The 144,179-nt window shown below is 29.8% G+C and overlaps 1 protein-coding gene across 3 annotated transcripts; it reads left to right on the top strand.

Moving 5' to 3' along the window:
• The first annotated feature begins 31,737 nt into the window (after positions 1 to 31,737).
• LOC129958683 (uncharacterized) lies at positions 31,738 to 95,037 on the top strand. Of its 3 annotated transcripts, none has more exons than XM_056071325.1 (5): positions 31,738 to 31,906; positions 77,775 to 77,846; positions 89,850 to 89,919; positions 90,756 to 90,799; positions 93,822 to 95,037. In XM_056071325.1, exons 3-5 carry the CDS (start codon positions 89,895 to 89,897, stop codon positions 94,341 to 94,343), a joined length of 591 nt encoding a protein of 196 aa, XP_055927300.1. In that variant the 5' UTR covers positions 31,738 to 31,906; positions 77,775 to 77,846; positions 89,850 to 89,894; the 3' UTR covers positions 94,344 to 95,037. The 3 variants fall into 3 exon arrangements, with proteins under 3 accessions (XP_055927300.1, XP_055927303.1, XP_055927302.1); XM_056071327.1 differs by lacking the exon at positions 31,738 to 31,906 and adding an exon at positions 63,329 to 63,369; XM_056071328.1 differs by lacking the exon at positions 77,775 to 77,846.
• Positions 95,038 to 144,179: the final 49,142 nt, after the last annotated feature.

Below are 144,179 nucleotides of genomic sequence, written 5' to 3'. Positions count from 1 at the left end.
GAAAAAGGCTTGACGGTAAAGGCCCATGTCCTGAAACGAACATTATCTCTTCTCGGCTTCAACCAATAGACTTGTTTGAAACTTTTGACATTATTTCATGTGTGTTTCTGCCGGTTTCTTCGTTATTCCACTTCTCTTATCAGATATTTAAACTATTCTTCTTAGAATTTTTAGATTTACAACGGCTTAAATGGTTTCTTTTACTTGTTGGTCTGCGCGTTCATTGGTCAAGTGAACGAAATGAGCTTTCAGCCATTTCTGGAAAAAAAAAAAAAAAAAACTTTTTTTGAGAAGGAAAAGTTTGAATCTGTCAGACCAAGCTATTATAACATTTAGGGCTTGAGATAGCCTTCAGACCAGACAGACCATCAGTTTTTGTTGAACTTTGAAGTGCAAAAACTGTTTCAATAGCTATTTTAACGGCAAGGATTTCTGCTTGAAAAAACCGAATTATTGAGATTTAATTTGCTTTTCCATAAAGTTGTTATTTCATAATTTTCGAGTTGACAGTATGCATTTCCAGTACTTCATCTGCTTTTGAATCATCAGTATAGATAACTTTGACTCCAAAGTCTCTATAGGGGTAGACAACTAGACGAGTAATATTTGACAACATTTTGGATTTCAAACTATGTAAAATTTGTTAACTGATGAAATGGATTTGACCGTGACCTTAGAGATACGAGGTCACGCTTTGAGAAATATCATTGTAAAACGAAATGAGGGCTTTCCGGACTCATAAGGAAACTACAGAGACCACATGTTTTCTCTAAACGCATATGCACCATATGACATTAGAGCACAAAGAACATCATCTCCTATCACCAAAAAATATGAGATGTGATTTATGTATAATGAGTTCCTGATACTTATCATCAGATAATTTTAAAATACGAAATATGTCGAAAGATGGTCAAAATGAACACAAAGTGTGATTTCATTCAGTGAACTTATTCAGGAGAGGCTGGAAGCAACCGGTGAGCGAATGTTAGGCGATTAATTAGTGATCGATTCTGTTCTGTGAATTTCTGTATCTATATTCAACATCAACACTAAAATAAGAATTTACCTAAAGATTTTATAACATTTTTTTTATCAGGATCAATTGTGCATCAAAATTTAAAGACGTCATTTTGAACGGTTCCGATAAATATCTCTATTGTGACAAAACGTTTATGCCATGCATCTGTCATTTCATTCTGTTTTTTTTCAGCACATTAAATTAAAAAAAATAAATAAATGTGACCAACAAATTTTATCTTTCTTTATCAGTATAAGGGGATTACAATTCTTGGTTCTGTGGCAATGGTTCTTCGTCTTGTTAGAAAGTACCAGTTCCTTTTTTGTCGCAAATGTTCAAAGTCCGTCATAAGGGTATAAGTAGAAATCTCGACATTTCATATGCCCTTTTTATTTTATATTGGAAGAAAGCAAGACGATTTATGAAGAATAAGTGATGGATTGCTCTATTGACATAATTTTAATGCTTATGATCAAGCCTTGGAAGAAATGTTGCATTTAAATTTGGCAGATGAATGTCAGGAAGATCAAGCTTACATCATGTTAACTTTAGCTTTCGCATGCATCTAAAATAATCAACATGGATATTGTCTCCTACCTACATTTTTGGAATTCCGCAAGTCAATATGGTTGTGCCATGGCTTGTAAAGCCATTTAGAAGCACATTATTAATTTAGATTGCTATTTCTGAATTGAAAGTAGCAACTTCATGGAGAGCTAGTTTTAAGTAACATGTCTTTAATTTAAGCTGGAAATATATCCCTGGTGCTTAAATAGCAAAATTATTTATCATATTGAGCCATTGTGTAAAAAAATAAGTTAACTTTTATCAAAAATGCGTGGCTTTTTGTTTAAACCATACTATGGTTAAACATTCTGTAACGTTACATTCTTGTTTTATGCACAAGAATGGGAACGTCATGGAATATTTTTGTAATAGAAAAAAATTTCAAAACTCAATATGTAACTTCATTTTTGAAATTAAAAATTGGCTATGTAGTGTTAGTTTTAGACTACGCACCGAAGAGAATTTATATATCACTTGACAAGACTTATGTTGTAAGCTATCGAATATGATTGGTGGCGCTGTTGGATCTCAGATTTGTTAAACATCAAAAGATTTAAACAATGTAACTCCCGGGATAACGACGTTATTGTTTGATGCCTCATATTTCATATGTGTTTAAATGTCTTCTTATGTGTAAGTTCATGGAGAACTATTCACATAAGAATTATTTAACATGGAGATTTATTTAATTAGAAAAAGTTAACGCACAATCATAGCAACCACCCTCTGACGTAAATAGCAAAATTATTTATCATATTGAGTATATCATATCATATTGAGTATATCATATTTATCATATATCAAAATTATTTATCAACTTCTGAACTTGAATATATTATTCATAATACATAGTTACAATTAAGGAAGCTTTTATCAATAACTTCTGTCAAAAAATTCCGTCGTATTAGAGATAACTGCCTTCAAGAAAAAATTTTTGAATATTCAACTTTTTTTTAAAATTGCTTTAAAAATCTTGTATTTAAGTTAAAAAAATCTTTTCAAATGAAACGTGAAAAGAATTCTTGTATTCAGTTTAAGCGGATTTGAAAGATCATAAAAGATAATAAAGAGTAAATAGAATATTTTTTAAAAAAAATAAGATTTGCAGACAGCGATACAATGAAGAATTTTCTTACAAGATTAATCATCTTTGAATAACGAAGTCAGAATTTTAAATCAAAACTTTTGAGGAATAAAATAATTTATTCAAGAATATTTTGGATTATAAAAGCGTCGAAACCTAGCCTTTTCTAATGTGGAAATTAGACTTAGTTTTACTGGGGTAATTAGCCCCCATGCTAGTTAAATTTTCTAAATTAATCAAACACTTTAAGTTCAGTTTCTTGGAGTATCCCTTTAAATCGGAATGTTAATGTTACTGAATTGAAGGAAACTAAGCCTGTTTCTTGGAAATATGTTTTGATAATAAAAGCTACAATTAGAAATGTTCCTTTCAGAGAAGAAGGAAAACTCCAACGTTTTTGCATAGTCGTTTAATAAAATTATTTTGCGATACATAGCTAGTAAATAACTGATATTACTTTAATATAATAAAGAAATAATTTGACAAGATTTGAACTTTAGACTCTGCTATCATATCCAGACAATGCATCTGACTGTTATATAACTGATGCATCTGACAAAAGATTTCCCAAGTCATTTTTTCATTAACATTGATGGAAAGCACTCCAACAGCTAAGTTCCTTAGCACTTTGAGGACATTTGAAGGTCAAGACTCGTCATATAAAAATTTCGCCTAAGTTACAGATGGTGAATTTAATTCGTCAGCAAAATTTTAATTTAAATTTACACGTTTTCATATTAAAAAAATTATTAAAAGTTTATTCGCCAAAAAACCTTTATTACACTATTTCGTGCATCACCAAATTAAATTTATTCCAGAGGCAAAAATCCTTTCAAAAATGTCCATATGCAAAGGGGTGAACATACGCAATTCGCTAATCTTTCCAAGATACACACACACACACGCGCACACAAAGGTTAATTAAAAAAAAGGTTAAAAATTAAAAATTAAATTAATTAAAATTAAAGGTTAAAAATTAATTTTTAAGGTATTTTTCTTTGCAATTTTTGCTTATATAGAGTGATTATGGAACAGTTTTCAATACCAAAACATTGTTCAACACGGAAGGAATACAATAACTTATGTATTCCTGATCTAAGCAAAGTAAAGTTTTTTTTTTTTTTGTTTTACAGTAAAAATAAATACGAGTGTATCTATTTTTACTGTAACTCGTATATGATACTTTCTCGCATATGATACTTTACATTGAAAAATAAATAATTAATAAACTTCCGCCAAAATTCTTCAAATTTGTTATAAATATCCTTTATGGATTTGAATTTATGAATATTCCTAAGATGACAATCATTTTAAAAGACTAGGATTCTTATTAATAATAGAGAAGGAAAAAATACTAATAATCTGTAGGCTATTTGAATACTAATTGCATAAGCACCAACAGTTCTTTTTCGAATGTTGCTGATTAAGTAAATTAATTCAAAATATTTCATGTCAGATATTTTTATTTTATAAATGCCGTGTTCTGAAATTTAACAATCTCTTTATTTCAGATGTTTACAAAAATAAATAATAATTTTCCAGCATGATAATATTTGGAATTACACTTAAAGGCCCTTTACAACACAAATAAATAATAACTATAATAAAGCAAATAAGAATCAAAGTGAAATGCTGATGTTTGCAAATGGCGACGAATTGATTGAAATCTGATTCTATTTGCTTTGTTTTTAAATTCATAAGAAGCTTGTATGAATTAATATCACTCTCAAGAAACTATTTGGTTAATTTTGAGAAATCATTTTGTGAATTTGAAATTTTTTTGTTATTCGTCTTTTTGCTGACAGAACGTATTTATTCCAACGTATGTATAATACTCACTTTTTGGCGAAAACACTCGATTAATTTTTATTGGTATGATTCTTCTAGAAATACTTTTGTCAAAGAACTCAATTTAAAGCGGCTTTTCCATCATATTTTAAGTCGTGTTTCATGCATACAATAGCAGTGTTTTTATTGAATATTTTAAATTGTTACCGTGTGCGAGGTTTTTACTATGTAAATTTTTGTTCAAATAAATGTAACATTTGAATGCTATATTGTCCCCTTCTACTCAAGAGTTATATCTTTGTTTTAGTTGAATAATTATTTATGAAATATTTAAGAAGATTTACAATGTTTTGCCGAATATTTTGGAAAAAATTGAATTTGTTCTACTTAACCATCCTCCAGCTTTAGTTGAATTGTTTTTTCCATAAATTACAGAAAAGTTTTACAAATTAATATTTTTGTATTGCAGTCGCAGCATTCGGTTACTCCATAACTCTGGGAACAAAACTCTTATCCTAACACGTCTATTTAAACAAAAGTTTGAGATGTGAATTATCCCTTTGTATTATCTCTACCATTCTTCTATCCATTATCAACAGGCTTCACTACTGTATTTGTCTTCTAGCATTAGGTTAAACACGTGCAGATTATGGCTGATAGTATAACTGTGCCAAATTTTCATTTTCATGTAACAGAATCTATTATTCTTCTTGTAATATTCCTGTTCGCGAATTTTCAGAATGCGAAAGATTACTAAATTTATGTAGTGGTAAAAACAGATAGAATGTTGTAAAATTTTTATAATTTTCAAAAGTTTTGAAAAGAAGCGGCATTTGGATGTTCAACTCACGCCTCTTCTATTACCTCAAAATATACAGAAATGAAACAAAAATGTATTGAATATCCTTCAGGAAATTTATCGAAGGGGCATGTTCTTCAAAACACCAATCCACTATAGAGAAAAGTGATTTATGTAATGCAGTTTTTTTATGAGTCTCTTGATCGTTACTCACACAGAGAATTCCAGAAAGACGATAGAACAATTTTGATCGTGGTTTAATAAGGCTTCTTTAAATAACAGGATTAGGTTCTAAGTTGTTACGAAATTTCTCCATTCTGATTGGGAATTGGCGGATCCTTATTCATTGAGGATTAAGAAGTAACTGCTGATACTATAATTGAGGAATGATTCGGTAGCAGAGTTATCTGACAATTCTTTCAGGATATGAAGTTTTGTTCAACATATGGTCTTTATATTACATACAGTGGAATCAATAAAAACATGTGATCAATCGTACAGCTATAGTGCGTTTTAACCATGTTATGGGATAACTCTCGACATCACATCAATTCGCGTGGCTTCCTAAATCCTCCCTAATTTCTTTTATCCTACAACTCCTGTCATCCTTACTTCTGGGAAATGTTTTAAAAAATGTGTTCGTCTGTGGAGATCTTTTAAGAGCTCTACCTGCTTTATGGGACAAAATTTGATCCTTTTTAGAAGCTAACGCCGTGTTTTGCACAGAAGCATATTTCAGAATACGCGATATTCCTCGGAAATATATCAAATTTCTGGGAAATGCTTAAAAAGGTGTTTATATGTGGTGATCAAAAATTATGATCACCACATGTATCCATATGATCCATCAAGAATTTTGCCTGCATTGCTTGAGAATATAAGCTTTTTTTTGTTGAAGCTAACGCCATTTTTTATGGCAGGAACATATTACAAAATCTGCATAAGCGATACGAGCACTAAACAATGTTAGTTATATCAGGATAAATAAATCCGCAAATTTCATAAAGATAATATTTGGAATTTCATTTCAGCAACGTGTATTTTAGCATATAAAGTATTTTCAAATTCACTACATGATCTTTGAACTTTTAATTCAAACTATAAGCATTCTTTGATGGCTATGAACAAGCTAACATGAACTATGGATCAGAACCACTGATCATCGGGTAATTAATTATAACATTTCGACAAGCGTCGCTTCATAAGTATTAATGATTTATCATTGATGAAATATTCTGTTACGTAAATTGTTGGACAAGATTTGCTTCTGATAAAATAATTTTGCAAAATCTTGTTGAAGTGATCAAATTTTTTCATTATTTGGCATTCATTAATGCGTTCTCTGGAATCTCACAGATCTGTTGTATTATCAAGATAAATATAGTTCAAAATACGCTGCATACATCTTATCTTTTTTAAAACTAGTGATAAATGCTTTAAACTTCAAAATATACATTAGAAACTCCAAAAGCAAATTATGAATATCAGTTTTTGAAATTCACGATTAAAATAAGGCCTTGTAAGATATAATGGATCTTAGGAAGATATTCATTACGCTTATTTTGGCAAATGCCTGCTTCCTAAATTTAAATGCTTGACTTCCTGTTTATCCAGAAATACTCTGCATGATTAAATTGATAAGAAATCTGCTTTTCGTAGCGTCTACACAACTAAAGCAAATGAATTATTCATGATCACACATCAGCCTTTAATTATTCTTTAAACATCATTAATAATTCAATAAGTTTATATGAATCTGCCTAATGTTTGAGGAGTCTCCCTATGGATGTTGGCGACAAAAGTAATATTGTGTCTCGATATACTTAGTATCAGTTGAATATAATCCGATTTAGAATTTCATCATTCATTAGATTATGTTAAGTCATCCTTATATTTAGATTCAGAAAAACCGAAGAAAAACCGAAGTGGTAATTAATATGTTTTCAGAAAAACCGAAGTGGTAATTAATATGGTATGGAGAACATCTAATTTCTTTTTAATGGATAGAAATAAAGATCGCGTTTTGAGTTTGCACTCATTTTCTATAGATGACAATGCGCTTTTAGAAAAATTCAAGGATAAATGTTTGGTCTCTTTAAGACATTCATTCTCGGACTTTTTTTACTTGATAAGCTGTATGTTTAGTGCTATTAGATTTATTTTATGTGAAATAATATATTTTTCTAAACCACTATACTGATAGCAGTCTTAAAATAATATTCGAATATTTTGAAAGATGCAAATGTGCACCGTAGAATTACTTAGATTTTATTTGCAATTATGCATCATATTTTAATCATAAGGTCATTTAAATCTGAGATTTTAATTTTTTGTAAATTTTTTTATCAAGTTTAAATATTTATCACATTTTTTTAGCACTCTTTCATATTTTATAATTTAATCTGCAAATAACTATCAGTAAAATAAGTAAAAAACACGGGCTTTAATTTGATTGTTTGACAATCTTCAGATCAAAATGAATCGCTTTTTTGTGCATTTTGATAAAAGTTGAGACAATATTCCCTGATAAACATGACTTGACGTTAACGGTTTTGAAACTAGTCTTACTCTGAAATACAAGATGGCGCAATAAAATGAAGAAAAAGAATCCTGTAAGAAAATTCACTAGAAAGAGTTGCTTTAAAATAATTTTGTTATAACCTGAACATGACCTATTTAAAATCATAGCGTAAACGATAAATTTGCATTACTTTTAAATGAATTTCAAATTAATAATGGTTGCTTCTCAGAATGGAAATCATTGTTCAAAATCCCGCAATATGATCAATCTGTACTATTCATTTTTTAATTTTTCGTCATTCTGATTCTCTATCACAGTGTTTAATGTTTCAGGTGGAATAACTAACTGTTAAGATTTATTATTCCGTAATTCTATTGCTATATCACTTATGATTTGCAACAACTTATATCTGAAATGTAGTATTAAAAAATGCCACTGAATGTTAATGTAATTTTTCAGAGAAAACGTTTGATTATTTACTGGATGTATATTGAAGATCAGTAAATGAAAGCGTTCTATATATGAGTGAATATAATGATAACTTTATATTTAGAGACATAGAATTAATTCAATATTTTCCTTTCTATTAAATACAAGCTGTGGAGTTTCCAACTTTTCATTCAAAAATGAAATTGACATACAGATGAAATAATGTCTCGAATAAACTGCAAATTAAATACCATCAATTAAATTCAACACTATTTTGCGTTGATAATTTATTTTATTTTTCTTTGTCTCTTTTCATCTAAGTACCTTTTTGAAAACACAGTTTTTTAATAATGTTGAACCCTCCTGAAATATGCATTTAGGCATGGATTTTACTAAGTTCTTAAATTGCAGGCCAGATTAATTTCATTTATAAACATGACTGTTCTTTTTCAAATTAAGAAAAAAAAAACAGTTGTTTTTATGGAAATTTTTTTAATCGATGTGCTGAAAACCAATGAAGAGGTGTGCCTCCTATGGTAGGGACTGTACCGTGGCCTGTGATAGCCCATAGGCCTCAAGCTAAGTCCCTCTTCTCACCCCCCCCCCCAGTATCACGGCTCCGGTAATTCAGATTTTTTCATGGGCCTCAAGGTAGGTTTGAGTAGTCGAATAGTGATCATCCAGTAAACAAGAATAGCAGCACAGCTACTGTGTTTTATTATAAAATCAACAAGACAAGAATTTTTTTCAATGGAAATTTACTTACATTATCAAAATTCAATAATAACAATTTGCTTTGAATCAATTACGCTAAAAAACTCAATTCTATATTGTGCAATCCATGAAAATCGGTAACTTTGATTTTATATGAACCATAAAATGCCTTATATTTACAATTTTGATCTATTGTAGTTATTGACTTCTTTCTCTGATTATTTCAGAGATTTAAGTTATTTTTATATAGATGTAGGTTAGATTTGCACCCTATTTTGATGCTACATTACGGACTATCGGGAGAAAGATTTTGGTAAAGAGAGAAAGATCTTGGGAGAAAGATCTTGGAAAGATCTTGGATGCACAAACAACTTTTTCAATATGTACTTTTCCAAAATGTGCGCTCTCATTTCCAATCTACATCATCGCCATTTATTTAAATACTTTAGCTGTCACTATTCATGCCAATGAATCTGGCCATCTATCTAATTAGATGGCTTGTTCTTTCGCTTCTTCTAAAGCTATCTGTAAAGTTCTGACCGCGTGAATCACATGCGATTCACGCAGTAGTTAAGGTATTAAATTTATAAATATCATTTCAACTTACATAAAAGTCAGAACTTTATATCATAATGGCTTATACTTTTCTAGATTAACATTTCAGAAATTCTTCCGTCAGCAAAAATATTTCGCCACATCAAATGGATATAAAAATGAAAAAAAGAGACACTAGTCAATGCTACACTACACGATTCTTTTAAACATGATAATGCTTGTAGGCAGGCAGACTATCTGGAAATTGCGTGATGCGTAGTAAAAAAAAATCATAAAGCGTGTTTTCGCCAATATTGACAAAGACAAGATAAATGAATTGAACCTAAAACATCGTGTTATGAATTTTCAGACAAGTGATTTTTATTAGAATTATCATCTTCACCGACTACATTTATAAATGTATTTTTCAGTAAAAGTTTTTAAAATCTATAAAAAGAATTAATGAATGATAAAAAAAATAAGTTAAAAAGTTTATTCTGCAGTAACTTTTTAAATGAATAAAAAAACAATAGCTGATTAGTATTAATTTCTTTACAAAAATTTACTCTTCTTATCAAATATGAAAGATTTGTTAGTCAGTTATTTATATAGATAAAAATGGTAGTGACGACACTGCATTTCACAGGGTGTTCATAAAAGAACGTGAGGTATTAGAAGCTCTATTGCAAGAAATCTGTTCGATCAAATGCAAAATTTTAAATTTGCTGTTACAAATTCCGCTAAATTTGTCACGAAAATTCTCGCCATGAAATGGAAATAAGCTCAATTTACAGAATTCATAACAATACTATTTTGATGATAAATTTTTAATACGTGCAAAAAAAATATTTAAAAAAAAACCAATTTCACTACAAAATATAATATTGTTCTATGCACACTATTGATCATGATCAATAAATCGAAAAAAATTATAGAAATCATAACTTCTACATTAAATTTTAGCACCGCGTGGTTCATAGAATTCAAACGGTGTATTGAAACCCAAGAAAAATGTTCGGCTTCCATATGCAAAATCTGTGAGCATTTACAATCTCATGATGAATCCCATTTAAGTTGAAATCATCTACATAGAGATTTCATTAGTATTCCTAATCAAACACTTTCCACAAGCAAATTAGACTTGGCACGTCAAACTCAATGACTGTTTTTCACAAATCCTATTCTGTATTGTGATGAAAAATTTACCATGTTTTTATTTGTATTTTAATAAATATATCCTCGAATATTTATTCAAGGGACAAAGAACTTTAAAGGCTTCGTGTTAAGGGGCATACTGCAAATTAAAGAAAAGGTCTAAAAAATAGAAATGTGTTTCATCACTCTATAGAAAATTGTACAACAGAAGATCTTTATCCTTCATGCGGCCTAAAAGCTGTTGAGCACTTTAAAAAGTTACTCTGTAATTTCAACTTGTGCATTTAAACCTAGTGAATGCAATCTGTGCATTTAAATCTATAGAATGCAATCTGTGCATTCAACAATTTGAAATTGCCCATTTAAATTTAATTATTCTAAGTGTAACAAGATAAACTCATTGGCCCACATGTATCAAGTAAGCCAAAATAAAATTTGTAGTAGAAATTAAAATTTCTTGCATTCTTTTGGTTAATTTATTTGGTCAACTACATGTGCAGGCAGCATACAGCAATCTAGCGAAGAGGCGTAAAGGATATGGCCTTGGGCGTCATATTGACCGAATTTTTACGTTTATATGTCACTCTCCAAAACCAAATTTATTGTTGGAAAGCGAAAAAGTAATACCATACCTCTGTCATCATTTATACTTGCTATGTTGAAAAGTAATACCATACTTCTGACATCATTTATCCTTGCTATGCGGAAAAGTAGTACCATACTCCTGTCACCATTTATACTTGCTACGCGAAAAAATAATATCATACTCCTGTCACCATTTATACTTACTATGCGAAAAAGTAATACCATACTCCTGTCACTATTTATACTCGCTATGGGAAAAATTAATATCATGCTCCTGTCACAATTTATACTTGCTGTTTATAATGATTGGGTCAAAAAATTTATACTTTGGTCTTGGAACCAATTGCGTCGCTACGACTCTTTTCTGGGTTTGTGGCTAAAATTAGTTTTTTAGCATTAATTAAGATGTCCTGGTTGAAATGATATGCATACCAAATCTGATTACATTTGGTAGAAAAAATTTTTTTTTTACAGTTCGAGCTTGAGACACCTCACATTACTTTGTGTCCACCCTGCAGTTTTCATGATAAATTATAAGGAAATTAGCTAAATATTTTTATTTGTAAAGTTGTAATGAAAGTTTCGAATTAGATTATTTTGTAAGTTTACTATTTTGCTTAATAATAATCTAAAATGAGGCAGTTGTAAACAATGCCTTATCTTTGATAACACAAAATTCATGTTAAGACCCCAAGGGAGGAATGGAAACTATAGTTCAATGAACCTGTTTCCGTTAGTAAGAATGCATTTTGTGAATAATGCCCCAATAAGTAACGCTTTCAAGTTAATATTTCCAAACAAGAAATGAATTTCAATAAAACGCTAGCTCTCACTCAACGAAAAGAAACATGAAATCGGGTTGCGTTAGGCTTCTGATTCGCTTTAATGGATGATGAATTGCTGTTAAGCAAGCAGCAGATGGCGTTCAATAGTGCATTTATTCTTCGCAATTTGATTTTAAAAAGTTGAGATGTCAGGCAATAAATTCAGGTGTGCAAATCCCTTACGCAAATCCTTTTCCAAGAATTAGCGAAAATTCCCAAGACGTGATCTTGAAAACCTGTTTTGGCAACGTTCACTGAAGAGCTGCGCCCTTAATTTTATATTATCAAAAACTGTTATGTAACTATTAAATAGTACCGTTATGTCATGAAGCAGGCGTCAGACATAGAATGTGTGCTCTTCATAGCACTTTGTTTTTTGTTATTGAATGACAAAACTGAAGGACACATTTCTTGCGTTACTTGTTTTCAGGCGAATAAAGTGGTTCTGTTCGAAACGAAGTGCTATTCGAGGTTTCGAAACACCCCTCTCCTCCCATTTTCTGTAAAAAAAACCAATAACAGAAATTGTGCCACAATGGCTGTAAGCTGGCTATTCAGCTTCTATGAGTAATTGGAAAGGAATTAATATTAAATAGTTTTGAATTCTTGAGGTAATTTTATTCTAAGGATGAATAATGAATAAATATTTAAATAGTCAATAAAGAAATTAGTAAAGCAGCTGAAGGACAGAATACTTTTAATTCTCCCAATATTCTAATGCACTTAAACATTTTTAAATTCTTGGGATTTCCTAATAAATTAGTTAAATCCTCTTAATAAAGTAACGATATCTTAATAATTTGATAAATTCTTGAACTTATTAAATTCTAATTTTCAAAATTTATAAAGTCTTGATAAGGACATCTTTATGGGCAATTATTATTCTTTAGGAAGTACTTTAGTTGTTAAGCAAGAAAGAAATTTATAAAAAAAGGACAAAAGAAAGTCATGTTTTGCTTTAACTTTTTAATTCGATTTTTAACAAAATTCTTCTCTCTGAAATGTATACTTTATAACTTTTAACTTTAACATAATGTAAAACGAACAACAAAAAAACACTTAGAAATTTAAAAGTGCAATATAAAACACTATCTATAACTGGGACAAAAAACAACATACAAATTAATTATTTTTTTTCTAACATATCTTAATCCCTTAAGCATCGTGATCTTACAGGCGCCTAATTACTGCTTTTCTCACTTATAAGCAGAAATTATATCATAAAAGACATTGTAAGACAATGTGATTACGGGTAATGTTATTATTTGTTTTATAATGTCAAAAGATTCCGATCCAAGCCTACGTATTGAAATGTGCATGAAGATATTTGTTTCGTGTGATCACTATATTGTTTAATGTTATCAGTTTAGAAGTATATAATTCGCAAATCCTTCATTTTCAACCAAAGTTAAAGATGAAGTTCGCTGAATTTTTTTCTGCACTTGTAAGGAAACATCCGGGAATCATTTTCCTATGGGATGGGGTACCCATTTTTTAAAAATCTGGATTACAGTGATCTGGATTGATTTAAATATATATCTACGCTGCCAGTCTGATTTGAAATATGCTCGACATACATAAACCATTATTGCTACTGAATTGTAAAAGCAAAACGGATTAAATAAATTGATATTTGAGGGTTAAAGACAAAATTGAAATCATAAACCAGTATGAAAATTTGTCGAAAATTAGTCAATGTAACGCTGTGGTGCAATTGAAAATTTCACATTACCTTTGAAAAATTTTATGAATCGTCAGAGTTTAGTGATCGATACTAAGCATTGATATTTCCGACGAGAATGAATGTGTTAAAGAAACCCTTCGACGAAAGCCGAAATGAGACAAGCATTTAATATTTTGATAGTTCAACACTCTCTGAATATTGGAAAAGGACGCTTTATTGTACAAAAATTACGAATTGTAGGTAGCAAAAACATAGCTAAAGCGTACATAAAAAATAACACTTGATACTCACGACAAAGAAATCCTAAATCGCTAATTCGGAAAGAATAATAACGCTCAGGGTGCACTGCTAAAGTTCGTTCCGCAAACACTTCACTATGAAGAGAATTCCTTCTCATGTGAGCACTTCTCCTTTTATATGTTACCAATAGGATATGGAATATTCTAGAAGAACTCTCAGATCTCGATTCCTAAAAGAGATACAGCTAAAATTCTTGGATTTCCAGAACTTTCATTTTTTTTCCGTTGCCAAGGTCGGGGGTCCTGCTATCTATTCAGGATTCATTTACAATCCCTGTAAATATCTCTTTCTAGCGATGTCACTAACCTGGCAAGGAAATGGTATTACAGATTTTTAACAGTTCTAATGCACTTATTAACTTTCATCTGATAAATATTTTGAGAACATGTATATCAAAAACTTAAATAAGTAATTAATAATTCTGACATGTGTGTTTATATCATCTATATTGTGTTTATATTACAAATATGTTAATGACAAATGTGTTTATATTATATTTAGATTGCACCATTAGGAGAAAAACAAAATGCAGGTTTACTTTTCTACTAAAAAAAACAGAAAAATCATGGAAAAAAATAATTAGCTATTAGAAAAACATTTAGAAAGATGGATTTCATTAAAATATGTTACAATTTTAAAAATAATTCTTTTATTTTTTATGCAAAAGATAAATTTTAATTTTAAATATTTTCTTCTTTTTAATGCTGAAATTTTTACTATTAATTAAAAAAAATTAATTGGATTCATTAGAAATTATTTTAGTAATTAAAATTGATTTGATTACTAGATATTGTTTAATCAAAGATTATTAATTAAGTTCTGAAGTTAAGTTAAAATTTCTGTATTGCCATCAAAAATACACGACTTAACAGAATTTCTAATTTCAAGAAAATCAGGGAAGAAATGAAAATTTGAATTACGAAATTCAATTATTTACAAACATTAAGCAAATGAAGTTAAATTGAGGTGTTAAAAAACAAAAATTCCAAATGAATCAGGATGGAAAATATCTTTAAATAATTATTTAAAGGTATTTGCAAAAAAATGTCTTCAAATAATTATTTCTTTGTATTAAAAATTAACGTTATTTCCATTTATAGTCATGCTTAATGAACAAATTGAATAATAATTTGAAACTCAGCCATTATTATTACGAATAAAGTTATTTTGAACTGTTAATTAAAAAAAAATGTTTAAATAAAAAATGAGTAATTACTATATTTTATATCTATAATGAGTGTAAAATGAAATGAATGAGCAAATATGGATTTATTTGAGTAAGCTAAATTTCGACATTGCATTTCTGAAATTTCATAAGCATTTTATTTTCTTTAGAGTTCTATTCAAAACATATTTGAGAGTCTTTCCTTTATGTTCACGGCTTTATTTTTCTTTAAAGCAAACAATTGCTCTCATCTAACAGTAACGGTCAGTCACGAAAAGTTTCATGGCCTCTTTGTAAAAACATATTTATCAAAAAAAGTCGCATGCTTCAGTAGAAATTTTTTCAAAAAATTTCTACTGAAGGAGATAAAACTAAACTTTTTTAAAGGAGATAAGACTAAAAAAAAAAAAAAAAAAGACAGCTCGCTTGTTTAAAAATATTCATATTTCAAAATAGAATTTTGTCTATTTGCTCACACACATTTCAAAACAGAAATTAAAAACTCGTTTGCATATTCAACCAATATTTCAAAAAATCAGCTTTAAATCGTTAATTAATGAGATATTTTATTATGGAGGTTTGTTGATCGAATGCGATTAAGTGGCAAAAATATTAAGAGGAAGCAATTAAGATTTGAAATTTTGTGCAAGTGTTCACTCTAATCATAGAACAATAGCTAATTTCTAAACGTTAGTTAGATATGGATGCTACAAAATACATTTTTTAAATTGTTTTTAATTGTTTGATTTGTTATATTGTTTGAGCCAATAAATATAGTTCTGAAATCTTTATGCAGTCCTCCTATCCAATTAATTTAGTTTTAGTTATATTAAAGTTCTATTTTGGAACAACAATCAGCTATATTGGGACGAATGGCATTTTTTTAAAACTATTGTCAGATGACAAGGCCGATACTTCAGCTGGCATCCACTCATCAAACTTCCGCACCCCAACGACAGGGGGCATTTGCATCAATAATTATTGCAAGATGTTCCTTCGATGTAATCTGGTTTCCACCGTCTCTGAAACCGATACCTTACTACCAGGCTATTACAAACTTCTTGATCCTATTAAGTACATTTTGTACAATATGTATGACATTTCAAAATTTGAAACAATAAAAAGCGTCACTCTTTTACTACCAAAACTGTCCGAATGACAAATCTTAGAATATTACCATTTTAGAGAGTTTTAAGGACCGCTTCGTGAAAGGCACATCCATCAATTCTGTTCTTATTGGTGTTTCTTCAATCTTGTTGTTGATTGACCTAAAATAATGAAATTCAAACTTTCATAACTCGATCTTGATCAGTTTTAATCGCAGAACACTGGAACTATTTTGCTTAAAATATTTAGTATATAAAGAATATTTTATTAAATATAACTAATAGGACTGAAGAAATGTATAAAAATTTAGAATTTATAAATTTTTCAGCAATACATTTATTGACTGAAACTACATAAAATATTACTTTTTTCGCCATTTAGAGTATTTTTCAAATGGAAGTATATGCCCATTTTTTAGAATTTAGCTATTGAGTCACAAATAGAAGGGTCATTTTGTATATTTAAATGCTTACTAGATCTTTCAAAAGTTGAACTAAGGCTGCAGTATGTAAGCAAATTTTGCATTGTAAAAAACAAAAAAATTAAACCAAGAAATGTGTTAACTGGTTTTTTTCCTTTGAAGTTTTCTTCCATTATCTTCCTCTGATTTCAAAGTAGGATCAAATGTTATTTTACGGCAGTTTCTGATAGAAAAGTAGTCGGTTAAGTGACTAGACGTTCCGGATCAGAAGAGACAGTCCCGATTTTCGATTACCAGAATTTGTTCCCAGACCAAGAAAAGAATCCCGAAATTTAAATTAAATGTAACAGGATGTTCTAAATTTTATTATTTAGCAAAGCAAATATCTCGTTACAAAAAATATCAATTAGATTTAATTTTAAAAAGTTAAAGTAATTATTTTTAAATAAAACTAAGGTAAAAATTGGTCTTCTTTTCAACGTTTGTCTTGTGGCGGATTGGTAGAAGCGAGGATAGAACCTGCGACCTTGTAGTTCGCAGCCCAGTAACAAGACCACAAGACAAAAGCAATTGCCGGCGCTTCGTAGCTGTTAACTGGCTTATAAGCTTTTCACCACAGTCTTGTATATGAAATGTCAGGACGCCGCAGATGAGAAGGATAGTTCCGATTTCCTAAGCTTAATCTCGCCTTGAAAAAGAGTTTCGGATTGAAATGATGTTCCGTATTGGAAAAAAACGTCCCGTATTATCCAATGCTACATTTGTTAATAAATAATGATGTTCCGTATTGGAATAAAACGGCCTGTATTATCCAATGCTACATTTTTTAATAAATATTGATGTTCCGTATTGGAATAAAATGGCCTGTATTATCAAATGCTACATTGGTTAATAAATAATGATGTTCCGTATTGGAATAAAACGGCCTGTATTATCCAATGCTACATTTTTTAATAAATATTGATGTTCCGTATTGGAATAAAATGGCCTGTATTATCAAATGCTACATTGGTTAATAAATAATGATGTTTCCTATTGCAAAAAAACTTCCCGTATTATCCAATGCTACATTTGTTAATAAATAATGATGTTCCGTATTGGAATAAAACGGCCTGTATTATCCAATGCTACATTTGTTAATAAATAATTCTTATTGAAAAATATCAAATAAATTTGATTTTTTAAATTAAGGGAAATCTTAAGGAAATCTCCTTTCCAACTTATATTATTCATTGGCTAACAACTCTTAAAAACTAATGTGGATAAATTCCCTTTTCCAACTTTTGCCTTGCAAATAAAGACTTCGTAGATTAGAAGAAAAAATCCTGAATTTCGACACTTAATTTAATCTAGAAAAATAGGTGAGACTGAAACTAAAAACTAAATAATTGAGACTAATAAATTTTCTTGTATTTGAATTACATGACCTGGAATGCTCTTTGCTAAGTTTGTAAATGAATAATTCATACTAAAAATATTAGTTAGATTGAATTTTTGAAATTTTTATCCTCTTCAGAATTCTCCTTTCCGAATTCTACTATGCATAGGCTACGAGTTTCTTTTCTATGACTAATATAGGCTAAGAACGTTTATAGTAGAATTATAATAGCAAAATAGTTTATTAATTGCAAAATATTTACTTTTTTTCTACAATTTCATTCTGCTTTATTTCATTAAAAAGTTGTATTAAATATTTCACTGTGTCACATTTGAAAAATTTATTTTCTAATTTTCTTCAGAACCTAATCAGTGTCTAAGGTACGTTTGCTTCGAGTTTAAAGTATAACCGAATTTAAATTCAGAAAATCTAGTTGGAAATTATGAATTTTTTTTTCGCATCGCTCTTTTTATTCCTTTCACACGCTACACAAGATCTATACTTGCACTTTATTTTCCTTCTCAATTTGCATTCTATAAAAGCAGGTACTATATAAACATAACGCGTACAAAACGCCGTAAGAAATAACATCTATTGATAACAGTCCTGCAATCTGTTCAATGATTGGTAATAATTGCGGCTATATTTCAACAAAATGCATTCAATAATGCGCTCTTTAACAGCCTTATTGTTCTAAATTTTTCGTACCTTGGTTTTTTAGAAAATGGAACACTGATGACTTTGTTCCCATCTGCAACTTATTTCATACTTTTCCTCCACGATATCATAATTAGCTTTGCCCGCCTGAATAGAGGACATCTCGAGTAGCCTGACAATTCAAACTACTTGTGAATCGGTCTTCCTCTTTCGCTCTACTTTGATAAGAGTCTACGAAGAACAATGATCTCAGAGGCACGTTACAGCGATTGAGTAATATCTCTTGCATGCAGTGCTTCTTGAATATTTCACGGTAAAGCCATTTGCCTCTTAAATATAATGCATGACTTTCTTATGGATAACACTTTCGCTTAAATTCTACTGATAATAATTAGTATTCTTTTCCAATGTTGTCAGCTTATTTCGAAACTTCGTTCTAGAATGGAAATCTACCCCCCGCCTTTTCTATAATAAAATTAACACATGTGAAATGTATTTGGACGGAAAGTTAACATAATTAGTTCCGACTGCGATGATATTTTGTAGCAACTCGTGTGGGTTTTTTGTAAAGAAGAAAATAAAGACTCATTATTTAAATAACCCAAAGCTTGTAATTTGCATCTTAACCACATAGCAGTGTAAAATTATATCTTTTGTGTTAAGCAATTACCTTATACGTTCTAGAATCGCTCAGCCTCCAAAACTGCATTACAATTGAACATTTAAAGAACAAGGTTATAGCGCACTTAGTTTTGGATACCAAATCTGGTTTATTGAGATAAATTGATTAATACTGTTATGTGGCTAAAAATGAAGAAAAGTAAAATATTAGATAATTCTCAATTTAAAAAAAATTGTTGATTATAGAAGAGAATCGCTTATATTGCACTTTTATCGTAATCTCTATTCTTTTAAATATTTAAGTCATAAAAATAGGCAGATTATATGTTGCAATGATGCAAATGCGGTCAATTTTTAAAGACATTATTACGTGACTACAATTAAAGAACAAGGGTTTGCAGTCAGATATCATCGATTAAATATTTTGACCAAAATACTCATTGTCCTTAAGCTGCTTCACCTAAGAGAATCAAAATATGCTTTCATATTGCTAGAAAAAAACCTTTTTATGGTAAAATTTACTATAATAATTTTATTCAAATAATATAAAGATAAGCTAAGACGAAACTTTTTATTGTTTAACAAGTAAATTGCTAAAATTAATTTTTAAAATCCCTCTAATCGTCCTTTTTAAAGTCAACGATGGCGCATGTATATCGGATGCAATGCAAATGGTTGCACTAAAATTTTACAAAATAATAATAATAATAATAATATTTTATTTTTATTCGATAGAAAATTACACGCTGAGTTACCGCGCTAAAATGAAGATTTGAAATGAGGTGTATACATGTTGAAAGCATTTAACTGCTTAAAAGTTGCTCAAATTGGATTGCAAACAGTTGCCTGAATAGGACTGATCAAATCATGGAGTTTATTATTTTGACCAACAGAAGTAGCCCGGAAAATAATTATAATAACTAGTAGTCTTCAAAAATTGGAAATGGGACAAATTAAAGGGGGAAAACATAAAAGAATTTTAAAGATATCAAGTGTTCTCTAAAAAAAAAACAAAAAAAAAAAGTGCTACAATATTTAGTATCATGAGTAAGGAAGCAAAGGAAAAAGAAATGATACAGTGCTTAAAATGGCATACTAGATTCATATATTGTGGGCGAATGTGAGTTTGAGAACCAAAAAAGTCTTTTGTTTTAATTGAGGGAAAAAAAGCTAATTTAATTTGAAAAAACAGTTTTTTAATTAAACGGATAAAACTTATTTTATATAAGATTTTTTTTTAACTTTAAAAGTTAATATAATTTTTTGAACACAAATAAATTTTAAAAATTCTGTTACCTTTTTTTCATTAAAATAGTTTCTAAAATAGTAGATTAAAAAGGTTTTCGTGGCCTAAACTAGCCTACCTTCCTACAATGCAAGATTTAAAAATCGTAAAGTTGTAATTTGTTTACTTTGATAAGTGTATTTAAGAGCTTTGAAAATCGGCATGTTGGCTCAGATGTCGTTCTCGCCATCTGCTGATGCTTCGAATGTTTGACGATCAGCTAGAAACAGACTTCGTACAGCTTCTAAATGAGACTTTAATTTGATCTAAGCAAAATTCCATTCTGAGACATTTTGTTTCTCATGATAAAATGGATAGGTAGCATAATTTCAGGTAGCATCAGGTAATGGATAGGTAGCATCAGAGGGATTTTTAAGCCATATGTTTCGCGATTGGGGTTTTCTTAATAACTGACATTATATAGTCTGTCAATAAAGTATCTGGACACTGCTCTTTATTCTGAAACTTATTAACGTATAATAAAATTGTAAATGCATCTCACTACAAAATTATGTTCACTGTAGATGTATGAAATATTTTCTGATGCAAGAGAGTCTTCATATTTAGATTTTCACGAATACTTTAAAAACAGCAACACCGGATTTCGATATATATATATATATATATAAATTTTTCATATTAAAATAGCTGGAACACGTATGGCATTTTGTAATTTTGAATAAATGGTTCATGAGTAGCTGACGGTGAAAGAAATGGAAATTTTCAATTCCTAATGCTAAATGAGAATTCCAGTTTTTAAATATATTTCAAGATGTAATAGATCTTTAACAATAATTCTTATTTTGCATGAGAATATTCAATGAAAAATGCTGTTTTAAAAATATAAGATTGTGCATTTTTTAAATTTATTAATAAATTTTTTAATGGAAACAAAAACTTTGATATCAACCGAAAGAATAAAACTTAAAACATTTGTGTTCCGAATTTCACCCGTTTCTCTTCAATAGTTTTTAAGATATGTATAAATAACTAAAAACTTTCAGAACAGCATTATTTTCGCTTTCTTTGGGGGTATCTTACATCTACAGAAGGATTTTCTCGCAGGAATAAAAAATCGCTAAAGAGGAACAGAATCAAAGCATGTCCTTCAACGTTGCCTCAGATTAAGACATTCTTTTCTTTCTAAAACAAATGACGATAAGAGAAAAAAATTGATACATGTAACATATCCTACTCCGCTTATATTTCACTTGATGTTTTATTTAGTACAAATGGAAATGAATTACATTGTTAAAAATGATCCTTGTATCTTAAAATAATGAAAAAAATGCAAATCCAAAATTTTGCATAAATTATGAATTTATATAATCTTAAATGAATGAATGAACAAAATACATTTAAATAAAATACGAAGAAACCTTTTTGTGATTTAATGTTGCAAAGTCACTAGACTTTGACGAAGGCCGATTCTTCAGAAAAATGAAGCAGAAGTTCTAAAAATGTTGAGATAAATTAATTGCTCTTATTTAATACTCTTTCTGGTAAAAAGAGATTAACTATAAAAAGAATTCTTAAAAAGAATCTAAAAGTATCATTTCGTGGAAACTTGAATATACAAAACAGAAGTATTATGATATTTATGTTTCAGCTTTGAAAGAATGTATCAGAAAATAAACAAATGTCTTTATTTTTGAGACAAAAAAGTTCATGCTCCAAAAACTTTTTAAATTCAGCTTGTTTTGTTAGTATTATTCTTAATCAGAATTTTCGATTATTTTGAACGATATGCTTCAAAAATACTAATTAACTATTATTTGTTTTTTTTGTAATTAAATATGCAAATAACAAGCATTTCGAATTCTTATTTCAGTCATGCTTCATCTTTTCTAACGGTTAAAAAAACTCATTAATCTTTCTTAGAGCAAAGTTACAGGTTAATCACTGAAATGAAAATTTAAATGAAGGAAAGTATTAATAGAGAGACATATTGCAAAGTCACTAGACTCCTTTCTCTCGCATTGTAAAAGTCCCTAAATCTTTTTTTTTTTTTTGTATATCCCCATGTTATTTTGAACCAATGATTTGTCAAAAATTTTATATCTGGGGAATTCTCAGTATTCAGAATCATTTAAATCATTAAAAAAATTTCAGTTTGCAATTGCAAAATCTGAAAATTATGCAAATCTAAATACGTAGATGGACAGTTGCGTGAATATAGTTTGTATATTTTTAAAGAGGACATATTTTCAAGTTGAATAGCATATTATCCTTGAATTTAACTTTTATAGATTGCGAGTAATAAGAAGTATCTGGATACTTTTTTGACGGACTATATTTTCTTTTCCTTTCTTTTCTTTCGTTCTTCTTCTTTTTTTGTGTGTGTTTCACTCAAAGTAACGTCTGCAGAATCTATAAATGTCTCTTGCAGAATATCATATTTCTTAATTTCTCATTACACTTTACTCTCTGCACTGCCGATCATTTTAAATGAATCAGATCTAATAAGATTCTTTCTGCATAGTCTATAAATACCTCTTGCAGGGTATCATCTTTCTTAGTTTCACATTACACTGAACTCAACACTGCCAATCATTTTGAATAAATCAGATCTAATAAGATTCATTCATAGCTATCTCAGCATGTGTGTATATTATCTGTCATTCATTCAGTTAAAATCTTTATAACTGTATTACCATAAATTCTTTTTCGCACCTGGGCCGTTTCCAAACAGTATATACTAGGCGACTACGTATTGTTAAATTGCGTACTCGTTCTTTACGCATGTCTGGGAAAGAGTCAGATTCCTTTATTGATTCAGAATCAATTTCTATGAAACATGTGTAAGACGTGTTGTTTCAAACAGAACATGCGAGGCTTAGAATTGCCTAAAACATCCGCATAACTAATACCTATAAAATGCGGAAACAGCAAGACATATGAATCAGACCTAACACCTGACAGATAGGTCGAACATTAGCCTGTGTTAAGAGTCATGACTGCAATTATGACTACAATGTCATGTGTTATCCAGACTGAAATTCTTTCATACTTTTGATTGGGGCAAGAATCATTGCAATTTTTAAATGAATTTATTGTAATGATTTTTGTTTACACAGAGAGCCTTGAGACATCATTTTCTTTATATTTCTGGTCTAAATAGAAGATTACGCCAATTTTATTTGTTTGTATAACATTTATTACCATGCATTTGGAACATTTAATAAAAGCACTAAAGCTGAAAACGTTGAATACTGAAAACGTGACGATTCCGAATGAAATTCTTTTTGAATCGGAGAGATAAAAGTGGATGAATTATTGGAAGGACCGGCCGGTCATCAAATATCCATATTGTGCAACACTTCTACAACTTGAACACACATGATAAAATTTTACAAAACATTTCAAAATACATTAGGAAAATTAACCTCTAGGCACAAGAAATTGAATGAACAGTCGGTCACAAAATTTCATCTTTATGAACATGAAATAAATAAAGTTAAATAAATATAAATATAAAAACTTTCAAAAATGCTTTTATTAGTGTATGAAAAATGGCAATATTTTTTTATCATTTTCTTGAGGTTAAAATAAAAATTGCCAAAGTGTGAGATGCAGATAAAAAACTTAATGTGAAGATAAATTATATTTATTTTGTATTTTAATTTTTTATGATGAACGTTTGGGAGTTTTGGTCTTTTATGATATTTATTGTAGATTTATAACTATTGTATAGATTTATATTTAGTGTAGTCTTCGACAATGATATTTTGTGGTTTCGCTTTAATGAGTTTTGTTTGTACCTCCATATTTCCGATAGTGTATTTTTCTTTTTTACTCCATTGTTAAGAAAGTTTCATTAAGATTTTTGTATTTATTATTTTCTAATTTTTGTCTTTAATTCTTATGACATTCACTGCAGTTTACGTAAAACACCTAAGCTTTATCCTTGAAAAGAACGCATACGTCTGCAACGCCATACGTCAACAACTATCTTAAGACAGTCGTCATTTTACGTTTATATCTGTATTTTAAACAGTTATATAATATTCCATTGTTCAGAAAATTAACAAATGTATTAAAAATGGCTAAAATGACTTTTATGACTTTTATTTTTCATAAGAATTTAGCTTCTAATGAATATCCAAGAATTCTTTTTTTATAATAATCTTGTGTCTTGATTTCTTTATATATTGATTGATTTTCAATAAAAAGATATTTTCTGTTTTTCGCTAAATAAATAAAGCGGTGCTTAAAATATTTTTATTATTTCTATTTTTTTTCTTCTTTAATATATTTCATAATCCATGATGATAAATATTAAAAAATAACTTAAAATTTATAATTTTTAAATGGCATCACTTTGTGAAAACTACATTTATTCAAATTTTTATATTAATTGATCATTTAGACCCAAAAGCTGCTAAAACATTATATTGCCATCAGGAACCAACAACTGTACAAAATTTCAGAATTCTAATACATGAGGAAGTGAGTGAAAAATCGATTACAAAATTCCATCCTTACAAACATGAAATATACGAAGTGAAGTAAAAGTATTTAAAAAATATATAAAAACATATAAGTTTTTGGATGGAGGATATTTTATTTAGTCTTAAAAGTTTACAACATTCAGTGCCTATCGTTACATGAAAAGTTATAGGCATCTTTATTCCATATATCTTTCACTATTTATATTTCCTGTTCAATGTCTAGCCAGATCGATCTAGTTAGACCTATACTGGTCGTCTGTCGAAAGTGATGCTCATTAGTATTTTCTTCCATAGTATAAATTTTTGCAATTTTCGTGTGATTTACGGGATTTCCCCCCAAAGGATAATTGCAAAAAGATTAAAAAATATTTTCTTATTTAATATAAATAACCAAACTGAAAGTAAATAAACGATGTTCAGTTTAACATATTGGGTTGAGGAATTCATGAGTATTTTGAAATTTATTGACCAAGATGTTGGTCCAATCGCTCTTTCATTTTCTTTTTACTTTCTCGCATGCAAAGTATACAAAGCGAACGTATTGTCCGATAGCACATGTCCGTCTGTCTGTGAAAGTGATAACTCACTATCCCTTTGAGCTAGCCGGAAAACAATTGGTATGTGGTTTTAATGCCAGATTTGCGGATTTTTGCCAAATTTTTGGACAAAATTTATTCAGAAAAGTATGTCTGACTGCCTGCCTCAGAACAATGAATACAATGACTACAAATTATAAAGAGTTCTGGTAGATTATATTACATACACAGTCTTGACATTTTTAGTGTAGATATTTCAAATCATAACTTTCAGAAGACTGGCGTTTCCGCTCTGTATATTTTCGTGCATGTAAGCATGATAACTCAAAAACATAGGGCCTTAGATTAATGAAATTTACTATGATCTTGCTATTAAAATTACTTAACATTTTTTTCTAAAGTATTAAAATTAGTACTGGATCGAATTTCTGTTTCGATAGGTCGATAAAAAGGCGTTCAAAATGAATACTCAGCTTTCTTCACTATACTATGAAGCACAAAACCCTCAATTACGGAGTTGCGATTTTTCCGCTCTGTATATTTTCGTGCATGTAAGCATGATAACTCAAAAACATAGGGCCTTAGATTAATGAAATTTACTACATGATCTTGCTATTAAAATTACTTAACATTTTTTTCTAAAGTATTAAAATTAGTACTGGATCGAATTTCTGCTTCGATGGGTCGATAAAAAGGCGTTCAAAATGAATACTCAGCTTTCTTCACTATACTATGAAGCACAAAACCCTCAATTACGGAGTTGTGATTTTTCCGCTCTGTATATTTTCGTGCATGTAAGCATGATAACTCAAAAACATAGGGACTTAGAGTAATGAAATTTACTATATGATCTTGCTATTAAAATTACTTAATTTTTTTCTAAAGTATTAAAATTAGTACTGGGTCGAATTTCTGTTTCGATGGGTGGATAAAAAGGCGTTCAAAATGAATACTCAGCTTTCTTCACTATACTATGAAGCACAAAACTCGCAATTACGGAGTATGAAAATAAAAATTGGAGTGTTCATGGCGTTTTTGCCTTATTCAGTATTCACAATTTTTATGCTGAGCATTGTGGAGAATATGCGAGAAAGTTTGGCGGAAATCACTCGTTCTTTTTGTAGTACGAAAATTAAGAGTGAGTAATACTTTACGGAAACGTTCCTTCTCTTTACACGTGAATCTCATGAGTAGTATACAGTACCAAACTCATTAGTAGATTTGGTGGTCTACGATTAGAAGCAAAAAGTGAATGGTGTCGAATCTGCTCAGTTTTTCCCACTTTATATTCTACTTCAATGATATAAATATTCACGAAAATGGATGAACTTAAAATATTAAACTGCAAGATTATTACAGAAATTTGTTGCAGGTGTACGATAAAAGGATCTAGAAGTGCTGAATAATGGAAAATGTCTCTCTATTCCACGGATATTCCAAATAAAACGAAGCGCAACTGACAGAAACGTAACTAAGATGTATCCAAAGAAAGCACTTGTAAGCATTAACAATTCAAGCAGACAGCAAATAGAAGTCAGTGATTACGCTCAGCATAAATAACTAGAGAAATAGCCCTGTATCAGCAGTTTAAAGAGAGAATTGATTTCGCTTCAGTTTCTCAAGGTTATAGAGGATTTCTGATGCCACTTGAGACTCTCAGGTAGGATCTTTAGATCTCAGTTCCTGAGAAAGATTAGATCATAATTCTTGCACTTTCCGGAATCTTTTTTTTCGTTTTTGTTACCAATATCCCCAAATGGTCGCCAGGCTCGCAGCTGAGGTCAGGTGTTATAGACCTGAAATCCATTAAAAATCCCTGTAAATCTCTCCTCCCAACTACGAGGATTTGGCACGGAAGTAGTGTTATAGATCTGTAGCACTTTCTAGTTTAGCATTAATTTTTCTTTCAAATAATACCATTTTAAGTGAGAATGAGAACATTACATGAATTATTACAAAAACCTATAGTTACATTTTAAATCGTTTTATCAATTTTATGGTTATTTTAATTTGAAATTCCCTAAAATAAATAAGATCTTTAAAAAGGATATTTTATCTGGATTTATTATCACTTTTTGCTATTTATTTTCATAGACAAAAACATTTTTCAAACATAATGTGTTGATCTGTTTTTTTTTTTTTTTTTTTTTTTTTTTTAATTCAAAAAGAAAAGAAACACGTATACACGTATTCTAACAAACCCTTACATCGACATTTGTATTAACACGGTAGGAAAAAAATATATTCAGGTGTTCTGAGCTCATCTATGTTTTATACGATGTATAATTTATTTGACATTATTTATAACAATTTCTCACAAATGTTGAAAAAAAATTATTATTTTATAAAGAAACATTTTTTTCTGAACTTTGTTTTGTCTGCGTCATAAGAAGTTCTAAATGAAATAATCTCCACCGTTCTTTTTTTCCGTTTACAGTAAAAGTTACAATTTTACATATTAATCATTTTGTAACTACATCATTAAGATTGTTCTCACAAGTGCATTTCATATAATAAATTATAAAATATAAAAATGAATTTGGAAATTGAACACGTAATCTCCCACAAGGAACCAGGCGTTAAGGGAAACACATCATGAATTAATCTTATTTATATATTTTGTGAAAGATTTTGTAAGAGAAACTGTATTTTAGGTTAAGTTTTTTATTAATCTCATAAATTGTAATTTACTGTTTTGGACAATTTAAAATAAAAAATAGCAATAAATTCGTTCTTGAAACTTCTTTAGAAAGCTGTGGAACTTCAGAATCCAAAAAATTTCGAATCTTTTTTTTCAATTTTAACCCCTTGCCTGCCGCGGGCGTATATATGTACGTCTCCCTAAGTCAATGTGTTAACTGCTCCTGGCGTATATATACGTCTCGCAACTATATATATATATATATATATATATATATATATATATATATATATATATATATATATATATATATATATATATATATATATATATATATATATATATATATATATATATATATATATATATATATATATATATATATAAGTGGCATTGGGGACCGAATCTCGCAAGTTATGCTCGACAGGTAAGGGGTTAAAATGGACAATGCTCATTGCCCTTTCTTTTCTTGCCTTTTCTTCGCCAAAGACCAAAATTTAAATTTTGAGTACATGTAAATTCGATGTGCCCTTATCATGTTTTCTATTAATATGACCAAAAGGCCACACTATAGGACATATTATCGTTCCCATGAGAGTTTTTATTTAGTGCATAAGACAATGAAACACACAATCGTCCTGTTTTGAAAGTAACAAGTCATGTTTGAAAGACAAGGGAGTAATTTAATCAGTAAAACATAGCATTATCATTTATTCTGGTAACGGGATATTGTGGATGACAGATAAATAATATTCATTCATTGCAAAAGCTTTTAAGTTTAAAAATACAGCAACATGTTGAGCAGCGTGCACTTCGAGTTCCTTTTACTCTCGCTTTTAAGGCCCCATTTCCTTCTGCCGTCTGTTCTCAGATGTGGAAATTATCCTCGCTTTTACGCATGCGCCAGAAGTCGTTGATTTCATAAAATAAAAGTGAGACGAAGGAGGAGGAGAAGATGTTTATATTTTATTTAATAATACAATGAACTAATTTTATGAGCGAACTACACCTCGTAATAAACGCGCAAAAAATTGAATTAGCCATATGAATGATAAATGCGCAAGTTTCGAATTAAAATAAAACAATACAGTTCAAAATGATAAACGGAAAAGCAGAACTGAAAGGAAATGCATCTAATGAGACAAAGGAAAAAGCTTACCAAAGAATTTCATAAATGCAATCTCTTTTACTCAATGCGTATCATCCTTTTTCGGGGTAAAATCATCCAAAAGATAAATGAATGGTACTTATGGAACCATGTTATGGAACAATAATCTTTAAATGACTCGTTATTGTGAGAGCAATAGATTTGGAGAAGAAAAATAATACCCGTACAGTAAAAAATACTAGGATTCGTCATAAACATTTTCAAGCAAATGGCGTTACACGAGATACATGAAATCATATTCTATGTTATACTTTCCTTTTATATTTCTTTCATATTGTTATGAATGAAAATGTATCTATGATAGTGTTTTAAATATCAGTGTATATCTTTTCAAAATATTTAAAAATAAATATTGACAGTTTTGTCACCTTTCAAAAGAAGAATGTTTTTAGGCTAGTGTACTGTCTGTAAATTACGCGATGCTAATATCTTTATGATTTTAGGCTAGCGTACTGTCTGTAAATTACGTGATGCTAATATCGTGCAAAGAAATGCATGATACAGAAAACGCAACTCAGTTACAGGGAAGAAGACCGTTGTTTTGCAGCTGTCAAATCTGACAAGCCATTAATTCTTGGATATTGCTCAAGATACGCCATTAGTCAGTAACTGGGCACTAATGGCTATTAAGATCGAACTCCCGCAGAACACCCACCAAATCTGAATTTTCTAACACTTGTTAATTAAATAATATAAAATTATTTTGGAGTAATTATAATATTTCTTATAAATAATCTAGGTCGCCATTACTGATATTTTAAAATTTTTCCAATTTGAACTATTTATCATCTAAGTGTTCGTTATTGTGCTATATCGTATAAATTTAAATACAGATTATATAATTTAAATTTGTAATTTTATTTAAAAAAATTTATTAAAAGATCGCCCCTTGAAGTTATTCCATGATTCTAAAACCTTAGGAATGAGTCAATTCCTTTAGGAGGTATAATATAGTACGGAGAATCGAAATTAAAGGACCATTTTTCATTTATGAATCCTTAGAAAATTTTCTTACTGCCTTTGAATTGCATTTTAAGTTGCTGAAGGAGCTTCATTTTAAAATGATATCTTTGTGTATTTTATTAAAAGCGTTTCATTCTCTTAAACTGAAACGGCTAATGACTGTTTGAAAATAATTTATTCAATATTTCTCAGAAATACATGAAGATATACGATAAGTATACCACCATATCCATTGATTTGGTAACCGCAAAAAACTTAGCATTAATCGCAAAAAATTCTATTTTCTTCAGAAATTCTTTTTGACATTATATAACATCATGAAAAAGAAATTCTTAAGGAATATTTTTATATTCTTAATTTATATATATTCTTAAGGTCTTTTTTTTCCATACATTAAATCGATTGCAAAAATTTTCGCAACCCCATCAAAAGCGAAAAGAGAAATTAAGATAAAGAAATATAATCAAAAAATAAAACATGAGTTTTATTTAGTTATTCGGTAAATATAATGGGAAGTTTTTAAATTAAGATAGTTTTCATTTATATATTTTGCTATTAAATAGAATAATTCGACAGATGTCCCTAGTAGCACACATACATTGTATAATATTTTATGATATAAAAGAATATTCGAAATATTGTATAATATTGTTTAACATTGAATAATATTATATAATATCGGTCAATATTGTGCTACCTGGGGTATCCAGGGGTGTCAAAAACTTTGAAATCCCCAAATTTTACTGCGCAGTCCAAGGTGTTGTCGCAATTTCTAATCTTAGATTCTTGTTAATAATAAATCTTTATTAATAGTTTCTTTTTAATAAAAAAGTAAATAATTTTTAAGAAATTATTTCCTTTAAGTTTTAAATTTATTGGACAACTTTAATTTTACTAATTATATTTTAATTTATTATAAAAAATTAAAGTATTTTATTTACTAAGTCCCTCTTTTTTGCACTACTCCCTCTCTCTTTCGAAAAATATTGATCAAGATTCTTTCTAAAACCTGAAGCAAACGGCCGAAGATCTTTTGGTTCCGGGATGAGCGGAAGTAAGGGGAAAAATAAAAGTTTCTGGAAGAGTTTTATATGAAAGGCGGGAAATGAAAAGTAATGTCCACAATAATTCGGTCATTCCGCCCCTTGTATATGTCTCCATCAGTTAGTTGAACACCGTTAATAGAAAACCAAGAAGGAAATGTTAAGTTTTTTCCTCGCGGAGTGACCCAACTTGCGAAAGTGGCCCGTTACGTCAATCTGCTCGGATGTGTGGAAGTGAACCGGTTGCGCAGGTTGGCGACTACCGAGCTGACTAAGCAGTCGCCAACTCTCGCCTACTCTCACTCATCTCCGTCGAATTCGCAGCGAAACGTTAATCGCGTGTCCACTTTAAAGGATTGAAAGTGTGAGAGGGAAAAGCTGACTTCCGAAACATTTGTTGTCTCTGACAGTCCGCAGATAACAGGAAGCAACATGATGTGATGATCTTTGGCTTTTCTAAAAGAGGTATGAAAAAAGCTTATTTTTATTCGAAACTGAGTGTTCGGACTCAAAAAATGTGCATATCTGTTACTGACTATTTATCTTAGAATAATTATGCCGGGTGTTGTTATCTCCTTGAAAAAACGTGTCTTGGAAAATAACTAATTCCGTGCACGTTGTTCCATTTATTCGATTTTAGTACAAGGCCTCCACGAAAAATTGCGGATGAAGAATCAACGCATTCATTATTAAATTCCACGCTGTCTGCTGAACTGAGGGTTAAGTAAGTGCTCGTTTAAAATTTGGCCGCGAATGTTTTCACTTTAAAATTATCAAACCAAATCCGTCTCCCGATTAGTGAAATTTAGTATTTTTCTTTATTTTGTATATATTTTTGATGCATTAAAAAACCATTCCCGGTTGCATCATTAAAAAAATGATCGCAAATCCATGACCATTTAATTTATTTCATCTCCAATTTATCTTAATTTTAATTTCCAAATTCTTATTTTTAAAATTATTCTTATCAAATTTATTTAAGTTTAAATAATTCTAAAACTTAATATTATTAGAATTCAAATAATTCCAATGGTTTCGACAAATATTTAAAATGTTACTAATATTAAAAGTAATATGATACTCTTATAGCCACCTTTTTTCCAATTGAAATTTTTGACATTTGGATAAAAGTATGGGTGTTTTTAATATCAATTGAAAACGAATCTATTACTGATTATCTTTAAAATATTCAGCCCCAAGTTCGAATAAAAATGCATATGGAGTTTAATATCCAATGAAAGAAGTGTATCTGTTCCTAATATTCACCAAAACTTTCACTATTAAGTTTGCATAAAGATGCGGATAACTTTTAATATCCATTGATATAAATGTATTTGTTAGAGTTATTCACTAAACTTTTCACTGTTAAATAAAAGATCATTGTTTTTTTTTCATTATGAATTCGATATGCATCATGAATTGATTGTATTCAAATCGATTCAGAATTAACTTTTCAAATTGTAAACTCAAAGTTCTTGTTGCGAATTCCGACCTTGAGTATCCAATAAAAGTATTTCACCTGTTGAACTACTTTCTTTTTCTGCTTAACTGATTTCTCTCTTTCTTATTCAAAAACTTAACTTGCCTAACTGTTTTAGATGATTTGCACAGATCTGGTTTTATTGATCTCAGTTTTTTTAAAGGAATAAATAGCATCATCGTTTTAACACTCAAAACAGATTCCGAAGAATAGACTATTTTTTTTATTGCCTTCATATTTGTAGAGGTATAAGCAATTCAAATGAAGTTTCGTCCGTTATTTGTTGCATGTACCTTCACCTGCCTCTAGTATCGTGATCCCCATATGTTCTTATGGTTGCCTAGAAATTTACTAACGCGCTAGTTGTATTTTGATTCTGTGCAAATTCATTTTTCTTTAGATGACTTAATGTAGCTACTGAACCGTGAAGAAATGAAAGAAAAAACATGTATTACGGTCATGTTAAGAAGTGGATTGCTTTCTTTTTTTCTTGGACGTTTTCGGAGATTTATTTTCATATGCTACATACTACTGTGGGGTCATTTTTTTTAGCAAACTGATTCAACAGAAAATAACAAGCAGACACGCGAAATGGTTGCTTGTTATTGTTTCTTTTTTATCTGTTTGTTTATCAAGATGTTTCGTTCCATTTCGCTGCTAAAGTATCACACGTTTTGAAGCCGAATAAAAAGAAATTCAGAGTTTCTCCTTGCAATCAGAATTTATTTCCTCGATACGTGGGTAATTGTTTCGCTTGCAAAATAGTTTCTTTTTGTTGTTGTTCATTAATTCTATCCAAATCAGCATTAAATTATTGCCTCCAGGCATTTTGTTTTTTTAATTAACACGTGATAGGAAAGTGTTTCATTTGCGATTATTTTCCGTTGGTATTTTAACAACCTTGAATTTCCAAATGCAAAAAAATGAGTGAAGTTTGACCAAACTTCGAAAAGTTCTTTTTTTTCTTTCTTTATTTGATGTGGAGCAAAGAATCTTGTAATTCATTATCTTACTGAACAGGTTTTTGACACTGCAGGCTATGTGTTTGAAAAAGCGGGTTTTCAATAAAGAATTTTATGGATTTGATCCGATCAGATAGATTATTATTTAACTGTTTGATGATGCAACTTACAGTTTTTGTTGAATTATTATTTTTCTTTCTGTGGACAAATAAAAAAGAACCTTTAAAATTTGCCTGAATGTGCCCTAAAAAATTATTATTTTTCAAAATATTTTTATTATTATTGGAGAGATGTTAGTAATATTTAAAAATCTCAACATAAATTAATCCCTTAATGAATGATATTTTGGTAAATAAGTTACATAAATTTAAAATCCATAGTCATTTTATTTTCAATTAAAACATTTAAGAAAATTACCTATATATTTATTTTAGATGCCTTGTTTTTTGTTAGTGCAAACTCCTTCATAAATGACATTTACTTATTTTTTTGTAGTTGTTTCAAAATGGAACATTTTATAAAAATTAAAGATATTTAATTTTTCTCGATTAGATACTCTAATAGTACAGAAATTTACTTGCATTTTAGGTATAAGAAAAAAAACGACTTTAAAAGAAATAACAACATAAAATTTATGAATTTTATATATTTTTAAGCATTTGAATTTTTATTATTTTGCCAATACTGGAAACGTATTCTTAACTGAAAAAATTTAAGAAAACATCAACCGTCAATCATATTGACAGATAATTGCCGGTACCTATTATTTAAAATGTGGCAAAATGTTTTTAATTAACAATGCTCAATCAGCTCAATTTTGATTTATTTAATGTTTAGAAATCATTTTACGGAAAGTTGATACTTGTTAATTTACTCACAATTATATCATGAAACCAAAACCTAAATCATTGTTATACAATTATTACATGGCTTTAGATTTCAAAATGAATCAATATAATTAATAAAGGATCCAACCATCCATGTACATTTTCTTTTTTAGATTTAAAATTTATTCGATTTTGATATTTTGTATTACAAATTATGGGCTGAAGTATAATTAATAACATTTTTTCTGTATTTTAATTATTTAAAACTAATGAATAAAGATATAATTCTGTAATCAACTGTTATTGAGTCATGCAAATTTCGTAAATAATATGCAGAGGTTCGGAAATCTTGTTATGCATACTGTTCCACTTCAATTTCTCTGCTTGAATCAAATTCTTTACGAATCCTGGATTCATTTCATGAAATAAAAATAATTGCTTTTCCAAAATGTGGAAACCGATACCGTTGTGAAAGAAAATCCACAATTAATTTAATTCAGAATGAGCTAAATTATATTAACTTGAAATGAGTTGTCAAAGATGTGAGTAAATAAACACTTATTGCGATAGAGTAAGATAAATTTATTAATCATTGGAATAAATACGGAGAGATTTCTCTATTCTAAGAAAAACATAGTAATAATCAATATATAATTGCAACAATAATTATCTATATCAATCATTGCAATCAGAAATAATGGTATACCTATATTTCAAAATCAATGATTTGCAAATTCAAAATTTCTAGCACTGTCTTTTAAAATTTATCAGCAATATCTGATCTATCTGTAAGCATGTCATAAGCTCATAATAGATCAAAATTAATATCACAGAATAATTAAATATATAATTAGCTTCTATTAAAATTTATGCATTTGATTATAGATAACATAATATAATTTCGCTATTAAAATATCGTATGTCAAAAATTACATACAGCAGATTATTGGAAATTTTGATGCAGTAGCTGTAACTTTTACAGACATATGGTATTTTGTGAAAATTACGGCTTATATTACGTAATATAATTTGAGAGCTGACATAGATACCATTTATAAATGTTTTGGCAAATTTCATTTATGTCATTTTGATTTAACGGTGTCGGTAAGCTACTTTCATTTCTGCGAGAGTGAATGTTATTTTTCCATGTAACAAACAACAGTACAAATTACTCTTTTGGAACTTAATTATTTTCTTTGCTTGAATGAGCAGTTTTGATTATCTTCTGACTGGGTTTGATACTGGCAATCATTTGAATTTCAAATCGTGGCTCTTTCCATTGATGGACTCTTTCCCTTTCTCCCACTTACTGCCTCAGAAGCATAATGCCCAATAGCATAGTTAAAATTTTAATTTATTTAGAGATCTCATAGAAAGCATGTGTCAATTAAAGAAATAAAATGTAATTTTTTATAGAATAAGTATACGAGTTCGGACTTACAAAGATATTTATCAAAATGATTATTTGATATGAAGAGTACTTTCAAACATCTGTGGCGAAGAGAAGAATAAAAAGAATTTCAAATAACTATGATTTAATAATTTGAAGATGCTTAACTCATGATATTAATTCATGCTTTATAAATAAACACTAAATATGAAATCAATCATGCGACGTAACACATGTATGATTAACTCAGCCGCTCATGTTATCTGAAATTTAACGTTCATTGATAAACTGAATGTTATTCTTACGTTATGCTTAGAATTCAAGTGCTTTACTCTCTTCCCAGTTTTGCAAGTTATTCAGTATAAAGTATCAAAGTTGCGTGGTGCATTTAGCGTATATGATCTGAACATGAATTGACTTCATTTCCATCAATGACTTATTCCATCAATTGACGATGAAAATTGCATCAATTGTCATTTTTCTTTAAAGATTTTTAAATATGATTTATAAATCGTATCATCTTTTTATAAAATAAATTTTTTTGAAAATTCACGGCCATTTCAAAATACATTTAATTATGAAATTGTGTATTATTCATGTTTTACTATCTACATGAATGAGGTATCGATTCTTGATTTGTGTATTATCTATTTTAAGTAGCAAGACGATTTTAATGGAAAAGCGTTTCAAGTATACTGTATTATGAATCAAATGATGAAAAATCTGTTTAGAAGAGCTTATGAGTATGAAGTCTTTATTCAGTCTTTAGTACATGTTACTCAGGAGCTTGATTGCAAATTTTGGAAATAATGTTCTTTTATTAGTTTATTAAAAAGTAGATTTTTTAAATTTTTATTATTTTCTACTTTTTAGTCTTGTTTTATGATTTATTAGAGTTAGTTTCAAATCTTAAAAATATATTGTTTTTTTTTCACAAATTAATGACGATGTAGTGCCAATGTGTAGGATCAAAATGTAATTGAGTGATTCAATTAATCTGAAATTCGAAGTGATTCAAAGATCTGAAAATTCGAAAATAATGTCTGCTCATCGAATGCACAGAAATCTGTAGAATTTCTAGTGCATTTGGAAATGAGTGAAAAATTTCCATTTTTACATACATAAAATAAGTCAAGTTAAATGAATGATCATAAATAGTCGTTAGCAAGGCTCTTATTATTTCACATGAATGTGAAAATAATTGTATTACTATAAACAGAAATGATGAATGAGTATGAAAAAATATTTTCAAAATATTTTATCTGAATAAGCTAGACTAATTTTTAAATTTTAATTTCATTTACTAATTCATTATATTATTCATTACATTACAAAATTCTTTTTTTTTTTTACTACATTCAGAAAACAATATAAAATATAGTATTGTTTATGCATTTTACTAGAATTATTCTTTCTCACTTCCCTTCACTGACTTGTTCTGATGCTTTCTCATAATTATCAGTAAAATAAGCAATTTATCCATTAAAAACTTCTCCTTAAAAACTATTTTTTAATTATAAACATCCTTATTAAAATGTTGAAAAGCTTTCATGTTTTTTATCTAGTTATTTTTCCTGATTCGTATTTAAAAACTTAAAGTTATAAACCAGAAACGCACTTTTTATGTTTAGAAGTTGAATGTTGCCTGCCTTTATTTGTAGAATGTAAACGATGTTTTTATTTGTAGAATGTAAACGATGTCTTTATTTGTAGAATGTAAACGATGTCTTTATTTATATGTAGAAGCTGAATGATGCCTTCAAAATAAAAATTTCTGTTGAGTGCTTCAAATGAACCGTAGAGATGGATGAACATGTAAGGCAACGCCACTTTTGTTTGGCTTAGAATTTTTGATCCATGAACGTAACATTAAAATAGCTGTTAAAATGGCCACTTGAACTTTTTTGAGCAACAAAGCGTACAATTAAAAAAACAGAAGAAGAAAATCTTTTCCTTTTATCTCTCTAAATGTGGACATATTATGAAGATGAAAGCGAGCAAAAAATACACGCATTCAAAAACAGCATGAGAAGTCATATCGAAATTAATTTTCTCACACCGAATGCGAGAGAAAACAGATAGATTCCTTTGTCTTTGTACTGGGCTGAGAGATTTAAGCAGACACAGCTATTAAGCTAAGAGTAAAAAGTCGTTTTTCCCATACGCGTAGTTCTTTGATCTCCACATGATGTCCAAGTGCGTTTTTTTTTTAAATCTGAGACAAGATATCCATGTTTAATGTCAGTATAATAATGGAAAATTCGCAAGAAAGTCAACTGAATCCTTCTATTGTAAAATAAGGCAAATGCACAAAATCATTGAGGAAAAATTTGAGAAAGAAAAGGCCAGCTTGATGTTCATTCTTCTACTGCTACTGACAAATTAAATTCATTAGGAACTTGTTTTCTAATTAAAAAATAAAATTTTTTAAAAGTTTCCTTGAAAACTGAGAATTTAATTTCAAGTTAATACAAATTTATCTTTTTATTTAAAAAACATTCTATTAAAGCAGTTTTTTTTTCTTTTGATAAATCTTAAAATTCCTTGAATCAGAAATAATGAATGAGATTTTTTTTAGAATGTTTTATCTTCCAAATGAAAACCCTTCGGAACTTCTAATCTTTGAACGGTCTATTTTGCTTGGAACGGAAGACAGCAGCTGCTGAGAGGTTGCAGTGTAATAAACATTTTTACTCATTATATATGGAAAAGAAGTTTATTACGTGTCTCCATCCTGAGACAGAAAATGTTATGGTAGTATTGTGGATTCTTAGTACATACTCTTCGTTTACTTGAGCCTAATTCTTCTGATAGCTATTTGTTGTCTAATGGAAGATCTGAATAAATTCTTTTCACTCCTGATCTACTCCTGTTTAAATTCTTTCCACTCCTGATCTACTCCTGTATAAATTCTTTTCACTCCTAATCTACTCCTGTAAAAATTCTTTTCATTCCTGATCTATTCCTGTATAAATTCTTTTCATTCCTGATCTATTCCTGTATAAATTCTTTTTACTCCTGATCTATTCATGTATAAATTCTTTTCACTCCTGATCTACTCCTAAATAAATAAAACTAGTAGACAGATGTCGCGTTTAACTGAAATATATTCGTTGAAGTCCATCTAAAAATGTATTTAAAATAATCTGCAAAGCACAGTAGTAGCTACACTGATACATAACATTTTTTAAAATTTCTTCTATGTTCCTATTTTTATTTGATTGAAATCATGTCACTACTTTATATATTAATTGTAAGCAACTAAGGTCAACGTCTAACGACTAAACCTGAAACAATAGAAAACTTTTGACTAGTATTCACCTACAGATAATAATTATAATTCATGTCATTTTAAATTAATAGCTTTTACTTTCTTCCGTATAAATAATGAGTTATTGTTTCCGTTTTTTTTCTTCTTTTTTTTCCCTTCTTTTTTAGTCTGTTTTAGAATTATACGGAAAAAGTGGATCATTTTTCATGCTGTCATTGGCATTGCAAAATCAAATGGCTTTTTATTCTTATCTAACCTTGAAAAAAAAATATGATAAGTGATCTGCAGATAATTTTCCTTCAAGTTTCATTTACTTAAATTTTTTTTTTTTTAGATTTTATTCTATTTTTTTTTTTTTTTGCTTATTAAAGTGAAATATTATAAATGAATTTATTATTTCAATAAAACGTCAGTTATAATATTTTGATAAAATGAAATATTTGAATTATAAATGAACGGATTTATTAAAATCAAATATTTTCCAGAAATTTAATAATCTTTTTGAAAATCAAAATTGATATATTAAACGGAATACAAAGGCAAAAATTATTTTATCGTGGTAAATACGATAATATAGTACAAAAAATCCCGATATTGTTAATTTAGATTTTAAATATGATTATCGCTCTTATTGAATATTAATTTATCAATAACATGTGAAATTTTAATTATTATTATTATTATTATTATTTTGTGATTTCCATTATAATTAGAATTTAAAGGCAGCAGAAGTTTCAAAAGTGGAAAAGACGACAATATATTTTCTGTTTCAAACAAAGGATATTATTATTTTAAACTTTATACACGACTTTCCTTTTCATTGGAATTTAATTTATCCGCGACTCATTAGAAACATGTCAAGATTTAAAAAAAAATTCTATGCTTTCTATTACAATCATAATTTAAAGACAATAGAAATTTTAATAGTGGAAAAGACGAACATATGTTCATAATTTCAAACAAAAAATATTATTATTTTAGACAATTACCCTTTTTAAAAATTCATTTACCTACAATTTATCACTAACATGTCAGCAATTTTATATATATTTTAATTTTTCAGTGCTTTGAAAGATAATATTAAAGTATTATCAGTTTTCAGAAGATGGACTGAATAGATCCTTTATTTAGTATACCTAAATTCATTACGAATTTATTTAATTAAAATAATTTAAGATGCATTTTTGTTTTAATTTTGCGGAACGCGCGCCTTGTGAGATCTTAATTCTTATTTTTCCCCTTAGTTTATTGGTCTATCGTTAGCCTAAGATATGGAAGGAGGAAACATTTGCTTCCCTTGTTTGTTTAAAAATGGCGCCATTTGCGTGCAGTGTGGGTATGCGTATCGCTGGCTATCTCAAATAGTTGATTAATTATTGTGCTTCTGAAAGTGAATTCTATCTGGAATGATATTTTTATATTCTGTATCCATTAATATATTGTAATTGAAATTTACTGTACCTTGAAATGTACCTCTAATTATTTCTAGTTTGTCCTTTGATGTGTTCTTGTTTAAATTCTTTTTTCTTACGCTCATCGTATTTTTGTTCCATCTTAAATTCATTTTTTTTCTGAAACACTCTATTATAATGACGACTTTATCATTCATGAGAAATTGCACCGATATTCTTGCTTTTCTTAGAACTTCATTTTGTAAATAAATTATACATGCACATATATATATATACTATTGATATACACACATCGGCCTTTTTGTTAATTGTTTTGAAATGTCCTATTATAATGATGGATTTCATGGGGATTTAGAGATTCCAATCACTGCAATTATTTTTGGCTAGATTTTCTTAGAAATTTATTTATAAATAGATTGTGCATTTGTGTATATATACAAATAAGCGTTTTTTTTTAAAAATTGCTTCTGAGATTTCCTAAATATATGGATGATATAATCAGAATTGAGAGATTGCAAAGATATTCATTAGAAATTGCAATTTGAGCAGGTACAAACGTGTACTTACATGTATATAGTGGGTGCTTTTGTTATTTGTGATTAACTCTTTTGTTACCAGCATCATAGTTTTGATGTTCCGATTTTCTAATCTGAGGCCAGCGTCTCTAATACATCATGGATATTCATTATCAATGTATGATAATTGTTTATGCCATATCGTTCTACACACAGATTGCTGCATATAATAATACAGAGCTACCAATTGGGCTATGTACAGTCAATTGTTTCAAAATGTATCATGCAAATAAATAATATGTATTTCATTTTGAAAAAATCTTACACTCTATTTTTTCTTTCTCAGTTTAATTTATTCTCTTGATAAATGGCATTACGTTTAAATAAGAAAACATTTGGTCTATGGTGATAGATTTTCTGCAGGAGACTTGATGATGAATAAGTTAAAATATGCATTTTTAAAAATGTTTCCTTAAAAACCTTTTGGGAAAACTCCATCGTACAAATTTTGAATAATCTGTTAGCTGAATTAGTTAAAAATTCTTGTGTTAATGTTTTTTCTGCGATTAAGCATTATCGTTAGTTTAGATATATTTTTTACGAAATCATATTTTCCATTTTTCTCATATTTTTCTTTTGTGTTTTCTAAAGCCAGTTTTGATTTTGCTTGTATAGAAAAGTGATTTTGATATCTAAAAACAAATTATTAAACGATTCCTGTGGCAGATTCTTTTCAGCGAGTTTCCCGTTTTGAACAGCTGTTTGTCAGCGTCTAGAACAAATAGGCAAAACGGGAATTCACTAATTAAAAAAAAGATCCCGTTTCATTTTTATTTATTGCTTCAAATTTCCTTTCATAACTCAAACGATGGATAAAAAGCGGAAGCGGAAGTCACTTTCAAATCACGATGTTGCCGTAATAGTAGGGGTCAACTACAAATCAAATCATGTATTTAGTAATGACACACTTCGCTTTTTCCTTAAACTCATTATACTGTTTCCCTTTTCTTTCTTCATTTTTTTAATCATCTCTCTTTTAAACTCATTTAATGCGCTTCCGACGATGAAAACAAATGAGTTAAGTACTTATTGTTTATTTCCACTCTAGAAAAAAAAATTTTTTTAATATCTTATACTTGTGATGGTAAATTTTTAGAAATATTATTCATATTTTAGGATGCATAAAAATGCTTCCGTAAAAATAATATTCTTGTAACAGTTTTTTGATTAATGAATTTTTGATTAATGCCGTATTATACTTAATATTTAAAAATTAGTTAAGGCAAAGATTTTTTATATATTAAAGAACTAGGTTGAAAGACAAATTCATAACTCTGCCATCAATGCATCTAAATTTTTATACACGGAAATCAAATTATTATATATTAAAAACTTACAATATTTACATATTTTTAATCATAAAGTTATTTTATTATATTGAAAAAAAATGTATTTCTCAATAATACATTCAAAAGTTCCCTTGAAATAAATTCAAAGAATGTTTAATTCTAAAAATATGGATAAAAATTACAACTCATTATGATTATTGAAAAATATAATTGATAATCATGTTATTATTTTGTCAATTTATCTTTGAAATGTTAGATTTAGTGATGAAGTCAGATTATTAATAATCAAATTATTAATAATTAGCAGTTTGAGGCTCTTCCTTAAAAAATTCCTATAAAAGTAATAAACAGAAATCCAAATCATAGAAATTTTTAATAATATATTTTTTGTCAATGGATTCCATGGAAGTTACTCCTTAATCATCTTTAATTCGTCTTGCATTTGTTATTTGAAGTATAACTTCCCAGCATATCATAAGAGAACATAGATTAACATGCGAAGTTTAGCATGTCTCGACGATGTCACTTGTATTGTGTCTTTCGCGGCATTCTCCATGTAGTCCATCTTTATGTCTTGGGCGAATTTGGAGAATGTTATTGTTCACTGTGAAACCACTGATTAAACTATTTCTTTCGTCAAATATCCTATAACTCACCTTAGCTTTCCAGTTTTGATCCATTCATAGAAACTCTGGCTAACTTGTTTTTTTAGTTATTGGATCTTGAAAATCTCGAGTTCGAATTTCTTGACGATTACAGTAAGTTCTTCTTACCATAAAAAGTGAAGTTAGTTTTTAGCCCCAGTACTTCCAAAATGTACTGTTGTACTACAATGGCAAAAATGTTGCATCTTCATGTTATGATCAAAAGCTTATGGTGTTTGAGTATGTTTATTTTGGAGTGCAAATTAATTAGTAATGCCAGAAAATATCAGCTGACTCTACAACATGCAAACAAATCTCAAAAGGTAATAGACGCATCTGTATTTTTATCAGGAGGGGGGGGGGAATTGAATTTCCAGGGAAATGTCGGCTTATTACAAAAGGTAATCTATGAAAAAGAGCGAGCGCTTTTGTAAAGTAAAATTAATGGAGTTTTTTGTTTTTGTTTTGTTGTTGTTGTTGTCCTCTACTGCTGTCTGTCCCATTTCTAAAGAAGTTTTGTTCTCAATAGTTGTTGGAAGAATTAATTAATTAATTCTGTATCTTGCAGAAACTTTATATTTCAAAGTTTTAAACTGTTCATTCGAAAATACTTTTTAGTAATTATTTCACAAACTAATTGTCAACTGTTTTTAAATCTGTGCGAAATTTTGTAAATTTCAGTTCGTTCGGTTGCTTTGAGTTTTTCTTACACATTAGTATCGGAATGGTTTGGATTAACTTTTTTGAATATGTTAGGTCATGATTTGTATATGATCAAGATAACTGATAAAAATTATCTTCCAAATGATGAGTAATTATAATAATAATTTCTCTTTTATTGCTAAAGATTAGAAAAAAAGCAAAGTTGTAGACTAAGTAATAATGCGATTAGCATCACAGGTGAAGGTTATGGTTTTGTTTTTTCGTTTATATTTAGTTAGAATAATTTAAAATAAAGCTTTAAAATTGACTATTTTACTCTAAAATGCCAGTATATATTTTTGTATTGCTTATGCTGCAAAAGTATTTGTTGTATATATGGCTGAATAAATGGAATTTTAGACTTATTTATGGAATATATGGTAAAATGTTAACTCCAGAGAGGAAAGAAAGAGATAATGATTCCGCTGATGATATAAAGCAACTTATTTCTGATATCATGAGTACTTTATGGTTATGCCTATGACACACTAATTATTATAATTAGGTGATTAGTTTATCACCTTACTATATCATATCATCTTTATTAATTAGTACCGTAATATTCTTCCAATAAAGCGATATCATTACGATAAAGAGATAATAAAACAAAAGCGTTAAAAACCCATGTGTTAGTTTATTAAAAGAGCATATAAATAATTGTATGAATGTGCTGTTTTTTTCATTATTTTTCCTCATGAACTTCAAATTCTTACTAGAATTTGCCAATTTGTTAGCTGATGCACTCTTATGTATATAATTTCTCTATGTCTTGTATTAATTATTTAAGTCATAAATCTGTTTGTATATAAAATGCATCTACTCTTGACGTTGCCAGTGATCTCATGTTGACATGATATTGCTGACAGGTAATTGTTTGACTTTTATCATGTTAAAACTCCAATATTTTGATAGAATCGTGTTGCTTAAGCTCTTTGACCACATATTAAGGTTGTGACTCGAAACTTTAAATGTATATTTATGGCGTTGAATGCATATCTACAGCATTGTCTCATTTTTCCTCTAGACATATATATCTGATATGCTAACGAGTCAGATTTGTGTTACTGCGTGTGCCAATATATTAAGTGTAATGTATGTGTTCTTGAAAAGAGGGACAGCTGATTTTTTCTGTTTTAGTGAAGAGTACGTTTTATCCTTGAAAGTGTGGGTGTGGTTAGATACCTTTTTTTTTTACCATTAGAAGAAGACATGATCAATTGACTGTTTTGTCAGCTGTGTCAGAAGTTGTCTGTATAAGACGGAACTGCTGTGGTAAATCCCCATATGTCGTTATTACGGTTTGACATCTCAATTATCTCTTTGAGAGATGTTGGCCATTTGTGATGGAGGCCACAGGACTGGAAATGCTCGAGTTTAAAAAGAAAGTCCTTTAGAAAATATGGTTAGCCGTGGAATCTAGGACCATATCAAGAATTAATTTATTTGCAAAGCTTATTACACAAACAGCGGAAGTGGTACCCCCAAAGCTTTCTCTTATACTTTCTAATAAATTTGTCTTGCCAAAGAACGCCTTACATGGCAATGGCATGTAATAATTACAAAATATTTTTTGACGTGAATTTAGCATTTTTACTGATTCTATCGAGTCATCCTTAGCGGGTTTATATGGAGCAATTTAATTAACTTTGTAATAAAAATCACAGAAAAAAAAGGGGAAATGCAAATATAAAATTTGAATTTTATATTTGGTTAACATTCAAATCGCATTTAACATGCAAATAAATAGAATGTAATGCAATGAATTTCAATATGCAATTGTTACATTGAGTGAAGTTTTACAGATTTTTTATATTTCTAAGGAAAAATTACATAAAATACAGCGAGAAATAGGCTTTAAATGTATTTGTGGAAATCTTAATCCATTTAATTTCAGCTTTAGATATTTAGCTGGTTTAGATATATTTTTTTTTCTTAAAGTAGGCAACTGAGCTTGTTATTGCCTTAAAGAAATAAATTAACCTTTATTCCCCCCCCCCTCCTTTCTTGCTTTACTTACATGACATTAACATCATGTAATTTTGTTACCAAAAGTCATGCAAGCTGCAAAATATAAAGCTAAATTCTCTAAGTAAAAAATTGCATCATGCAAGTCAATTTTGTATCAAATCAAATTTTTATCTGGAACTCGTTGATAGCATTCTTTGAATAATGATGCATTTTTCAGCACATGAGTTAGATAAATGCATTAAAAGCATTTGAAGAAGAAAATAAGGAAATTCGTTCCTTTTCTTATCAGGAATTTTCAGTATGACGTATAGGGGAAAACCCGTGAATAATTTTATGTTAAATTTTCTTCTATAAAGTAACTATGAAAAAGATAAGTATCAGAGACACACCTAAACGTTCTCTGCCACGCTTTAAGAGGGTGGGTTGCTGCCCTTTAGAAGCATATCCTTTCCTTACTTGATTTATTAAAATGTTTCTGTCAATAAATTGGTTCATAGAACAGTATTTGTGTTTAAAGACGTGATTTAATTTCATCAGATTGCCTGCATTCGTGTGTACTTACAGTATGGCAACATAACCAATATATAATACGTAATTATAGATAAACCCCACACATTTATCAAGTATGATAAATGATTAGGACTTGTTGCTGTTTTCTTTTTAAAATTTCGTTAGCGTCTTTGCTTTCTTGCTTTTTCTTGGCATTTTTCCTATTACTTGTTGAACAATAATGTTAATGTTCTGATGGAAAGCAAAACAAATATACTTTTTTTATAATAACTGCTTACTGATTCGTTGACAAACTTTATGTCATTTATATTATTATGTGACGCGACAAAAGAAGGAAGAACTCGGATTTTATGCCCAGAAAGCGTGAAAACTGTTTTTTTAAAATATTTAAGTTTAAATCTACTGACTTGAGGATTTCATTAGACGATAATTTGTTTTTCAAATGACATTAATTGCAAAAACTCTCACGCATAATTTAAAAAATAGATATATTCGTAGAACGATATATCTATTATAATATTTGTTTAGTGAAATATATCATTAACGGTATTAGAGATTTCCGGTAATCTTAAGATTACAGAAATATTTTAATTAAAACTTGAAATATTTCTTTGATTTTCTTAATTCTTCGTATCATATAAAGTGATTTTTTTATTAAATTATATATTGTCAAGTTAAGTATTTCAGAGGAGTTGCACCTATTTTGCACTTCTATACAATATAGATAATCTATAATCTATGATACGCCGGTTATCATTGGCTAAATTATAGATTACGTATGAAGCCCTTGAAAAAGTAAAAACTTTACTGTTTCTTAATCGAATAATTGTATAAAGAAATCAAGCTTAATAATACTAGGCAAATTTAACATACATTGATTGCAGAAACTGCATTTGAAATGTTTAACATTTTGTGTTATCTATGTTAAAACCGGTACTGAATTCGAAAATATTTTGTATTAAAATTAAAAAGTGTATTATCTATTTCTTGAGCAATTTGTTTATCACAAACAATTTTTTGTAACACTTTTGTTTATCACAATAATATTTTTTTTGTCACTTTGTCAGAATAAGAGCTGCGTGAAGGCCATTCCCTGAAGTGTCTCTGAATTTTGAATTTTGATCCAATTATGAGAGTTATATATGAACCTGTCTCCCATTTTCCAAATTTTCTCGCCACAGCAATGTTATATCATTTGAGATTTGACTGTCGCAAACAAATCTCAAATCACAATTTGCAATTTATTTGTCACAAAATTTTTTTTTAACAATTTTGTTTGTCACAACAGTAATTATTTTTTTATTATTAATAAAGCTTTAATAATAAAAGGCTTTCACAATAAGGCTTTAATAATAAAAGGCCTTCACACAGCTAATTTTAACTGTGTGAAGGCCATTGAGTAAAGGGTATCAAATTTTTGAATTTCGATAAAATTATGAGGCCATTAGGCCAAACATACACAGTGAAAACTCTCACACTCCAAAGCGAAATTCTAGTTTACTGCGTATTTTAAATGACTAATTTTTTTTTAAAAAAAATTCTTTATTATTATTAGTCCAAATTTTTGTAATAATTATTCTCATTACTGTTTTTTTATCTATTTAGTTAAAGATATGATGTGCAAAATGTTGTTTACTTTTATTTATATATTCAGAAAAAATTTATTACGTCTTTTTTATTATCAAGTATGATGATATTTATTTATTTATATATACGGTGCATTTCTGTAATCCATTTATCCATTCGTTTCTTTATAAAAAGGCATTAGCGACAAATTTCAACAAAAATGAAATTAAAAACTCAAAGTGACGACCATTTTCAATATTATTTTGACAATCATAATAATTTACTGGATCAATTTCGAGAAAAAAAATATATGCAGCATACAATATTGGTCATCATACTCATTATCTGAAATCTCAAAATAACTTGATCTACTTTTGATTTGAAGAACTGCCTCGATGATCCAGATATGGCTATTCAAATTGATTTCATGGCTATTCAAATTGATTCTAAGGTCACGGATTGAATGTATAAATTATATATTTTGGAAGGTTTATTTATGGTAACAACATTCTTCTATAAAAGCGCAACTCAATTACCAGTCTTAAACACTACATAGAAAAGCTTCACATATCCTACAAACACTGCAAAAATAATTCGAAAAATTATACAAAACGTATCATTTTATATGCTAAAAGCATTTAAAAAAATTCAGTGGAAATTAAACAAGATAGGAATTTGAATTCCTAATCTACACAGATAAGTAAATATCTAAAAAAAAGTCAGATAATATCTTCATATTTTTTTCAAATTATTAAAGTAAAAAAAGTCGAAATTGTATGCATGAATTATTATATCTTATCATCACATCTTCAAAGTAAATGAGTGGAAATTGAAAAAATAGACATTCCTTACTTTAGTTAGCTTTTCTTTGATAACGCGTCATGTAAAGGTTACTAAAGTCGTTGCCTTCACAATTATGACTGCTTTTTTTATCTTATTATTCGAAAGTCCTACGAAGTGTCACAAAATGGCAGACATACGTCACCCACGTAACAAAACGCTAGACAAACGCAACGTGACTAACGGCGGCTTTATGATATCTAAAAAAATATATCACAGATACTAATTCTAGACTTCTTCTTGCGGGATATCACCTGTTTTGATGCCCATGGCATCCAAGAATTCTAAACAAAATAGGAGATGTAAATGAACTTGCTTTCAGTTTAAAACGTCTCAGTAAGGTCGTAATTTATTTCCTTCGAATGAAGAACAAACGTGCATCCGTTCTGTGGTCATGATGATGCTTCTGGGACAAGACCTTGTCTAGAGACTATTGTTGACAACAATGAAGAAATCAATTCGGAAGCGGCGATCAGTTAAGAGTTGAGGTCAGGAAGTGGGATTATTGAATGGAGCTGTAAAACAAGTCCTTGAACCTGTCAAAGGTTTAAAGAAAGGCGGTCTTTTGTTCAACCGCTAAAATGACTAATTTGAGGAATTTCTTTTGGAATCGAATCCTCACATTAGTAGAGAAAAATTTACTAGCCTTTTTTTTATTAGCAGCAACTAATTTGCAATATTACATACAATTAGGGAATGATGATATTATTCTTTTATTTTTAATGACAATTGAACAAATCTTCACATTATTGGAGAAAGAATTTATCACTTGGCATTTCCATCAGCAGCAACTAATTTGCAACATTGTATACAATTAGGGAATGATGATGTTATCTTCTTCTTTTTGATGATAATGGAACAAATCTTCAGATTAATGGAGAAAAAATTAACCGCTTGGCATTTCTATCAGCAGCAATTAATTTGCTATATTACATACAGTTAGGGAATGATGATATTACTATTTTCTTTTTGATGACAATTGAATAAATCCTCACATTAGTGGAGAAAATATTTATCATTTGGCATTTCTTTCAGCAGAAACTAATTTCCAACATTGTATGCAAATATGGGAATGATGATATCCTCTTCTTTTTGATGACCAGATTTGGTAAATAATCCATTGGTTGAAATATTACCATATAATTTTCTACTTCCTTTATTCTAAAAAGCAATTTTCTTGAGACTTTTGTTATGGAATCGCACCCTTATATTCCCATAGAAAAAAAAATCCTCATTTGGTGTTTCTTTCAATAATGACTAGTTAACAATATAAAATGAAATTTGAAAGATAATTTTCTCTTTTTATTTTCCTGATAAATATATGAGGGAAGTAAAGTATTTATGGAACTCTTAAATTTTAAAAAGAAGTATTCGACTTTTTTTATTCTAAAAATTAGAAATGAATTTATTAACTCAGTTTTTTTGTTAAACTGGAGTTATCATACTCAGTCAACAAGCATGATGACTTCAGATTACGTTGGATTTATCATGCTTGTGTATTCAATATGAAAAAGTGTCAAGATTTAAAAAAAAATGTATAAATGTCATCTGCTTGTATACTCAATATTAAAAGTTTAACATTAAAATAAACTGTATAAATGTCATCTGTAATGTTAATATAACAATAATATATAATTTAAACAACTGTCAATTGTCAGCTTAAACTTTAAAAATGTCATTTCCAATTTCTTTATTATTTTATATACAATCCATTCTGACTTAATGTTTAGATGAGCATCATGTATGGTGCTTTTTTGAGAGGAAGACACCTGAGCTGTCATCTTTCACACCAAATTTCTACATCACATAAGTGGAAGGCTGTTTGACTTCAATAAATTTAAATAAAATATCCTCTTCAGCAATAAAATATCACTTCTATTTATCATACAATAATAAAATATCTTCTTTAGAAAACAGCTGAGTAACGTCGATTTCTCATATTTGCAACACCTCAATTTCAGTACGGTCACCTCGTTTCTGCAATTCATCTTTTCTCTCTAATATTTTTCATTTAATTTTGTATTTACAAGTCAAAGAAAAGTAATAGTTCTTACGGTGAAAACGAATTATTAAAGAAATTTGACTACATTTTCAGATAAAGGTGAATTTGAGACTTTTGAACTTACGACAGTGCGCTCTATTTTTATCAGTAGTTCTTGCTGGTTTTCCCTGTGAAAGTGCTTTTTCATAACAAAAGTATGTTTCTAACATGCGATTATGGTGAATCTGAAATTTCAAATCATTTTTTAAAAAGAAGTCCACAAAAATTCAGTTGTTACAATTGGAAAAAAAATGGCTCACATATTTTAGAATTCTCAGTCACACAATTAGGTTGTCCAACGAATCTTAATGATTAAGCAAAGTAAGGAATTTAACTGAGTATCTTCTGAACAGAAGTTGGCTAAAATGTTTTAGAACTTTTTTATCATCCATTTAGGCTGTCAATTATTCGTAAAATTCATCGAATTTTATGTGAAACTTCGGTCCCTATTACTCCAATAGTTATAAAAAATAAAATGTTGAAACCTCCAACATAATCAGTGTGTGTTGGACCATGATTTGATTTTGAATTCAGATTGACTTTCCCTTCTTAAAATACTTTTTTCTTGAAATATTTAGCACTTTTTCTACTGAAACCTGAATTTTATAAATCTCTTATTGCGTTTACAATACTTTTCTTTCAAAACTGAATGCAGAAGAATTTGTCTTGATTCTCTTAGAAAAATATGACTAATAAAAAAACTAAGTTCAAGAATTATTCATTCAAGTGAACTATATAGCTTTCAAAGCCCAATCCGAAGTAAGATTTTATGTACGTCTAACTTTTTAAAATTATATGTTCTCTTTTGATGTAGTTTAATTTAGCGAGCTTAAGTGAAAATAATTCACTTTTATCATGGTGGGAAAAAAGAAACCCGTTAGTTTTCACTTTACAATAAAAACACTGGTGGATTATAAGGTTTTTAACATGTTAAGCTGGATTGTTTCATTGGTTGAGATAGGGACTGATGGAAAAGATAATACTTTAACCATTCCGTTTGCATGGATTCTTGTTATATGAGCGAGAAAAAACTATACACTGATGGAAATAACGCTAGCTTTTCACTCTAGTGGGAATAAGTGAAGACTACATGCTATTTTGATGTTAAATTGCGATAGTTCATTGGTTTAGATAAATGAAGGTGGAATGATAGCTTGCTTATCATCCAATTTGCATGCATTCCCAGTTTCAATTATTCCGCTTTTGTAGGCTCTGCCAATGTTTCGTATAAATTTAACAGGACTTGCGATACCGAAGATGTTTTACTCTTTAAATTCTCTAGTGAATTTTAAGCAGTTAGACATTATATTCGTTATGTTTAAAATTCCAGTGTTTTAATGTAAAAATACTATGTCTAGCAAACAAATGAGTTGTGAATGTACTCAAGAAACAGGATATATGCATCTGAATTCGGTAAATAACTTTCAAAAACTTATGTTGTATATGTGTGCTCCACGCACTGCATATTTTGTTGAACTCATTTAATTGCTGTGTAATTTATAATCAGGATTTTGCGATCGAGGGTTTCTTATTCGTTTTTTTGTATGAAAATTTGTTTCAGAAAACTGCATATATCTTCATTCACTTTAGAAAAATGGCTAATATTTCTTTAAAATATGTTTATAAAGCTGTATGAAAAGCATTATATATGTATAAAATATGACTCATTGCTTTTGATATTTAATTAAAATATATTTGGTACGTCAAAACCACTCATCCTTTTCATACATTTATTTTGAAAATATAAACACATTTTATTCAATATTTGTTTCATAATTCCAATCTCTTACTTCTCTATTAAAAAAAGGTTTGAATTCTGAATTTTCTTTATTATTCAAAACTTATTTTTATACTTTTTCCCGTTTCTTCATTTTTATGATAACATGTTAACTCAACTATACAGTGAGACAGATAAATGAAATATGGGATGTGGTTTGCAAATCTCAATATAATTGCAGATCTGAAGTCCATCGAATGGCTCACTGTCTATCTGTCTGTTTTTACATGTTCGTGTGAATGTGACCACTTAATGACGTTTTAAGCTATAGTGATAAATTTTTCTTATGTAACATTTACATCAAATTTGTAGATTTGCTTCAAATTTTCGACCAAAACGGTAAAAGGAATATCTACTATTTCAAAATACGTGCTCAGTTTTCTTTGTGATACTCCCTTTAGTTAAGCATAAAGCGTGCTAGTTTGAAAGTATATGAAAAAGAGGAGAGGAGAATGCTTCTACTGATTATATTTTTATTAGTAAAATAAGTAATATTTCAAAATGAATACTCATCTCCCTTTATAATAATTCCTTTTACTAATCATAAAACGCGCTATACTGTGGAAGTGTACGAGAAGGAAGAGAATAAGAAGAATGTACTCATTGATTCGATAGTTAATAACGGTCAAATGGAATAGTACTATTTTAAAATGCATACTCAACTCCCTTTACAATGCTTCCTTTAGCTGAGCATAAAGAGCGCTATATTCTGGAAATATATAAGAAAGAAGAGAGCAGAATGCACCCATTGATTCGATCGCGTTAATAACGGTCAAACGGAATAAGTACTATTTCAAAATGCATACTCATCTCCCTTTACAATAATTCCTTTATCTAATCATAAAGCGCGCTATACTGTGAAAGTGTACGAGAAAGAAGAGAGAAGAATGTACTCATTGATTCTATAGTTAATAACGGTCAAAAAGAATAGTACTATTTGAAAATGCATACTCAACTCCCTTTACAATGCTTCCTTTAGCTGAAAATAAAGCGTGCTATATTCTGGAAATATACAAGAAAGAAGAGAGCAGAATGCCCCCATTAATTCGATCGTTAATAACAGTCAAATAGAATAAGTACTATTTCAAAATGTATACACATCTCCCTTCACAATAATAATTCCTTTAACTAATCATAAAGCGCTCTATAATGTGGAAGTATATGACAAAGACGAGAAAAGAAAACCCCCACTGCTTCGATCTCCATTCTTTTTTATTTTATTCTATAGCTTCAAACTCGCTTTCTATAAATTTGTTGTTTTAACTAAGTTTTTCCACTCTTTATTGTTTCTTTAATCAATTTCCTGTTTAACGGCTTTTATTGTCGCAATGTAAAGACTTTGGTTAGAATTTTAACACCTTGAAAATGTAACATGTGAAAATAGATTATCATAATAAAAAATTTCGTCATTTCAAGGCACTGAAAGACTGGTTATTTACGCAAAATCAAAAACAGTACAGGAATGTGTGAAATATGAAACTGGAGTTTGAAAAGCATGCTGCGCCCATTACTGGACAAACAACTTATTTTAAAATTGTCTGTTGTGTTTTATCTTAACTTGATCACGGATATAAGATTTTTTTGTAAAAAGAAATCAGTGAATCAATGAAGATTTTAATCCATAGATAGTTTACTTAAATTTAAACTATGGTACTAGTGCCAGTAAGAGAATGCGGATGAGAAGTCACGGTTTTCAGTGCGTTGGATTTCAAATAATCCTCGCATTTCAGAAATATAATTAATGGATTTTTCCAATGACACGTTCTTCTATCCAATAGCAGTGTCATACAGAAACCGTTTTACTGAGAGAGAGAAAATGGAATCCAATACTGTAACTGTCTGTCTGATGCTTGAATTAATTAAGTGGGTTTGCAGAAAATAAAGATTTGTTCAAAAGAATGTTCATAAAACAATTAAGTTATTACGAAATGCAAAATTAAAATCTGTCGTCTGCTATAATTTATTAAACTTTAAAATAATAGATTTCATTAATTATGATGTTGCTATATTAATGCTGAAAATATTATGAAGGTGCTCATGCGGAACAGAGAATCACCTGCCTCGAAGTGTATGCATGCTACCAGCAATTTGAGAATATGCTGTAAATGGCACTTGCTAACTTACAACTTCAGATAAAATATATGAATAATTTAAGTTTAATTTCAAGCTTAACTGTATTCTGAAAACGTTAGATTTAGAAATAAATGCGATTTCTCTTTTTATAATGTGCAGACAAAGATATAGTATCAGATAAAACGTTCCTAAAGTTTTAAATATTTCGAAAATGTATGAACAGATGATTATTTTATGTCGGTAAATAAATCGATCATTTTTATCTACAAATAAATATGACATAAAATGAGAGATATTTAGTAACCTAGTTTGTCACCACTTTCATTAGTTTATTTACTGTATCGTATCGTGCCATCATCCTAAAGACCTTTCCCGGCTTTGGTCACAAAAAACACTGTAGAATTTCGAAATTTTCAGATGAAGGATTGTTTCGTAAAGCTTAATCAATGTGAACAGAGAATTGTTAAATTTATAGCCCTCGTAACTTTTAATTTCAGCTTCACAAAGGGAAATTTTGATCGTTACGAAAAAGGTTGGTTAGATCCATAATTTCCTGTTTTATACCGTTTTCTGAAGAATAATTTCGAATAATATATGTCAATTATATTAATATAAATTCAAAAAACTTTGAATTCATAATTTTTAGATATTTTTAACGGGCCATTTACTGGCAAAAACAACATTTTACAAAAACAGCTTCAAAATAATATATTTTAAATTGCTTGATTACTTGAGATTTAACAAATCTAGATCTGGCAAATATATAATAGAAACTATAAAAGGAAATTGAAAAGTTAAAAAAACTGGTTTTAGTTTCATGCGATTCAAAAGGTAAGCCATCGAGTGAAAATAAATTCAAGAAAGATTCAGAAAAATGTAATAAGGAGAGGAACATGTGATAGTTTAAAAGGTAAAAACAACGTTTAACTAAAAGTTTTCAAAATTATAAACTTTGTGTTGTTTGATTTCTTGTGGTTTAATACAGCCAGATCCGGCTGATATATAATAAATGACAATAAAATTGAGCCTAAAAATGTAATAACTGGTTTTAGTTTCGTGCGATTCAAAAGATATAGTGTCGAGTGAAAATAATTTATCAAAACTGATTCAGAAAAGTGCGATAAGAAGAGGAGCACGCGCAAGTTTTAAAAACAGAAACAAAAACTAAAAAAATTCATGCTTGTAAAGTGTTATGAAAAATACATAGCGGTGATAATGACAATCTGAAGACACTCAATAACAGTATATCGACACTGTCGTATCAAAATGTAATGAGTTAAACCCCACATAGAGAAAAACATTTGAAATTTTGATGCAACAGCTAGAATCATGAGCAGCATATGTTATTTCATAACCTACAACAATTTGAAAGTAGATTAGTTACACCTATACAGGTTTTTTGCAATAATGAAAAGTTATCAGCGCTTTTGATTTTAGGCTTTTTGATACAACAGAGACAATAATAAAAAAAATCATTTAGTATTGTTTTATAAATAGAGACGAAAAAAAGAGTTGGTATAGTATAAAAAGAAGATTTCGAGAGAAATCCAGTTAATAAGACATGTTTGTTTCAACGAGAGTTATCTAGAAAAAATGTTATAAACTTTTACTTAACATTATATTTGCGATTTGTTAATTACTAAAAATTACTCAAATATTGTTAACAGCCTGTAATAAAATTTGAGATTTTAAGCCACTGTTTTACACTGTTTAGTTCTGTATTAATTATGCAATAGTTTGTAATCCCCCCTCCCGAATCTTATTCAGCGATTTCAGTTTTGTAGGTAATAAACGAATGGTACTTAAAATAAGGAAAATCTTAATAGGTCAAAGGAAAATGTTGGAACGTGTCTGATAAAACGATAGCTAAGTGAAATATTGCTCTAAGCAAGAAAATAGTCGTACTGATATCCGGTAATTTTTTATTCTCCGGCATGTTCTTTCTGTTGAAGAAAGTTGACCTAAATTAGCAGTTGTCAAACTTAACATTTAAGAAGCAATTTAGAAGACTAATATCAAGAATCAGAGAGGCCTTCTATAAATATTCGATACCATTATAACAAATCTTATCCAAGAACACCTGTTCTTTTGTCATGTGAAAATTTGTTTGCCGTTTTTCATTTATATGAACAAGTTTTACTAAAAATTCCATTTTCTATCTTTTTTATAGGATTTTTATGTGTAAAAATTTCTACTTGCATTTATGATTGAAATCTTTTCTATAAATAGCGTAACAAATTTTATGATCAAAATAAGGTACATTTCCTAAGTCCAAAATGACCAAACTACGTTATATATGGTTTTAATTTCCTATGGTCCAAATTAGGATATGTACTAAAATATCAAGTTATTTGTTGATAGTAAAGTACTGATCCTAAGTAGGATCGTGAAAACAATAAGAGCTCGATTCAGATTCAAACTCTTAGCAAGATGGCACAGTTTTCTGACACTTATGTACTGATTAGTTAATCTCTAACTTTTAATAAGATATTAGAAACAATGACGAGAATCTTTCACCCTTCAACATTAGCCAAATAAAGTCAAGAGCCAATTTAAATCGAAACATTTTATTACATTTTTATCATTTTGCCATTTGTCTAATTTCCATTTGTTTATCATTTTACAATCCTGCAACGGTTATTTCATTTTAATTTTTATGCATGCATTTGGAATAAGGAATCAAGTCACAGAATTTCTTTTATCACATTGGAGTCCCTGTAGAGGAATTAAAATCGTTAATTTGTTATATATAATCTATAACTTTAATAAGTTTTATTATAATGCTAATAAAAAGTACCATTATATTTTTCTTCCAGAATTTTCTGATTCTCCATAATAACATTTTGTGCATTATTTATTACCTGTTTTTCAAAATTTCTTTTTTTTTTTTTTTTTTTGCATTTTTCTTATATTTTGTGTATTATTTACCATCCCATTCCCAATAATTTATTATTATACTTCTTTTTGTTTTATACGATTAATACATTTGTATATTATTTAAAGTCTGATTTCTAACATTTCTTTTTTCTACATTTTTTATAACCCATAATAACTTGTTCATGCATTATTTACAGACGTGTTCTCATAACTTTATTTGTATTCTTCATTTTCTGACATTCTGCACCCATATTTATGCATTATTTATTATCTGGCTTCCATAATTTTATTTGTATTCTTCATTTTCGGATATTCTGGAGTCATATTTGTCCATTATTTATTATCTGGTTTCCATAATTTTATTTGTATTCTTCATTTTCGGATATTCTGGAACCATATTTGTCCATTACTTATTATCTGGTTTTTATAATTTTATTTTTATTCTATATTTTTTGATATTCCATAACCATGTTCGTGCCTTAGTTTGCATCTGGTTTCAGTATTTCTATATAATAATTATGATGGAATGTTTTATCGTAATTCTTTTGCAAGATAAGCTAATTATACTTATCATCTCGCTGCAATTGCTTCAGAATTATGTAATTCTCCCGATCCGACTATATAAAAGGCTGCATACGCCCCAACCGCAACTGATGAATAAACACTTCATTAAGATTAACTTGACTTTCTTGTGCTTTTTCAAGGCGGACAAGATTAAATACACAAATGAACCTTTTATTTAGGTCTTTTAATCAAAAACATTTAATTTGATGGTTTCAAAAGATAGAAAGCACGGAACGAGAAAACGTCCGTGGCATAATTAAAGTTTTCCTTTTCCTTAGGAAACGATTTGATAAGGCTTGAATAACAGTAGGGAAAGTTATCTTCTTTTTGAATCTAAAGCATATGCAAACAAAATTCAAATGCTATGCAAGTGAATATCTTATAATATGAAGAAATGTTCAGGAAAAATTAGAATTTTTTTCTCATACTTTCCATTTTTAAGTTGATTTAATCGTGTGTGTTTTTAGAAGTTACTTGGAAATGTTACTTTTAAGCTCCTGCTTGCCTTATTAGCAGCAAAGACACGCGTAGATTGCTTAATATTTATGCAATTCGCATAATTCCAATTTGTGGAAAGCCTTGTGTGTCTGTGTGCATGACAGAAGAAGAATGTACCAAACTGTGGAAAGTAACACTATATCCAAGAAATTACTTTTTCTCTTTTAAATTATAATATTATGAAAAAACTGTTAAAGGCGATTTTCGCTGTATGTGCTTGCAGTTTATTTCCTTCCATTATAGCGATTCCTATTTTTAAACGGCGATATAAAATCTAAATATACAACCGACGAGGAATTTTTCACTATTATATTTACGAAATAAGAATTAGAATGCAAATAAAAAAGAACTTTTTATGTTGATACAAAAATTAATTGAGTGAGTAATTTTTAATTGAAATTATAAGAGGATTTTGGCTGTAGGTGTGCATTTTTTCACTTATGAGTGTCATTAGTTTAGGGATGCAACGTAAAATCAGGTTTACAATAACACAATTAGGCTTATTACGGATATAATATTAAGAGCCCAGCGAACAAATTGTATTCTATACTCAGAAGAACGCACATGCAACTGAAAAATGTACAAAAGCCTTCACTATAATATCCAAAAATATTACCGAAAATCCAAGAATTGTAAATTAAATAACTCCATAAAAAAAGCCAATTAATTAATTTCTACAAATCCCTTTCCAGAAGAATTCGAACACAATGTCCTGCCTGAATATATAGATCGTTACCTTTTCTCCATCGTGAACTGTTGTAGAAGCATAAAGACGCTATTTTTTTTTAATCATTTCATAAAATTTATGTTACTCAAAGTAAAAAGCGCCATTTATAAGAAGTAACTATTATATGCCTTCCAATTCCTGTAGAAATAAAAAAGGTTAGCAAATGACAAGCTTAAATTAGGAGAGCGGCATTTTGCTTGCAGAGTAACAATGAGAGTATCTAGCAACATTGCCGATCCTAGGTCTGCCTAAGTGCTGCATTTTTGCTAATATTTCATTCACTGGTAAACTACCTTCCTGCATTTTTTTAACAGAACTTCGTAAATTTTATAATTAGGTTTGATAAAAATTATGTAATTTTTTTAAAGTAAAGTTTGAATGAGATGTATCAATGAAACTGTTTAGCACAGTAAATTAAATGCATCACAGCGGTAATTAAATTATGACTTACAATATTTTCTAAAAACTCTTTGAATAACCGGCAATTTTCAATCAACCACATCTTGAGTTCTTTCTTATTTTCATAGCAAATAATATCAATCTAACCCTTAAACTTTTATAATTGATATTTTTTCGCCTTCACTCCCGTCTGCGCGCTCGTCAAGGCCTATCTCTCCACTATGGCTCTATTTGTAAGAATTTTATATATATATATATATATATATATATATATATATATATATATATATACCAGTAATTGAAAATTAATTCTGGCGCAAATGTCTTCTTTTATTATTTTCCTTTAATACGATATAGACTATTCCCATTTGTTTGATAGTTGAAATTCCACCCCTTGTCAATCAATTTTTCTGGATCTACGGAAATTTCTCTGCTTTTAAGCAATAAATTTTTACTCGTGACATTAGAATTATCTTTAGGTGAATGAAAATTAAATTTATTAGTTACTAAGCTTCATTTTTAGGACAATGTGTCTATATCATATGAAAAACTCTGACACATTCATATTTTAAGTCGAAAGGTATTGGTACAAATTATTTAATATAATAACCATAGCCTGCATAAAACTTCAAATGTAGGCTAAGTTATCTGCATTTTTTAAAAACTCTTATGAACTGAATAGCGCATCATTTTATGGGGTTGAACAAGCCATGATACGAAAATAAGGCATTGTTTTTATACTGGCAAGAATTTAAGGTAACAAAACTTTATTTTTAAAGTGAATATTAGGTCAGTGAAATAAAATTATAGTGAAGGCTGAACTCTTTAAATCGGGTCCTTTTAAAATGCTGCATTTTTATATTTAACTATTGTTGGAGATTTGAAACTTGTAGAAAATTTTTTGGTTAGAAAATAATCCTGACTAAGTTATTGAAGCTCTGCTACTTTCCACAAATCTAATTGCGATGCTTGTAACAATGGATAATTATAGTTAGGGCGTTTACTCATGTTTGTTTCAAAACTAATTTCATAACAATACAACAACATTTTTTAATTCTGACAGTTGCATATACTTTTAAAAATGATTTGAAATTATTGCATTGAAGTTCAAATAGTTGATATAAGTCAAACTTGAAAATGTGGTAGTAAATTGTATTATAATAGACAATAAATCATTTCATTCGGTTGAAAATAAATATTGCAAATAAAATTTGATATATGTTAACATTTCATTGAATTTATGTTTGCAAAATGATTTTCTTTCAGATCATTGATTCAGTTCAAGTAAATTAAAATTTTAAATATTTATTTTTAATTAAATTAATTAAATTAAATTTTAATTAATTTAAAATTAAATTAAATTAAATTAAATTTTAATTAATTTAAAATTAAATTAAATTAAATTAAATTTTAATTAATTTAAAATTAAATTAAATTAAATTAAATTTTAATTAATTTAAAATTAAATTAAATTAATTAAATTAAAATTTTAAATATTTTTTTTGTTCTGCTTTCAGCAAAACCAGAATTATTTTCATATTCAATTGCTTGGGAAGCAGATATTTTCTAAAATTTTTAAATTTGTATTTTAAATATATTGAATGTATACAGCGCTCATTTTGGTTTGTTAGGTTGACGTTCCGTTCTAGAGTTGTTTAAGAGTTATTGTAGATAGATTTAAATATTTGAATTCTAACTGGATGATGAAAATTACACCCGAGAAAGGCTTTCACTTGTCAAACTTCCATATCTTGCCAACGTGAAGCTGTTTAACTATGTAATGGGCATCATATATCTTACACACAATATTTATCCATAAATAAAATTGAGTCTTGAACCAGAAGCAGTAGCATTCGTACCTCTTCAATTTTACTCTACTATCAAGCCATGTCGGTAACTCGACAAATTTCTAACCATGTGTAGCACGCAATCATGTAAGTAGTTGCCATCAATTCTCAAAGTCTTTAAAATTGCAAGAGGTTTATTTAGCATAAACATATTAATTAAAAAATAAGTTTTCTTTTACAGTTATATATATATTAATTCATTAATTAGACATGATAAAAAATTATCTACTTTTATTGTCCTAATTCATAATAAAATAACAATTCCCTTAAGGTTAGATTTGGTATTAACAGAGAAACATTGGTTTTCAGAATCTCGGTACTAAAATATATTAGAAAATATGCGTTTATCATTTCTTGTCTTTTGATCTCTTCATTTTCATTTCTTTGATAATATAATTTTCTTTGGAAAAACTCTTTTTCTCGAATACCTACAATCATCGAAAAAAAGGATGTTATGTTGTTTTTTTCCCGATGACGATGGTTTTTTAATCCTTGATATCTGACGGCTTTTTATGAGATATAAGATAAGCGCATCTGCAAATCTTTCGGAAAATGATTAATTTAAGTATTACTTTTCCATTCATCTAATCATAAAGATTTATACTTTAAATTAATATTTTTTCACATTCCCCAAGGAACTGGAATTGCCGCAATTAAAGGTTTCATGTTGCTTATTATTTTTCTATTTCTTTCATTTTTAACGTTGTAGGACTTCAGAATAAATCATAGGTCGAGATTTTTTAATCAAAATTCTTGAGGTTAAAGCAAAAATCGTAAAAACATTAAATGCAGTTATAAATGCTGTAAACAAAATGGAATTTTAACCCCATTAGTAAATTATTTTAATTCGTAATGATTGATTATTTAGAAATTTTCTTTTTACTACAATCATCGTTTTCTTAATTTCCGTTGAGTATTCTTTTCAGGCTCTCGCGATATTATGATTTTTGCCTCGACCTCCCAATTTAAAATAAAATGTTTTCTATTTTTTAGCACTCCAACAAAAATGCCCTTTTAAAGACTTTTATTTTTATTATTTTCTGCTTTTTGGTCTTTTATATATATCTTAAATTTCCTTGGTCTTTAATATACACCCAGTATGTTAAATTTTAAGTAATCGTGTGTTTATTTTTTTAAAATTCGTGTAATTGTATAATCAATTTTTAAAAATTTCATATAATAATAATAATAATTATTATTATTATTATTTTGAAATTCTTATAATCGTTCAATCAATTGTTTTTTTTTAAATTACCACTTAGCTTCTCTCTTATGCGATCAAAATATAATTAAATTATTCAATTAATTGAGAATTAAGCTATGAAAATGCTAAAATAGTGTTCTCTAATCGATATTACACAATTTTACAAAATTTCAAAACTCTAGTACATCATGGACTGAAAACTCTACAAAATTCCATCGTTTCGAACATAAAGAGCCAAGCTAAAAGCGTGTAAAAGGAATTTTTTCAATCAAATTCATTATTTCCTTTTGTTCTTTCTCCTTCGTCCTGTGATGTAACAAAATCAAAATTAATGTCTTTATTGTGTAACGTTGTAATTCTGGGAATTACTTTCCTGAATGTACGAACAAGGAAGGAAACTGACAAATTCCGAAACAAACTTGCTTTCGCTACTAAAGATCGCATTTCCCATCAATCTACTTTCTTGTGGAGATAGATGATCTGAGGTAAACTTTGGCCTTTTCGTTTTTATTTCGGTCACTGGTGAAGGTTTTTTTCTTTCTTTTTTAATTTATTATATATTTCTCGACTGTAGAGCCATTTCTTTTTTAATCTGACTTTTACTTAGAGTATAGTGAATTGGCGCTCATGTGATCAACGTTAATTGTACTTATTTGTGTCTCCAGCTAAATTTTTGAATGCCTTTCTCATTTTTTGGGAAGGAAAAAATGGACTGTTATGAAGCACAGAGCAGCGTATAATTAAATGGCAACCGCAATTGTGTTATAATTTGACTGTGATGCTACATGAATTGACACCATGCTGATGGTGTCTTACCGTAACGCAACTGCAGCTTACTGTTATAGGTGGTTAAAAAATAAATTATTTAAAGCTTTTCTTTTAACTTTTCGTTTTGGACAATGTAACATAATGTCCAAATCGCGGGAAAATATAATTTAATTGCTATTATTCATTTAGAGATCCTACCGAATTTATCATGGAGTTTCGTAAATGTGAGTAAACTGTTAACTAAAAATGTTCTCAAACGCTGCCTTACCATTTCTAAACATGCTCAAAACCATGTATAGCGGTAGATATGAGGAAATGAAGAATGCCCTCAAAAATATATAATCATTATAAAAGAATATTCGTGAAAAGTAATTTTTTAAGTAGTTTTTCGTTTTCAGGGCAAAGTAATCATTCTTGAAATGTTACTTTTTATGCTTTTAAATTGCAGATATGATTAAAATGTGTAAAGTTACTAACGTCTACTAATTTGGTTGGCAAACAATGCAGTAGTAAGCTAATAATGAAGTAATAAACATAATACTGTTGATTTTAATTTTTTAATTTTTTAAATATTGCACTCAATAAAACATTAAGCATACAATTTTGAGACTATATTTATAGTTTATCTGCCTAATATTTTTGATATTTCTAGTGTGAAATCTCTAAGAGATCTTTCTTTAAATTATATTTTTTAAAACCATGGTTAATGATATCTCTTAATCTAATTAAAGTCTTAATTAATGTCAAATTTTACATTAATTTAGCTCATATTAACTTCAATCTAAAATTTTATTCCCTGATCCAATATCCACTTTTCTATTTAATTAATTCTACATGTGCTCAAAAAAATAACTTGATGACTTACATTTCCCTCACTCAGAGAGAAGGGATAAAAATTTCTAATGCTTACCACATTCTTTTAAAGATAGCTAAAATTTTCTTACCTAAATTGACGCACGGCAAAGAAATCCCTATAAAAATGTCATAGTAAAATGAATGAAGGGAAAAATTTCTGTCTCTTTTGCAGTTATATCGCGAGGTAAACGGACGTTAGTTTTGTTAGTTTTAGTTATATATATATTTAACGTTAGTTATAATTAACATTTTATTTTAAACATCATATATATATATATATATATATATATATATATATATATATATTTAAAACAAAACCACTTTAATTGATTTAAATGAACTTCAAATTGCTGACAGAACTCCGGTTTTTCCAAGTGATGTACGAGTTTTAGTAATTCCCACGCTAGTAGAAAAAACTCTAGAGGAACGAGTTCATGAAAAAAGTCGATCATTTTCATCGCCTTCCCCAAAACCGAGCTACAAAGAACATTCTCGAAAGTAAAAATGCATCATTTCTTACAGATTAACAAAACAAAAATGAAATTGCGGTATGAAAAAGCTTTCAATGTGAACAAAAACTTTCTTTACTAAGACATCACGTCAGTGACCGAAGAAAAATTTTGCGTCAAAAAACGAAATGAGGTTTTGTATTTACATTCTTAAGAAATTTCAAGAATTCTATTTCTAGATATTGCTGCCTTTTTACATTTCGCAATTGCAACCTTATAAAATTTCAAAATTTTAATTGATCCAAATGGTTTATTCAATGCCATTTGAAATAATTCCATTCTGAGGAAATCATTTCTGATGGCATTGAATAAATTCATCAACAACCTTATTTATTAAACCTCTATGTTATTTGCATAAAATATCAATTTTTTAATACGCAAAGATTGAGCAAAGTAATTAAATACGATTGATGATTTCTTAATTGTTGATTTCTAAATTCTATTATGCTTCAATTTTATTGAAATAATATGAATTTTTCAAAATTTGCAGAATATATAGCTATAAATAACCACTTAATACTACATTTATCTTTTGTCATTTTTAACATGTATGATGCTTTACGCAGAGAGAACATCATGGTAAAAATAATCAGCATATCATGGAAAATACCCGTTTCCTGTTATTTATTTCTTAGATTATGTTTCATAACTTATGACTTAGATCACGGCTTCTTTAATTTTTCCAACTTGTGACGCCATTTCAAGGAAAAAAGTTTTCATGGCTGTTTTCCCACTCTCTCTGCTTTATTGGAATATAGGCAAATTGATAAAATTAATGTTGTCATTTTCATGAAGGAAAATTTTTCTGTTATTTTTGGCGGCTTTTATGCTATTTTACTTGATTTTCAAATTCAGCAGCTAATTTTCTAAATTGTAAGAGTAATTCCTGTTCGACCAGATGCTATACGTTTTACTACATGTGTTAGAACCACGTTGAATATTTATAAGCAAAACTCTTGATATGAATTTAATCTCTTAAATTGCAATCGAATGACGTGCTATAAAATCCTAATAGGTATATGTTCAAAAATTATCCAACATTTCTACGGCTTTCTTTCCCATATTGATATTACTTTAAATTTTATAGAAATATTATTTTATTTTATCAACTGATGGTATGGAAATTGCTGTTGCAAAGAAGTACAGATGTTGAAATGATATGGTATAGAAAAAAGTAACGCCTTTTTCTATAAATCTTCCAATCATAAAGTGGTATATTTGGCCACGAAAACAATTGATTATTAATGAAACCTAATCAGATTCAATTTCTTAGATTAAAATTCCATCCTGATGCTGCTCAAAGGCTAAGGATGACAAGTTCGTAATTTTTAACTGTGATCATGGGAGAAGCGTGGAATGTTACTTTTAGAACTTTATCATCAAACGAAGACATTTTGAAGCATTAATTTCGATTTAAAATGTTTTAGCCTCACAAATACGGTAAAGAGATATTTATTGTAGGTAACTAACCACCCGTTTCTTTATCGCATTACTGTGGTTCAACTGTAATCTAATCGAACTAGTTGGTTTCGCCTTTGTAATAAACGATTTCGGTACTTGAACATTTGTAATAAATGATTTCTGTCTTTCATTACTTTTTTTAATCTTGACATAAAAGAATAATTATTTTGCCAAATTAGTTAAATATCTTTAAATGGTATCCTTTTGGATATAAGCAAAAAAAAAAAAAAAAAAAAATCGATAACTTGTGCGTGTAACAGAGGCATTTTCAATTTGCGACACGTTTTTGTTTAAAAATTTTTCCGAAACCCTCTTTCATCAGAAAATTGTCACCACCATCAAGTTTCAAAATAAAGGAAAATGCATACATTGACAACTGATAATTAACCCCTTGCCTGCCGCTGCCGTATATATACGTCTCCCTAAATCAATGTGTTAACTGCCCCTGGCGTATGTATACGTCTCGCAACTATATACGTGTATATATATGTGGCACTGGTGTTCGAATCTCTCAAGTTATCCTCGGCAGGTAAGGGGTTAAAAATCCAAGAAAAGTTATTTGGCTAAATTAGACAAATTTCCATAAATCAAACTGATTTTGGTAATTATTTTTGTTTTCAAAAATTTTTAATATGACGGAAACTCCAGAGACAGTTTTTTCTTGCTCTGAATATTTTTATATGCCACATCGTTTGAAGTTTCAACTCCAAATGATTCAAGTTTCAAAAATTTTGCATTTAGCTATAATAGTTTAAAATGAATAGGAGAGATTGCATTTATAAATTACAACTTTAAGTTAGCGTTTTTCAAACATTCTTAGCCAGTTTTACTCATATATTTTTCACTTTTTGAATCATATTTATCAAATTAAATCCAGAAATAGCATTCCATATACAGTGCCTATAATTTCCATGAAGATTACGATTTTAAGTTAATATGATAGTTTGAATTTTATTTTTTATTCGAATAATTTTTTTACATAAAATAAGATATTGTTAACTGAGAACTTCCAATTCTTTTTTCTCTTGTTTCTTATAGTTTTAAGAGCTTTTATGGACGATTCGGAAACTTTGAAAAATTTAAATTTTTTAAGTCGATAAACGCTAATTTTAGTTCTAAGAAATCATTAGTTAACTCATCATACATCATACATCCTCATATCTGCATCAGGTGCATCATATATTGCATCAGATTGCGTAAACAGCAAAATTCATACTTATTAAATATGAAAAGCCTAGATCAACCTGATTTTAGCCAAATTTTTGTATTATAATGTTTCTAATAAATATGTGAATTACAAGCTGATTTTCTAGAATGAAAAAAATATTCTACTCTGCCTAATAAAGTCTATAAAGAATTGTGCATAAAATTTTGCTTGTTTAAATCTATTTAAAATACTATTTTTTAAAATTTATATACAGTTCTGGATAAATTTCTATTCATTCAAGTAGACCTTTATTTATAATGTAACACTTTACCCCTTCGGTAAGAGGAAAAGGGACTTGTATTTTTTATTAGATAGCTCGTCGCTTTTCTTCGTCCATGTCTAATCCTCTGTTAAGTAAGTGGATTTCTTTTTTTATGGAATGGCAGATATATCTTTTCAATTATGTAATAAAATGAATGTCACAACGGTGAACTACTTCAATGATTTTTCATTTATTAGAAACTGCTGCTTTATCGGTATGATTTGTACAGTTTTCATTTTTATTTGATTATTATTTTATTATTTTCTATTTATTCCCTTATTATTTTCTAATTCTTTGAAATACGGCTTAATGAAAATAACTGAAAATTATTGTTCTAATATAGAATTTCTTCAGAGAAGTGGTAAGAAAATAACCCCTGCTTTATAAACGGTGACTAATGAAATTGGTAGCATTAGAAATGGTTGAATCACAGATGAATGGCATGATGAGTGTTTCTACGCCTATTCCAAAAGAATTCTATGGAGAATTCCAAAAGAATTCTATGGATAGAAAATTCTTGAGAGAAGATTCTATTCTATTTTATAGAATTCCAAAAGATTTATATGAAATTAAGTATTTCTATTTTACCTAAGCAACTAACATTACGTCCAACTCTAAATACTTTACTTTAAATACACTTTAGAAACATATTTATAAATATTTAACTTGGTGTAATCACGCGCATCGCAATTTTGTCGAATTGTTATTTTCAGCTGTCCTTCGTTATACTAGTTAAAATAAACGCTATTGAAAATTTTCATTTTTAATCTTCGATAGATTATTATTTGACAATAATGGTAGAATTTGAAAACTCCAAAAGAATTAAAATACAAAAATTACTTTAATTAAATTTTCGTCAAGCTAAATTCTGTTAGAATTTATATATAATAAATATTTAGAACTATTTAATTTGATATAGGAATTCACACTCTAGCTTTGCCGTACAGTCATCTTGAATTATTAATGATTTTAATTAAAGTTACTACCACCGAATGACTGTTTTTTACAAAAGATTTTTAGTAGATTATCCTTTTCGGATGGAAGCCTGAAGGAATGGAATATGCAATTAAACTAATCGACATAAAGTAATGAATATAAAAATATAAGTATTATTTATAAATAAAGCTATGCCGCAACTACCGCCAATGCAGTACCTCGAGTTTAGTGGGTTAAGTATTTGCTAAAAATATACTAAATTGCTAATAAAAATTTTACTTTTATTATAATGCATATGTTTTATACATTATGCTCTATTTAACGTAAAATAGCTTTAGATGTCATTTTCTTTTTAATGCAATAGGATTAAACTAGAATCAAAATTAACATATAATAGCACACACCAAAGATATTTTTATTGAATTGTTTTTCATTCGATTTAAGTACATAATTCTACTTTGATTATCAAGTAAATGTTTCATAATCTGTATACGTAAAACGCTAACATGCAAGGTGCAGAAATCGTTCTCATTACTTATTACCGTATGGCAACAATCAAATGTAAACAAATCGCTATACGAACGTTTCAGACTGCTTCATTGAGCGTTTTTACAGCTGCACTTAATTCAACGTTTCGCTAATTAATTGAGCTGCTGAATATTATTAGAAAAGTTCCCCGTGTCTACAAAAACAGTCAGTCAAAGGAAACAACATGTAAAAGAAACCAAGAAAGAGACATCATATAGAAAGCGTAATCGAGCCTGAGAGTAGGCTTAACCGTTGCCAAATGATTATCGCTTTGTCCTAATTATGGAAACTAATCATCATATTTTCTAAAGCTATTTTTTTGCAAAAATTATCTTTTCATTGTCAATTACTATTCTACACAATTTTTTTTCTTTATTTTTAATAAGTTTTTTTAGTTTAATTTAATACACAATCTGTCATAATATAAAGTTAAATTCCTATTTTTAGCTCGAATCATGTAATAAGGTGTAATTTTTTTAAAAATATGCATTCCATATTAATCGTTTAACAGCCTAAAAATTATATTCGGTTAACAAGCTGGTCGCCAATAGCGGCTATTGATAGGAAAGAAGTTACTTTAAGTTTGGGGTAAGCATTAAAAGAGGAGTTCCTTTATTTGTTAGTTACCTAAGATCCCCAGATTGGATTATTGAGAGAATCACATTCTGTAAAGGTCTTTAATCCTTTCACTGAATCTGTAGAAGTGATGCCAATATTTAGTCCTAATATGTTAAGTGCGGAAGAACCGCCCTACCGTTGACCTTGAACTCGCCTTCTGATTCATTTCATCTCGAACTGAATGGAATGAAACGCATTCGAAAACAGACTGTGGGCGACACTGGCTTTTCAAGGTGTGTATTCATGTTCGTAAATGAACTCTCAGATCCTGCTATCGTTCTCCCAATAGAGTGAATGTTCGCCTTGTCCATGAAGTTATTTTTTGCGATGAGTTATCTCTTCAGTCCATTTAAATATTCAGATATTAATTTGTATTCAGGAATTTATTCGGAATATGAAATAATCGTAAATGTAAGGTTAAATCTGTAGAATGTAAAATGCTGCTTATATAAGTGGTTAGATAAGTTCTGATTCATGCAGTTTATCTTATCATTGTATTGTGAATTGGTAAATCGTCAGCGATGCATTCACCAATTTTGGAATATCGCGAAAGTATCATAAAAATGGTTGCGTTTTGATGTCATTGCTTAGCATTATTTTGCTACTATTTTACCACATCCTCAAATACTTTTTAAAAATATTTTGATAAGCGAACATTTTATTTGAGAAATTTGTCTGTCATAACTCATGTCTTGCTTTTTCATAAATAGGCAAGGAGTGATGTGCTGTTTCTTTCCTTTCTCTCTCTCTCTCTCTTTTCTTCTTCTTTTTCTTCTAAGCATGAAAAATTTATCTCGGATATGCATTTTTTCTAACTTGATTGATATAAGAACCGGTTATAGTCAATGTCTAATATAATGACGTTGTTTCGACCGAATGCACCGCAAATATGCTTTGTTATATATCACAACTGCTATACACCATAAATGCCGTGACTATAACCACAAATGTCGTGAGCAAAATTTACCAAAATATTTTATTGATACAAAACCAATATAAAGATTATTTCTAATTGTTGTACGTGATACATGATTGCTGTATGTTGCCAAGAAGTACCATATATAGCTAGAAGTTCAGCTATTGCATTAAAATTTTGTATGTTTTGTTGGTCGTGGATTTTCACTTACGACATTTTGATTTAATAACAACGATGTTTTGGCATATGCAGATATATGTCTCTCCTGAAGAATAACAAAGAATATTTAAGAGAGATTTATAAGTTGATTCTAATGGTTTTCTTCTTTTTCATCAATGAAATCACTCACCTTTCAATAGTTTTTATTAGCAGTAAATATAATGAATATCTACAGTGTTTCGAAGATAAGTCATTTTGCACTAACTTCACCCATTGGAAAAATTTATTTTCTATTTTGCTTACTTATTTCCCAAAACATTCAAAAAGAAAAAGAGAACGAGAAAAGTTAGGATTAATCCAACGTCCAACAATTTGGTATGAAACTAGATTTGTGTCCGAAATTCATCTTTCCATTAGCTAATGGTTCCAGTTGTTACATCAAAATTTTGTATGTTTTGCTGATCATGGATTTTTACTTACGACATTTTGATACAATAACAACGATGTTTTGGTGCATATAGATATATGTTTCTCCTAAAAAATAACAACGAATTTTGAAGGGTTTATAAGTTGATTCATTAGCTTTCATCTTTTTCATCATTGAAATGACTCATTTTCTAATAGTTTTCATTAATAAAAAAATGCAATGCATATCTACAGTGCTTCGAAGATAAGTCATTTTGCTCTAACTTCACCCATTGGAAGAATTTATTTTCCATTTTGCTTACTTATTTCTCAAAGCAATACAAAAGGAAAAGGAAACGAGAGAGGTTGGGATAAATTCATCCTAATTCCAACAAGTCGGTATGAAACCGTCCAACAATTCGGTATGAAATAGGATTTGTGTCCAAAAATCCTGTTTCCCATTCAAGAGTCAAGAGATTTAAAGGAGTGTATTGCTTGAAGTGAGTGGGAACAACCAAATCCTGGATAGATAAGGCGTGGCTGAATCGCTTCATCTCTTTTTCTCAAGTGAAAGTGCAAATAAGGAAGGATCGTCCAGGCTGAAATGCTTGGAGCTAATAAATAGACCGAGCAGCAATTCAGATGACAGAAAACAAGATCACCCACGAATTCGCTTTTGCAGGAGTCAATCAACCATAGTTTTGTTCAAATTAGAATAGGATATTTTTCGCTGCAAAGATGCAAAGTTATAGATGGTGGGAAAAAAGGTTGGAAAAAAGAATAACGATGTGCGAAATATGTATTTAAAAAAATCTTTTTTTATACATTACATGAAAATTTATATAAAGAATAGTTAATTACTTATTTGATTTTGCTGCTAGAAGTGGAAAATTGAGCAGTTTCGGTTCTTCAAGTATCACAGGTTTTCTTTCCTAAAATTTTTATCATTATCAGAAAATGGAGCTATTTTTGATTTAATCATTTTTAGTGAATATTGGGTCTGAGCTTCTGACTTGCAGTTGGTCTATGAAAAAACTAAACAACCTAAAAATCAATGGCTATTTTAGAATTTTTTTTGTTCCTTTTTATGGTATTATTCTATATAATCATTAAATCGTTGGTCATTATTAGAGGGATTCATTGAATAAATCAATTCAAAAGGCTTGAAACTCATAAATCATTGAAGCTTAGATTTCTCTTTGCTTTGTTCCATAAAAATTAATAAACTTAAAATGCCTTGTATGAAGGAAAAATAATGATTGAAATAAAATTTGGCATTTATGCTTTCATTACATGGTAGTAATATTTTAATCGATATTTCTAACAGAAGGAAAAAACGTGGGTGAATCCAAAATTCAGTACTTGTGCAGTATCATTGCAGTTAAATTGTTTATAAATTCATATCTATGCATTCATTGTATGATGAATAATATTTTAATTGATTCTTGGACAATTATTACAATTTAATATTGTATAATTTATGGTGACGTTATTTTCTTTTTATATATCTTTTAGGAGTGTCTTTATATTTACGAGAAAATGTGTGAAATTTTAAACTGGTTTTGAATGATTTATTAACATTAAAACTTCCATATTTGACAGATCATGTTTTTTTATGCTCCATCAATCAAGGTTTTGTAAGTATACATGAGTTTAATCCATGATTTACGATTTTTTTTTATTGGTGTTGCAGAGCCTTAGCTGGTTCTTACGCCGTTGATTTTAATACAATAAATCAATTTATTAAAGCAATCTAAGTATGGAGCTTCGTATAAAATTATGCACGCCTCATTAAATTTACTAATAAATGATGCCTGTACCGTATGGGTGCTGGCATCATCATATATAGTTATAGAGTTACTGCACGTACACAACGTTACATTGTATACTTAAATATGGTGTACGTAGTTATGGCAGTTGCCATATGGATGCTTATACCGGTAACTGCCTTTATAAAATCCTTTGTAATGCAATTAGTAATTGATATCAAATAGAGAGTATTATTTAAAAGTCGTTATAATTATTATAACATTTTACATGGCTAATATTTGTTTTCATGTATATATCAGTAAACTCGATTGTAAGAAATACAGTTCCAGTGCATAGCATCCATCCATCCAACATTTCCATCCATATCAAATTTTTTCCGTCAAAATTGTGACCATTTTTATTTTTATTTATTTATTTTGAATTACGGGACGTAATTTTTAGAAAAAAAAAAAAAGTAGTTAGATTTTTTTGTTTCTTATTTGCATCCAAAACAAAGTAATTTACTTCTTATTCAGCATTTTAAAACATAAAAAAAAGCAGGGAAAATTATTTCATCGGTGAAATTAAGTAAGCTAGTCTCCCAATGGGAACGATTAATTTCTTTAAGCCCTCTTAAATCAAAAGTATTTTTCATTCTAAAATTTACATCAGCACAAAATGTATGAATCCAAGCTAAGCATTTATGCAGTTCCATTATTTTTTCCTCTTCCATTGCTTCATCAAATGTGATACAAAAACACATATTTTAGTTTTTGATGTTTTTCAAACAACGATTGATATCTTTAAAATCTTTTTTTTATTATTATTGTTTTTCCCCTATTTTTTTGGTTTGGCCTTTTCCGTTTCCATTTTAGAAGACCACTAATGATTATAACTTCTTTCTGGTTTATTTTTCTTGTACAAGATAATGATCCCAATGACCGGCTTCCTGGCATAGGAGCAGCGCATCTTCCCCGTGATCTGGGCGTCCCGGGTTCAAATCCCGGTTCGGGGATGGTTGTTCTTTATCTGTGTTCTATCGGTGAATGTGTCCCCATTTAAAACGGGGTTGTGCAAGCGAATGTGTGAGTTCCATCTTTACATGAGCTAGAAGTCAGACTTCTGCCCTCGGGTGCTCAGGGGTCCTTACCCTCAGAAGCTACTGCACCCCCTTTTCGTAGTAACGCGGACACGACATCATCATCATCAATGGTTTAACATTCACTTTAGGCAACTGTTTGTGATCCAATATGAGTAATTTTTTGGCAGCAACAAAATAAAATCACTTAATGGTAGATTGTAGTGAAATCTCTATTAACACAATACATTACAATAAATCTCCACGATGTTTGATATTCTGAATGCCGTGCAATATCGAAAAGATATTGTTAGGCATTTTGTGTTGATGGGGACATGTTTCCTGTAGGAGAATATATTTTGCATTTGCTAATATATTTATAATTGTTATAATATTTAATTATTGGTATCTAAGTGTAATAACTTCTTTTTTTTTTATTGAAATAACGTAACTATGTCTTTAAAATTGATTTCATATTGAGATTTATATTGTTGGAACTTAAGGTGCCCATTGTAACGATTTTAAAGCACACATATTTAATAGGATTGAAATTATGATTTATTTTAATGATGATCAAAAACATAAATTTCCAAATCATTTAACTATTTTCAAATAATTTTTCCATGCATATTTTATTAAGCGTGGAAATGTCCATCCATTTTCCATTCTTAATCCATTCCATTTTCCATCTTCAAAATTTACGTCTAATATTATACATTATTGTAATATTACATATATTAATAAAATTTTAATGAATTCATTTTCTTAATATTAATGAAGCTATGCAAGTAGGTTCTCAAAGCAAGCATTGCAAAGTAACTTTCGGCAGGCCCTTATTTAAAAATAATATTTGAAATAATAGAATTAAAATGGATCACATTACTGCATTGCATATGACGACACAAGAAATATTTTCGCTATGGAAGTAGAAAAAAAAATTATAGCATTTACACTCGTGCCATAAAAATGTAATGTAACTTTCTTAAAGAATTTCTCCACGAAGATGGAGGTCTGATTCAGTGTCAAAATTAGTGCTAACTGCATCTAAAGTGCATATTTACAAAATGTTTTATTCCGTTGCTTGACTAGAAATAGCCCAAAAAAGCACAAAGAACAATGTAACACGACGAGAAATTTGCTTTTGAAAGTGAAGTAGTTGCGTGATAGTATTGTAATAAATCGTAAAGTTATCACAAAACACACTCTGAATGCTATTTATTGCGATAAACAAATTTATACATGCTTGTCTTCAAAACACGCCACCACAGGATCAAGACCTTCAGACCACGCATAAGTCATCCTCACAGACTGGCATATCAAGCCCATTCTTTTTCCTTTATGTATTCTTTCTCAGATATATAGCACATATTCTTCCTTTTGTTGGTTACTGTTGATGGCGATCTATTCAAAGCAAGTAACAAGAGAAAAACAAACAGAAAGTGCATCCTATTCTTAAAATATGAAAAAATTCCTATCAATTAAATTTTTCTGTCTTTATTGTTGCTATCGAAATGCTAAATTTAATTCAAGAACAATGTTGTTATCTAATTATTCTGCCGTGAGAGTGAAATCACAAAGGGCATGTTAACTAGTATTTGCCTAACGTTGGTGTTAATTTAATCCAGAATGTGGAGTTATTTTTTGGCTTTAGAAGAGTAATTGTATAATTAGTCTGTTTAAATTTTATATTTTTCTTAATTTGCAGCAGAAAAAAAGTGATTTGATGTAAAACGGAATAGAATTGATGAATGCTTATTGATGAATTGATCGATCTGCAGAATAAACGTGTTCTTCAAAAGATATACTATGACTATTATTGAACAGACCTCGAAATTTTGAGTCGCGGTATCTGGTCAACATATAACAGAATTTCACATTATGCTATCGTGACCTCAGATTTAAGTACACAAAACATGCACACACTCTTTACACACTCTTCAATAAAATGTGTTTCGAACATACGACCTCAAAGCCACGACTCTTCCATCAAGACACCACTGTCCTGACAGATTACTTGAGAAACAATGCTTGATCACAATTATCTGGTAGAATCTGATAGGGTATTTCAAGATGTGTACAAGCTTCCGGAAATAAAACAATTTCTGGAGGTATGCGTACATCTTAAGGTAGCATCAATGATTTTTTTTTTCGATTGGAATTTTTTATAGATGAGTCCAAATATTTAAAATAAAACGAACTAATTCTACTACGAAAACCATCATGCTCATTTTTTTATGAAAATCGTGATAGCTATTTCCCATGAAGCTTCCTGTTTAGCAACATCTGTGGTACGAAGAAATTTAATGTAATTGACGAAACAAAACTGGATTAATTAAAATTCTTCAAGTATCTAATTATTTATTCAGAACTCGTCTGTCAACCCTTGTCATTAAAGATTTACTATCCATAAATGGTAAACTAAATCCAATTGAGTCAATTAGAAGCAAAATTAGGAACGCCAAAGGCATGAGATTCTATAGTGTGTTTTCGCCCACCAGTGTCCTTGTGGCTAAGATATACCATGGTTGAGGAACATAGAGGCGATTATGAGATCTTTCTTTAGCTATACTCTTAACTAGTATTCTTATATAACAAATGAACCAATATATAGTTAAGCTATGAATTGCTTTTTGCAGTCGGATTGATTGTTAAAGATTGTCTTCTAAGTGAAACATGAATGTGAATCATTTTGATAAATGCCCTCCAAAATGGCAACCTAACCTTATATAACGGAGTTAAATCAGGCTGCCACCAACAGCGCAGTGTCATTGACTTATGACTTGGCTAGATATCTTAGATCAAGTGGAATTAGATTTTCCACTTCATTCTTATTTATATGGTTACTATTATTCAATTACGCACTTTTAAACGTTAGGGCACTTTTAAACGTTTTAAACGTTATTTACTTAATTATTCATCATTTGTATATTGTATTCAGTTTTACAATACATTTTACGTATGATTTTACTACCGTTACAGAAATTTTCAGAAAGATGTGTGATAAGAGAATAATTTCTATAATAAAATGTGTGATTATGTGGAATAATTTTGTGTGATTAAAATAATCGATAAACGATGGTTATTCATAAAAAAAATTTAAAAAAATTCTTTTCGAGTAGCTTTTTGTTAGCATTTGGCACTATATCAGTGTTGTAGTTTCCAACGTTCACTTATATATGTGTCACTGGGTCTCTCATATATCAAATGTTTTTTTTAGACTGAGATTGTAAGTGCTTATACACTGCAGTAATCATTTATTCTTGAGAAGATAAATTTACAATATACGTGCCATGCTTTTTACTTATGCTCCAGTTGTCACATTTTGCATAACTACATTTATTTTTTCACTTTAATTCATTGGTTTTTAAAATGTTTCCTTACATTCATTTTCATTCTTTTTTTTATTTCCTTGCCTTGATACTTATGTTTATTATTCTAGGTTTGTTCTGTATTGTTCAACAAATAAATTTTAACCCAGCGACTTTTTGGCAAATGAAACGAAGTTTATAAGGTAAGAAAAAAATAATTCTAAAAGTGTATTTTTAATTGATTTTTTTTTTTACAAAATTTTTGCAAAATTTTTCATTTAAAAATTTTTATTATACAAAAATTTTATACAAATTTTTTTTATAATTTTTTTTTTTACAAAATTCGTTCGTGCAATTAAATAATGGTTATCATTTGATATTAAGTATTAATTAATAATTAATGATTATTTTGAACATCATTAGGAGAACTTGTACACTAACATGTTGTTATTATAACCTCAAAATAATTACTAACTGCAATTTTACTAACTGAGAATGCGGGTTTGGTGCAAGTCAAGCGCCTGTACTAGAGAAAAGAGAAGAACTGTTTCAGTTGCTATCCTTATCTTTTGACAGCAGTTCAAAATGACGAAGCCCGTCCCAAAATTGTAGTTCCAAAATGGAGGACATTAAGCTAATTGAATTTATAGGGACAATGAATCATTCAAGATATTTAATGCCCATATATTTTTATTACCTAATATGATAACAATAAATGAGAACTGTTATTACCTTTTTCGAGTAAATAAATGTTTTTGGAATTACAAATAATTTTAAATATAAAGCATCTTTTTAATATAAATAAATAAAGTGACGCTTATCTGAAATTTCTGTTTTTAGTCTTTTATTTAGGCATCTTTTTAATAGCTTTATCGTCAGAATTGTAACTCAAATTATAAATAACATATAATAAAGCCTTTTTTAAAACGTGTGGCATTTAATGGCATCACGTTTTAAACGTGAGCGCATTAAATATAGAAATTATTTTAATTTTAATTTTTTTATTTTTAGTGTTAAATTCATATTATTCAATTCATTGTTATAAATTTTATAGAATCTTGAAACAATTTTGTTTTCAAATTCAGTGCTAGGTGATGCCATTTATATAATATACAATTTTTTTTATATTAATCGATTGATTCATTATTAACTTTTGAAAATTTTATAGTAATGCTTTATTTTTAAAAATACACAGGCGTACAAAATTTCAAAATTTTTAAGTAACAAGATGTAAAGGAAAAAATCGATTGCAAAATTCGTTTTTTATTAACATGAAACAAATCAAGTTAAATAAAAGAGTGCAAAAACGAACCTAGCGGTTAACATGTGATCAAAATCTCATTCGTTTTCGTGATTGTCAGATGAGAGAAACGTCAAAATTCACACATCGTTGGATCTTTGGTCTGAAACAACATTCGTAGTTATTTGTAAAATTCGAGGTGAAAAATATTCTTTTTGTTATATAATTCTTAATGCAATATTATTGCATTTATTATTTGATTGTAAGTGTAGTTTGGAATATGTGGTAAATATATCTTTTGGCTGAAAAATGAAGAGTAAAATCATTAAGTTTAGTTTAGAAATAATTTATTACGATAAATCATTTTTTAATTATGTTTGATTATTATATTTTTGCATTAAAAATTTCTTATTGCCAAGCATTGCCCCAAACTTTTAACTTCATTTTGTCTACAAAAATCTACAAATCGATTTTTTTTTAGTTTAGTCTTTTTTTACCCTCTCAAAATTAATATTTTATAAGAGAACTAAGATTTCTTGTATAATTTTAATTCGATAATAGATATTTTTCCATAATAGGAAGTAAGTCATTAAATTTTAAAACAGAGAAAAACTTTTTTCATATTTTTTCTAGTTATCTACATATTTAAACAACTGAAAATATTCTTTTAAACAAAATGTTTAAAAAATCCGAGATTTAAGGATTAATAGAATTTTTTCCCTTCATGCAGTTTGTTAATTGACAGCTTCAGTTTACTTCCATTAAAACTCAAAACTATTTTATTTCTGTTATTGTTTTTTTCGAACTCCTGTTAAACTAAAACTTTTTAGAAATTGTTCCATTAAAGATAATAGCAATTTATTTCTATGTAGTGCAACTGAATTGAATCGGTAACCTTCAATCATGATAAGAAATAAAATGCAAACTATGATTGAAATAATTATCAAAGTCACGATGATACAAAAAAAAAAATCATCGGTTGAATTACTAAATTAAAAGAAGCTTTTTTCTTTCTTTTGCTCCTGGTCATTCCTGATTCATACCTTAGTCTGATAATTCTCAAATTCTCTGTTACATATTTTTTAGTTTGACCTAAATACTGGCGACATTTTTTGCGATAATTAAATTTCAAGGCTGATCTATTAATGTAACCTGATTTGCAAGTTAAATACTTTTAGTGCTACAGAACTTGAAAGACAAAGGGATATTGGACAAACTTTTTGCAAGCGAACTTTTGCACAGAGCATTAAAACAACTTATTAAATTTAGATTATATGACTGTACGATCAAAAGTGGATGTAATTTCTAATTCATATATTACAAGAGGACTCTCTGTTTTATTTTCCAATCCGTTGGAACTCCCTGGAGGATTTAGGCATTTTGTAGCATTAGAGAGTGCACAAAATGAGCTCTTTTTTTTTAATTAGTAGCCAATGTGGTTTCACATTCCCATACATTTTTTATTTAATTTACTTGTTAATGACTTATTTCAATTACATTTTTTTCTTTTTTTGTATCAGCAATATTTTTAAATTATAAAAATGTTTATTTTCTAATATGCACCTTATAAGTAAAAATGACGGAAGTCATAAAACCGTTGAAAAATTAACCATAATTTTAATTAATTATTTCCTTTTAAACAGTTATAATGGTAATCATTAATTAAAATAATAATCATTATGATAGATTATCGGGGAATTATAAGTTTCAAATAAATATAACGTTGGAAATTATTATTTTACAGAACCTGTCAAGCGGAATGCAAAATAACCATTAAATGAATAACTAATATTCCAATATATTATACAGTGTACTTTAATTAATTTAATTATAGTTTTATTATTATACTATATTTATTAATTATACCTTATTTATTGATTAATTATGCTTTAATTTATTTAATTATGGTTTTAATAATTTCAATATAATCGCAGATTGTTGTTTTAGTATCTTATGATTTATAGAATTTTAATTTTTTTAATTTGCAACTAGATTAATAATGTTTTTTATTTCGGTTTGCCTCTTATCAATCCAGCAGTTTCAGACCACTGTTTAGTCGAAAATCCTCTATTGCGTAACATGTAACAATTATTTGCAAGTGCAAATATTTAATACAGTTTTTATAAATTTAGCTGTTGTTTTTCCTTGAAAAACTTTAATCTAGAATCTAAGGAAATAAAGCGAAAAAATAATCTATAATTAGGAACTGTTAGTGTAAATTGGAACGGTTATATTATTCTGAGAATGCGTGGTCAAATGTTAATTATGCTTTTCATTTTTATTTAGTCTTTTTTGTCGATAATATTTTTCTTTTCATTTTATCCTTGTGTTATTTAGCTGTCTTTTCGACTGAAACTGACATTTAAAATCTGAGGAACAGAATCGAACAATAGTCTAAAATTAGCCAGTGTTAGCAATAATTGGAACAATAATATTATTCCTACATAGCATCAGCAAGTGTCGAAAATATTTTTCCCTTTATTTCGGGTTAAATGATTTTGATTATTTTCATTACTTTAAACGCAATACCAACGCATTACTTTCATTGGACGTAATCTCCAACTTTAAATGTCATTCATTATGCAATGTATGTGAAGTAATCTGGTAAGAAATGACACAAGAAAACTTTCTCTGTTTTGAGGTTAATCTCTTAATCCAAAAAAATTGAAAATGTTGTTAAAATCCATTATCCATTAAATGTTTTCAATTTAGAACTTAATGCTCTTAACTGATCGCCGAAAACATTTTACCGGTTTCATAGTATCGTGTTTTACGTAAGATTGAACTTTCTTTAAATCAAATGCAATTTTAATTCTTGATTTTATTTGCGCGCCGAAATGTATCCCATTTCTTGCTTTAGGCAAAACATGTATATTAGAAATATTTTATAAAATACTATAATTAGAGGTTATTTCGCAGCATTTTTCAAGGCCTTAAAATGGATTTCGAAATTATTTTCATGCCTTTCTTTATTATATCGGCTGTTCGGAATTTTTCCACGTTAGCTGATTACTAGAGAAAAGTTTCGCAAAAAAATTTGAAACATAAAATAATTTAATAACAGTTTCTTCTCCAATTTTGGTAAAAATTACCTCATAGATGGGGAATCTTTACACTTACTATTTATTTTTTATTTTACACTTATTATTCATTTTACACTTATATTTATCCTTTGAATCAAATGCAATTTTAATTCTTGTTTTTATTTGCGCGCCGAAATGTATCCTTTTGTTGCTTTAGGCAAAACATGTATATTAGAAATATTTTATAAAATACTATAATTAGAGGTTATTTCGCAGCATTTTTCAAGGCCTTAAAATGGATTTCGAAATTATTTTCATGCCTTTCTTTATTATATCGGCTGTTCGGAATTTTTCCACGTTAGCTGATTACTAGAGAAAAGTTTCGCAAAAAAATTTGAAACATAAAATAATTTAATAACAGTTTCTTCTCCAATTTTGGTAAAAATTACCTCATAGATGGGGAATCTTTACACTTACTATTTATTTTTTATTTTACACTTATTATTCATTTTACACTTATATTTATCCTTTGAATCAAATGCAATTTTAATTCTTGTTTTTATTTGCGCGCCGAAATGTATCCTTTTGTTGCTTTAGGCAAAACATGTATATTAGAAATATTTTATAAAATACTATAATTAGAGGTTATTTCGCAGCATTTTTCATGGCCTTAAAATGGATTTCGAAATTATTTTCATGCCTTTCTTTATTATATCGGCTGTTCGGAATTTTTCCACGTTAGCTGATTACTAGAGAAAAGTTTCGCAAAAAAATTTGAAACATAAAATAATTTAATAACAGTTTCTTCTCCAATTTTGGTAAAAATTACCTCATAGATGGGGAATCTTTACACTTACTATTTATTTTTTATTTTACACTTATTATTCATTTTACACTTATATTTATCCTTTGAATCAAATGCAATTTTAATTCTTGTTTTTATTTGCGCGCCGAAATGTATCCTTTTGTTGCTTTAGGCAAAACATGTATATTAGAAATATTTTATAAAATACTATAATTAGAGGTTATTTCGCAGCATTTTTCATGGCCTTAAAATGGATTTCGAAATTATTTTCATGCCTTTCTTTATTATATGGGCTGATCGGAATTTTTCCACGTTAGTTGATTATGGAGAAAAGTTTCGCAGAAAAATTTGAATCATAATATAATTTAATAACAGTTTCTTCTCCAATTTCGGTAAAAATTACCTTATAGATGGTGAATTTTTACACTTGTTATTTTTTCTGTACATTCCAATAATAAATTCACTATATGGCAATATTAGATATATTTATTGGCTCTGAATGGAAACATGAAAGCATTTAAGCTGTACATTTCATTGGTTATTTTAGTCTCTTGATTGATGTATAGTTATTAATATCTGGAAGATCGAGATTCGATCAACAGTTTTTTTTTTTTTTCGTAAAATCATGTTTTTTTTAGAAAAATATTTAGATACGAATCACATACTGATTACATATGAATATTTTTCAATCTTACCTAGGTATTAACTGATCACTTTAATAAAAAATCATGAATGTCCTCAGTTTAACATGCTATTCAAAACATTGTGCTGTGTTACAGTACTCATTTTACAGTTTATGTATCATTACTTATATTTTTAACTTACATTCATTTTCACCATGGTGAAATCGGGTCTGAGATGATGTTATATGACATTATCAGTATGTGAGCAGATAGAAAAAGGCTCTAATAGTTAGTTATAAAAATATATTTTTGTGTGTGTGTGTGGGCAAAATCGCGTTTCTTCAGGAAAGTCACCTATATAGATAAGAAGCAAAAATATTAAAGATAATTTCACGAGTAAAAAAATAAAGCAAAAAACACGAATCAAACCGAAGACCCGCAACACACGCTTCATTCATGTTGTTCCGACCTCTATACTGCATTGCCAACGATTGGAAGCTGAAGTTGAATGTACTTATTCTAATACTTAGTAATAAAAAAAAATTGTGTATATGTAAAATCGCGTTTTTTCAAGAAAGATACCTATATAGATAAACTTAGAAACCAAATTTTATCTAAATATAAAATATGATCCAAATTGTTAGAGCCGTGCCCGAGATATACGGTATGTATACAAGAATTGTTGATTTAAAGTTATTAGATCACAATCAATTATAAGTCATTTTATTTGGTCAAATTAGGATGCTGTATTCGAAATCCTTTTATACAATCATTGCCCGGTGTGTTATTAAAGAACCTATGACTGCGGCTTTCTTAGAAAACTAAACATTTATTATCATTTTAAAGCTTATTTACTGACAAGAAAATCGGTTCAATTGCTCAAGTTGCAATGACCACATAGATGCGAATATGATGGCAACATGTTTAACATTCACCACACCCATAGAGATGGTAAATCTGCAGATTCGGGGTTGTACCCTTTGATTCTTAGGAGTATGTTTTACTCATCTTTTTCTCCAAGAATTTGTAATTGTGGCCATTCCGAATTCTTGGAGAGAAAGATGAGTAGAAAGTATTCCTACAAGTTTAAGAGTCTCTACCACCTGGCTACTTCAGTCCGTCAGGATCTTCAGGAATTTCATATAAATTTGTGGGAATACGTACACACGTACTACTCATATTTCTCTCCAGGATTTCTGAATAGTCATACCATGTATAAACTATGCCTGCTTAAGCTAACTGTAAATATTACGATTATATTTGCTGCCTTAATATTTTTATGTCTGATCTGAACAATCTCAATTTTATGTCATATTTTGAACAATTTACTTCATTTCTCAAAGTGAGAGGCGCATAGCGAAGACAAGTAGCGGCCGCAACAATATATGAATTATCCCCCCCCCGCCCCCATTAACATTCCTGGTTGGTAAATATGATGGAGGGTTTGGCATAGTGTTATTTTTTCTCACCGTATCTAAAAGTTGGCATCAAAGTATTAAATCATTCTTCGTGGATTGGCACCCAGGACATCTGTATATTCCTGCCCCTCCTTCTACTGCTAGACGTAATTCCATGGCTCATAAAATGTTGGTGAACTTAATTATGATGGATTTCATGAACTTAATGATAGTCTAGAGGCAAACTCAAAGCACCCGACGGGGCTTTTGACTAAATATATTTAATTGAAAAAAGATTTATAGAATACACATTTATTTTTTCACCAAGTAGAAATATTTTCTTAGTTTAAATCATTTTCTAGTATTTAATATTGTAATTTATTGTTTTCCAAATTCACTAGCGGTGGTGCTATTTGTTTGTATTGTTTAGTTTAATTTATGAGTGAATTAAGCTTTTAAAATAGTTAAATATCCTATTATTCCTTATTGAACACTAACTACTCCTTGTACACAATAAATCTCCAATACGAGACTATCAGAAGCAAGTATTAAAACAATTCAAACCTTGTCTAAAACAATTCTCTAAAAAACGTTATGAGGCAATGAAAAGTAAATCATTAGAAGTGGGTCAAAATAAGCAAAATAGATCAAAATATAAATACAAGATACATATATAACAAACATAAAATTGAAACACAAATACCAACACACAAGGAAACAGATAAACTATTAAAAATGAAAGTGCACTGAGAATTGAAAATCAAAACTTCAGTTTTGAAAACAATCTTGTTAAGAAGTAAACGCAGATGTAAAGAAAGAAAATTTAAAAGAGGAAAATATATGCACAGACACACACACACAAAATTAAGAATTGAAAAATAATTAAAGAAAAAGAAATAAATAAAGTACAAGAATGCAGAATAAAATAAAATAAACGCAAAAGTAAAAGTAATTCTGGATAGTAAATGTATAGAATTTCGATCTTCTCGCATTTCAGGAAAGGAGTGATAAACCGATTACAAAATTCCATCTTTACAAACATGAATCAATTCAAGTTAAATGAAAGTGTTTAAAATCAGACAATCTACTTTCTCTTCTTTCAATAAATTAGAAGATATAATCTGAAGTTTCCTCCAGCGTTCGTGGTGTTACGATGACGTGAAATGACCTACCACATGCATGGAGTATATAAATAAGACAGTGGAGTATATGATTACTTAAGTGATTAGAGCAGTCATAAATTGAGCACTCATGGGGAATATAAATAAGGCAGCGGAGTAGTCTGATCATTTAAATGATTTGAGCAGAGAGCGAATGGTAGTGTAACATTTGTACCGATGCGAAGCAACGGTAAAAATTTTACTGGAACAGCATCTGTACCGCACATAAGAAAAAGATTACGAACATGATTGATTTAATGTAAATAATACAAATCAAAAAGTAAGGAATTATTAAACGTTATCATTTAACCGATATTAGGTAACAATAATTTAAAATGGACACAAGTGGCTAACTGATTTCTGATCTCGTCTCCGGCTTTTTGTGTTTATTTGGTAATGTTGTGTTTATTTGGTAACTGATTTCCTGATGACATGCACTTTGGCATTAAAATGATTTATCAATAATTTGAAGTTATTTTTACTTATATAAATGTATGGTTCTAGTATCCCATTATTCTATGGTAATCAAGGCTAGATGAATAATAAAGAAAAGAATTGCTAGATTAATGCTAAGTATCCATTCATCTATGTGGAATTTGTTACACTTCTCTCTAATAAATAATTTCTAAAAGTCGTACAATTGTGAAGGAATTCATTATCTCATTGCTTGCTATTAATAATGATAAAAAAATGCCTTAGGAAAGACATTGACAGGTTCTTATTTATAAGCAGGATTGTATTTTTGATGTACTTTAGACATAATACTCTGTCTTCCTTTTTTAATTGTATTCTAGTTTTGAAATAAAACACCACAAGCGTAGTTTAGAACAATGAATAGACAAAAGATCGTAGGAATTAAATGCTGTTAGGTTATCAAATCCAGTTTTAAAACAAAGGATGGATGCATTTTAAATTTCTTTTACTAGTTGAAATTAAAATGAAAGTCCTTCATTCAAACCCGACTATTGTGTATGTGGCTTTTTGTGTTGAAACTGCATTTGTTGATTTATGAGCGTTTTCTTCACCATTATTTTGGCTGTTATGCCCTTTTTAAAAGTAAGAAGATTGACTCCCATTGTGTTGTAGTTTAAAAATAAGAGTTCGGAATCTATTTAATAAATGCAAATGAGTAGGGATTTTGGCCTTAAGTTTAGAGCAATTGTTTTCAACAGAAGAGGTGACATTTCAAAGGCAATTTTTTTCTTTCTTATACATTTTGCTTTAAAAATTTTTAGCACTTCATATGATATCCGTTTATAACAATAAGAATTGTGATTTCTTGAAAAAAAATTGTTCTCTTAAAAGTTTAAACGAAAAAATATATAATATATTTTTAACATGCTCGCTGCAATGACTCACACCTTCTTTCTAATTAGATTATATTTTCTGTATCTAATCATATGGAAGACGTGAATCACAGGAATGAGTCAAATGGCATCAAGAGTAGTGAATAGCCTAACTATGATTATTTGATAAAAAAAACATAGTCTAATGAGATAAATCCCATTTTAAAGCCTTGCGAAAGCTATTTTGAGATGAACCTCCTAATCCTGAATTCTGATCAGATGAAGAGGAAAACACTTGAGCTGCAGCTTTAATCCAGATTTCCGCATTATTTCAACAAGAACTTACACCCCCCCCCCTCGGATTAAGCATATTTCAGGACCGTGGATACAGAGGACGTTTTTGGCAATTAGTTTTCTAACCCACGTCTCTCTGATTTCTAGGTTGAGACTTTCTCGCTTAAAGATAACATTAATAATAATCTTAAAAACTTTGTTTAAAATGATGTTATTAAATTTTTTTTTATTCTATATAACTTTTTATTCTAAATAAATATAGATTTACATAATAATTTTAAAATACATTATTATAAGCTGAAATTTTTTCAGGTGTAAATGAAAATAAGAAAAACATTTTATGCCATAGTAAAAATTTGATGAACATTTACTAAAATTGGTGACTTGAATTTATTTCAAACTTGGTGACTTGAATTATATGTGTGTGTGTAATCATATTTTTAAATCTAATTTAAACTTAATTAATTTCCTAACTTTCAGTTTAATTTCGCCCATATCAACTTCATTCTAAAATATTCTCTTATTTCTTGATCCCATTCCTCTTTTTCTATTTAATTAATTCAACACGAATTCTAAAATTGCTGAATCGGCTGAAAGCCGACAAGTTCCCACATTCCGAGTGAAGGGATAAAATAATATTGCTGACTTAAACAAATTCTTCTAAAAGATCCCTATGATTCCCTTGCCTGTGATTGAACGTGTTGGAAATCCCTATTAAAATCTCACAGTATATATTTACAAAGGTATAATGTTCATTAGCTTTTCCTCATTTCGTTTTGTGTCGTTCTGTGTTGTGAGTGTGCTCGTCGCTTCGGCTCTTTCATAAATCATGTCTCTCGGGATGAAATAAAACGAAGATAAAAATTCAAAATCTTCTTCTCTGTCTTCGGCCAATTTTTTCTTCCTCAGAAATTAGAATAAAAGGATTTACATTATATATATACAATGTTATATGACAGATATTTATTAAAGTATATGTTAAATCATATATACTATTTTATAATAATACATCATTTATGTTGTATTCAGTTCTACATACACAACATATTTTAAATTATAAATGCTATCAATGCAATATTATGAGTTCTACATATATGTATTTTATTCGTCAATGTTTTATTTACGAAATGACATACATTTTCTTTTTTCTTTCGAATGCTTTAAAAAAATGCTTCTATTATTGTAATTAGTAAATTCAAGTATTTTTTATTTGTACGTGAGGGCGAATTTATAAATGCAATGTAATTTACTCGAGTATTTAAGAAAATGCATTTCATTAAGTTGAAGTACCGATTGGTATGTACGGCTTCATTAATGTATTATATAATTGAGAATTTATCAGAAATGCTTTAATTTTCTTGAAAAGTCATATATATTGTTTGATGTATGTAAAATTTAACTTAAAATAATGGGGTTTTTTTTGCTTTATTTCTCATTTTTTATTAAATTTAAAGATTTATTATTACTTAAAAATAGATTTAGTAGTTGAAAGGAAACGGAATTTATGCATTTCGAGAAAGGGCGTTTTTATTTTTTATTAATGCCAGTTTACAAGAGTAGCTTTTTTTTTTCAGAATGTTCTTTCAAATTACGATGTGTCATTAAAATTGCAAGAATACGTGACAGACCTTACGTTTCCTACCCAATCTAATAACTTTTATCGTGCTGCCATCTATTGGACAGATACAACAATTCTGCTTCAAAGGTATTGCTATAGGAGAGGAAAATATTTCATTGCGTTTCAAATATCAAAGACAATAATAAAACTTTTTCAGTTCACGCCTGCTTTTAGAGCTATTGCATTTTAGAGAAGCTTTTCTGAAATGTATATGAATATTCAGAAAGACATTTAACAAGAATTATGAGTTTTTTTTAATAAAAATAAATTATTTATTTCTATTTATTTGTATAATCTCAGTGCAGATGATGAAAATATTAATAAGCACATATTATAATAAAAACTAACGGAAGAATAAACTTCAATGAAATATTTTCGTAGCTTTTGTCGTATTTTTCTCGTAGCTTTTACTAGTACTATCACGGAATTTTTTTTTTTTTTTTTTTTTTTTTTTTTAATAATGATACTAACAACTGAAATGTCAGCTATCTTGAATTATTTAGAAAAAAAAAATTCCAATCAGCAATTTTGCAGCTATAGTGATTCTATTGCATTGAAAAATGTCAACTCTTTAAAAAATTTTCAATAATACGTATTTATTTTATATATATATATATATATATATATTTAATGTTTTGACTCGTTTTGTTCATTAATTCATTCATTTAGAGTGACTACGAACATAAAATACATTTATAAAACTTGTTCTTTATTAAACTTTTATATTTTATTTATTTTTTCTTTTTATTATTTTTTTCAGTGTCCAATTAAAATGCCAAGCTGAAATATATTTTTTGAACTAAGGATGGGTATATGGCTTCTAGTAACAGGTAAAAAAAAAAAAAAAAAAAAAATTTTGTGTCAGTTTATTATTTTATTGAGCTGAAATTAAACCATTAATTTCAGTTCAAATTAAGCTAATTTATTTTTTTATGTAGAAAACTTTAACTGTAATACTGTAATTTTTTTTACTTGAATTTAAAAGAGTTATTAAATTATTTCATGATAGATTTATTTGTAAATTAACATTTAGAAAAGACTTTAAAAATTACTCTGCTCTAAATCTTAAAATGACTATGTTAGTTTATTGAGTATTAAATGAGTATTATTTTAAGATTCAATGAAGTAATATTTAAGCTTGAAATTTTAATAGTTATATCATGAGTGATATTATTTTTATTATTCTGTGTCTTTATCAAATTGGAAACTGCATGAAAAATGTTATGTTGCATTGTTATATGATTATTAGCCCATTGATTATTTCTACAAATATTTATTCCTGCATCAAATTTTTTTGTAGTGTAAATCTATTTATATATATATATATATATATATATTGGAAAATTCGAAAGCAATTTCTTTCTTTTTCCTCTCTAGATATGCTTTCTCTAAGAATTAAATTATTTAATAACAAGCTAAATTATTTAAAATCTAAAAAAGACAATTTTAATCTAAATTTTGAAATGAATGTGACAGTGAAGTATGTTAAAAATCAAGAAAATTTTGTATAATTTTAACATTTTAATAGTTTTATGTGTTATTACATGGTTTTAATTCCTTTGTCACTTATATAATTTATTCTTACATGTTAAATCTATGTCATGTATATGTATCGATACTTCTTTTTGAAAAACTCTAAAGCAGATGTTTTCTTTTCCCTCTATAGGAATGCTTTTAATTTGTGGCAGTTACAGTGCTTCTGATGACAGCGTAAGTATTTTAAAAATCATAATCGATAATTTCATATGTATGACATGTTTGAAGGTAGAATATATTCATGTTTTAAGGAATCTTCTACTTATGAAATGCCTCATAAACTCTCAATGTTGTTGATTTAATTATGTGCTATCTGTTCTGTATTTTATGCTAAAAGGTGAAATCTAGATATTACTGAAACTTCCAATTTAGACGAAAAATTTCGTGAAAAATACTCTATTCTGATACTACCTGCATAATTTGGAAATTGAGTAGAGATATTAAATTCATAATAAGGTTAAAGTAATTCGTCTTAATGGTCTTAATAGATTAACTTAATCTTTACTAATTTCCCTTCAGTTTCTTTGCAAAAATATTAAAATAGCATTTGTAAAAAGATATCGACGACGAAAACCCTCTGAATAAATTTATTAAAATCAGTTTTTAGAATTTTTTTTTATTTGTGCTCTAAATTGTTAATTTTTTAATCTAATTATTGCCTACTTTTTATTAGTTGAAGTATTAATAATTATCATAAACTTTATGAGATCTTGATATCAATTTTTCTGGAATTCATTGTCTGGCGTTCTTTTCATATGTAATAATCAAAATGTAAGAACATTGATTGAATAACTGACAATTAATTCATGAAAATATTGAAATAATGCATTGTAATCGAGAATATGCAAAACTATGTAAAATTTCAGAATTCTAGAGCATCAGAAAGAGAATGAAAAATAGGCTGCAAAATTCCATCTTTTCAAACATGAAACTAGTCAAATTAAATTAAAAAACACAATTAATTATAATAATAATTCCTATAAACTTGACATGATTATAAGTCATGAAAACACATTTAAGATATTTAAAAGTCTCATTCAGCTCTTTTTATCTCGTATACTAACTTAAGGACACCAAAGATTGAACTTGTAACTGAGAATATTTAAAGTAATTGTTACAAGGAGGAGCTTTCGAAGCTGCCTTTGAACTATTTATTACTTTCCAAATTATCATCAAAGTGTGAATCATGAAGGTTATTACTGAGAATGCGTATAATCGATCACTTAATCTTTTCTTATCATTTGGCTACGATCGCTCGCTTTGAATAAAAGTGGAAAGATTTTAAAGTTTATTGATCAAAGGATACTCTTTTTGTTTATGTTGTGAGTAGGTTGAAAGAAAAGTGTAGCGTAAATAAATACCTGCAAGGGCAATGGAAAATTTAGTTCAAAGAAAAAAGAATTTTCATAAATTATCTATACAATGACATTTTGAATTTAGAATATTATTTTTGATAATTTGCTGACGTTATTTCTCGTATAAGATAATAATTTAAATATTATTGATAATAATTTAATATTTATTTGATTTATTGATTTAATATTTTGTTTGATTGATTTGACATTTCATTGATATTTTGATTGATTGATTTGACATTTCATTGATATTTTGATTGATTGATTTGACATTTCATTGATATTTTGATTGATTGATTTGACATTTCATTGATATTTTGATTGATTGATTTGACATTTCATTGATATTTTAATTGATTTATTTGATTTCGATATTTCAGATTATTTTGATCAAATAACTTTAAACTCTTTTAAATGAGTTTTTAAAGTAGACAGATCAAGCTCTTTAATGTGCAAATAAAATTTTAAAATAAACTTGGAAAAAAAAAAAGGAAAAGATTGGTTAGAGGTTTAATCTGTTCCCTCGGAAATTCACAAAAAGTTATATTTGGAAAACTGTTATAATGAGATTTCTTGTTTTATTTATATTTTACAACAATTGTATGATATCGATTCTATCATAAAAAATATTGTTACGCAATGTTTTATGTAAACATTAATTTAAAATTTTAAAATTACCATAAATGTTGTGATTAAATGCATTTTTAGAGAATCCTTAATGCAAAAATCTCTAAATTAAGTAAAAAAAAAATTTCCTTCTAAAAGCTGCGTTTACTTTTTACGAATGAAATTAGTAGAAGTGAAAGACTTCCAAGATAGGTGCCAAGAAACCTTTCGTCCAATTCTTCTTGAAAATCGCGAATATTCATTGTAAATAAAAAAATTTCATTTACTGCTTCAATTTTAAATATAACTATAAATTATAATTTTTTTAAAATTAGAAGTAAAATAAAATTTTGTACGTAATGCATTTCAAAAATTTCAAGTGAAATGGTATCTTATGCATATTTTACTTAAATTTTTACCTGCCATTTTATTTCTTTAAATGTTTTCATTTATAGATTTCGTAATAATGAATTTATAGTTAAAATAGGATTTATAATTTATCACATTCTTTGAAACAATATACCATTAAGGCTTTATGATCAAATCAATGATCAATTAATTATAAAGTTATATAAGTCAGAATAGGAAGTAACAGATTTTTAAAAAATTACATTATACTAGTTATTACGTTCTGCTGATTTTTCTCTGGCAGAATTGTGAGACCATAATGTATTAAACTTTGCAGTACTATATGCAAAAGTTTCGATACAATTGAATGGGACCGATCTTGTAATAATGGCATGCGATTTTATAATATTTGCTGAACAGTTTTTTAATATTGTGAAATAAATTTTTTTACCTAATTATCCTCATAAAATGAGGACTTAAATAATACACAATTTGAATCTTAGCATATATGAAATAATTATTATGAAAGGAATGCTTTCATATACAAGCTAGAAACTCCGATTTGCTTTTATTAAAATCAAAATTCCCCTTTTCAATAATTTGTAAATTACAAACTATATTCCCATTCTAGACAGAGTGGTATGTAAAAAAAAAAAATTGTCATATTGTTATCGAAATTTGTTTTAACGAGTCATTATTGTAAATTAAAATTATTTTATATTGTAAAATTTTTTTATCTTATGTCATCGGAAAAATGAGAATGAGAAAGAAATGGTAATTATATATAATAATTAATTTTTCTAAATGCAATTTTAGTTTTGAATCTTTGTATAAGTAAATTTCAGAATTATAACTGTGATTTTGATGTCTCCTTTTTTCTCTTGTAGTATGAAAGAGCTAAACTGTACATGGAAGCATGTGCCAAACAAGAACTGTTTGCCTCAGTGCCACCGCTCAATTTTACCTGTGAAAACAAGATAGCTGGTGGTTACTATGCAGACATTGATACTGGCTGCCACATTTTCCATTTATGTGCTCCTAGCAATCTCCAAACTCTTACTGACCACCCCTTCTGCTGTCACCCGGAGTTAGTGTTTGACCAACGGTTTCTTGTCTGTGATCGTCCAGAAAATGTAGATTGTCCAGTGTCATACCGTTACTACAGTGACCAATTTGATGGACCAGTCAAAGTGCAGCAACGTGAAAATGAAGAGCAAGAAGCTAGAAATCGTGCCAGACAGTCCAGAGGAAGTGATGCAGAGGGAAATACATCCGATCCAGAAGAAATCGTAGGGGAAGAAGCAGAAGATGAACAGTTTTCTAGAAATGAAAGTACTGAAGCCAGTGATCAACTGGTAGAAAACCCCGGGAAGGCAGTAACCCTCCCACCGGCTTTCCGTCAACGCTGAATTGCTGTTTTATATAATTTATTTGCTTAGAATGACGTTTGTTTTATTGTGGATATACGGAGACTTTATAATTTTAGGAATGAACTGTTTGAAATAATTCTGAAGTTCCTGAGTTGTTTTGGTGGATGAAAAAATGAAGTCATAAACTATATATTTACTCTAAAATACGTTTTGTTCTTATGATAGAAAAAAAACTGGATCTCTATAAAGTCCAAGTGTGTTGAATACAGCCTAAAAATATGTTTTTTAAAAGTTTAAAGTTTATATATACACAATTTGTGCAAGTAGCGAAATTATTACTGAAGTGAATTAATGGTGCCAAATATCTGTAAGCGAATTTAAATTAATCTTTTATAACAAACATACTTATTATTCTTCCAATATTTATAGGATGTTGTTAATTTTAATAAGATTTTGTCTATTTACTGAATTTTAAATTATACTTTTATTTGCTATCAGTAACTTTGCTTCTTAAAAATTGCCATTGTGAATGAGAATATAATTAACTTATCTTATGTAAACTTAGAAACATGTTATGAAATAGTATATATTTTATCTTCAGTTGTTTTAACTTAAGGTATAATATATATTCTCCTCATGTTAAATAAATAAAATATTATACATTTTTATATAGTCTGCTTAAAATGTCTTGATTACAATAGTTTTTATTTTTCAAATATATTGATATATTTTTAATATCTAACCTTTTATGAATCCTTTGTAAATTAATACATTGAAATGATTTCAAAGCTCATCTATATTTTTTAACATGAAATGTGAATACACTATATAATACATGTTGTACAACATCTGAAAACTCTTACATTGGGTAAAATTCTTATGTTTCCTAAAAAATATGCATAAATAATTGCATTTTTATTATTGGTTACTGAATATTAGTACAAAAATTCCTTTTGGTAAATGTTAAAAAACAGCGAATTCTGCAATTCTTTATAATGGTGTTCATAAATATGACAAAATATGTAAGTTTTAGAAAATATATTCACTCTAATTCCGTAATAAATTAATTCCTTTTATAAGTTGAGAAATATTAACATGCCTTCAAAAAGTAGTTTAATGCAACTCCTAAGAATAATGTTGTCCATCTTTTTCACTGCTGATTAACTCATAAATATATTTTTACTTAGATGTATATAATAACAGTTTTTTTTTTACATAAAAATAATATTGTTTAAAAATGATAAAAGTTTCAAATACTACAAATGCAAAGCATTTATTATCAATTCAATCATAACATCGCTGTTGCTGTTACTTAAGCCATTTCACAAGCCTGCTGACGAACGGTCTGTGATTTAAGCTGAGTGTGCAGTAGCTTCTGATGGCCAAGCGGCTGAGCACCCGAGGGCAGAAGCTGACTTCTATCTCATATGAAGATGGCACACACATTCGTTTGAACAACCTCTTTCACACACCTCACAGACAGAACACAGGGTAGAGAACACCCATGCCCGAACAAGGACTCGAACCCAAAACGTGTAGAGCACGGGAAAGACGCATTATCTCTAAGACATGACGCCGGCACTCGCATCATTTAAACATCCATACAAAATAAATTAATATTAAATGAAATGTTTCTAGAATATTAGCAAGTACATTAGCAATGCAAAGATCTAGTATCTACGCATTTCTTAAAATAAATTTACTATAGACTTAATTTCTAAATTTTCGTACTTATTAAATTACTTCTAAAAAAGAATGTCTATTATAAATTTCCATTTTCTATTTATGGATTTTCTACTCTTTAGCCTTATATTTTATTTTGTAAAGCCATCCTTCTTTTATTTAGAGTTAATATGAGAAACTCAAGGGAAAATTCTGTATCTTCTCTATAGGTTTCACGTAATGTTAGGTACTCCTTACATAACATAAGTAATGATCAAGATGGAAAAAAAGCTATATTTTTTAATCCAGTTCTATATTTATCAGAGTTTATACTATAATTAACTGTAAGATATGTTAAAAATAATTTCAATAATGTTTATAAGCAGTTAATGAATTCTTTTTATACTATATCAATATCTGAAATGACAAAACGGTTGTGTTATTTTTTCAAAATTTTTTAACAAAATCATTTTAAAAAAACACCGTATTATTATATCGAAAAGCAAAATATTTTATATTAAGTATTTTCAATTTCTTAGTCCTTAATTTATTATTTATTATTATAGATATTATGGAATCTTTGTCAGTTTTTTTTTTCTCAATTTCAATACCTTGATAGCGCCACTAACATGTAATCAAAACTTAATTAGACAAACTGATTTGTGACAACTAAATTTTGATAATATCTGAACAGCGCATTACCATCTAGGTTAAGTGTAAATCACCAATGCTTTATAATGTGGTAAGTGTGGAAAGTGCCTGGTAATTCAAAAGAGTGTGCAAAAGCTGCTAGTGGAAGCACTTTTTTCCAGTCATTAATAATTTTCACATTTGGCATTTAAAACTTTTAATACTTTTAGAAACATGTTTACTATCTTTTGCACTTTCATAATGTTTCTTCTCGAAATTTATTATTTTACAAATTTCCAAATAATTAAGCATCATCGATTTAAAAAATTTAATTTTTATAAATTTGAAACAAGTCAAATTAAATAAAAATTACAAAAACAAAGAAGATCTCCTGTTTATACGAACTTCACTGACTTTATCCTTGAGGAATGAATCATAATTATTCTAGATGTTTACCAATTCCAACAGTAAGGATTCAAATGTCGTTATTAGAAGTATGGTATGTGCTTTAGCGAGATCGAATAAAAACGGTTCGGATGTCGGTTTTAGAAGGATAGTATGCGCTTTATTTTTATATGAGCATAAATCTAAAGAATACCAACACTTATAAAACTATTTACAACAAAAAATACCTTTACAATAATTAGTTTTAATTTTACAAATTTGATTGGTATTTGCATTAGTAGTTCCGGATTAATTTCTAGAGGAATAAAACACACTTTGTCTGAATGTTGATGAATTTGAGCCGTAAAGAATTGAATAACATAATCAGAATGATATTATCCGTTTAGTTTTCACTATGAAGAAATCTAGAAAAAATCAGCGCTAATAAAAATATTTATGAATAAAAACGCTTTTATAGTATTATTCAATATTTTACCAGTTTGATTAATATTTAAATTCTTGAACATTTCAGTACATAATTTTCTCCGTATATGATTTTCAATTTCATAATTCCAGATATAACTAACTGTATATAATAATATCTAACAAAATATAATGCAGTTAAGCCACAATATAACATTTTACGAATAACTAAATGGCATTATGTACTGAAAACAAAACATGATGTACCCCTGATTAAAAGGAAGAGTTTCTTTGTTTTAGATTACTAATCATTCAATTAAAAAGATTCTGAAAACATGATTCTTAAAAAATAATTTTTAGTAGTGTTTCCTATACAATGGATCTCGATTCCAAGTGATAACTTGGTATAATTTTGCATTCTGTAAAACATTAGCATGTTCTTTTAAATAATTCTTAAATATTAATTATTGAAAGTATTGGAGATAACCCTCTTTGTAAAAATATTTTATTGAAATTTATATAATAAATGCTTCAATTAATGCTATTTATTTTCTTGTATAGGAACAGAAAGTACGACATTAAAAATTTTGATTTCGAGATTTTAATAAATCTCCACATTTTAAACCTCCCTGAGCAGGGAAAAAAGACATACGAGCCGTTTATTTTGAAAATGGGACTAGTCCATTTTTTGTTATTGCGAGATATTTAAAGGTTTGCATTTCAATAAATTTAAAAATATTGGCAAGTATTAATAGATATATTTTTGATATTTTGTGGTACCAGAAAATGTAAGTTTATAATCCAATAGTGTTTACAGTGCTGACTAAAACATCCTTTGAAAATCTGATTCAGCATATTAGCCGTTTATTTTGAAAGTGGCACAAGTCCATTTTTGAAAAAAAATGGAGATAATGGTAGTATAGATAAATTTTGTTATGATCTTTTTTTATGCGTAAACAATTTAAAACAAAAAAAAAAGATTCTAGTATTTTGGAGATGGAACTTTTAGCTCTTAACAATATTGAAAATCTGTTTATTTTGAAAGTGGTGCAAGTCTATCTTAGATTGAAATTATTTTTGACCGAATATATTACGGCAAAATTTAGCTCCGTTGCTGTATGGTGAAGCAAATGTGACCGTTTGATATCATGTCTGAAATCAACGGTGTTTCTATCTATCTATGTTTGATAATGAAAATAGGTGGTTGTAAAGTGTTTAAAAAAAAAGTGTTTCAATCTGCATCTAATTAGTCACGCATCAGATATGCATCAAAATAGAACTGCATCCTGTTAGGCCGGCATCTAATTATATCTCATTCATGTCTGTATCTGATTAAGCCCGCATCAGACCTGCATCTAATTACATCTGCATTTATTTAGACCTTCAAGTAACTAGATATATTTAAATCTGCATCTAATAAGGCCCGCATCAAATTAGATCCGCATCTAACTAGGACAGCTTCAGATCTGCATCAGATGTGCATCTAATTAGGACAGCTTCAGATCTGCATCTAATTAGGACAGCTTCAGATCTGCATCAGATGTGCATCTAATTAGATCTGAATCAGATCTGCATCTAATTCGGCCCGCATCAAATCTGCATCTAATTAGGCCCGCATCAAATCTGCATCTAATTAGGCCCGCATCAAATCTGCATCTAATTAGGCCCGCATCAAATCTGCATCTAATTAGGCCCGCATCAAATCTGCATCTAATTAGGCCCGCATCAAATCTGCATCTAATTAGGCCCGCATCAAATCTGCATCTAAATAGAACTACATCTAATTAGATCTGAATCAGGTCTGCATCTAACTAGGCCTACATCCGCTCGGCATCTAATTAGATAGATATTCAACACATCTGCATATACTTATTACATCCATATCTAAATAGATCCGCATCAGGCCTGCATCTAATTAGATCTGAATCAGGCAGGCATCTAATTAGACCCACATCAGACATGCATCTAATTAGATCTGAATCAGGCCTGCATCTAATTAAGCCTGCAGAAAGTCTGCATCTTATTAAGACTCTATGTGGTCTGCATCTAATATGATCAATATCTAAATAGATCTGCATCAGGTGTGCATCTAATTAGACCGGCATCAGATCCGCATCTAATACGGCTCGTCTCTAAATAGATCTGCATCTAATTACATCTGAATCAGGTCTGCATCTAATTAGACCCGCATCATACCTGCATCTAATTAGGCCCGAACCTAATCAGATCTGAATCAGGTTTGAATCTGATTATATCCACACCTAAATAGAACTGCATCTAGTAACATCTGAATCAGGCCTGCATCTAAGTAGAATTGCATATAACTTGATCTAATTAGATCTGCATCTAATTAGGCCCACATGAGATCGATCATCTAATTAGATCCGCATCTGGATAGAACTGCATCTAATTAGGCCTGCATCTAGTCTGCATCTAATTAGGCCCACATGAGATCGATCATCTAATTAGATCCGCATCTGAATAGAACTGCATCTAATTAGGCCTGCATCTAGTCTGCATCTAATTAGGCCTCATCGGATTTACATTCAATTAGATCCATATCTAAATTTGCATCAAGTTTGCATCTAATTAGATCGGAATCAGGTCTGCATCTAATTAGACCAGCAACAGTCCTGCATCTAATTAAGCGCGCATGAGATCCGCATCTAAATACAACTGCATCTTATTAGGACCGCATCTAAATAGATCTATATCTAATTGTATCTGAATCAGGCCCGCATCAGAACTGCATCTTATTACATATGCATCTATTTAGACCTGCAAGTAACAAGATATATTTAAATCTGCATCTAATTAGAATCGCACCTAAATAGAGCTGCATCTAATTATGTCTGCATCAGATCTGTATCTAATTAGATCTATATGAGCGTTTATTTTGAAAGTGGGGCAAGTCCATTTTTGAAAATAATTTAGATAATGTGAATTATAGATAAAACTTGTTATGATCTTTTTATGCGTAAACAATTTAAAGTAAAAAAAAAAAATCTGATTCTAGTATTTTGGAGACGGAAGTTTTAGCTCTTAACAATATTGAATATCTGTTTATTTTGAAAGTGGTGCAAGTTCATCTTAGATTGAAATTATTTTTGAACGAATATATTACGGCAAAATTTAGCTCCGATTGCTGTATGGTGAAGCAAATATGGCCGTTTGATATCATGTCTGAAATCAATGGTGTTTCTATCTATCTATCTTTGATAATGAAAATCGGTGGTTGTATAGTGTTTCATATATAATAAAGAGTGTATCTTAATTTTGTGTTTCGTTAATAATACAGCATCATGTGTGCATCTCTGATCAAGTCTGCATCTAATTAGGCACGCATCAGATATGCATAAAAATAGAACTGCATCCAGTTAGGCAGACATCTAAATAGATCTGCATCTAATTATATCTGATTCAGATCTGCATCTAATTATACCTGATTCAGATCTGCATCTAATTATATCTGATTCAGGTCCGCATCTAATTAAGTCCACATCAGACCTGCATCTAATTACCCGCGTCAGATCTGCATCAAATTAGATCCTCTTCTTAGTACAACTGCATCTAATTACCCGCGTCAGATCTGCATCAAATTAGATCCGCTTCTAAGTACAACTGCATCTAATTAGGCCTGCATCAAGTCTGCATCTAATTAGGCCTGCTTCACATCTGCATATGATTAGATCCATATCTAAGCAGATCTGCATCAGATCGGTATCTAATTAGGCCCGCATCATATCTGTATCTAAATAGAACTGCATCTAATTAGGAACGCATCTAATTAGATCTGAATCAGGTCTCCATCTAATTAGTCCTGCATCAGATCTGCATCTAACTAGGCCTGCATCAGATCTGCATCTAATTAGATAAATATCTAAATAGATATTCAGCAGATCTGCATCTAATTAGATCCATATCTAAATAGATCCGCATCAGGCCTGCATCTAATTAGATCTGAATCAGGTTTGCATCCAATTAGGCCCGCATCAGACATGCATCTAATTAGATCTGCATCAAATTTGAACTGCATGTAATTGCATCTACTTAGATCTGCAATTGCATCTACTTAGTTCCGCATCTAAGTCGAACTGCATCTAATTAAGCCTGCAGCAAGTCTGCATCTTATTAGGCCTCTATCTTGCCTGCATCTAATATGATCCATATCGAAATAGGTCTGCATCAGATGTTCGGCTAATTAGGCCGGCATCAGATCCGCATCTAATAAGGCCCGTCTCTAAATAGATCTGCATCTAATTACATCTGAATCAGATCTGCATCTAATTAGACCCGCATCATACTTATCTAAATAGAACTGCATCTAATTAGGCCCGAACCTAATCAGATCTAAATCTGATTAGATCCGCATCTAAATAGAACTGCATCTAGTTAGATCTGAATCAGGTCTGTATGTGATTAGGCCCGAATCAGAAATGCATCTTATTAGAATTGCATCTAATTAGAACTGCATGTAACTAGATCTATTTAGATCTGCATCTAATTAGGCCCGCATCAAATCTGCATCTAAATAGAACTGCATCTAATTAGATCTGAATCAGGTCTGCATCTAACTAGGCCTACATCCGCTCGGCATCTAATTAGATAGATATTCAACACATCTGCATATACTTATTACATCCATATCTAAATAGATCCGCATCAGGCCTGCATCTAATTAGATCAGAATCAGGCAGGCATCTAATTAGACCCGCATCAGACATGCGTCTAACTAGATCTGAATCAGGCCTGCATCTTATTAGGCCCGCATCAGACATGCATCTAATTAGATCTGAATCAGGCCTGCATCTAATTAAGCCTGCAGAAAGTTTGCATCTTATTAAGACTCTATGTGGTCTGCATCTAATATGATCCATATCTAAATAGATCTGCATCAGGTGTGCATCTAATTAGACCGGCATCAGATCCGCATCTAATACGGCTCGTCTCTAAATAGATCTGCATCTAATTACATCTGAATCAGGTCTGCATCTAATTAGACCCGCATCATACCTGCATCTAATTAGGCCCGAACCTAATCAGATCTGAATCAGGTTTGAATCTGATTATATCCACACCTAAATAGAACTGCATCTAGTAACATCTGAATCAGGCCTGCATCTAAGTAGAATTGCATATAACTTGATCTAATTAGATCTGCATCTAATTAGGCCCACATGAGATCGATCATCTAATTAGATCCGCATCTGGATAGAACTGCATCTAATTAGGCCTGCATCTAATTAGGCCTGCATCTAGTCTGCATCTAATTAGGCCCACATGAGATCGATCATCTAATTAGATCCGCATCTGAATAGAACTGCATCTAATTAGGCCTGCATCTAGTCTGCATCTAATTAGGCCTCATCGGATTTACATTCAATTAGATCCATATCTAAATTTGCATCAAGTTTGCATCTAATTAGATCGGAATCAGGTCTGCATCTAATTAGACCAGCAACAGTCCTGCATCTAATTAAGCGCGCATGAGATCCGCATCTAAATACAACTGCATCTTATTAGGACCGCATCTAAATAGATCTATATCTAATTGTATCTGAATCAGGCCCGCATCAGAACTGCATCTTATTACATATGCATCTATTTAGACCTGCAAGTAACAAGATATATTTAAATCTGCATCTAATTAGAATCGCACCTAAATAGAGCTGCATCTAATTATGTCTGCATCAGATCTGTATCTAATTAGATCTATATGAGCGTTTATTTTGAAAGTGGGGCAAGTCCATTTTTGAAAATAATTTAGATAATGTGAATTATAGATAAAACTTGTTATGATCTTTTTATGCGTAAACAATTTAAAGTAAAAAAAAAAATCTGATTCTAGTATTTTGGAGACGGAAGTTTTAGCTCTTAACAATATTGAATATCTGTTTATTTTGAAAGTGGTGCAAGTTCATCTTAGATTGAAATTATTTTTGAACGAATATATTACGGCAAAATTTAGCTCCGATTGCTGTATGGTGAAGCAAATATGGCCGTTTGATATCATGTCTGAAATCAATGGTGTTTCTATCTATCTATCTTTGATAATGAAAATCGGTGGTTGTATAGTGTTTCATATATAATAAAGAGTGTATCTTAATTTTGTGTTTCGTTAATAATACAGCATCATGTGTGCATCTCTGATCAAGTCTTCATCTAATTAGGCACGCATCAGATATGCATAAAAATAGAACTGCATCCAGTTAGGCAGACATCTAAATAGATCTGCATCTAATTATATCTGATTCAGATCTGCATCTAATTATATCTGATTCAGATCTGCATCTAATTATATCTGATTCAGATCTGCATCTAATTATATCTGATTCCGGTCCGCATCTAATTAAGTCCACATCAGACCTGCATCTAATTACCCGCGTCAGATCTGCATCAAATTAGATCCTCTTCTTAGTACAACTGCATCTAATTACCCGCGTCAGATCTGCATCAAATTAGATCCGCTTCTAAGTACAACTGCATCTAATTAGGCCTGCATCAAGTCTGCATCTAATTAGGCCTGCTTCACATCTGCATATGATTAGATCCATATCTAAGCAGATCTGCATCAGATCGGCATCTAATTAGGCCCGCATCATATCTGTATCTAAATAGAACTGCATCTAATTAGGAACGCATCTAATTAGATCTGAATCAGGTCTCCATCTAATTAGTCCTGCATCAGATCTGCATCTAACTAGGCCTGCATCAGATCTGCATCTAATTAGATAAATATCTAAGCAGATCTGCATCAGATCGGCATCTAATTAGGCCCGCATCATATCTGTATCTAAATAGAACTGCATCTAATTAGGAACGCATCTAATTAGATCTGAATCAGGTCTCCATCTAATTAGTCCTGCATCAGATCTGCATCTAACTAGGCCTGCATCAGATCTGCATCTAATTAGATAAATATCTAAATAGATATTCAGCAGATCTGCATCTAATTAGATCCATATCTAAATAGATCCGCATCAGGCCTGCATCTAATTAGATCTGAATCATGTTTGCATCCAATTAGGCCCGCATCAGACATGCATCTAATTAGATCTGCATCAAATTTGAACTGCATGTAATTGCATCTACTTAGATCTGTAATTGCATCTACTTAGTTCCGCATCTAAGTCAAACTGCATCTAATTAAGCCTGCAGCAAGTCTGCATCTTATTAGGCCTCTATGTTGCCTGCATCTAATATGATCCATATCGAAATAGATCTGCATCAGATGTTCGGCTAATTAGGCCGGCATCAGAACCGCATCTAATAAGGCCCGTCTCTAAATAGATCTGCATCTAATTACATCTGAATCAGATCTGCATCTAATTAGACCCGCATCATACTTATCTAAATAGAACTGCATCTAATTAGGCCCGAACCTAATCAGATCTAAATCTGATTAGATCCGCATCTAAATAGAACTGCATCTAGTTAGATCTGAATCAGGTCTGTATGTGATTAGGCCCGAATCAGAAATGCATCTTATTAGAATTGCATCTAATTAGAACTGCATGTAACTAGATCTATATAGATCTGCATCTAATTAGGCCCGCATCAAATCTGCATCTAAATAGAACTGCATCTAATTAGATCTGAATCAGGTCTGCATCTAACTAGGCCTACATCCGCTCGGCATCTAATTAGATAGATATTCAACACATCTGCATATACTTATTACATCCATATCTAAATAGATCCGCATCAGGCCTGCATCTAATTAGATCTGAATCAGGCAGGCATCTAATTAGACCCGCATCAGACATGCGTCTAACTAGATCTGAATCAGGCCTGCATCTTATTAGGCCCGCATCAGACATGCATCTAATTAGATCTGAATCAGGCCTGCATCTAATTAAGCCTGCAGAAAGTTTGCATCTTATTAAGACTCTATGTGGTCTGCATCTAATATGATCCATATCTAAATAGGTCTGCATCAGGTGTGCATCTAATTAGACCGGCATCAGATCCGCATCTAATACGGCTCGTCTCTAAATAGATCTGCATCTAATTACATCTGAATCAGGTCTGCATCTAATTAGACCCGCATCATACCTGCATCTAATTAGGCCCGAACCTAATCAGATCTGAATCAGGTTTGAATCTGATTATATCCACACCTAAATAGAACTGCATCTAGTAACATCTGAATCAGGCCTGCATCTAAGTAGAATTGCATATAACTTGATCTAATTAGATCTGCATCTAATTAGGCCCACATGAGATCGATCATCTAATTAGATCCGCATCTGGATAGAACTGCATCTAATTAGGCCTGCATCTAGTCTGCATCTAATTAGGCCCACATGAGATCGATCATCTAATTAGATCCGCATCTGAATAGAACTGCATCTAATTAGGCCTGCATCTAGTCTGCATCTAATTAGGCCTCATCGGATTTACATTCAATTAGATCCATATCTAAATTTGCATCAAGTTTGCATCTAATTAGATCGGAATCAGGTCTGCATCTAATTAGACCAGCAACAGTCCTGCATCTAATTAAGCGCGCATGAGATCCGCATCTAAATACAACTGCATCTTATTAGGACCGCATCTAAATAGATCTATATCTAATTGTATCTGAATCAGGCCCGCATCAGAACTGCATCTTATTACATATGCATCTATTTAGACCTGCAAGTAACAAGATATATTTAAATCTGCATCTAATTAGAATCGCACCTAAATAGAGCTGCATCTAATTATGTCTGCATCAGATCTGTATCTAATTAGATCTATATGAGCGTTTATTTTGAAAGTGGGGCAAGTCCATTTTTGAAAATAATTTAGATAATGTGAATTATAGATAAAACTTGTTATGATCTTTTTATGCGTAAACAATTTAAAGTAAAAAAAAAAAAAAATCTGATTCTAGTATTTTGGAGACGGAAGTTTTAGCTCTTAACAATATTCAATATCTGTTTATTTTGAAAGTGGTGCAAGTTCATCTTAGATTGAAATTATTTTTGAACGAATATATTACGGCAAAATTTAGCTCCGATTGCTGTATGGTGAAGCAAATATGGCCGTTTGATATCATGTCTGAAATCAATGGTGTTTCTATCTATCTATCTTTGATAATGAAAATCGGTGGTTGTATAGTGTTTCATATATAATAAAGAGTGTATCTTAATTTTGTGTTTCGTTAATAATACAGCATCATGTGTGCATCTCTGATCAAGTCTGCATCTAATTAGGCACGCATCAGATATGCATAAAAATAGAACTGCATCCAGTTAGGCAGACATCTAAATAGATCTGCATCTAATTATATCTGATTCAGATCTGCATCTAATTATATCTGATTCAGGTCCACATCTAATTAAGTCCACATCAGACCTGCATCTAATTACCCGCGTCAGATCTGCATCAAATTAGATCCTCTTCTTAGTACAACTGCATCTAATTACCAGCGTCAGATCTGCATCAAATTAGATCCGCTTCTAAGTACAACTGCATCTAATTAGGCCTGCATCAAGTCTGCATCTAATTAGGCCTGCTTCACATCTGCATATGATTAGATCCATATCTAAGCAGATCTGCATCAGATCGGCATCTAATTAGGCCCGCATCATATCTGTATCTAAATAGAACTGCATCTAATTAGGAACGCATCTAATTAGATCTGAATCAGGTCTCCATCTAATTAGTCCTGCATCAGATCTGCATCTAACTAGGCCTGCATCAGATCTGCATCTAATTAGATAAATATCTAAATAGATATTCAGCAGATCTGCACCTAAATTAGATCCATATCTAAATAGATCCGCATCAGGCCTGCATCTAATTAGATCTGAATCAGGTTTGCATCCAATTAGGCCCGCATCAGACATGCATCTAATTAGATCTGCATCAAATTTGAACTGCATGTAATTGCATCTACTTAGATCTGTAATTGCATCTGCTTAGTTCCGCATCTAAGTCGAACTGCATCTAATTAAGCCTGCAGCAAGTCTGCATCTTATTAGGCCTCTATGTTGCCTGCATCTAATATGATCCATATCGAAATAGGTCTGCATCAGATGTTCGGCTAATTAGGCCGGCATCAGATCCGCATCTAATAAGGCCCGTCTCTAAATAGATCTGCATCTAATTACATCTGAATCAGATCTGCATCTAATTAGACCCGCATCATACTTGCATCTAAATAGAACTGCATCTAATTAGGCCCGAACCTAATCAGATCTAAATCTGATTAGATCCGCATCTAAATAGAACTGCATCTAGTTAGATCTGAATCAGGTCTGTATGTGATTAGGCCCGAATCAGAAATGCATCTTATTAGAATTGCATCTAATTAGAACTGCATGTAACTAGATCTATTTAGATCTGCATCTAATTAGGCCCGCATCAAAACTGCATCTAAATAGAACTGCATCTAATTAGATCTGAATCAGGTCTGCATCTAACTAGGCCTACATCCGCTCGGCATCTAATTAGATAGATATTCAACACATCTGCATATACTTATTACATCCATATCTAAATAGATCCGCATCAGGCCAGCAACTAATTAGATCTGAATCAGGCAGGCATCTAATTAGACCCGCATCAGACATGCGTCTAACTAGATCTGAATCAGGCCTGCATCTTATTAGGCCCGCATCAGACATGCATCTAATTAGATCTGAATCAGGCCTGCATCTAATTAAGCCTGCAGAAAGTTTGCATCTTATTAAGACTCTATGTGGTCTGCATCTAATATGATCCATATCTAAATAGGTCTGCATCAGGTGTGCATCTAATTAGACCGGCATCAGATCCGCATCTAATACGGCTCGTCTCTAAATAGATCTGCATCTAATTACATCTGAATCAGGTCTGCATCTAATTAGACCCGCATCATACCTGCATCTAATTAGGCCCGAACCTAATCAGATCTGAATCAGGTTTGAATCTGATTATATCCACACCTAAATAGAACTGCATCTAGTAACATCTGAATCTGGCCTGCATCTAAGTAGAATTGCATATAACTTGATCTAATTAGATCTGCATCTAATTAGGCCCACATGAGATCGATCATCTAATTAGATCCGCATCTGGATAGAACTGCATCTAATTAGGCCTGCATCTAGTCTGCATCTAATTAGGCCCACATGAGATCGATCATCTAATTAGATCCGCATCTGAATAGAACTGCATCTAATTAGGCCTGCATCTAGTCTGCATCTAATTAGGCCTCATCGGATTTACATTCAATTAGATCCATATCTAAATTTGCATCAAGTTTGCATCTAATTAGATCGGAATCAGGTCTGCATCTAATTAGACCAGCAACAGTCCTGCATCTAATTAAGCGCGCATGAGATCCGCATCTAAATACAACTGCATCTTATTAGGACCGCATCTAAATAGATCTATATCTAATTGTATCTGAATCAGGCCCGCATCAGAACTGCATCTTATTACATATGCATCTATTTAGACCTGCAAGTAACAAGATATATTTAAATCTGCATCTAATTAGAATCGCACCTAAATAGAGCTGCATCTAATTATGTCTGCATCAGATCTGTATCTAATTAGATCTATATGAGCGTTTATTTTGAAAGTGGGGCAAGTCCATTTTTGAAAATAATTTAGATAATGTGAATTATAGATAAAACTTGTTATGATCTTTTTATGCGTAAACAATTTAAAGTAAAAAAAAAAATCTGATTCTAGTATTTTGGAGACGGAAGTTTTAGCTCTTAACAATATTGAATATCTGTTTATTTTGAAAGTGGTGCAAGTTCATCTTAGATTGAAATTATTTTTGAACGAATATATTACGGCAAAATTTAGCTCCGATTGCTGTATGGTGAAGCAAATATGGCCGTTTGATATCATGTCTGAAATCAATGGTGTTTCTATCTATCTATCTTTGATAATGAAAATCGGTGGTTGTATAGTGTTTCATATATAATAAAGAGTGTATCTTAATTTTGTGTTTCGTTAATAATACAGCATCATGTGTGCATCTCTGATCAAGTCTTCATCTAATTAGGCACGCATCAGATATGCATAAAAATAGAACTGCATCCAGTTAGGCAGACATCTAAATAGATCTGCATCTAATTATATCTGATTCAGATCTGCATCTAATTATATCTGATTCAGATCTGCATCTAATTATATCTGATTCAGATCTGCATCTAATTATATCTGATTCCGGTCCGCATCTAATTAAGTCCACATCAGACCTGCATCTAATTACCCGCGTCAGATCTGCATCAAATTAGATCCTCTTCTTAGTACAACTGCATCTAATTACCCGCGTCAGATCTGCATCAAATTAGATCCGCTTCTAAGTACAACTGCATCTAATTAGGCCTGCATCAAGTCTGCATCTAATTAGGCCTGCTTCACATCTGCATATGATTAGATCCATATCTAAGCAGATCTGCATCAGATCGGCATCTAATTAGGCCCGCATCATATCTGTATCTAAATAGAACTGCATCTAATTAGGAACGCATCTAATTAGATCTGAATCAGGTCTCCATCTAATTAGTCCTGCATCAGATCTGCATCTAACTAGGCCTGCATCAGATCTGCATCTAATTAGATAAATATCTAAGCAGATCTGCATCAGATCGGCATCTAATTAGGCCCGCATCATATCTGTATCTAAATAGAACTGCATCTAATTAGGAACGCATCTAATTAGATCTGAATCAGGTCTCCATCTAATTAGTCCTGCATCAGATCTGCATCTAACTAGGCCTGCATCAGATCTGCATCTAATTAGATAAATATCTAAATAGATATTCAGCAGATCTGCATCTAATTAGATCCATATCTAAATAGATCCGCATCAGGCCTGCATCTAATTAGATCTGAATCATGTTTGCATCCAATTAGGCCCGCATCAGACATGCATCTAATTAGATCTGCATCAAATTTGAACTGCATGTAATTGCATCTACTTAGATCTGTAATTGCATCTACTTAGTTCCGCATCTAAGTCAAACTGCATCTAATTAAGCCTGCAGCAAGTCTGCATCTTATTAGGCCTCTATGTTGCCTGCATCTAATATGATCCATATCGAAATAGATCTGCATCAGATGTTCGGCTAATTAGGCCGGCATCAGAACCGCATCTAATAAGGCCCGTCTCTAAATAGATCTGCATCTAATTACATCTGAATCAGATCTGCATCTAATTAGACCCGCATCATACTTATCTAAATAGAACTGCATCTAATTAGGCCCGAACCTAATCAGATCTAAATCTGATTAGATCCGCATCTAAATAGAACTGCATCTAGTTAGATCTGAATCAGGTCTGTATGTGATTAGGCCCGAATCAGAAATGCATCTTATTAGAATTGCATCTAATTAGAACTGCATGTAACTAGATCTATATAGATCTGCATCTAATTAGGCCCGCATCAAATCTGCATCTAAATAGAACTGCATCTAATTAGATCTGAATCAGGTCTGCATCTAACTAGGCCTACATCCGCTCGGCATCTAATTAGATAGATATTCAACACATCTGCATATACTTATTACATCCATATCTAAATAGATCCGCATCAGGCCTGCATCTAATTAGATCTGAATCAGGCAGGCATCTAATTAGACCCGCATCAGACATGCGTCTAACTAGATCTGAATCAGGCCTGCATCTTATTAGGCCCGCATCAGACATGCATCTAATTAGATCTGAATCAGGCCTGCATCTAATTAAGCCTGCAGAAAGTTTGCATCTTATTAAGACTCTATGTGGTCTGCATCTAATATGATCCATATCTAAATAGGTCTGCATCAGGTGTGCATCTAATTAGACCGGCATCAGATCCGCATCTAATACGGCTCGTCTCTAAATAGATCTGCATCTAATTACATCTGAATCAGGTCTGCATCTAATTAGACCCGCATCATACCTGCATCTAATTAGGCCCGAACCTAATCAGATCTGAATCAGGTTTGAATCTGATTATATCCACACCTAAATAGAACTGCATCTAGTAACATCTGAATCAGGCCTGCATCTAAGTAGAATTGCATATAACTTGATCTAATTAGATCTGCATCTAATTAGGCCCACATGAGATCGATCATCTAATTAGATCCGCATCTGGATAGAACTGCATCTAATTAGGCCTGCATCTAGTCTGCATCTAATTAGGCCCACATGAGATCGATCATCTAATTAGATCCGCATCTGAATAGAACTGCATCTAATTAGGCCTGCATCTAGTCTGCATCTAATTAGGCCTCATCGGATTTACATTCAATTAGATCCATATCTAAATTTGCATCAAGTTTGCATCTAATTAGATCGGAATCAGGTCTGCATCTAATTAGACCAGCAACAGTCCTGCATCTAATTAAGCGCGCATGAGATCCGCATCTAAATACAACTGCATCTTATTAGGACCGCATCTAAATAGATCTATATCTAATTGTATCTGAATCAGGCCCGCATCAGAACTGCATCTTATTACATATGCATCTATTTAGACCTGCAAGTAACAAGATATATTTAAATCTGCATCTAATTAGAATCGCACCTAAATAGAGCTGCATCTAATTATGTCTGCATCAGATCTGTATCTAATTAGATCTATATGAGCGTTTATTTTGAAAGTGGGGCAAGTCCATTTTTGAAAATAATTTAGATAATGTGAATTATAGATAAAACTTGTTATGATCTTTTTATGCGTAAACAATTTAAAGTAAAAAAAAAAAAAAATCTGATTCTAGTATTTTGGAGACGGAAGTTTTAGCTCTTAACAATATTGAATATCTGTTTATTTTGAAAGTGGTGCAAGTTCATCTTAGATTGAAATTATTTTTGAACGAATATATTACGGCAAAATTTAGCTCCGATTGCTGTATGGTGAAGCAAATATGGCCGTTTGATATCATGTCTGAAATCAATGGTGTTTCTATCTATCTATCTTTGATAATGAAAATCGGTGGTTGTATAGTGTTTCATATATAATAAAGAGTGTATCTTAATTTTGTGTTTCGTTAATAATACAGCATCATGTGTGCATCTCTGATCAAGTCTGCATCTAATTAGGCACGCATCAGATATGCATAAAAATAGAACTGCATCCAGTTAGGCAGACATCTAAATAGATCTGCATCTAATTATATCTGATTCAGATCTGCATCTAATTATATCTGATTCAGGTCCACATCTAATTAAGTCCACATCAGACCTGCATCTAATTACCCGCGTCAGATCTGCATCAAATTAGATCCTCTTCTTAGTACAACTGCATCTAATTACCAGCGTCAGATCTGCATCAAATTAGATCCGCTTCTAAGTACAACTGCATCTAATTAGGCCTGCATCAAGTCTGCATCTAATTAGGCCTGCTTCACATCTGCATATGATTAGATCCATATCTAAGCAGATCTGCATCAGATCGGCATCTAATTAGGCCCGCATCATATCTGTATCTAAATAGAACTGCATCTAATTAGGAACGCATCTAATTAGATCTGAATCAGGTCTCCATCTAATTAGTCCTGCATCAGATCTGCATCTAACTAGGCCTGCATCAGATCTGCATCTAATTAGATAAATATCTAAATAGATATTCAGCAGATCTGCACCTAAATTAGATCCATATCTAAATAGATCCGCATCAGGCCTGCATCTAATTAGATCTGAATCAGGTTTGCATCCAATTAGGCCCGCATCAGACATGCATCTAATTAGATCTGCATCAAATTTGAACTGCATGTAATTGCATCTACTTAGATCTGTAATTGCATCTGCTTAGTTCCGCATCTAAGTCGAACTGCATCTAATTAAGCCTGCAGCAAGTCTGCATCTTATTAGGCCTCTATGTTGCCTGCATCTAATATGATCCATATCGAAATAGGTCTGCATCAGATGTTCGGCTAATTAGGCCGGCATCAGATCCGCATCTAATAAGGCCCGTCTCTAAATAGATCTGCATCTAATTACATCTGAATCAGATCTGCATCTAATTAGACCCGCATCATACTTGCATCTAAATAGAACTGCATCTAATTAGGCCCGAACCTAATCAGATCTAAATCTGATTAGATCCGCATCTAAATAGAACTGCATCTAGTTAGATCTGAATCAGGTCTGTATGTGATTAGGCCCGAATCAGAAATGCATCTTATTAGAATTGCATCTAATTAGAACTGCATGTAACTAGATCTATTTAGATCTGCATCTAATTAGGCCCGCATCAAAACTGCATCTAAATAGAACTGCATCTAATTAGATCTGAATCAGGTCTGCATCTAACTAGGCCTACATCCGCTCGGCATCTAATTAGATAGATATTCAACACATCTGCATATACTTATTACATCCATATCTAAATAGATCCGCATCAGGCCAGCAACTAATTAGATCTGAATCAGGCAGGCATCTAATTAGACCCGCATCAGACATGCGTCTAACTAGATCTGAATCAGGCCTGCATCTTATTAGGCCCGCATCAGACATGCATCTAATTAGATCTGAATCAGGCCTGCATCTAATTAAGCCTGCAGAAAGTTTGCATCTTATTAAGACTCTATGTGGTCTGCATCTAATATGATCCATATCTAAATAGGTCTGCATCAGGTGTGCATCTAATTAGACCGGCATCAGATCCGCATCTAATACGGCTCGTCTCTAAATAGATCTGCATCTAATTACATCTGAATCAGGTCTGCATCTAATTAGACCCGCATCATACCTGCATCTAATTAGGCCCGAACCTAATCAGATCTGAATCAGGTTTGAATCTGATTATATCCACACCTAAATAGAACTGCATCTAGTAACATCTGAATCTGGCCTGCATCTAAGTAGAATTGCATATAACTTGATCTAATTAGATCTGCATCTAATTAGGCCCACATGAGATCGATCATCTAATTAGATCCGCATCTGGATAGAACTGCATCTAATTAGGCCTGCATCTAGTCTGCATCTAATTAGGCCCACATGAGATCGATCATCTAATTAGATCCGCATCTGAATAGAACTGCATCTAATTAGGCCTGCATCTAGTCTGCATCTAATTAGGCCTCATCGGATTTACATTCAATTAGATCCATATCTAAATTTGCATCAAGTTTGCATCTAATTAGATCGGAATCAGGTCTGCATCTAATTAGACCAGCAACAGTCCTGCATCTAATTAAGCGCGCATGAGATCCGCATCTAAATACAACTGCATCTTATTAGGACCGCATCTAAATAGATCTATATCTAATTGTATCTGAATCAGGCCCGCATCAGAACTGCATCTTATTACATATGCATCTATTTAGACCTGCAAGTAACAAGATATATTTAAATCTGCATCTAATTAGAATCGCACCTAAATAGAGCTGCATCTAATTATGTCTGCATCAGATCTGTATCTAATTAGATCTATATGAGCGTTTATTTTGAAAGTGGGGCAAGTCCATTTTTGAAAATAATTTAGATAATGTGAATTATAGATAAAACTTGTTATGATCTTTTTATGCGTAAACAATTTAAAGTAAAAAAAAAAAAAAAATCTGATTCTAGTATTTTGGAGACGGAAGTTTTAGCTCTTAACAATATTGAATATCTGTTTATTTTGAAAGTGGTGCAAGTTCATCTTAGATTGAAATTATTTTTGAACGAATATATTACGGCAAAATTTAGCTCCGATTGCTGTATGGTGAAGCAAATATGGCCGTTTGATATCATGTCTGAAATCAATGGTGTTTCTATCTATCTATCTTTGATAATGAAAATCGGTGGTTGTATAGTGTTTCATATATAATAAAGAGTGTATCTTAATTTTGTGTTTCGTTAATAATACAGCATCATGTGTGCATCTCTGATCAAGTCTGCATCTAATTAGGCACGCATCAGATATGCATAAAAATAGAACTGCATCCAGTTAGGCAGACATCTAAATAGATCTGCATCTAATTATATCTGATTCAGATCTGCATCTAATTATATCTGATTCAGATCTGCATCTAATTATATCTGATTCAGATCTGCATCTAATTATATCTGATTCAGGTCCGCATCTAATTAAGTCCACATCAGACCTGCATCTAATTACCCGCGTCAGATCTGCATCAAATTAGATCCTCTTCTTAGTACAACTGCATTTAATTACCCGCGTCAGATCTGCATCAAATTAGATCCGCTTCTAAGTACAACTGCATCTAATTAGGCCTGCATCAAGTCTGCATCTAATTAGGCCTGCTTCACATCTGCATATGATTAGATCCATATCTAAGCAGATCTGCATCAGATCGGCATCTAATTAGGCCCGCATCATATCTGTATCTAAATAGAACTGCATCTAATTAGGAACGCATCTAATTAGATCTGAATCAGGTCTCCATCTAATTAGTCCTGCATCAGATCTGCATCTAACTAGGCCTGCATCAGATCTGCATCTAATTAGATAAATATCTAAATAGATATTCAGCAGATCTGCATCTAATTAGATCCATATCTAAATAGATCCGCATCAGGCCTGCATCTAATTAGATCTGAATCAGGTTTGCATCCAATTAGGCCCGCATCAGACATGCATCTAATTAGATCTGCATCAAATTTGAACTGCATGTAATTGCATCTACTTAGATCTGTAATTGCATCTACTTAGTTCCGCATCTAAGTCGAACTGCATCTAATTAAGCCTGCAGCAAGTCTGCATCTTATTAGGCCTCTATGTTGCCTGCATCTAATATGATCCATATCGAAATAGGTCTGCATCAGATGTTCGGCTAATTAGGCCGGCATCAGAACCGCATCTAATAAGGCCCGTCTCTAAATAGATCTGCATCTAATTACATCTGAATCAGATCTGCATCTAATTAGACCCGCATCATACTTGCATCTAAATAGAACTGCATCTAATTAGGCCCGAACCTAATCAGATCTAAATCTGATTAGATCCGCATCTAAATAGAACTGCATCTAGTTAGATCTGAATCAGGTCTGTATGTGATTAGGCCCGAATCAGAAATGCATCTTATTAGAATTGCATCTAATTAGAACTGCATGTAACTAGATCTATTTAGATCTGCATCTAATTAGGCTTGCATCAGACCTGCATCCAAGTAGAATTGCATATAACTTGATCTAATTAGATCGGCATCTTATTAGGCCTGCATCAGATCTATCATCTAATTAGGTCCACATATAAATAGAACTGCATCTAATTAGGCCTGCATCTAGTCTGCATCTAATTAGGCCCCCATCGGATTTACATTTAATTAGATCCATATCTAAATCTGCATCAGGTTTGCATCTAATTAGATCGGAATCAGGTCTGCATCTACTTAGACCAGCATCAGTCCTGCATCTAATAAAGCGCGCATGAAAGCCGCATCTAAATAAAACTGCATCTTATTAGGACCGCATCTAAATAAAACTGCATCTTATTAGGACCGCATCTAAATAAAACTGCATCTTATTAGGACCGCATCTAAATAGATCTATATCTAATTGTATCTGAATCAGGTCTGCATCTTATCAGGCCCTCATCAGAACTGCATCTAATTACATCTGCATCTATTTAGAGCTGCAAATAACTAGATATATTCAAATCTGCATCTAATAAGGCTCACATCAGATCTGCATCTAATTAGAACCGCACCTAAATAGAGCTGCATCAAGTCTGCATCTAATTATGTCTGCATCAGATCTGAATCTAATTAGATCCATATGAGCCGTTTATTTTGAAAGTGGGGCAAGTCCATTTTTGTAAAAAAGTTTAGATAATGTTAGTTATAGATAAAACTTGTTATGATCATTTTATGCGTAAAGTAAAAAAAAAAAAAAAAAAAAAAATCAGTTACTTGTATTTTGGAGATGGCAGTTTTAGCTCTTTACAGTATTGAAAATCTGTTTATTTTGAAAGTGGTGCAAGTTATCTTAGATTGAAATTATTTCTGACCGAATATATTACGGCAAAATTTAGCTCCGGTTGCTGTATAGTGAAGCAAATGTGGCCGTTTGATATCATGCCTGAAATCAACGGTGTTTCTATCGAACTATCTTTCATAATGAAATTCGTTGATTGTACAGTGTTTCATAAATAATAAAAACTATATCTTAATTTTGTGCTTCGATAAAAATATGTTTACTTCGAACACCGATTGTTCAGTTCAGTGAAAATGAAATAAATATAATTGATCATAAAATTTTGTTGTCAGGCAATCCGGAAAACCAGTTTCTTGTATATTCCCTAGGATTGCTACAAAGTAATACGAAATTGTCGAAAATATAATAAATGTTTTATACATGAAATGAAACGCGGATATTTATTTTCAACCCAACTTCTGGAGAAAGCGATTTTAAAAAGAAATAAAAATACCGAAGGAGAAACCGTGAATTGTTTAACTCCAATATAGTTATAATATTATTAATATTCTTAATAATATTATTATTATCGAATATAATATTATCGATAATAATATTATTATTATTGAAACACAAAATTAAGACATAGTTTTTATTATTTATGAAACACTATACAACCACCGATTTTCATTATCAAAGATAGATCGATAGAAACACCGTTGATTTCAGACATGATATCAAACGGCCACATTTGCTTCACCATGCAGCAATCGGAGCTAAATTTTGCCGTAATATATTCGGTCAAAAGTAATTTCTATCTAAGATGGACTTGCACCACTTTCAAAATAAACATATATTTGATGCTGTTAAGAGCTAAAACTTCCGTCTCCAAAGTAATAGAATCTGATTTTTTTTTAAAACTTTAAATTGTTTAAGCATAAAAAAGATCACAACAAGTTTTATCTTTACTATTATTATCTCCATTTTTCTCAAAAATGGACTTGCCCCATATTCAAAATATACGGCTCATATATTAAACATTTACATATGTCTATTTGTCTATAAATACGAAAAATAAAGGCGTATATGGAGTTCATAGGATAAATGTAGTTTCGTATCATATTGTTGATGAAATAATCTATGAACAAGAAATCTGTTAATCCGTGTGCATGGAATCATGACAACTCAAACATAAAAAAAAAAAAAAAAAAAAAAAAAGAAGAAGAAGGAAATTTGAAGATCTGTATTAAATCCATCTGCGGGTTGACCGTCAGTCTATCTATTTATTCATCTGTTCACGAATAATGCACACATGATTTGTAAAATTAAGTCGCAACTAAACATTTTGTAACGAAGGCATAAAACATGTAAAATAAATGAAATTTGGTATATTGTTTTGTCACCAATATTTTAGTTTTTAATTCAATTTTGGGCCCAACAGATCAAAAGCTTCTTGACAACAACACAAAATGCATCAGATAAATATATGAGAAAGTCGAAGGAGAACAAAGTTGCTGATTTGCATTTATTATAATTTAATGCTTTATTTGTGCGGCTTCATTTCTTATAATGAAGCATCGATAAAATAGAAAAAAAAAACATTTTCAATTATTTTTTTAAAGATTTAATAGAAGTCATGAAAGCATAACGTTTTAGAAATCTTATTTAGTTGAAACGGATTAACTAAGTTTGAAGTGAAGATATGAATATTTAAAAATTAAAAATAATGGACCGAAACAGATTTTTAAAAAAAATATTAGTTTATAAAACTTCAGAATTTTTTATTTTAAGTATTTTCATTTTTTCTATATTAAGGTTTATTGTTTCTGATACTCCTTTCTAGATGGCGCCTTTGCTGCTGAAACAAAAATTGATTTAATTAATGTTTAATGGACAATTAAGTTCTTAAAATATTAAAACAGTGCATATTTTTTTTTTGTCAAGAACATAACAAGTGTAAAAAATTTCAAACTTCTAGTACATCAGGAGGTTAGTGAAAAAATTCATTGTAAAATTACATCATTAGAAATATGACTCAAGTTAAGTTAAATAAGAGTTTTTTGAAATCAATGTAAAATCTTTTTCCTTATAAAAAGGTAAAATGAAGGCTATACTTTGGTACATATACGTATTAAAGTTTTATAAAACATTTATTATTTAATATATTTTTGATTTAATTTTATTGATTAATTAATTCGATTGATTAAGTTATTTAACCTGTATTTAATTAATAAATCTTATTGATTAATTGAAATTAGTCTATATTTCACTAATTAATATTCCTTTTAGGAAATCAATTAGTTAACTAAATAAATAAGTGTAAAAAAATCATAAACTTCAAAACAGCATAAATCTCTGCAGGTGCAAATATTGCGTTAGTGCACAGTATGGATAATAATAATAAATTGGAAAACGTGATTCACTGCAGCTTTTATTAATTAATCATACACTGGAAGAGAATTGCGTCATTTGATCGTTAGTTAATCACGTGCTTACGAGAAACAATTATTTATTTGCTTCTATTGTTGTTCATGTGCGTATGATTTTGAATTTTACTGAGTTTTATTATTACAATGTTTGACCTAATCATTCCTTTATAATTACTGATACATTTTGAGGGTGTGGTGAACAGTAGTTGACCTGGTTTTATTCTTGGAATTCTTATCTTAATCTTTTTCTCTGTTTAAATCTAAATGTCTGATTTATATATCTGATTCAAAAACAATAACAGATTTTATACGAGAAAATAATTTTTGTATCGATTTTAAGTGCATATTTCATGTGTGAAATTGTATTGAACAGATGTCTTTCTTTTCTTTTTATTACAAATAAGTGTAATTTAGACTTAAGGGTTACAAAGCGCGGAAAACGGGAAAAAATTCAGCGAGTGTATTTTTCACTTAATGTTCTTAATATAGGGCGTTTTGTGTTTAGCTTCGTCAGATTGTGAAGAGAAGCGAGTAAGCATTCTGGATTTTTCTTTTACTAATTGGATTTAAAATTTAATAAAGGATTTATAGTTTCTATGTCAAGGTCATATATTGATTTTTTTTAAGAATATGGTACGTTTTATGTTTAGCTTCGTCAGATAAAGAAGAGAAGCGAATAAATATGTTTCAATTATATTTAAACTTAATGTGGATCAATAGTTTCTGTGTCAAGATCATATATTAAATTTAATTGTTTTTAGTATATGACATTTCTTTGTGTTTACTTTCGTCGGATAGCGAAGAGCAGAGAGTAAGCATTTTGTAATTTTCGTTTACTAATCAGATCTAAAACTTAATATAGATCTATTGTTTCTGAGTCAATTGTATTGTATGGATAAATAAGTAATAATAAGATAAATTTATAATTTTTAATCATCTAATTTATTTAGATAATTTTAATTTTTTTATATGGCGAGATTTATGTTTACCTTCGTCTGATAGAGAAGAGAAGCGAATCAGCATGTTGCAATTTTCATTTATTGATTAGATTTCAACCTTAATGTGGATCTATAGTTTATGTGTCAAGATCATATATTAAATTTAATTGCTTTCAGAATATAGCGCTTTTTTGTGTTTAGCTTCGTCGGGCAGTGAAGAGAACAGAGTAAGCACTTTTACTAATTAGATCTACTATTTTTTGATAATTAGATCTAACACTTAACGTCGATCTATAGTTTCTGCGTCGAGATTATATACTAATTTTTTTTTTTAACTCATTGCGCTCAATTGCACATGGATATAAGTATAAACAATTAGTTTACTCGTTGACGAACTCAGTCCAAAATTAGATCCAGATCTGCAATTTCGGAGTAAAGATCATAAATTAAATTTCAGCTTGGGCGACTTATCTAACTTGGGCGATTTTTTTAGTAATCGCTTTCGCATGAAAACAATTAGTTTACTCGTTGACGAACTCAGTCCAAAATTAGATCCAGATCTGCAATTTCGGAGTAAAGATCATAAATTAAATTTCAGCTTGGGCGACTTATCTAACTTGGGCGATTTTTTTAGTAATCGCTTTCGCATGAAAACAATTAGTTTACTCGTTGACGAACTCAGTCCAAAATTAGATCCAGATCTGCAATTTCGGAGTAAAGATCATAAATTAAATTTCAGCTTGGGCGACTTATCTAACTTGGGCGATTTTTTTAGTAATCGCTTTCGCATGAAAACAATTAGTTTACTCGTTGAGGAACTCAGTCCAAAATTAGATCCAGATCTGCAATTTCGGAGTAAAGATCATAAATTAAATTTCAGCTTGGGCGACTTATCTAACTTGGGCGATTTTTTTAGTAATCGCTTTCGCATGAAAACAATTAGTTTACTCGTTGACGAACTCAGTCCAAAATTAGATCCAGATCTGCAATTTCGGAGTAAAGATCATAAATTAAATTTCAGCTTGGGCGACTTATCTAACTTGGGCGATTTTTTTAGTAATCGCTTTCGCATGAAAACAATTAGCTTACTCGTTGACGAACTCAGTCTAAAATTAGATCCAGATCTACAATTTCGGAATAATCGCTTCCGCATGAATACAAATCAATAAACCAATAGAAAATCAATCCATTAAGAGATTTGATCCGAAAATTCAATAGATTTACGATTCAAGTGATAAAAACATAAGTCAAATTTCATCTATTTAACTCCTTTTATTTTTGATTTATCGTGTTTACATGCATACGGGTGGATGGATGGATTTTCCTTGGATAGATTTCATCCAAAGTTTGACAAGTTTTTAATTTTGGAGTTAAAGTCACAAACTAAATTTTTCAACTATGTCGCGTCGTTTTTAAGTTTTCTCACGCGAACAACGAAACACAAACATTATTCGAAAAAAGTTTACTTATTTTTTTTTCCTGATTTAGGGAAATCTAAAATGTATAGATTAACTAAAATTTCGAGGTCGGATCTTCCGCCAATCTTACTATTTCCCCTTCCACTTCGACGAGAGGATACTAAAGAGAAAATTAATATTAGTTAAATATCTGCAAAAAAAGGAGAGAAAATGTCATGAAATGTATAATGCATTTCGAAAAATTCTAAAATTTTAAATAATATTCTCTTATCTTCCCATTCTCACTGTTGTTCTAAATGAAAAAAAAAAAAACTTTTTCTTTTCCTTTAAATTTATGTATTTACTTTTCATATCTATAAAGTGAATAAATTTATTAACAATTTTTAAATTTTCTTCATTTTAAAGAATATTTATGAATTTTAAACATTTCAAAATTACAATGATAAAATAATGCTGAAACGTCAATTAATAAAAACGCCGCCCATTTATGCTAACATTGGCTTTATTTACAGGAAAGATAAAATTAATTTAAACAATATCTACGTCAAATAATGTTTCAAGGTCTGAAATCGTCCTTGTGGACCAATGATTATCAGATAGTTATTCCAATTTCAAAGGTTTCGATTTAAAAATTTTATAAAAACTATTATTAAAAATACACTTTTATTAGTGTGCTAAATAGTACAATTTTTATTATTATTTTCTACTTTTTTGACGTTTAATTCATAGTTTATTATTTTAAAAAGAATGAAATCTTATAAAAAATCAACTTTTTGTCAAATTCAATCCCAGGTGGTACCATATTGCTCCAGAATTTAAATAAACGAATTGAATAACTGATAATTAAACTCTGACAATATTTTTAAAATGTACAGTCATCGAAAACATAACAATGCACAAAATTTCTCAAGTCTCGCACATGAGAAGTGGGTGAAAAATCGATTACAAGTTCTATCTTTACAGAACATGAAACAAGCCAAGTTAAATAAATTTGCATAAAATTTTTCAATTTATTCTTTATGTTAAATCCTCTGATAGCCTTATAAAGATAATTCTAACAAACAAGACATTTTAACTCTTCTCGCACGTTTTTACTAAGAAGTTTGCTCAAGCATTGCAGAACTGAATAAATGTAATTGAATTATTCAAACTCTTTTCAATGCATCATTAAAAATAAAAGTCACCGTTATTATTTAAAATTTTAAAGCAGCTCTTATACAACAACAATGATTAGTTTATTTATGAAAATATTCATCAATATTGATGAGAATATTGTTGAGAATATATCAATAGCGATGAAAATAAAAATAGCTTTATGATTTCATTGGAGGTTATTGGTATATTTATCTTTTAATCAGAACTGCAAAACTACTAGAAGGACTCACCGAGTTCGGATTTATTGAATGGTGATTATTACTTGTTTGCACTTAATTTTTCTTAGTTATCATTTCTTCAGAATAATCCATTCATTATTATTAAATTGTTCTCAATTTAGTTTGCATATTACGCTATTAAATGAGCAATTTTTACAATTTAATGCAAAATAATGTGCTAGAGAGCGTTATTGTATGCTAAATTGTATACAGTTTAGTATGCATAAATAACATTAAACATTATTATAATTCTTAATGTTACTTTCGTTTTTCTTCTATTGTCACATTTTTTATTTTATTTCGTTTTACGAATATACGCTTTATTTGGTTTACGCTTTATGTTGCAACTAAATATGCCGATATATGCAACTTTAAATTAAAATCCTGAATAACATAAATAAAAATAGAATCTAGGAATTTCATTTTTTTTTTTCAAAAAATAAGTGTTTAGGTTAGTAATTTCGTGCGCAGATTAGTAGTTAGGATAATAATTCTTTGCATTGCGTGAGTCTTTATTTGATTTTCAAAGGATTCCTTCATTGATACCAGATTTACGGCTATTCATTAACCAGATTTACAGCTATTCATTATCTACTTTTTTTTTTTTTTTTTTTTTTGCTGAAATGAATCAGTTTGACCCACATATCAGAAGGAGGTTTCAAGGGAGAAAATGCATGTTCATAAATTTAAATATCTCATTTTTTATGAAAAAATTTTAGCAAAAATATTTGTAAACCTATAAATTAAATTCTGTTTTTAAAAAAATATTTTATTCCGCTGATTTTTTTTTGTACATTTAGAGCAAATTTTCTTAAATTTTATAAAAAAAATTCTAATAATATTCAGTCATATCATCGAAATGATAAATTTTGTATGCAGCTAATTAAAAAAAAATGACTACAACAAAATTCTAACAATATTCAATTACATCATCGAAATGATAAATTTTGTGTGCAGCTAATTAAATAATTTGACTAGACTGGACATGAAAGCTTGCTCATTTCTATGAGAAAATTCATTTTTCTAGACACAAATGTCATGCGTTTAAAACAACTAACTATAAAATCATTTAATGAGTTAACTTGAATTATAGCAATAAAAACAACTATACTACATTCGAAAACGTGAAATTCAAAAGTGAACAAATGGGTGAATTGCATATACAGGAAGGTAATAAAATAACTTCCCTTATTTGGTGGAATTAGCAGCTAATGAATGGAATAAAACGAAATTACATATACATCTTGTGCAAGGCAGGAAAGAATGAATTCTGCGAAAGAAAAAGAAAAAAAAAGTCACCAGAAGGAGATATATTTGCATTGTCAACGAAAACGATCACAATGAACGTACGGGAAATGGATTACGCAAAATTTCTTTAATTTTCGAATAATAAAAAATGCACAAATAGAAATAAATGACATAATATGAAATTCACAGAAAATAATCATCTATTGACCAATATAGCCCTCCCCCTCTCCACTATAGCATTTTCATTGTCCTTGAGTTCTCTGCGTACACGATATTGCAATCTTCAACTTCTGACGCATTTCCTTCTTTTAATTTCTTTTTATGGAACTCACCTTCCCATTCCTTCGAAAATATGTTTATGAAATTTGATTTTATTTCTTTCTCTAGTTTTAGCTGCAAGTGCCACAAAAGTGAGAGTGTTATTTTATGGTCACACTTATTTCATTAAATGATCCCTCATACATTTTTACGAAAAATATATATATTTTTACTATAGTTAGAGCAATAAAATCTTCATTCAATCGAAAATCACTCCAAATATCTAGTGTTAACCTGTTAGTTTCATAAAAATTATTTAATAGTGTTATTATTATTTTTTTTCAGAGGACATTGCTTATTCTTTAAATTCATAAACATATAATTTAACTTCTTTTTGAAAGAAAAAAAATCTCACCGTCTTCGTTTAAATTTGTTTTTGAACTTGAAAAACAGTTAAACAACTCTCATTGTTCTTCTGTTCTTGCAACATATTCCAATTAGTAGTAAACTAGTAAGAGAACTCATTGAATATATCGTAAATATTAATAAATAAGGAAGAATTAAGCCTATCCATGTTTTTAAAAGTTATATATTTATTTCGATAGCATAGATACTATCTGCTATTACAATTTTTTAAATGGAATAATATCAGTATTTAACTGATCCAACATCAATGCAATAGAAAGAAATGGATAATAATTTGTTTTTAAAAGAGTCCAGAAGTACAACTTTGTAAGTTTTTTAAAAGTAAGTTCTTTGTAAGTCAGTTAATTTTAAGTTCCTTTGGTTATTTTTCATTGCTTAAGTCCAGAAAAAACATCGTTTTCGAAATTAAGTTAAAAAGAGAAAAGTGTAATGTACATTAAACGTAAAAAAAATGATTTCTTATAGAATTATTTTGAATATAAATTTTGTTTCTAAATCATTATCATAAAAATTTCGAATATTGATTTGCTACTTTTGTCCTTAATGAGAGTTGCAAAAATGTACAATGGGCGGTACGTCTCTGTTGTTATTCTCGTGCCCATGGATAAGCAGCCCATGGATAGTATATATATATATATATATACTAATAATAATAAATAAATAAAAAAAATAAAAGAAAGAAAGAAAGAAAAAACTGAGTACCTTACTTCAAAACATTCAATATCCTAAAACTTAAAGATGCACCAAAGAATCATTTAAAACACAATTTCACCATTAAACATCTCCAAAGATATGAACTACTGCTAAAATCTACTCACCAATTCTGATGCCTCAGGACTATACAGTATTTCCAGCAGTGGGTCAATGAGTCACCATTCCGAGTTTTAATATATTTGCGGTAAAATCCGGGCTTCCAGAGTTATGTATTGCTGTGAGATAGACTTCGAGGCAGTTTTTACCGTGAATTTGTGATCCTGTTTTGCCCGGATGAAGCTTCATGTTCTTGTAATGATTTATTCTTAATCTAGCTATTGTGGATGTTATGCTTCTGGCATAGTCAATATCTGTGATAAAAGGCTTCTTATAGGTATGGGTCAAAAATCTACACATGACCACTACCTTTGCATTTGCAAGCATAATGGGGGTATTGGATTGGGCTAGATTTTTGGTTTCTTTAACTAAAGAATCAGCACATTCATTTCTCTCCATGCTTACATGTTCAGGTATCCATTGCAGTACACAGGATTTTCCTTTGCTATGCAACAGCTCTAAAAGGACATTTATAATCAAGATGATGTTAGTCTCTCAGTTTCTGATAGCTTCCAAGGCTGATTTTAAATCCGGAAAGATCACCAAACCCTTCGTGGAGTACATAGCTCGCGAGTCAATCTGGTATAAGTCGAAGGCCTTCCTAATTGTTATAAGTTCATTGGTGAAGCTAGAAGTAATCATACCTGTATTAATTTTGTGTTTTTGTTTGTTACCATCTGGAAGGAGGAAGAGAACATCAATTCCTCCTTTGCTGAGGAATTTGTCGGAGGAACCATCGGTGTAGGCGATTACTAAGTTCCCTTGCGAGAGGGGTTTTTCTTTAATCCAGTCAAGGCTCTTTACTAAATTCCCTAGGGTCTTCTAGTTGGAATTGGGTTGGAACAAGTTCAAGCAAAACTTAGTTTCTGGAGTGGTTTCCTTTTAATGAGGGTCTCTACAAGAAATTCTAGTGCATCTCTGCAAGTGATTTAATAGATTGTTTATCATTTGAACATTTGCAGAAGATCATTGGTGCTCTCACTGAACTTTATTAACTTGCAAAAAAATCACGCTCCACTTTAATGTAATTGAAATTTATAAGTAGTCATGATTTTTAAATAAAGGATAGGCATTCTGCAACATCTTGGAGATTTTAATACTTAAATCTATTGCAGTCAATGCCTAAACGGGATTTATTTATATTTTTTATTTATATATTTTTGATTAAAATAATATTTACTGAGTACGTTAGTTATATGCAGGAAAAGAGATCTAACAAAGCTATTATTTCAGCTCTAGACACCCTTTTTTGTAGTCGACCTAAGGGGGTCTACTATCATCCATCATCTCGTCTAATCATTTTAGCTCCTCACATTCCTCTACTCTTTTTCCTTCACCAAAAAGTCTTACACTGGGAGTGGGGAAAAGTTCGTTGATCTCATCTGCTGTACGGGAACGTGACAGTCTGGCGTAAATCAGCTGTGCCTTCTGTTAAGTCTGATAGGAAAACGTTTTGCTGTATGATGATGATTACAAAACAGATAAGTTCCCTGATTTCTTATAAGTTTGATGATCCCCTTTAATGAAACAAAATAAATATGGATATTATTTTGGATACTAATGAATCTAACTATTTTCATACGCCGGCGTTCTTAAACTGTGGGCCACAAACAAGTGCGATACCGAAAAAAAAAAAAAAAATTGGGTTCGCGAAATTTGCTTAGGGTTTCCTTCGTTCAAGTTCTGTAAGATATGTAAGAAGAAATAGCTAAGAAAATTATCATTTCTTAAGAGATTTCATAAAAAATTGGCAAGCAGATTTCTTTGTAGAGATTATAAACTAATGTTTACTTCCAAATTCTGGATTGGCAACAAAGATTTTGGAAAGGAAATGGAAGCACTAAAGCGCTGGTCGAGAACGCCCTAGTATGTTGTGGCAAAAAGACGGAAAATGGTTTATTTTTGTTTCTACGCTATCAGACTGAAGTCGCCAACGCCTGCTATTCTGAACAGCCTCTGCAAATCGATGATCTGAATCCAAAATCCAATAAAACACTAATGCGATGTAAGGAAAAGGCGTTTAAAAACCAACTCACGTTGGCCTACAACAATTCCAGAATTGACCACAATTTTTTATATCTCCTTTATAATACAATAGCTGAAAAAAGCACAAATGATGAATTAGCTTTCTAATGGTCACTGCTGTTTTACAACAAAATGAGGGCTATGAAATTTGAATCAAGAATGTGGAGAAGAATTTGACTTATATACTTTTAACTTTCAGTTTTTGGATACTTTTGTGCATATAAAGGCAAATTTCACAAATTGTATAAAAAATTAAATGATAATTAATTGTTCTAGAGAATATATGCAAAACCAGCTAAATATTTATACATAATATTTTGCTTTAAAATATGGAAATATATCTTTTAATCTGTCTTATAGTTTTAAAATATTCCAATGAATAACATTTGAAGATTGATATAACAATAAAATCTACGTTTCTGAAATCATAATTATATGATCAATTTTTAGGTTTAAAGAAGAGAAACATTTCATACAAATTAACACTAAAGCATCCATATAAATATAGGTGACTTCCTCTACTGGAAATTTGTTCATAATGTTTTAAGTAGCTTACTTACTTGCAATTTTAAAGTGCTCGTTTTGTTCTTATTTTCCTTTAAAGTGATATACAATTTTTCAGTCATATATCTTTAATAATCGGACATTGTTAAATGTATGAATAATAATATTTTAATAATCGGATATTGTTTCGGATAATAAGCCATGATTTCATATAAAAAATTATGATTGCCAGTTATACGATTTTATTCAGCTAGTTTTCAAGGAAAAGCCTCATAATTCATTGATGGACTTTGTTTCAAGGTAAGATCGCTTATTACATTCAGTTTTCTCACACTTATATTTACGGTTACTTTGCATTCAGAATATGTCAAGAAAAAAAACAACTTTTTTTTTACTTTTCTGCTAGACAGTTTGTTTTTATGCCTAGCACAGTTTCAGTTAGCATGTTCTCACATGTCTTCAGTCTTCACGTACATCATTTAGAGAATTATCACGTGTCTTATGAATGTTTAGATGTAAATTTTAGTCAATGCTTCGTTTCATTGTTAATGCTTGTTGCTGTTGTTGTTTTTCAAAAAAATCATATCTCCTGATTCGAATGGCACGTGAAACACTTGGGTTACATTATTCTTCATGAATTATGCTTAACTATGCATTATTAGATAAGTTTGGTTCAAGCACTTTCACGTTTTCTGTCGTCAAGTATATAATAAAAGGAACTATCACGTACCTTGATAACATAAGCATCACTTTCACTCAATGCTTCCTTTCATTTCAGTTCTCATTTTTAGAAGAAATTCTTTCTTTTGCATCCATAGATTCGAATTTTTATGCGAGTTTTTTCGCATGCAGCTAAAATACAGTGCAATGTTTCACTATAATTCGGCACTTCGTCAATCTGGCCCTCTAATAGCCCGCTTTTTTTCAGAAGGGTGAGTTTAGAGCTTAAAAATGAAACTTATTCATTACATTTTGATATCAGTGACCTAAGAGAGGTTTAAACAATAAGTTTTGTTCAGATTTTGTAACATTCTTGCATAACTTTGTATATTTTGTGATATGTTGTAAAATGAATGAGGGTCTTGCTATTAAAATGAACCTCCACTAATCCGACAGGATCGGCCGAATTACAAAGAGTCTACTGTAATATGAAATTATTATTAAAATAATAGTTGTTCACTATTTAATAAAAAATAATCTCTCCATCTCCACCAGTTCTTTAATCTGCTATCCATCGGATTACAAAGAGTCTACTAAAGTATGAAATTGTTATTAAAATAATAGTTGTTCATCATTTAATTAAAATGTATTTCCGCTAACATAACAGTTCTCTAATCTGCTATCTGTGGAATGACAAAGAATCTGCTGTAATATGAAATTATTATTAAAATAATATTGATTACCATTTAATTGAACTGAATTTCTACTAATCCGACATTTTTTAATCTGTTGTCTCGTGAAATACTGAGAGTTTAATGTTATCTGAAATTTTGAGATTTCTAGTACTTTCATTGGCTTGTATTGATTTTCTATAGAATGCCCAAAGATTCTACATAATTTTGGTTGAAAATATGCATAATATTATTTCAGAAAGTGCTTATTTATGTAGAATTTAACGGCAAAAATTCCACTAATTTTGAATACATTTTTAACATATTCAACTATTTTAATTCAAAGCATTAAAAAAAACTTACAAAATAGTGATGAATATATTGAATAAATTATTTGAAAATTAAATGTTAGATGCAGATATAATGTTTTTAAATGATTCCTTAATTCTTACCTCACTTGACATTCGCTATTGGTTAAAAAATTGCGGCCTAAAATTTTAACTTTATCCTGTAAACAATTTTCAAATTATTTTTAAAAGGCCGCGGTGGCCTGGTGGTAAGGTTTCGGCTTGTGAGCCGTAGGGTTTCAGGTTCGAGACCCGATTCCACCGAAGAACCGTCGTGTAAGGGGGTCTGTTGCACGTTAAATTCGTCATGCCAAACGTCCTTCCGCTGGTGTGGTGTGGAGATGGGGTGTCAGCTCAGGTGTCGTTCTCGTTATCTGACCGCGGTTCAAAGTTACGAGGTCCGTCCCAAAATAGCCCTAGTGTTGCTTTATAACGGGACGTTAATGTAACTTTACTGAACTCAAATTATTTTTACATCAACTCATTCATTATTAGAAATTTATAATTTGTATAAAAATATATGATTAGAGTTATAACTCTAAAGTATTAATACAGATAAAAAAGAATTATTTCTTGTTTGCAATTTCCGTTTGATTTCTTAGCAATATTGATATAGTAATCATTTTTTACCTACAATACAGAAGCATCCATGTATAAAGAACTCCATAAATAAAACTAATAAATTTTGGGAAATATTAAATTAAAAAATCACACAGCAGTATATTAGTTTTTTTTTTTTTTTTTTTGAAATATCAAATGTTAAATTATTATTTTGTCACTAAAATATTGTACCAGAGACCAGTGTTTGAATAATGAGATATTATAAATACTAATAATTGTGAGTATGCAAATTTATTTGATAAGGATTCTAGCATAATTTAAGATTCGCAAAGGGTATAAAAATGTACGAAGATGAATGCTTAAGGGGAGAAAAAAATACAAAAAAGGATATTTTGAGTTTTCCACTATGAAAATTTTCCTAAATAGATAAATTAATTAGTTAAAATAATTCTTAAAAAGACACTTTTAATAGTGTATTATAGGACAGATTTTAAATTTATTTCCTACTTTTATATCGTTTGTTCCTCCAACTCTCAATTAGGTGGAATATATCTGGATGAATATGGAACGGAAATTTAATTTTATTAATAATTTAGTGATAAATTCTGTAAGTATTAAAATAGTTCATCGAGCAAATGCAAGTGTAAAAACTTTCAACCCTCTGGCACAAGTATTCCTGAATTTTGAATCGCATCTCACTAGTGAGTAACGAAGCAAGTTTAATTATATATACATTCAAGATTTTTAATGTATATGACGATTTAAAAAATTATTAATGTGGGATTAAAGTCTTCAATAACATGTAAGAAAAACGCAACACGCGAACAAGCGACTCGTGTCAGTTTTCAAATTTCTCCCATTTAACCAGAAACGTTTTTTCGCTATCGACATTCAATTCAGTTTACATACGCATTAATTTAAAAGCGACCAGTTATCGTTTGTATAAACGTTTATTATATGTAATAATAAATATTTTTTTTCATAACACAAGATTTTTTTTATGTCTTTAAAACCTCTTTCGGAAAAAGTGTCTGCTGTTAGTCTCAAAATCTCCACTCACCGAGAATGAAGTGGGTCGCTATGTTTACAAGTTTGGGAATACTTGCTCTTGCATATCAGGAAGTGATTACGAAATTCTAACTTTACAACCCTGAAACATGCCAATTTAAATAAGAGTGTTTCCCCAAATAGCAGTCACGTCTAATTAATTAACTTTATGGATGGTCTGTCTCTAAAATCAACCTTTTCATGCATCTCTTTATTCTTTAATATTGCAACTTTTATTTTGCTTAAATCTGCTCTAAAAACAGTTTAAATTTTTCTTTTATTACAGAAATAAAAATTAATGAGAGAAAATGAAAACTGATGCAGTTTGTAAGTCAAAAATTCTATCCACTTTCTTATCATTGCTTATTCAGGGAGCGGGAAAAGAGATCTGTAAACGCAATCTATTTACTCCATTGGATTACGATAAAAAGAGCTAGAGCCTCTCATTCTATAAGATTAATTCATTTTAAAAAACGGATGTAAATAACAATGAAACACTTCGTTACCCTCAATTAATCGCAATATCTAATCGATACCTATGTAATTTGTATCTGTTAGCTATATTAATAAATTATAATTAAAATTTTTCTTACTAAATACTCGTATACATTCTCATCGGATTGATTAATATAGCTACGAAAGAAAATTTATCAAAATAGGATGATTAGATAATAGAATAAATTTTGTATATTCGACCTATATTGGCATTTCAGTATAAAAATTATTGCGACTAATAGAGGGTATATTTAAATATTTTTTTGTATATAAATCAGAGTTAGAGTTGCCCTTCCAACTCTTTCACTTACTTATAAATTATGGGGCGTTTTCCTTTTCATATATACAAATGAAAATCGTGTACACACTTTAGAAAAATACGTCTTTTCTTTCAAAAAAAAAAAAAAAAGAACCAAAAGTTGACTATCTATAATCTTGGATGAAGAGTGAGTATGCATTTTGAAGCAGTATCTCTTCTCTTTCACCTATAGGATCCAAGATTTGACACTGATCTATACTTTGTGATTGAAAGGGAGAATGCATATTGAAGAAGTACCACATCTCTTTCACAGATAGGATTGAAAATTTGACATTGATTTATAGTTTTGGATGAAGAATGAGTATGCATTTTGAAGCAGTATCACTTCTCTTTCACCGATAGGATCCAAATTTGATACTGATTATAATTTTGGATTTAAAATTTGAATATGGAAAGCATCATTTTTCTTTCACCGATAGGATACAAGATTTGACATTGATTTATAGTTTTTGATGAAAAGTGAATATGCATTTTGAAGTAGTAAGTGCCTTTTACCGATAAAATCTAAAATGTGAAACTGGTCTATAATTTTGGGTGAAAAGTTTGTATGCATATTGGAATAGTACCTCTTCCCTTTCGCAGATAGGAACCAAAACTCAATTCATTGATCTATAATTTTTTATTCAAACACTGCATATTACATTTCATTCTTGTTGAATTTTTAAGTTACCTCGTTAACATACTGGTAAAAAGTTATAACAACAGACAGTCAATTATATGACTATTTGGCTCAAAATTTGATATACTTCTACAAATTTGATGACAAAACTATAAGTCGAATTTCACTGATTTCAGCGATTTTGAGCTATCGTATTCATAAGTACATGGGTGGGTATACTTCTAGTAGGCAGATTTCGTCAAAAATTTGATAGCAATCTTAAATTTTGGTATAGAGACTTCAAAATTAGTCAAATTATATTCATCAAGCTTCTTTTACTGTTTGTTTTAGTTATTATATTCACAGACAGGTAGACAAGTAGGAAGAATTCCAAAAACTGTTTTTAGGATCTCGGAGAGATTTAAAACGTGGAGTTCATCTAATATCGTGGTTGAAATGTTTGACACTTAATTATACATTACCTTTTGTAATGTTGTCAACAAAAATAGTGGGATATCTCTGTAATTTTGCTATTCTGGTATCGATGGAAATGGCTCAAAGGTATAGGTTTGTTTAGATAGATACTTTGATTAACTGGATTAATTAATACAGTTAATTAATTAGTATCTCGAAATTTATCAGACTACCTTTTTTTTTTTTTTTTTTTGCTTAGTAGATTTTTGTCATAAAATTAACCATCAATTCTTTTGTAAGCTTCTAATGAAAAGCCCAAGAGTTATAAATTTTAGAAAAACTGGGCGTTTGATGTTAAATGAATCATAAAAACTTTTGGCGATGTCTCGTGTACTATAATACACTCCTCAATTGTTTTTATTCTTTTAAAGAACATAATTTTACTACATATATGGATGAAATAAATTCATAATTTAAAAAATAATATTTTTTTACAAATTTTTAAACACGATTGTGATAAAAAAAAAGAAGATAAATTTGATATAGTAACATTTTTACATGACAACAAAGCTGGAATATTTGGATTAACATTGGAATCTTAAAATTTGTGTGTATATCTCTAATAGCTTTTGAAATATTTACAAAAAAAATCCTGCAAAATTCCTACTGTCGATCAGTAATGTTTTGACACGATTACTTATTGAAGGACTGCATATTATTTCTAATTGTTTCTGTCGATCTGCTCGCTGTGATACGTAACTATATTACTATTATGAAATCGTCATTGGAAAGTTTCCAGATCAGATGATTTTTCTATAAAGTGAAGTTTTTTCTCTTATCAAAAATAAATATATTTACTGAACTGATATAAAAGATGTCGAATATTACTAATTTCTTATTAGAAGAAAGAGTTCTTATGTTACAGGATTGCAATTTTTAACAAATAATTTATATTTTACTATCTTTCTTTCTAAAATTTAATGATCAATGACTAGTTGTAAAGTAATACATATTCATTAATTTTTTAAGTAAAATTTAAATATCAATCCTATAGTTGAAATACTTTAGATTTCGTTTGACGTAAAGATTTCAAATAAATAAGATAAAAACTGCCTTATTTATAAACGATCGTCAAAAATACTTAAAATATTTGTTTTTCATATTGAAAAGCACTTCTTTTATCGAGTAATTAAAAAGAATGATATTTTATATTTATTTATGTTATTCTGTTATTTGGAGTTAATATCTTCTCTGTGATTCTAATATGATTTTACATTTTTTTCTGAAACGCGCACATTAAGATGGTGAAATTCAAAATAATTAAGCCTTGTATTTAATTAATTACTTCATCTAACGAGGCATTCCATACAGTCTCTCCATTTTTAGTAGAAAAGGCTATCTCTGAATATCTTGGGGGAGTTCTCTCAGTGGGGAAACTTCGTTCTAGTGACTTGCTTGTCGAGGTCAGTACACGAAAGTAAGGCCAGAGTATATTGAAATTAAATAATCTTGGTTCCATTCCTGTTACCGTCAGTGCATATAATACACTTAACTTTTCCAGGGGAGTTATTTCGTGTGGTGAATTGTTTCATACACCAATTGAGGAAATCACTGAAAAGCTTAAAAGTCAAGGAATAACTAATGTCCGGCGTATTACTATACGAAAAGATGGACAAGTTCTTGACACTAAACATTTAGTGCTCACATTTGATGCCTCCAGAATACCAGATTCTATAAAAGCGGGTTACATGAAATTGGCCGTCCGGCATTATATTCCGAATCCCTTATGGTGTTTTAAAGGTCAACGTTTCGGTCATTCTAAAGCTTCCTGCCGTGGGACTTGCGCCCCGTTGTGCGGAAGCAGGCCATGATAGTTCTGCCTGTACTGCGGTTAAAATGTGCAAAAATTTCAAAGGTTTTCAGGCTTCCTTTTCTCATATATGCCCCACTTGGATATTTGAAAAGAAAGTCATCTCAGAAAAAGTGATGAAACAAATAACGTACGCAGAAGCAAAACGAAATGTGAAAGCCCGTTCATCGGTACTTGGAATTAGCTATGCAAGGGCGGTGCAGAAGACGGTTCAAGCAAAAAGCACTCAAGTGGCCCCTGTAGTCTTATCATCTATTTCCGTCATATTTCTAGCATCATATATACCTTCTGAAACTTTCCCTAAATCTGCTGAAGCCTTTATAAATTTGCCTTCAAATAATACTGGTAAAGAAATAAGTTTATCTAAATCTGGATTTTCAGAGCGTACTGCTGATTCACCAAACTTCTCTAATTTTAAGACTGTTAAAAATAGGAAAAAAATGAAAAAAGATTCTAACATTAATAGGAATTATTTGCCCAAAAGTGTGGGGAAAACATCGAAATTTTATAAAACTGTACATAGTGCAGCATCCAAACTCAGTTCAGATAATAAGTTTCTAAGTTTTCAAAAACGTCCCCTAAACAGGTTTCAAACACTGTTTCCAAAGAGGCTAACCATTCCTCTAATTCTTCAAAGAACAAAATCATAATTCATTATCAAATGAGGATCCGTCTCGTGTTTATAATGCTCCTGCATCTAAGAAAGCTGAAATCTTGGAAACAGATGAGGAAATGAGTACTTCGAGTGCTCCGGAGGACATTCTGGAATACAACATTAGTGAGGAATTAGAGGAGACATCTTCAGATGTTAGTACACCCGCTCCCCCTCCTCCGACAGCAAAGAAACAAAAGCTTAAATATATTATTCCAACGAAGTATAAAAATGTATAATTTTTACTACGTTTTTTTCCTTCCATTCTAATAAATTACTTAGTAATATTCGAAATATAAATGTCTTTGTCTTATTTGAAAATTTTATTCTTTACATTTTTATTCTGGGAAAAAGATAAACTCCGGTTTTAAAAATTTCTTTATTTCATTGTGCAATTTTATTCGTTGGGATTCTGAATTTTACTTTTGTCCTAATCTCTTATTTTAAGCTTTTACATTCATGTTTTTATATCAATTGCCGAAACTTTAAAATTCAATTACATTTTAATTTCAGGTTTTATATAATACCATACGCTTGGCGCAATATGGTCAGATTTGGCTTTTGCGCCATAAAACCTCAACTACCAACCAACCAACCAATCTAAAAATTTTAGCTGTTATTAAAATGTCTACCCAGAAAGCAGAACGTGGTCCACAATATTGTACAATATTGTGTGATATTATATTATCCAATATTTAACAATATTATATAAAATTGCGATTATTGTTTAATATAATACAATATTTTGTAATATACGTGTGCCCCTAAAATCAACCATACGGACAGATTCGAAAATATTTTGAAAAGTAATGAAATGCTTTAATTACCAATAAAAAATCATATATTAATTTAAGATTCAAAATTAATGTTTAATTTAAAAAATCGATCTAAGTGCGTTTAATTAATTTTTGGGAATCCCAGGAAAATTAAATGAAAGGAATGCATTCTCTGCTTTTAACAATTTGAGATTGATTTATAATATATGGTCCTTAGCGGGTTCAGTCTTTTCAGGAGGAGTTTGAAGGGAACAAAATTAATTATATCTCAAGAATTACTTGGAATTTTGGAACGAAATTTGATATACGTACAGAAAAAAAAGCATATTGAATAGAATTATTAATAATTCTTGGTTTCCGTAATGAGAAAATCCCGACATATTAATTAATTAGCTTTGTTAATTAGTTGATTAATCAGTTCTTCCATCTAAATAAATCTGTATTTCTGAATAATTTCCATCAAGATCCGATTATAATTATCAAATTTACAGAGATGTCCCATTATATTTGTTGACCTCCGTACATTTCATATACGAGATGGACAAACATGTTAAAAAAATTAAACGGAATCAAAATGCAAGCAAAATGTCCTAAACGATTTCAAAAGCTTTCAAGTGACTTAAGCTGAAAGGTGTGAAATAGAATTCTGGATGGATTTTTCGCTTAGTATTGATCCACTCTCCAAATGTTTCTTAAACGATGAGTGTAAATTTTGCAACATAGCTCAAATTCGACAGGTTTGAGGGGGGGGGATTTGATTGTGTGAGTTATAACACACTTTACATGAAAATTTAATAAAAATTACTAAGAAAACCATAGAGATTTGATATATTTCATTGAAATTTGTCAAACCCCTAAAATTAATGATTTTCATTTTCATAAATGCAGTAGAATTCAAATTTATCCTAATTAAACTTGGGTTGGGTCCATTGTGATAGGTGCAACTTCGGATTAATGGATAAAACTCAATAAGTAAAAAAGAGTCAGACATAGAAAAATAAAATTAAATCATGAAATTAACTAACGTAAAATACAGAAAATTTTAACAGTTGTAATCACAAAGGATTGTATTCTTTCTAAGAACAATTTGTTCTAATCGACCTTGCCCTGTCGAAACATGTGGCTTGGTCTAACTGACCGATAGCAAAAGGTGAGAAAGTGAGGTTAGTTTTGTAAAGGCCACGACTAAAACCGCCATCACCTTCCTTAGTAAGTACGTTCCATCACTGGAGAAGAGGCAACTCGATCCAACATTATTTTACTCACCAGGAATGCTTACTTATCTGATAATCTATAATATACGAGTTAGTGGTGCCCTCCAATAGAAAATAATTTATGTAAGATTTGCAAAATCTAGAGGGAACTATCTTTCTAAAATTTTCTAGCATATTCCCCAATAAAAATATTATCCTCCTCCTCCATCATTAAATTAGGGACCTCGGGTAAGATCGCGAATATCTTACATGGCATTGGCAAACAATAGCTATGAAATATTGGCCTCTGGAGTGAATCTAGCATTTTTAATGAATCTATTTCGTGATCTTTAGTGATTAATTTCTGGTATAAAACTTATACAGAAGCACCCAAAAATCGAATTTGTATTTGGAGCGTCTTTTTTCCAACCGACTGAAAACAAAATGTGATCTAAAACTGCAAATGTAGTCGGAAGATAACATACCAAATTTCATTTATTCAAGCGGTTGCGCTTTTGAATTATTGCGTTTACATGCATGAGAAAATATCGACCGACAGACGGTCAAACCTTCGACAGATTTGGTTCAAACTTTCAGACGAATCTGCATTTTAGACGTTAAACTTTTATCCAAATTTTATTTAGCTAACTCATTAAGTTTTGTAGTTATCACATTCAATTGTGCTATGACAACCGGACAGACAGACCTCTTCCGAATAAATTTCGTTCACAATTTCATATAAATCTACAAATATGATATGAAACTTATATATCAAGTTCCATCCATCTAGCTCAAATTTTGAATTTTGCTCATAAACAAACAGACATAATTCCAAAAATGTGTTTTTCGTACTCAAGGAGGTTAGAAATGAGGAGATTCATCAAATCTCGAGTTCGAATTTTTGGACATTGCAATACTTTCTTTTTTTATCTTCGTATACGAAATTTTATTTACCTAACTCATTAAGTTTAGTTGTTATCACATTCACTTGTGCTATGACAACCGGACATACAGACCTCTTTCGAATAAATTTCGTTCACATTTTCATAAAAATCTACAAATATGATGTGAAACTTATATATCAAGTTCCATCCATCTAGCAGACATAATTCCAAAAATGTGTTTTTCGTATTCAAGGAGGTTAGAAATGTGGAGATTCATCAAATCTAGAGTTCGAATTTTTGGACGATTGCAATACTTTCTTTTCTTAACTTCATATACGAGAAAGTTAAAAAATAATTACAAATTTAATTTTAATATTTTTCTATTTTCTCCCCAAATCTATTAAGAAAATTAAAGATTCGTAAATTTGAGTTTCGGAGTGTTGGAACTCTATTATACTTCATTTTCCAAAGTGGATATATATTCTGAGAAGTTCAAACATTTTTTCATAAGAAAATGAAGGTATCAAAATTTTTCTTCCTTGAAAATTGTTCCGAAGGGATAGAAATACAGGAAATCCTTGATAATTATGATATTCGAAACAATAGGGATTTGCTTTAAAGAGAGCAGCGTAGCATGCTAAATTGTTCGAATGGTTTTACGATTGCTGTTCGCACCTATCGTTCAAAAAAGCACTATGAGGCTCATTCTGATGTTCACGTGATGCTTTCGTGCCAGTCAAAAGGCAATGCTCCAATATTCTCGAATTTCCATCAATAGAATTATTTTTGTCTCATATGTTTCGTATGAATACACATCTTGGTTCTATTTATCGGTGAATCCTTCATTCATTTTGATGTAAATTGCAAAAAAACCTCAAGCTGTGTTCCGGCAAAATTTATTTCTTTCCTGTTAAGCGAGTGATCACTTTCAATAGAAAGCTTATTTAAAATCGGAATTTTTCCACATAAATAATTTCTAGACGTTCAACAGAACAGTAAGTGTTTTTTAATTTAACCATTTGCATATGCGCTATTTATGTAGAACTTTTATTGTATACAGACCCGTTATTTTAGCCGATATCTGAATCTTTTCAGACACGAAAAACGCATTTAAAAATGAAATAAATAGCAATTCTACTATAAATTTATCTAAAAATAAAAATGCGGAAAAGACAGCTGTTGTTATTTAAATCCTGTCCATATTATTTTTATTCTTTCTATAAAATGGGACTTTTGTTTTAAAAACTAAATGTAGGTTAAAAGATAGCGAATTTTCGTTCTAATTCAATGCATGCTATCAGATAACAAGTTTAAAAAATGAAAGGCACGAGAAAGAAAGAGGGAAAAGAGAGATGCCGGAAGATTTTTCTCCTTTTTCTTTCTCTTTACTTCTTTCTTTTCTTTTCTTTTTTTTTCCACAACAGGTATACTGTCGTTCTTACTAATTTTGTTGGGAAATTTTTCTCCTTAGATATAAAAATATTGGTGCCGATGAAACCTGTCTAATGGTATTAAATTCACTTCCTCATGTGATGCATTCAATCATCCAACTTGTGTCAGAAACACTTTTCTAGAACAGAGGAGTGCCTTTTGTTTGGGACTTTTGAAATACTTTTTCAACGCGTATTTTTGACCAAAACTCTTAGAAAAACAAACTATATTTTAAGGTTACACTACAGACAGAAAAATAATAAGTGGGTTTCTCTAGATATTATGCAAATCAATAATTTCTTGGGAATATGAAAATGATGAATGAATACTTTGAAATAATCATAAGTATATTTTCATAAGGAAACCATTCTTCGAAGCTATAACGTTAATCATCTAAATCGGTTGCTCAAAAGATCTCAGTGATCCATTGGCATTCTTGTAGGGAATTGAGCCCGATTTATATCTATCTGCTCTTATCTATGGTCGAGACTTTAATGAGTCTTGCCCCATTAAAGAACTACTGGCCGTCTCGACTGTAGAGACGGATAGACGTTAGTTCGGGACTCAGTTAACTGCATGATCATGCTTGGGTGTGGGTTACGTTATATCCCTGGTGTCAACCATCTCCAAATGGTATGATACGGAAGTTTAGCAAATAAAGTAACTCGTTATTTGATTCCAATTTAAAGTTAATTACAAGATTTTTCCTGAATAGATACTGTGTACCTTCAAAGAAGGATGTTAATGTATTTGAACTTGACTGTGAAATATTGAATTTTATGAGTCTTTTCTTTAACATTTTCTTTTCAGAGTATTAAATTTTTCTTAACTCAAAAGTGAGAGTGCGTCACGACAAAAGTTATAAAGAGGCATTCATAATCTATTTAATGTTATAGAAATTTAGGGGAAAGATTTACATGATTTGATGATATCTTTAAGAAAACTAACGACAACTATAAGAAATTTGTTTCGGATACCATGCAATTACTAATATCGAAGCCGGTAATATTTAATTTTGGTTTTGAACTGGGCAATGAACCATCATTCAACATTTTTCTTTAAAATGTATAATTCAAAATTTCCTTTGTATATTATTCATTGTCTATCCAGTTTTGACTTCCACATAAACATTATTGCATTTTTTCAAATATTTTCACTCAAAAACAGAATATAATATTTACGTTTTACCCACTTTTATGAAAGGAAAATCACAAAAAGTTTGTAATTTTAATGAATTTTTCTACAAATCTATCAGCTTGAAAAATGAAACTCTTCGGGTATAGATCAGCTCTAAGTGGACGGCGAATATGACTTGATCTGACTCCAGATAAAGAACCTTCATATCATTTCCTAAAAAAATGATTTTATAATTTTGTTGTGCCTGCGTGAGAATGCTGCATTTCATTATCTGTAACGATAACAGCCATTGTATTCAATTTCTAGCAATGCTTATGCATTTTACACTCGATAGTTTACCCCCCCCCCCAAAAAAAAGAAAAAGAAAATCTGGAATGGAAACAAATGAATCTTAAATTTTATATAGGGTAAAATTCTTTAAATTTCACATATGGTTGAATCTAATGTCTTAATCGATGGGCATGCCGAAATGACTGATTGGCAAATCTCTGCTTCGAGACTGGAGAATTACTGGTTTCGAGCATGATACAGAATTGCTGGTTCGAGCAAGAAAGATTCTTTGTATGTACAGATCTAGTACCCAATAAATTTATCGAGGTTCAAATGTTCTGCCGCTATGTGCTGCGGAATTTTGGAGAAATGGGCTGGTTCAGGTGTTGTTCTCACCATCCGATCATGATTCAAAAGATTCATAGCGTAGCTTCAAAGCGGGATGTTGTTACAACTAAAACAAGTTGAGCTAAAAGAAATTTGAATTAAGGGCAGTAACTTTATTTGAGATCGAAATTTTTATGACACAAGTTATTTTGTGAAATTTCTGCATGACAAAGAAATAAGAATAATCAAGGGAATGATCTTGTATTAATTTATCTTTATTAATTTATCTATTAATTAACGTTTTCTTAATCTTATCATTAACTAATGTATTGTTCCCTAATTCATTTTCCACTTCATAAATTATCATAAGATCACAGGAAAAAAACTTGGAAGAGGAGGTGAATGGATTCGTTAGTGAGAAAGGTTTTCTTCGATCAAAAAATAAAGTCACTACTAAGAAACATTAAACCCCGTTGTAAACCCCGCTACTAAGAAACCCCGATGTACAGTTCTCTGAATTTTATTATTCCGTATTAATTTCCTCCCCTGAAAAACAATTAATACGTCCACTGCCTTGTTTCGCATTCTATTTTATATTTTATTTCCACCTTTACTGTTGATTTACTTTATATATATATATATATATATATATATATATATATATGCTGCAAAATTTATGAACATAGGCCAGCAGATTAAAATATATATTTAAATTTTTTTTTCACTGGATGTTTATTTGTTAATGGTTGTCATCACCCAAAACAATTCTCTTCTTTCAAAGTATCAATTCTGCCTTTCCAAAATCAAATAATTTTCATTGTAGCTAACTGTTGCTTATTTATTAGATATACATACAAATCCAAAATTACATTTATGTCATTTAAGAAGGGACTCCTAATTTCGAAACGTGTTCAAATGACGAGGACAACACGCAAATCGTCTCACCACAACAACAGTAGAACATTTAATTCGGAACATGCATATTGGATCTTGTGTGTATTGGGTTTCGAATGTGTGGTTCTTTCTGTTTAGTATTGAGACTAAAAAGGAGTTACATATCAATCTAATATCGCATTGATTATACATAAAAAAAGAAGATTCTCCACTGCTTCAAACAGACACAAAAGGTAGGAATTTTTTCGAAGTTACTTCAGTTGAGTGTAGGAGTCTAATTGTGATTGAACGGACTGTTAAGGAATGTTCTGATAGATAAAAATCTTTGAGTGACCTACGTAAAAAAATATATTCTTCATAAATCTAAATCTGTCTAATCATACATTTTTAATATTCAAAATCAAAAAAAGCTGAATCAGTTCGGAAAGAAATAACCATAGGTGCCAATTAATTAAATATACAAAATTAATCTGATTCATTTAATGAAGGTACATAAAGATTGAAATAATCAAAGGAAATATAAAAGTTTGAGCACAGTTTTTACCTTAAAAAATGTCAAATATCACAACTTGTCCTGCTTTTCGATATACAATTGTTTTTGTAATTAAAAAAGACACCTCAAGGTCTTGAAATTATAGAAGTATAATAAATTATTAACAATATAAAAAAAATCCGGAAAACTTTGTTCAGACAGCATGCATCGGTGCATTTTAAGAAATTCGTAAAACTTTATTAAAATAAAAAAGTTCTCATCATGGTCTATACTAGTATTATCGAATTTTAGAATTATTGTTTATAGCAGGGAAGTTTGGCGAGTGAAATGCGTCTAATGACAAATCTGTCAGATCATGATTTAAAGGTAACGTCTCGTTCTTTATAGATCATGTATAACATCGAAACGGGACATTAATCAAACAAATCAAATCAAATATAAATAATCAATTATGTGATCTGATTTAAGTTCGAAATGTCAAATCCTTTATTTCCAAACTTTGATACGAAAATATAAAACAGA

This window comes from Argiope bruennichi, chromosome X1 (genome assembly GCF_947563725.1).
Source record: "Argiope bruennichi chromosome X1, qqArgBrue1.1, whole genome shotgun sequence".
Lineage (NCBI taxonomy): Eukaryota > Metazoa > Arthropoda > Arachnida > Araneae > Araneidae > Argiope > Argiope bruennichi.
This window is presented reverse-complemented; position numbering and strand designations above follow the sequence as displayed.

Excerpts from the sequence above, each read along its gene's own strand:
- LOC129958683 (XM_056071328.1), top strand. The coding sequence starts at position 89,895 with ATGGGTATATGGCTTCTAGTAACAG. Across the intron at positions 89,920-90,755 it reads TATATGGCTTCTAGTAACAG|GAATGCTTTTAATTTGTGGC; the intron begins GTAAAAAAAAAA and ends TTCCCTCTATAG. Across the intron at positions 90,800-93,821 it reads ACAGTGCTTCTGATGACAGC|TATGAAAGAGCTAAACTGTA; the intron begins GTAAGTATTTTA and ends TTTCTCTTGTAG.